We start from the raw sequence: 144,179 nt of genomic DNA on the forward strand, positions 1-144,179 counted from the left end.
TCACACTCCTTTAATAAAGCTTATAGAATTTCAATTGCCTTTGGCACATCTAAATCTCTTGGGATGTGTGGGGTCTAGCTTGTTTGATTTGAAGCTCCTTTGTTGAAATGCGTTGACTCTTGTTTCAATTGCATGCTTTTCGTTTATTAGAACTCTCAAATTTCTAACATCACGAGCATGGAATCTTATAGAATGCTTCTCATTTAGTGCTTTCTTTCTATCCTCTTCATTGTTGCTTGAGATCCCATCATCTTTCATAGCTTCTCTATCTTCTTTTGCGAACATTTCCATCTCGAGTCTTTTGTCTCCAAAAAAACTCCTTGCAAAGCTACTCCTTTAAAATGAGTCACTCCTATCCAGTATCTTAATGAAAAACTTTGAGGATAACATAAAACTATGTAATTATTGGATCTCTCATAAGGACAAGGAGCGGGCAATAGACTAGGAGGGAAGACAAGTTACCCCTTTTTTGAATAATAAGAAGCATCAATTTATAAAATCTCAATAGATTATAAATTGAGAACAAGTCCCCTTTCATCAGATAACAACACTTATGGTCTTGGATCAACCCATCAATTTGGAGCGGCTGAATTTTTTTTTCACTTTCGAACAACTAAACTGGAAAATTGATCCATTCATTGACTAATACTGATCAAAACCAAGTTCGATCACTGAAAACAAAAATTAAAGCTCATTTTATCACTTTTCGCTAACTGTCACATTTTCGCCAAGAGGTCTATTGAATGGCCTTAAAAACTGCCCAGAACACTTGATCGAGCTCTGAAAATTAGCATATTGATTCTCTGTTCCGCACACTTTCAGCTTGTTGAATCTTGTCTCATGAAAAATTTGAGGTCAAAAGACATAAGTTGTCAAAGTTGACCCTTCAGAACTGCCTGCACAAAAAACATGTCAGAAAGTAATAAACAGGGTTCAGATTTGGCTTGAAAAATTGGGCAAATGGGCACATGGGAAGACGAAAACTGGGTCATTAAATATTTATCATGAGATGAATATGAATATGTGATTTGGGTTCATGAAAAATCACAGGATGCAAATGGCGAATGTCTGAAGTAGGAATTTGTAGACTGGACACGCTGACAGAAAGCATTTTTTGCGAATGGAATTGACCTAGAAAAGTGTGCATATGGATTTGTCATGACTTGCAAACTGAAAAACTTGAAGTATTTTTAAAGGACAACACAAGCATAGAATCCATTTGATTTGACCAATCACAGATCAGGAGTTATGACACCATGAACAAGGGTTTCAACAAATCTGCAAATGCTGACACCAGTAAAAAGTTAGAAATTCCTTTTGGAATCACATTCAAAAACATATCAAACGGATTCACCATAAGCTAAAACTTGAAACATAATAAGTATCTGAAATTTACAATACAACACAATAGGAATTTCAAGATTTGGGTCAATTGGGTCAAAACTACAACACATCAAACAGGGCTTCCCAGAATTATGTGCAAAGTGCAAAATCATGAAAATAGTAACTAACCAACTTTGAGGGATTCAAAACCTAGTCAAATGAACTCAAAATGACTCAAATATGAAACATAGGTTCTTGTTTATGGACACTAGATACTCTCAAATCGAAAAGTCACAAAACATTCTGGGTGCGAGATATTCAGATGCAAACACAGCCTCCTGTTGATGTCTAACACAAGGTAAAATGTAGATTTGAAATGCACTCGAAACAGGACTTCACAGAATAGTTCAAAATGTTAGTTAACATAATGGAACATGTGGATGGGCTAAAAGGAAGGTGTTAGAAATGTTGAACACCTTTTAGGCCTCATACTGACAGCTGAGTACAATCTCATCAAAAGGGCATTTATAGGGCTTAATTTCTCAAAATTTTAAAATGGGACTAACAAATGAAGCATGCAATTTTTCATCCCAACAATCACCTCTTCAAAGGATCTACAAAATAGCTCTTAAGCTAACCTATCAACATAGGGTTTTCACTATCTAATACAATGGCTAGAGAGTAATAGAAACCTTTAACCTAATTGCTTACAATCTTCAATTGTTGATTTCAAGAACATAATCTGCTCACTCTGATGTGATCCTTTTTTGATCTAATATCTATTTGTATCCCTTGCTTTGTTTTGATCAACTGGATGTGTAATTACTGCTCAATTCACTAAGTCTATGATGCCCCTACTATTTACTCTATTTCTACAATTTTGCTATATGTTTAGCAACTTCCTTGACTTCCCTTTAATAACATAAAATCATGAGGTCTAAGCCTTCTTATAAAGACTTCATAGACTTAGGGTTAGGTATGCATCTATGATCCATTTTGAATCTTGAGTTCCTGCTCATTCCTTGCATTTTTATCATTGGTTACATGCCTTATCCATTTTTCTGATTGATAGCATGTTGATTGCATAGGAAATATAAAATATTTACTCTTATCCTTATCATCCTTCAAAATCTTTCTATGTTAGCTCCAAAAAAAATGGTTTACATTTGAGTTTGTGAGGGCACAAACTCATATGTTGATTCTATGTTGCTCACCACATACTAGACTACTAGTGCTCAACACATATACTATCCTGCTTTTCTTAGCACCTATTGCATTCTATCTTACTTGGCACATGTATGACTCTGGCTCACTTAGCATGTGTAGCATTCTAACTTGCTTGGCATCAACTATGACTGGACACCTATATATCACTTGGCACCTATATAATGCTTGGCACCTAAATTCACTCGGCACTTGTTGAAAATTTGACTTGGCACAATACTGTGGCTCAACATACATAGTGTACTCAGCTTCAATGTAGAAAGTGGTTAAGTGTGTTGACACTCAAATATCAAAACCATTCTAAGACCAACAATCTCCCCCTTTGACATGAGTGTCAAAGAAACTTAACTAAACATTACTAATCTGTCCTTATGAGTACCCTATCTAATCTTATAACTCCCTTGATCTTATTGTGCCATTTCATTCTTGTATCCCAAAATTTTGTTCTAGATGTGCCTGATGCTCTGTATCTTTACACTGTAACTGTGTACTGAATTTTTTTTTTGACTCTATCTGTATTGGCTAGTTTTATTCATATTTCCCTCAAAACATTATGTCCCCCATGAAAAAATGTAATCAAAACTTAGTATTTTCCCCCTTAGATATATCTTCCTTATTGTTATTTCTCCCCCCTTTTCCCTTATTATTTCTCCCCCTTTTTGACACTTATGTCAAAGGGTTCTAAGGAGTAATACCATATTTTGCCAAAAATGTGTTATTTACCTCCATTATTATTTTTAGAGCTGCATCCCAATTCTCCAAAGCAATATCTAGTGACTTGTGCTAGATGGTAGTCTCTGTAGCAAGATGTACAAGTCCATCTAATGTAGAAAGATTAAGATATTTCTTTAAGATAGTTTTAGCATAGACTTACTATTTTTGGAGGACCTCCAAATGTGGGGTTATGGAGGATTGAATCTACATCAATTTGACCTTTATATTGGCCTTTTCGCTTGCTAATGTAGCTAACTCTCTTTGAGTGTGAAGTGATTGGGAAAAATGCTTCTCACTTTGAGCTAGATCCCTTGGTAGTTGCATGCTAGAAATCTTCAAATTTCTCTCCAAGCTCAATATGCTTTGATTTGTCTCTTTTATGATCTTGGAGAAATCACACAACTTCTTGTGCAATGAGAAAATGTTCTCAAGTATAGATTTGACCTTATCAATTTTCTTGGCCAATTCAATCTATTTAAGTGTTATACCACCTGATATCTTCTCATTCACTTTCCCCTAAAATTTCCTCTTAGACCATTCCATAAGTTTAACATTTGAATGTTGGTCTTCACTAGTCACCTGGTCAACTATATCAGATAGTTGTTCTATTATGGGCTTTGCTTCATCTAGTGACTACAATTTGAAGGCATCCATAAAGATGTCCTTAATCTCATGTAGTACTTGCTTGTGTTTATACTCTTTTTTGAGTATTTCTTGCCTCTTCCTTCTACTTAAAGCATCTTGCATTTTTTTTATCTAATCCATGATGATGGTCTTGGAGTCATAAGCAGGTATTACAATGTCTTCATCTAGCTTATGATCTCTATAATGAAGTACCCTGGCCACTCTGGTTGAGCTCGATCCTAGTATTGAGATTTGTAAAGGTATGGCTTCTGTACTCTGCTTCTAAAGGGTCATTGTAGGAGTGCTAGTTTTTGGTAGTTCTACCAATGTTTGGATAGTGGCCTTCTCCTTTTCCTTTGATGTATCTTCCTTCTCATTTGACTTCCCTTCTTTTGTGCTTGGCTTCTATTAAATATCACCTGCTACTATAGGTGGTGGAAGCATCAAAATTTTAGTGCTAGTAGTTATATAGGTGAAAGGTTGTTCTTGTGGTTTCACCTTGTCTTGTTTTGTTTCAGCTACTACCTTTTGTAGCTCATCTACACTCACCAATATAGGGTTTGTGCATAACTATTCCTATAGAGTGGATTGGTGAATGATATTGGAGAGATCCTCTACAATTAGGGGATTGATGTTCTATGTTGAATTTTTAGGAACATCCTTAATAATTATTGTGTTTTCACTATCTAATACAATGGCTAGAGAGTAATAGAAACCTTTAACCTAATTGCTTACAATCTTCAATTGTTGATTTCAAGAACATAATCTGCTCACTCTGATGTGATCCTTTTTTGATCTAATATCTGTTTGTATCCCTTGCTTTGTTGTGATCAATTGGATGCGTAATTACTGCTCAATTCACTAAGTCTATGATGCCCCTACTATTTACTCTATTTCTACAATTTTGCTATATGTTTAGCAACTTCCTTGACTTCCCTTTAATAACATAAAATCATGAGGTCTAAGCCTTCTTATAAAGACTTCATAGACTTAGGGTTAGGTATGCATCTATGATCCATTTTGAATCTTGAGTTCCTGCTCATTCCTTGCATTTTTATCATTGGTTACATGCCTTATCCATTTTTCTGATTGATAGCATGTTGATTGCATAGGAAATATAAAATATTTACTCTTATCCTTATCATCCTTCAAAATCTTTCTATGTTAGCTCCAAAAAAAATGGTTTACATTTGAGTTTGTGAGGGCACAAAATCATATGTTGATTCTATGTTGCTCACCACATACTAGACTACTAGTGCTCAACACATATACTACCCTGCTTTTCTTAGCACCTATTGCATTCTATCTTACTTGGCACATCTATGACTCTGGCTCACTTAGCATGTGTAGCATTCTAACTTTCTTGGCATCAACTATGACTGGACACCTATATATCACTTGGCACCTATATAATGCTTGGCACCTAAATTCACTCGACACTTGTTGAAAATTTGACTTGGCACAATACTGTGGCTCAACATACATAGTGTACTCAGCTTCAATGTAGAAAGTGGTTAAGTGTGTTGACACTCAAATATCAAAACCATTCTAAGACCAACAATCTCCCCGTTTGACATGAGTGTCAAAGAAACTTAACTAAACATTACTAATCTGTCCTTATGAATACCCTATCTAATCTTATAACTCCCTTGATCTTATTGTGCCATTTCATTCTTGTATCCCCAAAATTTTGTGCTAGATGTGCCTGATGCTCTGTATCTTTACACTGTAACTGTGTACTGAATTTTTTATTTTGACTCTATCTGTATTGGCTAGTTTTATTCATATTTCCCTCAAAACATTATGTCCCCCATGAAAAAATGTAATCAAAACTTAGTATTCTCCCCCTTAGATATATCTTCCTTATTGTTATTTCTCCCCCCTTTTCCCTTATTATTTCTCCTCCCTTTTCCCTTATTATTTCTCCCCCTTTTTGACACTTATGTCAAAGGGTTCTAAGGAGTAATACCATATTTTGCCAAAAATGTGTTATTTACCTCCATTATTATTTTTAGAGCTGCATCCCAATTCTCCAAAGCAATATCTAGTGACTTGTGCTAGATAGTAGTCTTTGTAGCAAGATGTACAAGTCCATCTAATGTAGAAAGATTAAGATATTTCTTTAAGATAGTTTTAGCATAGACTTTCTCTTTTTGGAGGACCTCCAAATGTGGGGTTATGGAGGATTAAATCTGCATCAATTTGGCCTTTATATTGGCCTTTTTGCTTGCTAATGTAGCTAACTCTCTTTGAGTGTGAAGTGATTGGGCAAAATGCTTCTCACTTTGAGCTAGATCCCTTGGTAGTTGCATGCTAGAAATCTTCAAATTTCTCTCCAAGCTCAATGTGCTTTGATTTGTCTCTTTTATGATCTTGGAGAAATCACACAACTTCTTGTGCAATGAGAAAATGTTCTCAAGTATAGATTTGACCTTATCAAATTTCTTGGCCAATTCAATCTATTTAAGTGCTATACCACCTGATATCTTCTCATTCACTTTCCCCTAAAATTTCCTCTTAGACCATTCCATAAGTTTAACATTTGAATGTTGGTCTTCACTAGTCACCTGGTCAACTATATCAGATAGTTGTTCTATTATGGGCTTTGCTTCATCTAGTGACTACAATTTGAAGGCATCCATAAAGATGTCCTTAATCTCATGTAGTACTTGCTTGTGTTTATACTCTTTTTTGAGTATTTCTTGCCTCTTCCTTCTACTTAAAGCATCTTGCATTTTTGTTATCTAATCCATGATGATGGTCTTGGAGTCATAAGCAGGTATTACAATGTCTTCATCTAGCTTATGATCTCTATAATGAAGTACCCTTGCCACTCTGGTTGAGCTCGATCCTAGTATTGAGATTTGTAAAGGTATGGCTTCTGTACTCTGCTTCTAAAGGGTCATTGTAGGAGTGCTAGTTTTTGGTAGTTCTACCAATGTTTGGATAGTGGCCTTCTCCTTTTCCTTTGATGTATCTTCCTTCTCATTTGACTTCCCTTCTTTTGTGCTTGGCTTCTATTAAATATCACCTGCTACTGTAGGTGGTGAAAGCATCAAAATTTTAGTGCTAGTAGCTATATAGGTGAAAGGTTGTTCTTGTGGTTTCACCTTGTCTTGTTTTGGTTCAGCTACTACCTTTTGTAGCTCATCTACACTCACCAATAGAGGGTTTGTGTATAACTATTCCTATAGAGTGGATTGGTGAAGGATCTTGGAGAGATCCTCTACAATTAGGGGATTGATGTTCTATGTTGAATTTTCAGGAACATCCTTAATAATTATTGTGTTTGCAGGTGTGATGGTTACATGAGGAGGGCTAGGAGGTGGCATTTGTGTGTCTTGCACACTCTATTCCTCTTCTTACTATTGTTCAGCTATTGCCATAGTTTCTTCCTCCTCACCTTTTTCTTTATCCTCCTAAAATTTCTTATCTTCCTCCTCTTTCTTCTTTTCTTCATCTACTCTTATTGTTGCTTCCTTGTCTTCCTATTGCTTCTCTTCCTCTCCTTTCTTTTCTTCTATTTCCTTTCCCTTGGTACTGGCTTCTACCTTATTTTCTTCCTCTTCCTTGTCATTAGTTATTTTTTAAGTTTTTTTCCACAACTGTGTGGATTTATTTACCACATCCTCAATCTTGTTTTGCAGGATGTTGAAGGCTTTATATTTAGGTGCAAATTTGCCACCATGTTTCTTATTAGCCATTTTTATTTGACCTCTTGTTAGGTTAGGTATTACTTGTGCCAAGGTAGATTCTCTAATCTCCTTTTCCATTTCAGACAATAATACCATTTATTTTCAATTATCTCATATAACTCTCTAGGCATGGTATTGTCTAGCTCTAGAAGTGTATTCTTAAATTCAGCCATCATGGCATATACATATTCTTCTATTCTATTTTTTTCCTCTCTACTTAACTTGTTGAAATCAAGACTATTCAAATCTACATTCCTAACATTTTCACAAATTTTTTCTAAGGCAAATTTGGGAGGATGACTTACCACTCTGAATTGGCTAATATCCTCTGTCTCTGTTCTTTCCTCATCATTTATGTCTGGCTATGCCACATATTTTATTCTCTTCTTTGGCCCTTTATTAGGCTGTTCAATGGCCTTCTTTTTCTCTTTTTTTGCCTCTTTGGCCTTTTGTGTGGATGCCCTTGTGCTTGCTCTTGTTGTTGGTGCTAGCTTGGCTTGTGTAGGCTTAGTGATCTTCTTGGGCTTGGGTAGAGTTTTAGCCCTTCTTTTCTTTTTCTTGGTTAGGGTAGGTGCTTCCTTGGCTTTTCTTCCTTGACACCTTCCTCCTTGTCTTCTCCTAAGCCCTGGGTCAACTCCATTGGGCCTTTCCCTTGCTCTTCTTCTTCTTCTTCATCTTCTCTTTCTTCTTCTTCTTCTTCTTCTTCTTCACCACCTGCTTCTCCTTCAATATTTGCTCCAAATTTCTTCTTAATCTTATTTACTAATTTATCTTTCTTCTTAATAATAGAGGCTATCTTCAATTTAGTTTCAACTTTGGATTTGACTACATCATATGTACCAAAGTGAGGAGTGTTAGGATAAACCACGGACAGAAATAAAAACTACATGCAAATATAACCAATAACAGAAAATAATAGAACACACAGAAATGAACACAAGGCACCAAGATTTAATGTGGTTCACCCAATCCCTAGGCTACGTCCACCAAACAGCAAGTCCGATCTTATTACAATCCAGTGATTACAACCTGATTACAATCCGTAATCCCTTACAGCTCAATACTGCCGCAAGAACCAATTTCGTATCACCACATATATAAAATACCCAACCCTAAGACCTTTTTATACAAGTATTAAACCGCTTTAGGGTTATAACATGTCGGCCATATTTCAGCCATAATATGTCGGCTACCATGTCGGCTACTTCCAAAATTTTTTTTTTTCGCCCACTATTTATGAAGTATGTACAGTACTTTCCTAATCAGTCACCACAATCTAACAATCTCCCACTTGGGGACTGATCAGGCTCCACACTAAACAACAATCTCCCACTTGGAGACTGATCCTGTAGCAATACAACTATCACATGGGGCTCCCACTGGATCAAAACCACCCTGGACTCTGCTGTTCTTTTATTCACAGTTAGTCTAAAAGACCAACTGAAGTTGAAGAGGAGTTCAGCTTCTCCCTTGTTACAACCTTTGTCAACATATCTACTGGATTTTCATTTGTATGTATCTTCTCCAGCTTTAACTGTCCATCCTCCAAAACTGACCGAATGAAATGGTACCGCAGCTGTATGTGTTTGGTCTTAGAATGCAGAGCAGAATTCTTAGCAAGATGAATGGCACTTTGACTATCTGTGAACAAATAATCATCCTTCTGAGGATGTCCCAATTCTTCCAAGAAGAACTGAAGCCATATCATCTCTTTGGTTGCCTCTGTAGCAGCAACATACTCTGCCTCTGTAGTGGAGAGAGCATTAATCTTCTGTAGCCTAGAAACCCAGCTCACGGCTGTCCCACCAATAGTAAAGACATAACCTGTAGTACTCCACCTGGTATCAATATCCCCAGCCAAATCTGAGTCAACATAGCCCTGTAAATCAGTAGTAGAGCCCCCAAAGTGTAAACACTTATTGGATGTTCCTCTCAAATATCTGAGAATCCACTTGATAGCATTCCAATGCTCAAAACTTGGATGACTCATATGCCTGCTAACAACTCCCACTGCATGTGCAATATCTGGCCTAGTGCATACCATAGCATACATCAAACTTCCTACAGCTGAAGCATAGGGTACCTTGGACATCTGATCCTCCTCTTCCTGTGTCTTGGGACACATCTCCTTAGTCAATTTCAAATGACCAGGTAAAGGTGTGCTGACAGCTTTAGCATTCTCCATAGAGAAACGTTGCAACACCTTCTCAACATAATCAGCTTGAGATAGCGTCAATGTTCTGTTCTTCCTATCTCTACAAATCTTCATACCAAGGATTTGTTTTGCTGCCCCCAAATCCTTCATAGCAAATGCATGTGCTAATTGGCATTTCAGCCCCTTAATATGATCCATGTTAGACCCAACTATAAGCATATCATCAACATATAAACATAAAATAATGTAGCTATCATCATCCAACCTCTTAAAATAAACACAGTAATTTGAATGACACCTATTATATCCATGCTCATGCATAAAAATGTCAACTTTCAGATACCATTGCCGAGGTGCTTGCTTCAAGCCATATAAACTTTTCTTCAATTTGCACATTAAGTTCTCCTTACCTTTGACCTCAAAACCTTGTGGCTGAGCCATATATATTTATTCATCCAAATCACCATGAAGAAAGGCTATTTTAACATCCATCTGCTCTAAATGCAAAGCTTCAGTAGCCACAAGACTTAAAACAGTACGAATAGAAGTCATTTTAACAACAGGAGAAAATACCTCATCAAAATCAATTCCCTTTTTCTATGCAAATACTTTTACAACTAACCTGGCCTTAAATCTTTTCTGACCTCCTTCCTCTTCTTTCAACCTGTAAACCCATTTATTCTGTAAAGCCTTTTTACCTGTAGGCAACTTGCACAAATCCCATGTCTTATTTTTCAGCAAAGAGTCCATTACATCTTTCATTGCAGACTCCCACTGAATCTTAGTATCCACCTGCACAACTTCATCATAACTTTTAGGTTCACCAGCATCAGTAAGTAAAATAGAATACAAAGAGGGAGAAAAACTTTGTGGAGGTCTAATTGGCCTTGTTGACTATCTAACATTCACTGGTGTGTGTGGTATTTGTTGTTGCAGTTGTTGCACATCATGAGGAATGGCTGGAACATTAGCTTTTGGAGTATCATCCAGCACTACATACTCATCTTCTTTCTTCTCATGTTGCTGCAACAGATCTTTGTACAACACTTTTTCATTGAATATGACATCCCGGCTTCTTATAATTTTATGATTTTCAAAATCCCAAAGCCTATAGCCAAATTCATTAATGACATATCCAACAAAGACACATTTGTTTGATTTAGCTTCTAGCTTGGTTCTATTTTCAGAGTCTATATGAGAAAAAGCTTCACAACTGAAGGTCTTGAGAAAAGAATAACTCACCTTCTTACCAGTCCATTCTTCCTCTGGAATACCACAACCCAAAGGAGTAGAGGGACCTCTATTAATTAAATATACTGCAGTATTGACAGCCTCCGCCCACATGTGTAAGGGCAACCCAACATGCAACCTCATGCTCCTTGCGCGCTCCATTATAGTCCTGTTCATGCGTTCAGCCACTCCATTTTCCTGTGGAGTCCTTGGAACAGTTTTTTGTCTACGAATACCATTAGTGGAGCAATAATCTTCAAATTCATGACTGCAATACTCACCACCATTATCAGATCAGAGACATTTTAATTTCTTACCAGTCTCATTTTCAACCAAGCATTTCCATTTCTTAAAAGTTTGAAATACATCAGATTTATGTCTAAGGAAATAAACCCATACTTTTCTAGTTGCGTCATCAATAAATGTAACATAATAATGAGAGCCACCAAGGGAAGATACCTGAGCCGGTCCCCATACATCTGTATGCACAAGCTCTAATTTCTCCTTTTTGTTTTCCTTCCCTGTGTTTACAAAACTCACTCTCTTTTGTTTTCCATACACACAACTTTCACAGAAATCCATATTCACACATTTTAGACCTGGTAAAACTTTCCTTGAATGAAGTACTTTCATACCTTTCTCACTCATGTGCCCAAGTCTATTGTGCCACAACGCTGTATCAGAATCTACAGCAGCTATTTGTTCTCCCTGCTCAACTGCAGTAATTGTTCCTGAATATTCATTTTTCTCTGAAACAATCAAAGTAGAAGGAACAATATGACCTGTACAAAGATATAAGGTGCCTACTTTCACACCTTTTGCTACTACAAGGGAACCTTTTGAAACCTTCCAATTTTTATCATTAAAAGTAACTACACAACCCTCATCACCGAGTTGCCCTGCTGAAATTAAATTTCTACTTAGTTTTGGAACATGTCTTACCTCATGTAGTAGCCAATGATTCCCATTCTACAACTTAATCTTAATTTTTCCCTTTCCAACAATCTGACAGGGTTCATTATCCCCCAAATAAACAAGCCCAAAATCCCCTTGGACATAATCAATGAAATAACCTCTATGAGGTGTAGCATGAAAAGAAGCACCAGAATCTAAAACCCATGAATCATCAACACTCTCTAAAGACAGAAGCAAAGCATCCTCTTCGGATTTGTTACTTACCACATTTGCCTCTTTATCTCCATCTGATTTATCTCCTTCATTTTTCTTTCGAGTCCAACAATCTTTCTTTTTGTGCCCTGGTTTCCCACAGTACCAGCAATCATTTGGTCCTCTCGATTGAGACCTCCTCCCTTTTGACTTTCCTCTTGATTTTCCATGATTTCCAGAGTTACTTCCTCTTTCAGTCGTTCTACCCCTGCTTTGTGCATATAAAGCACTTCCTGATGTAGATCCACCTGAGGATTTTCTACGAGTTTCCTCACTTAAAATAACATCGATCACATCATCATATTTTAGGGTACTAGATCCAAGAATAGAATTACTCACCGCCATTACCAAACCATTCCAGCTTTCAGGCAAAGAACACAAAATCAAGAGAGCCCTAATTTCTTCATCAAAATTGATACCCACAGAAGATAATTGACTAGTAATAGTATTAAACTCATTTAAATGATCTACAACAGATCCACCTTCTGCCATTTTCAAATTAAATAAACGCTTCATGAGAAATACCTTATTTGAAGCGGAGGGCTTTTCATACAGTGTCGCTAGGGTTTTCATCAAATCTTCTGTCATCTTTGCTTTTGTAATATTAAATGCCACCGATGGTGCCAAGCATAACCGAATGCTTTCGAGTGCCTTTTTGTCCAAAAGATCCCATTCAGCCTCTGACATAGTTCCCTGATTCTTGGCTTTTCCTTCCAACGGCTTCCATAAATCCTTCTGATATAAATAGTCTTCCATTTGCATCTTCCATAACTGGAAGTTCTGCCCATTAAACCTATCAACCCTCAGCTTACCATCATCTGCCATTGCTCCCACTCAATCGTGAGACTCCCACTTAATCGTGAGACTTTCCTGCAGAGGATAACTGAAAGACAACCTTGCTCTGATACCACTTGTTAGGATAAACCACGGACAGAAATAAAAACTACATGCAAATATAACCAATAACAGAAAATAATAGAACACACAGAAATGAACACAAGGCACCAAGATTTAATGTGGTTCACCCAATCCCTGGGCTACGTCCACCAAACAGCAAGTCCGATCTTATTACAATCTAGTGATTACAACTTGATTACAATCCGTAATCCCTTACAGCTCAATACCGCCGCAAGAACCAATTTCGTATCACCACATATATAAAATACCCAACCCTAAGCCCTTTTTATACAAGTATTAAACCACTTTAGGGTTATAACATGTCGGCCATATGTCGGCCATAATATGTCGGCTACCATGTCGGCTACTTCCAAATTTTTTTCTTTTTTCGGGGCGATGCCCTGAACCCCACTATTTATGAAGTATGTACAGTACTTTCCTGATCAGTCACCACAATCTAACAAGGAGCCTTCTTATCTATCTCTTCTACAAGCAATGTTGTGATTGTTGCTGAGGCTTCATCTATATCAAGCTCATGTCCCAATGGCCTTATCCATCTTACTCTTGGTATTGTTGATTGGATATAGGTATAATCAATGTCAACCAAAAAACATATGTCATTGATGTGTTTTTCCGCTAGGGAAATTGGTATTCTTACCCTTTGCTTTATGGATTTCTTAAAATCCCCAAAATAGGTTGTCATTTGGGCCTCAAAATTATCACCCATCTAATCAATGAACTCATTGATTTGTGTAATTGCAATTTTTTTGGGGTTCCAATTCACCTTTCCAATAGAAGGAAACTCTTCCATAACATAAAAGAATATACACATTAGAACTGAAACAAATTTGCATTGATCTCCTTATTGCTCCTAGGTTTTCATTTATTTGTTGCAACAATAGTTCTGACAGATCATATGTGTGATCTTTCTTTACCAGTTTATAGGCTACATAAATAGCTATACATGGAACACTATTCAATCTATTGGATTGATAGAATTTATTAGAAATCATTCTCACTACAAAATCTAGAAGAGGATCAGTTACAATATAAATAGTCATACCCCTCTTATTCCATTTGGCTCATGTATTCTTTTCAATGATCTCTTTGGAGTCACTGCACAAGGTCTTAGGCCAATCTAGGGTTAGGAAACCTATAACCCTATGCACTATCCTTTTTGTAATCTTTATTGGTCTTATTTCTATCCACAAACATCCATTGCAAATTTTTCTAAGGACAATCCATATCGATTTAGTTTTTAAACCTATAGGGTAAACTAAGGCATTGTTCAAACCCTTTTTCTCAACTATTTGGAATTCATCCTTTAGAATTTTTTTTTCACATAGTTTTTCATCTGCTTGGAATATCTCAAGATCACCTACTACACCTATCTCATAGTTATAACACTTTCTCACATCTTGTACCATGACAACTTTAGGTGAAATGATAGACAATGTGCCAGCTGGGTCATTTTTGTAGGCAACTTTAGGGATTGGCCTAAACTTGGGTTGTTTTACCTCATTACTAACTAACTAGACCTCATGATCTTCCTTTCCTTTGGGGTTTCTTGAACTAGAAGCCATTATATCAAACTAGGGTTTTAATGTATTAAAAACTTTAACACTATGTAGCTCGGCACTTGATAAATACCTTACATCATTGACATGTATGTTGAATCATTGTTGAGATCGATACAAATGGCTTCAAGGTTGCTATATGATTGCTCTTGCACTCCTTTTTGTCTTTGGTCTATGTTCAAATGGCATAAAAATGATCAAAATTTAACCTTATACCTATCAAAACCTAGCATTAAATTCTTAGTGCATACAACTATTAACTTAGCACTTGAAGGTTTCACCACAACTTGGCTCCCATTGTATTTTGTTTACTCAACCTTCATTAGATTTCTATTTCATTTAGCTTCAACTATCAACTCAGTTGCTATTAGAAACTCGACATCCATTGGAGCTCTACTCGGCTTCTGAGGATAGTTTAGTAGTATTTTGTAAAAAATTTAAATTTTGACTTGGCATCCTTGCTCATGTAGATTTCTTCCTTGCAATACTTCTTTGTTTTGGAACTAATGTATGATATAACTTTGTATATCAGTCCCATACCCCTATTCTTGTTTAGTTGGATCAGATGTGATCACTTAACCTCTTGGGTGAAGTGATCTATCCATTTGATGTGTTGAACTCATCTTTCTTCTTCCAAGTTTTGTTCATTTGCCCTCTTATTTGATCAACATCAACCTTCTCTTTTCCTTTGTTGACTTCTATCTTGGGTGCTTTTGATTTTATTGGGAAATTACTACTGATATGACTAGTTTTCAAACAACTAAAACATGTAGTTTGACTTAACCATCTACTATAATTTCTTCTAAAATTTGTCCTTATGAAAATTTCAAGAATGTGTCCATACTCCTGACAATAGTGATAGCTATAACTGGTGTTGTAATCCTAGTTGTAGCGATGACCATGGTTACTTCCTTTTATAGGCTGATTAGGTGTCCACATAGGCTTTGATCTGCATTCAAATGCTCTATGTTCATATTTTTTACAATTGTAGTAGTGACTTTAAATCTTGGTGTCCTCATGGTCTTGGTTCTATATTCATGCACTTGATGTCCTTGCTTTTTGCACTTGTGACAAAAGCTTGCATTTTTAGGCTTATAATGCTGATGACTATTCTTGCTCCTACATACATTAGAGGTATGTCCCTTTTTACCATAGAAATGACATGTAGGTTTAGTGTTATTACCTTTGTTACTCCTTTCTTTTGTAGTCTTGGATGATTCTCCTTTCTCAGTGCTACTGTAACCATGTCCTGAAGTATCATTACTAGCCCTTGGTGATTTTAGTAGTTACTCAAAGTACTTGATAGCCTCATTGGGTTTTTTCAAGCTTTTTGCTATCTCCTTCTCTCTTGTCAATTCATTCTGCAATTGCTCATTTTTCATTTTCAAGATGGAAATCTCAATGTCCTTCATGTTTAGCTCATGATGAGCATTCATCATCTGACTTAAGGTGTCCAGCTACATGTTTGAGATTCTTGCAAACTCAATTGTCTTCTTCTCCAATCTATTGGTAAGATTTCTCTTGTCATCTTCTATCATGAACTTGTCTTCAATGACTCTCTTCTTTTGTTCAGTCACTTCACAAAGCATCATGGCTTGTGATTCTATTTCAAGCTTGAGTATTTTGATTTCTTTAGCTTGTGCTCTATTTTTTCTCCATCAATTCAGCTATTGTTGCATCAAATTCCTTGGAACATCCTTGTAGTGTATGCCATTTTCAGCTATGGGTATATCCTTCCTTCTTTTTAAGGACTTTCTCAATTCTTCTCTAGCTTCTTCCAATTTGTGTAGAGTGAGATGAACATCAATCACCTGATTATCTATGATCTTCCAAAGTTTGAAGACTTCCATCTTCAGACCTTTTCTTTAAGCTACCAGGTTTCTCCTTGTGAGAACCTTAGCTTTGATACCAATTCTTGGAATATTCAAATGGGAAGAGTACTTCTAAGAGGAGGAGTGAATTAGAAGTAACACACTTTTAACCTTTTCTAATCCTTTAAAATAAATAAATGAAAATAAGATGCATGCATGTAAACATAAAGTAAACACATGCATCAACACACATAACACAAAATTTGGTAACCCAGAAAGCCTCCAGGAATAAGAAGGAAAAACTAGGGTGGGTATGATACCCACAAAAATCACTACAACAATAATTGTTTGACCACTTCTGATGGTTTTTTGTGTGAAAGGCCTACCCTATCAAAGGTTTTACACTATGTCAATAGTGACTTGGTTAAAGGATTTACAAACACTTTACATAAAGTTTCACCCTATTAAAATATTTAGTCACCTCTTCAAAGGATCTACAAAATAGCTACTAAGCCAACCTATCAACATAGGGTTTTCACTATCTAATACAATGGCTAGAGAGTATTAGAAACCTTTGACCTAATTGCTTACAATCTTCAATTGTTGATTTCAGGCACTTGATCTGCTTATCTGATGTGATCCTTGTTTGATCTGATATCTATTTGTATCCATTGCTTTGTTCTAATCAATTGGATGTGTAATTGTCACTCAATTCACTAAGTTTGTGATGCCCTTGCTATTTTCTCTATTTCTACAATTTTTCTATCTGCTTAGCAACTTCCTTGACTTCCCTTCAACAACATAAAATCATGGGGTCTAAGCCTTCTTATAAAGACTTCATAGACTTAGGGTTAGGTATGCATCTATGATCCATATTAAATCTTGAGTTCTTGCTCATTCCTTGCATTTTTATCATTGGTTGCATGCCTTATCCATTTTTCTAATTGGTTGCATGTTGATTTCATAGGAAATATAAAAGATTCATTCTTATCCTTATCATCCTTCAAAATCTTTCTATGTCAGCTCCAAAAAAATGGTTTACATCTAATTTTGTGAGGGCACAAACTCATAAGTTGATTATATGTTACTTGCCACATGGTAAACTACTAGTGCTCAACACATATACTATCCTCCTTTCCTCGACACCTATTACATTCTATCTTTCTTGGAAGATGTATGACTCTAGCTCACTCAACATGTGTAGCATTCTGACTTGCTTGGCATCAATTTTGACTTGACACCTCTCAATCACTCAACACCTTTATAATGCTCGGCACCTAAAGTCACTTGACACTTGTTGAAAATTTGACTCGGCACATACTGTGGCTTAGCATACATAGTGTACTCAACTTCAATATAGAAAGTGGTTAAGTGTGTTGACGCTCAAATGTCAAAACCATTTTAAGACCAACAAACCATGGTGTTCTTTTACTTTGAATTAAGCATTTACATAATCCATTAGATTACTAGAAAAAGAAAGATGAAATATAATTCAAAGAGAATTATAATTGAAACTCAATAAACTTTTCTATCACAATTTTAGAGAAGAAAATAGAGACAAGAGAAGAGACAAGATTTGGGATGAAACCAACTCTTAGTATTTGTATTCATTTTCTTTGAAGTGTATATAATTCAATGATTATCTTTGTCAAAAATAAATCAAAAAGACTGGCAACTATAACTTAGTATTCAATTTTTGAATTTATTTATAGTCTCCATGGAATAACTTAGAATTTACATATGCTTATGTAATAAGAGAAATTTAGACCCTCATCTAGACTTGTGAACTCACTTATATAACATGAGTTGTAATAACCTTCATGCATCAAGGGAAAATGAAAATTGTCCTTAGTACAAAAAGATTTACAAAAAGGACAAAAACTATCACTATTATAGAGGAGACAAAAATTGGTGTTCATTTAACTTTTTGAATAGAATGGTTTTCTAATTGATTATCTTGTGGTGGAGCTAGTTCTGTCATAGCAACTTCTTGTTGATCTATTATATCTAATTATTTCCCTTGTTGTATCTATTTCTCTCCTAGTTGTGGGACTACTTGGCTAGCACATGATGTATCATCCTCTAATATCTAGACATTAATAACAATTGGTTGCTCCTCTGCTAGATCATCAATTTGAGTGGTCATGTTCAATATTGTAGCTGGTTTCTCTTTTTCTCTTTCATATGTCTAAAATTCTTTATCAAATATTTGCACCCTTTATGTGGCAACTTATTTTTCCACACTCTCCTTTTCAACTACCATTTGTAACAATTATGTTGCTAGTGGCTCTCCACTTTTCAAAAAGTGCATATTAGGCTAGTTGAAGCTGAATATTTCTTGTTCTTTATTCATGATATCTTTCCCATTCTCCTTATTTCAACAAAAAATTTCTTGAAAGAATTAAAAAATAATTGTAGTTGTAAAACTTCCTTGATATTTCTAGAAAACCAAATACTTTTTTCAACATTTACGACCTTATTAAGCCTAATGCTCCAATTCATTTAGTTATTTGGCCCATTCCTCCATTCCTTTTATTTGACCCATACCTTGGAGTGCATGTGGAAAGAGATTAAAATTTTTAACAAGATACTCTAGGATGTAGTTATTTATCCTTCTTTTCAACAAATTTCTCTTATGATCAAAATCTAAGAGATCATTAGCTTGGTCAAAAGGTTTTCAGTTGTTCATTGGAAAAGTCAGTGACATGACAACAAAGGGTTGTGATGCAATCATCTCTACCAATCCATTTATTCAAAATTGGCCTTAAGGTTGAATCATTATTTATTAATTCATTCCATATCTCTACTAACTTTTCCAATTCCAAATAAAATGAGCGCCAAGCTAGCCTATCTACTAGATACAAAATTATATCTCTAGTTTTATCTTCATGCTTGGTACATAATAACACATGTAGTCACCATATTTTTGCTTTTTCTTCTCCAAGCTCCTCAACTTAAAAAAGTTGTGGTTCTTGAGGAGTACTTGGGATTTCTATAGTTGGAGTGGTATTAAAAGGTGCTTTTGGGAGAGGGGGAGCTATTCTGAGTTAGCTCGATTGTGTGCCTACCTTTCTTTTCCAAAATTGTTTCTCGAATTGTACAATCTTGCTTTCTAATTGGTAGATCTTCCTCCCTCTTTCATCATAGGCTTCCAAAACCTTTTCAAATTTATCATTTAGTTCCAATAATTTATTTTAGTTTTTGGTTGCCACAACTATACCAAAGCCAGCCATTTCCTTGTTAATTAAGGCCATCTTTCACTCTCTACTTCTTGAACTTTGTATACCATGAGACTCCTTGTATGCTTAGAATCTGAGACTTCTTGTATTCTTTCCTTGTATCTTTTCTAAATGGACCAGATGACTAGAGTTTTGTAATCATCACTATATTTTACCCCTTGATGGGCTTGCAAAACCTCATCTTCAATTCTGAACTATGTTTATTTCTCCTTTGTGACTGTATCAAATAACATTGCATTAGCAATGTGCCATTCATGAAATATTGTGATTTTGAAATCCTTTAATAGTTTCCTTCCCCCCTCATGGATTATCTATCCAAACTCTTCCATGGGGCTCACCATGGCCTCCTCTTCAATACTATAGTCTTTCCTTTTAGGTTACTCTACTTTGATCTTTTTACACCTTGCCTCAAAATTATTTATATTGTTCCTTCACAAAAATTGAATGAATTCTCTTGACTTGATAAAGCTTTCATCATCCAAAAATTTGTGTAATGCCTACTCCATCATAGGATCAATCTTTGGTCCTTTAAAATCCTCTAAAGTGAGAGCTAATGATGGCATGGGAGGATCTACAAGTTCTCCATCTTCTACCTCAACAATAGTGATGATGATATTTCCCTGGTCACCCATATGTTTCAATTTCCCCCTCAAGGAGTTTTCATCTTCTATATTTATGGAGGCTTGTGAAGGGGAATATTCCTCAACCATGGTTGAGGATTCTTGTTCTAACTTCTTCTTCTTTGCAACAAGTTTAGCAAGTGAATTTTTTGAAAGTTGTCTCTTGTAGTGAGGCACTAGTTGCACACTTCTTGCCACAACATACCCAGTTCTTTTCTATAGTGTATACTAGCTTGGATTTATGATTTCTTAGCTAGCCAATCTTTTATCTATATTAATATTGTGGACTAGATAGGCTTGAACCAAAATTTCCTTCTTCTCATTAGGTTTGCATGATCCCAACAATAATACTCATAAGAATATTAATCTTATTTCCCCAATATTTTACATCAACTAGGGGATTATACTTAGGTTTTGAAACATTAATAAACTCAAGACATCTGCTATATACTTTCTATTTTACTTTTCCAATCACCTACTCTTGAAGTGAAAAATCATTACTAATTATGTCTTTAGGAAAGTAAACAAGGTGTTCATAAGATCTAGCCTTTGTCATATTCTTAAATATGTCATAGAATCCCTCGAGATGAATAAATTGTGCATAAGATTGGGCCATTTGATATCTATCTAAAAATTTCCCTAGATGCTTGCAACCCACCTTTGTAATGAAAAAATTGTGGACTCAGTGAAAAAAGGAAAGGTAGTACCTTTAGATCTGCCCAGTAGCTCCTTCTCTTCAAGTCCTTTTATCTGCCAAAGTAATTCTACAATCCCAACTTTTAGTGGCACTTTATAGGGAAGGACATGGAGTTTCAATTGGAAACCATACACTCTAAACATAGTAGAGATTGCATATGGGATGATATCCCCCTAGCTATGGCTTACCTTCAACCCTTCAGGATGATCTTTGGGTCTAATCAATTCTAGAAATGATTGAGGTATCCTAGGATTATGTCTAGTTAATAAAATCCTCAATTTGGAAGAAAAGTATCTACCAAATTTTATAAAACTGGCATCAGTGACTTCCCAAGTGATATCTACACTCCATAACTAAATAGGTAATTTTTTTCCATCCTATTCTAACTCCAATTTCATCTTGTTAGAGAAAATAGAAACACCCTTATACAAACATATGTACATCAACATGGAATACCAACATAAAGGTTTCTCCACTATATCTTTGCTGATACATATCAATCCATTGTGGATTTCCTCTACTAAATATGTGGAAAAGTGAAATATTGAGCTCATACCATACTATAATGTTTGAGTAATGATAAAAACTATAGATCCTTGGATGTGATCTTGCTCATCCATTCCAAATAATTTGTAGAGTGAAAAGTATAGAGGTTATACCCTAGGGTTAAAATATTTCTTTAGCAAGGAATCTGGGGTATTCACTATCACCAATGGAAAATGACCTATCTTTACAAAGTTCTCCTATAGTGGCCTATTTCTTAAGTATACCCTTTGTGCATCATCCCTAGCCTGCAGATCCTCTAGATAAATTTTCTCATGCATTGCATGGTTAGGTTTAACTTAAAAACTCCCCTAATTATCTCTAGCTAAACCCTATAAATATTATCTTGAGCATGATTCTTGACTATTCTTGACACTGGGTCATATCTATTTGCTATCATTGTTAGGAGGTCATCATCAGAGAAAACATCAGGAATAGTTAATTTGCCAATTTCAAATTGCTAGATATTTCTTAGAGGAGTATCATGATTTCTTTTAGAGAACCATTTTCTAAACAACTCCATACCTCTAGTAGATATCTCTACATCTCTTAGCCAATTTTGTTTATCATATAAACCCTTTGTGATCTATACTTAGGATTTTTTGGAACTAATTCTTTCCCTTTAGCTACTTCATTCATGGATTGAGGTAGTTGTTCTAGAAAATCATTGTGTATATTTCTTTTCTAATAGTCTATTTTACAAGAAAAATCTCATCAGGTTGGCATTCTTTTGACATATTTTTAGAAAATAACATCTCAAAGGATATCTATACTTACGAGTAATTTTTTCTTACTTCAGTGACAAATTTGTCTACAACACTTACTACTTTGAGAAAACACAATTTGAGCTCTGGCTTTTTGTTTTACCTTTGAAATCTTATTCTCTTTGTGCTCAATACAAATTGAATTGTCTATTTTATGTATAATTTTCCTCACACAAACTGGCATTGATCAACATTAATTATTCCAGTAGTTAATCTAGCAAAAGTGGAAAGTTTTATTTTAAACTTAAAAAGGTTGTGTTACCTTTTTAGCAAGTTGGACATATGTCAATTAGTTAGTTTCGCACTTTAGCTAAATTTTGTGCATCTTTGGAAAGTGAGAAAGTGATGATCATTAATCTTCTACGATCTAATAGATATGACTAAGCAATACTTTTCCTTATGTATTGTATCTATTGGTAGAAGCAAGGAGTTGGGTCTCAATTCTATGGAAGTCCATAGATTGAGATTATGCTTCTTTAGAAATGGGTTAAAAAATGGGTACTCATTTTAGGCTCAGGCACCCGATCCTAAATTTAAGAAATGGGCACCCATTTTTGAAAACATAAAATTTTTTTATTTTTGAGAAACAAATACCTATTTTTGAAAAGTGAAAAATGGGCACCCATTTTTTTCAAAACTAGGTACCCATTTTTTACTTTTAAAAAATGGGTACCCATTTCTAAAAATTTAAAATTTTGGTTTTTGGGGGGATTTTGTATGCCGATTTGACATTTTCAAAATGGATACCCTTTTTTTGAATTTCAAATTATAGGTGCCTATTTCTTACAACATTGGAAAAGATTTTTTTCTCCCACCTTAGATTTTGGTTTGGGATAGGCTTGACAAGAGCAAGCCTATGCCTTGACCTCTCAAGATTTGGCTAAGGCATTGAACTAACAAATTCATGCCTTGCCATAATTTTTAGAGGGTCTTCTCGATCAAATTTTTTTATGAAACAAAAACCCATTAGAGCTCTCACTGTCTTGATTTCGAAAATATAAACTTAATAGTGCTATGATTTTATTTACCATTTTTGCATTATGTTTTAATGAAAGGTGGTACCTAAATGTAAAATAGTGAAGTTCACTAAAACTTTAATAACCTTTTTATTTTATAATTTTTCTAAAATCAATTTATATGTCATCAATCTACATACAATTCTTTTTAGGTTTAAAAAAAAAAGAATTTTGATCAAATTATGGTGTCTGTACATGAGAGGTTTTAAAATTTACCTTTATAGCCAATTAATAATTAGTAATAAAAATTATTCAATAAAAAATTAAGGAAAAATATTGTCATCAATCTTAGGTGTATTAGGTAACTCCCTTTAAAGGATTTACGAAAATTCATTTATTTGTGTCAAATTATGGTGTCTAGACATGAGTGTGGTATGGTCTTAAAATAGGCATTTTGAAAAAGTGGTTTTTAAAGATCCATACCAAAAACAAAATCTATCATATCGGTACACAAATAAATTACATATTCAAAAACTAGATTCTGAATACTAAATTTTTTATTGCTAAAGTTTTTTATATTCAATCTCTAAATGCCTCAAATTTTGACATCAATTGACAAAAAAATTAAAAAATAGGAAAAACACTTCCACTTTTTGTCCAAAAGTAAGACCCAACTTCTTACACTAATCCTTACATCAGATTAAAACATGCTAAATAGACCCTTGTATAGTCAGCAACCTTTTGGAAATTCATTTCATGGGTTAGCCTTACCATGTCCACATGTCATTATGTCTCTTTCTCACTTTGGATAAACATCATGTAGCTTTGAAAAGTGAGAAAACATAAACCATCAATCTACATATGATCAATGAATTCTATAAAACTAAGGTTCTTTTATCTCAGTCAGCATCGTCGACCAACTAGAGATTTCCAATTTGACTACTCATTATGATATACTTCATTTTTTGGCCAGAGCTATGTTTGGTCCCATCTTGTCCACATTTTGTCCACTATCTTTTTCACTTTCGCTATCCTTTGTGCAACTCTATAAAGTGAGAGAGTGACAACCATAGATCTTCAAATCTAATGCTTTTGAAGATGTACTATATTATACTTCTTGAAGACCAAAAAAGGGTTCCCTCATGGATAGGTGTCAATTCATCACTTTCTTGCTTTGGTTATTCTTCATGCATCTTCAAAAAGTGAGAAAATGGCAATTGTCAATCTACCAAGATCTAACAATCACAAACATGACTCTATTTGTGTTAAGAGCTTTAAAATAAAATAGTGGGTGGGATTAACCACAAGAAAACCTATGTTTGAAAAGGAATTATGTGCTAGGTTAATAAGGATTTACATGAAAAAATTCAAATAAGCACTGCACAAAACTATATAAAAAAGATTTTCTAAAGGTTTTTAGGGCTTTATAATAGCCTTCTTGTGCACATTTTGAAAATATGAACACAACGAACCCATCTTTCAAGAAATTCGTGCACAAAAGACATTAGGGAAAAAATAATTAGGGTTTTTTCTAGGGCATCAACCAATTAAAAGACAAAATCCTAATTTCAAAATCATAACTAGATATTTCACTATAGTTTTGTAGAATTTTTTAACATGTGAAAAACTAGGCTAGTAGAACCAATGCTATCTTAGGAAATCTCCTAAACTAGTCTCTAGTATCTTTTGTGAGTGAATGCAAAAATAACTTCATGAGAAAACCTTCATGTTCAACCTCATAATTGTTCAACATATTAGTAAATTTTCTTAGATGTTCTTCACCATTAATGGAATTATTTCTAAAGAATTTTGTGACCTTATCTCTCAACTTATAGGGGATAGGATAAGGAAAACTTGGGATACCTATAAAAGACATGTGTTTATATCTTTCCATATAGATGGGCCTTTTCTAAAATCCTATGATATTTAAAGGACTAGGTCCATCCCCTTGGGTTTATATTGGAAATTTTCCTTGTTGGGTTGCATTTAATTGAATATTAGTAGTAGGGGAGGAAGTTGACATTGATTGGTAGAATGATTGACTATTTGTCATAGGACCACATGTTGGAACATAAAATGTACCCTGGAAGGTCTAATTTTTCCATGTTGCTAAGCTAGAGGTGGATTTAAGGAAATGAATCATCATTCTTGTTTATGTTTCCTCAACTTTATTTTCAACTTTCTCTAATTCTTTTACCACGATGGTGTTTTGAAAAGTTATGGTTTCAAATTACCTTGATGAGAACATAATACATCTAGGGGCAGCTACTTCCCATCTAAAACATATCCTTTCAGACATTGGGAAAAATATAAGGGTAGACCCTTCTTCTACTTTAGGCTCTACTAAACCTATGTGAGTGGACCTATTAGATTCTTCATATGGTACCAATATTCAAAGAATAAACTAAATCTAAACAAAATAGATTAAACCCTTATATCTTATTTCCTTATCTAAAGATCATAGACATGAAATAGTTAATGACATGGCCTAAGAAATTGATAAGCTAAGTGACGGTATCATTTTAGCTCTTAAATGGAAAGGGAAATGGATGATTATTATTGTTGATTTCAACAAATCCTCAAATATGCAATAGTAAGAACAAGTTGATCTTGTAGTTGTTTAGTGCCTTATCTATTGGGAAGTTCCATGAATCACACACATACATCTATGATACCATTGACATATTCCATACATCAAGATATTAGATCTATATTATCACTTTGTGAATTGGACATCAGTGTTCATAAAGATCTCATTCTCATTAAGTATCCTTCAAAAATAACTAGCAACCCTATCAAATACATCAAGAATTTACTTGGCTCTTTGTTCCAATAGTAAAACATATCAGACATACAAGCTTAATGGGATGCAAAAGGGTCTAAGTTCTTTGTCCCTAAACCATAAAAAATTTTAGATTTCAGAGGTAGGAGACAAGAATTAAAATGAAACTAAGAAGATTCTTTCTTACTATATTCATTTCTTTGAAAATATACATTCGAAATGTATGTAAATAATTCATAAAACCACTAAATAGATCAGAATTATCTATATTAGCTTAATTACTACTGCTCATAAAAGAGAGAAGACTAAAGAATGTGGAAATATAGTTTTGGATCCAACCTTGTGACATCACAAACTAGCTACAACCAACATGGTATCGCAATCATGAAAACATATGAAAAACTAGAACCCTAGTCTCACAATATTGAAAAAAATCTCAAGATTGGAATCCCTATAATGAATTAGAAAGAGAGAGATATAGGAAAATAATGAAATCCTAGATTTGATCTAGAACTGACATGTATCCACTTGAATCTTCAGTTCCTATTATTGTAAAGCATCTCTCCTCTTTCTATAACTAAAATCTGATATGATTTTCATCATTATTTTGTGATGAAATTGGAAATATCTCTTCTAAATGATGAAAACCCTTGCTTTTCCAAAATATCTAAAATGCATCTTAAATGTTGATAATCCATCCACTAAACTAACTTGGAGATGACAAAATCCACTCTAAAATACATTCATAATGCTTCTAATGTTCATCTAGTTCACTATTTTGTCAGAAATCAAATCTGAACTTCCCTAACTAAATGAAACTAAAAAATGGGTATCTGAGACAAAACCTTGCATAACTTCAACTAGTGGCTTCTTGTGTAGCAAAAAATTCCAAAAATAGAAATTTCATTCCCTCCCAGATCCAAAGATATATAATAGTCATATATTAGGACATCAAAGATGCCTAGGACCTTCATTTGAAAACTAGGTTCCTGTCATGGCTTTCTAGTCTACATTTGATTTTGTCAATAATTTAAAATCTTCTAATTTAACTTTAGGATATAATCCTATTGGTTTAAAAATACTTGCATGTGATTTTCTGAAGGAAAATACTAATAAATTAATTTTCTATATTTTTAAAATTTACTCTCAATTATCAATCTAGGTCAAACTAGGTTTGACTGACTTGACACATGTCAACACACCATTGGTCAGTTCTACACTATCATCCACCACCTAGGAACCATGTGACACCATTGGATTGGTCCTCATTCTACCACTTGTGACCAATCCCTCTGCCATATGGTAGCCTCCAATTGGTTCACCATGTTACTATCCTAGTCAACATGGTCACCATGTCATCACGACATAGTGATTTCATGACACATGGCATCTCTATCTACCTCATCATTGTTCCATATCATTGACCCCACCACTTGGTAGTGTATCACTATAATGTTATGCCATCTTAGCATCACCATGCTACTAGTGGACCAGCAACCTTGTGCCACATGTCATTGTTTAGCACATCAACACCTCATTTTTCATGCCACATCTAAAGTGCCTTGCCACACGTCACTATCAAATTCATCTATCTAGAGCCACTTTTCATCATTTAATTCATCTATTTGGTCCACATAATTATGCCACATCATTAGGTTTGTTCAAAATTTGACTTGAGCCACCAACTAGTCAAGCCCCACCAAGCATGAGCTTTGCATTATGGCTTACAAAAGCCATCATATCTTTAAGACACTTAAGACTTGTAAAGTTTGGTATTTAAAACCATAAAAAGGTCACCAGTAAACCAATTTGGGACTAATGATATAAATGATTTCCTTAGTTTCCTATGTTTAACTACATGGACTAATTTTCAAAAATGCCTATACATGATGAATATCAGAGATTGTGCCAGTGAGGGTTGTATTCACCCCAAACAAGAGATGACTTGTGATGGGAAAGAAACTTGAGAGCTTCTCACACCTATCACCTTGCCAAGATATGATTGTGAGTTTTGAGAACTTCCTTCAACATATTTTAGAAGAGGAGACAAATACTATTGTTTTCATTCCTAGATGAAGAGTCATCAAGGGGCTGTATTAGAGAGAGCAGGCATGCATGCTACTATTTTTCCCATAAGTAAATGTTCAGTCATATCCTAGTGGTTACTTCTTATGGCATAGATGTTTCAATGTCCTCCTTTAGTTTCATTATTGTCAAAGGTGGTCTTCATTTTATTACCTGCTACCCATATCAATGGTTTTTTATAAAGCATCCACTTCATTCAACCAATGAAAGGAGGCATCCTTGGCAGTAGATATGTTTTTGCCTAAACCACATCTAATGGCTCCTCTGCATCTCTTTTTCTTTGCATTGAAGGCATCTCCTCTACAATTAGCATGGGGTCTTAATAGAACAAGTAAAGAAATTTTTTGTGGTAGCCAGTATCCCCTAAGAAATTGTTGATAAGGTAATGGGAGCACTCCTCCAAAGGTTCACCCTGCTTCAAACATTACCACTATTCCTCCTTTGGTTAATTAAACCTACTAGCATCCTTCCTCCTGACGCATCCAATATGGCTACCATGAGAACCAAAGTTGGTAGTGAATGTTGTAAACAACTATACTCCATGCAGTTTCGTTAGATAGTACTTAAATTAATCATTCCTTCTCAAGTTAATGGCTGCTAGCAGAGTCATATTGGATTACCACGCAACTACCATTGTATAAACCCTTTTTTTTAAATGATGCCTCTATCTTATAAGACCAAAACATCCATTAGAATGATGACATGGCATCAAAATCATGTGGATTTATATAATGAAGGACTCCTCACTCCTTTTCAAAACATGAAAATGGAAGAACTCATAGGCACCTTGGTGAGGAGTAACTCTATTAGATTGTGGTGACTAATCAGGAAAGTACTATTGATACTTCATAAATTTTTTCAAATTTTGTTTTTGGGCCCTATTTTATCAAGATTTTGGGCTGACATGTAATTACTAATTATAACCCTAAAGTGGTAAAAATACTTGTATAAAAGAGCTTTGGGTTAGGGATTGTTTCATAGTTTTGATGTGAAAATTGGTTCTTGCAGTGGTATTGAGCTATAAGGGATTACAATTTGTAATCAGGTTGTAATCACTGGATCATAATAATATCAAACTTTCTACTTGGTGGATGTAACCTAAGGATTGGGTGAACCATGTTAAATCTTGGTGTTTTGTGTTCTTTTCTATGTGGTCTATTATTTTTTGTTATTGGTCATATTTGCATGTAATTGTTATTTATGTCTGTGGTTTGATCCTAAAAAACTCAAAACATAGGAATCTTTATCAATCAAAGACCTTTCTTCAAAAAAGAACCAACTCTTAAAATAATGGTGTAAACCTTTGTTAGAACTAAAGAATGCTTTGATTCATTGAGTGACTATCAAAGAAAAAATTGGAGATGTAAACACTTAGATCATGCTTAAGTGCACAACCCCTTGGTAGACTTATTGAATAAGTACCACAACATATGAAGTCATAAAAAGATAATGAAGGATCTTATTCCATAACCTAATGGAATATCTTTGTCATTTGATAATTCATAGCTTGTATTACCAAAATATAGCTTATATCTCTTCAAGATATGTCTTGGAATTGAAAACTATGTATTGAAGTAGTCTAATGATCATAACCATTGCAACTTCTTCACAAACATTTTTAATCATCATAATGCTTTATCAGGCTATTGATATGAGTTAGATCCCAAACTAGATCCAACTTAAAAGAATTTAAACTAAACCACCTGATATCTCAGAGTGGTCCAAAGAATACCTTGTACTAATTAAAAGAAAATTTGACCATTAAAATAAAACTTTAAAATCATTTTAACCTCTTTCTACAGACTACCCATTTCATGTCAAGGGGTCATCTAAATCAACTTAAAAACTAACCAAAACACTTGACTGAGCCCTAAAATTAGACATGCTAATTCTCTATTCTGAATTATTATACCCTACCAAATCTCATGCCATGAAAACTTTGGGGTCAAAAGATATTGACTATCAAATTTTTCCTCTCAAACCTACCTGCGAGCAAACAAGTCAGAAAACCATAAAATGCATTCGAATTTGGCTTCAAAAACAAGTCAAACTAAGACTTGGGGCAACAAGAACTAGGGCATTAGTTCATTATCACAATAAGATTATAAATCTAGGATTTGGGCTCATGAATAATAATTAGGCACATTTGGTGAGAGATCAAATTTGGCTACTTGGATATGCAGAATTGGGAATAGTGGCTGAAAAGTAATTTTCTTAAATGGAAAGGAACTAGCAAAGTGTGCAGATGGATTTGTCAAGAGTTACAAACTAGCACACTTAAAGAATTTTTAGAGTAGAATGTAGTGGTACTATCCATTCAATCTCACCTATCATAGATTTAGAGTTATGACATCTTGAATAGACATACTAACTAGTTTTTACTTTATGACACTAGTAAAAATTTACAAATTACAAATGGAATTGCACTCAAAAATTGACCTAACAAATTTTTCATGAGCTCAAATATGAAACATAGTAGGTATTTTACATCTAAAATGTAATACAAAAGGAATTTTATCATTTTGGTCAACTTTGGCATAGTTATAACAAGTCAAAAAGGGCCTCCTAGAATTATGAACAATTAGCATTAGTATGACAACAACAAAAAACCAATTTTGAGGGATTCAAAGCCTAGTAAAAACATGTCAAAATGACTTGAAATCTGAATCATAGGTTATCTAATATGCATATTAAACATTCCCAAAGTGGCAAGTCATGAAACATTACTAGTTGCAAGATATTCAATTGCAAAATAGGCCTCTTGCCATTGTTTAACACGGGCAAAAATGCAGATTTGGACATTGCTCAAAATACAACTTCACAGAATGACTCAGAATGGAAATTTATCTTCATAGAATGCATGAATATGCTGAATGTATAGTCTTAGAAAATTAAATCCCTCTTTGGCCTCAAAAGGATGGTTGGGTACACATGAATTAAATGCACTTTAAAGGGGTCAAAAGTTGAAAAAGGTAATCAAATTGTGAAGGTGATTTTGAGTCCCAACATGCCAAATATTCCATCTCATTATTTTCTCTTTCCAATTCTAAATAAATATTAGAGATAATAATATTCTTGTGGGGAGTAGGATGCTCATTAATCTAAACACCCACAACTTTCTACTTTGCTTTATCATCATTCTTGGTGGTGAGATCTATCACATTTTCTTTAATGGTTTATAAGGTTGAAATTGAAAATTGATAGGTCTTTACTTCAATCGTACAACACATTCCTGATCTTGGATTTTAGACCTTATTTTTCCCATAGCTCTAAATATATCTGAGAGTAAAGTGGAAGATTTCTATTCCAAATTATTATTCTACTCTTTAAGTTCTTCCATTTTTATGAGAAAAACATCCCTCTCTACGAGGACATTCATGGTGATTAGGTTTTTCTCTTTCTCAAAACATATATGTCTAATATCCTCCTCTACAAAAAAATTCCTAAGTGTTTTGATTTTAGATATGAGTCATCAAGATATGAAGAAGTGGTTTATAAATCTACATAGTCATCTAGGTCTATAAAATTTATTTCAACATATGGAATGTGTTTGATGTCTTGCCTATTACCTAGGGTATTCTTATATCCCCATAGTTGATTTACCTCCTTAGACATATTGGCTCTAAAATTAGTATCTCCTATGGAAGAGATAGTTTTATCCTGGTATACTCTTTCTTTAGGTAATGGGGTAGTAAAATTTTTACCTAGAAGCCTAGTATTCTTAGATTCAAAATTAAAGGATGAGGATTATCTTTCTATCATATGATGATACTGTGAATGAGTTGAGGTATTATCTCAAGGCTTCCATGTATGACCAGAATCTCTATTTTTCTTAGGTTGGTTCTTCCTACCAACCTAAGGTAATTGTGTGTATAATGGAACCTTTGGATTTTCTTTTGTATATGCACTTGCATTTCTCCTTTTATCAAGCATTTCAAATAGCAATTAAAATATAGCACTAGATACTAAACCTTTGACTAAGTCACCATTCAGTAAGAGGAAAAAAATTAATATTTCTTAAAAACAAGAGACTACCAAGAGAATAGGATGTTGAGCACATGTCTAACACAAGGGCCCAATACACTATAAACTCTTGTCATGATGCACTTTGGGAAATGAAAAATCTATCACATGGACAATGCATTACTCTAACACATGACCTACCATACTTTTGGATACAACCCACATCATGTACATCCTATTGTGTTGAATTCATTTTTAGATTCTCAAGGTTTGTCTACTAACATAATTCAATACATTTCCCCAAAAGAGTCACCATTTTTGTGGATCTTGATTTGACAAAATTTTAACAACCTTTTAAAAGTAGAGAATACTTAGGAGTTATCTAGAAACCATAACAAGTATTCTAGGGAAAAAATTAAAAGGACCCATTGATAAGACCCTACAATGTCTTCTTCACTTTGAATTCTACAAAATTCAAGTGGGTTTACCTAGGAATTCATTTTGTCGCTCCCATTCTCATGTTTTAGTGTGAATTCCAATACAATAGATAATTTTCCTTATATTATTCTAATTCTAGGATTATTAGTAGAATGTGAAATAGCTAATCTATCAAACCCTAAGTTTTATGGGTCAATCAAAGGTTCACTTTTAGATCTTCAACAAAGAAAATTTAAAAGATTTGATTTATAAATGAATATAACATATGAACTTACAAGATGTATAACCTTTAATGATGACAAGTACCTTATCCATTAGGATGTTATCTCACATAAATTTAACATTTACCATTAGATCTATCTGAATACATTGTGAAAAGGAAATGAATATTTGATTAAATATCTCATTCTCATTAGAATCTTCTTATGATAACCATTAATACTCTCAACCTAAATTAATAATTTACATAATCAATTGGATTATTAGCAAAACATAAAATAAAATATAATTGAAAAAAGAATCATAACTAGGACTCGATAAACTTTCCTATCAAATCTTAGAAAATTGAAACTTACAAAGAAGAGACAAGATTGAGATTGAATATTAATTCTATTAATGCCTTTGTATTTTCTTCCTTGAAAACATACATTTCAATGTCAATCTTTTGTAGAGGTGCTCAACTAGACTTAGTACTATTAGCAATCTTTTTTGTTCTAACTATGGAAATTCACTATGCAGTATACATTGACCGACTCAGAAAATGAATAGAACTAGTTCAACCAAATGATCCTTGGACCCGTCTTGTAGCTTTGGGAACTCATTTATATAGCATCATTTACAAAAATCTTCAGGCATAGAGGGAAAAAAAGTTGTCTTTTGGATAGAAAATCTTACACAAGAGACAAAATTTCAGCATCCCCATAGCACAAGAAACTTAAAAACATTCATGGGATCATTTTCTTGACAACAAAGTTTCTCATCAAATGCTTTGTGGTGGGGTAGGGATGTTGTAGGACCACCTAGTTATGGGCTCATACTAGACCTAGAGTTCCTAATTTGTTTTTTCTTTTAGTGGTCCTATCCATATCACTAGTGTAATAAGGGGACTAGCCTAGTCCTAATGTGAGGTATCCTAGAGTAGGATGCCTGAATAGGTTCTTAGTAGCCTTAGTTGCTAGTATGCCCACATCAGACCAAATAGATGATTTTTGTGATTTTGGTGGTAAATTAGCCAAGAAAGGGACTTGAGATCCCTTTTTCAATGTTTTAATACCATAGATATGAATTTGGTGAAGTTTGGTGGACTTATGACCAAGTTTGGATGGCAAATCCAAAAAGATTTAAAAGTTGTTAATGACAAAATTTGTTGCACAAGGGTAGCTTTGGGAAATGTGTTTCATAATTGTCTAAAAATATTAGTTTTACACCATGGTCAACTATTTAGGGCTATGCTTGACTTGATTAATGGGTTGGATTAATTTTGGAAGAGTGTATACAGAATAGATCAAAACAAAAAAAAAGTGATAAGTTTTATTTTTCTAAGCATTTGACATTTTAATAGATTGAACTAAGTATTGTAACCCATGTAAGTTTTCAAGAAGTTAATTTCAAGAATATGTGTGTTGTTGGATTTTGTTTTTGTAATATTTTAGTTAGGTTTGCCAATTCTTTGGTTTTATGTTACTTTGCTAGTCTTAACCAGGTAACTAATGAAGATGGATTCATAAGTCCTCTTACCACTGTACCACCTATACAAGATTTTGGGATTAGGGAGAAAGGAGGGGTCCTCAAAATCAAGTCAAGAATTTTTAAGATGATGCCCTGGGCAAGCCAGATTTGCATGGATAGGATCACAATGAGTTTTAGAGGTGATAAGGAGGATTGGAGGAATTGATAGCTTTAATCAAAGCTTCGAGAATGGTAGATACATGATGGTCGAAGTCCCAAATTCAATGTGAGGTACTGGTGAATTTCTTTTGGAATGGGAAATGAATATTTTCTTAGATATTCTTTGAAAGCCTTGAAACCCTTATTTATAAGCATGTTTATAGGTAACATTGTATGTATAGTTTGGGAGCCAAAGATCTTGAGAATCCTTTAGATATCTGAAATGGGTGTCTAGATCAAATTTTAGTTTCCATTGTTGTTAAGGAATTTTTTAAGTTATTGGATTTTTTCACCAAAAGTAGGCTTAATTTCTTAAAGACCTATTTGGGAAGCAATTTTTGTGTTTCTTGGAACTCGATTAGGGTTCCAATGAAAAATGTGGTAGTAGGCTTGGTAAAGGACCTTAATGACTTCCTAGAAGAATACATCCCTTGGTGAAGTAATTTTTGATCATGTTGAGATATATTATGGAATTTGTGGAGGAGAGAGAAAATCTAATTAAAGACTAGGGAGTGATATGTGGAGCTATTGTTCTATTTAATTGGCGTTCACTATTTAAAGGAAGTAGGATCTTGTTTATAGAATTATAAGGAGAGCAAGGTCAGTTAAGAAATCTATTAGGTTAGAAGAGTGGGCCTAATGAGACCATAGAGATATGTAGGGTGGGAGAAAGAATAGTGTCACATTAGATTGGTATAAGAGAAGGTTAAGGATTTGGGAATTAGTATATCTCTAAAAGTATTGGTGAATTAGTAGGTGAGTCAAGTATGGTGACAAATGCAAAGTTAGTCAATGAGGTTAATGATAAAAAGGAGAAGAATGTAATCCTTGGAGAATCCTTAGTAGAGATGAAAATAATGATAGAGGAAGTTGATGATGCAGTTAAGGGAAAGGAAGTTGAGAGTAATGATAGGGGTAAGGAGATAGTTGAGGAAGATGTTATCCCTAGAATAGATCCTATCTTAAATGAAGATCCCTTCTTGAAGGCCATAAAAGCCATAGGAGAGAAAGCATTGGAAGGTATTCCATTTTTTAGTGGAATGATGCATATTGATGTAGTAATAGATTGGATTAATATAATGGAGAACCACTTAAATTATGAGGGAGTGATAAAAAGTGCAAAAGCTCAAGGTAAATAAGGCAAGACTCATAGGGTTAGCATTAATATGGTAGAAATATGTTCAAGATGAGAGGGTTGGGATGGGTAAGCAACCCATAACCAATTGGAATGCTATGGTGACTAAACTAAGGGATAATTTCCTACTAGAAGACTATGAGACTCAACTCTATAGGAGGAGACAAAGACAAAATCAAAAAGACATGGATGTAGCCTCTTAAATAGAGGAATTTCAAAGAGTATGTATTAGGCCCAAGAAGCAAGAAGAGGATACAATAAAAGTGGTTAGATACTTGGGTGTTATGAAATGGAACATTTGAGAGGAGCTAACTTTGTGGAAACCTACTACTATTTAGAGATGCCATCAATTATCCTAAAAGTGGAAGAAAAGAATAGAAAGAAAGGGGGCTCTAACTTCAAAGACATAGGTATAGGAGGAAATAAGAGGGGTCAAAGAGGAGGATATCAAGGCAAAGGTATTGAGAAAAGGAACCAAGATGAGACCAAGCTCATTGAAAAAGTATTGAAAGCACTCTAAGAGGGAGTTATAATAAGGGAGGCTCTAATTGAGACAAAAGGTCAAGAAGAAGCAATTCTTACTCTGTTAGCATGAAATGATATAACTATGGTCAACTACACCATCCAACATATAGGTTCCTTGATAAACCTATATCTTTAAACTATGGCAAGAGAATTGACTATGACCAAGAGGATAATTCTAATGTTAAAGCACTTGAAGTGGATCACATATAATTAGAGCTAGGAAAAAATATCATGTTCAGAAGGGTACTAATAAAACAACTAGCCCAAGATGAACCTAAGCATAAGAGATCTTTTTTTAGGATCAGATGTAAGATTCTTGGAAAGGTCTACAAGGTGGTAGTGGACTCTAGTTTATAGACCATATAATATTTGAGGAGGTAGTCAAAAAGCTCAATTGACTAAGATGCCCCATGTAAATCAATATAAGGTAACTTGGCTCAATAAGGGACAAAATATTTTGGTGAATGAGTAGACTTGGGTTGAGTTCTCCATAGAGAGATATAATGATAGGTTGTTATGTGACATCTTACCAATGGATTCATGTCATTTTCTATTGGGAAGACCTTAAAAATTTGACAAAGAGGTAGCGCATAATGGAAAATAAAGTTCCATCTCATTTAAGAAAGATTATATAACTTTCAACAATTTGTCTTTGCTAGAAGGAGATGAACCACAATCTAAAACTCCTAACATATTGCTATGTAGTGGGAAAGAGTTTGCTAAGGATTTCAAAAATGATGAGGGTCAAGGCTATGTTATTGTGTTGAAATCCAAAGAAGAGGAAAAGATAGTCAAAAAACTACTACCAACAGAGATATAAGTGTTTGTTGAGAAGAATAAAGAGATTATAAGTGATGGAACACATGCCATCTTACCTCCTTGAATGGTGATAAGTCATCAAATTGATTTTTTCCCTAGTCAATCTTTACCAAAAAAAGTAGCCTATAAGATGACTCCTGACTGGAATTTGGAAGTAGCAAGGAAAGTGCAAGAACTTTTAGATCAAGGCCCAATCAAGAAGAGTATAAGCCCATGTTTAGTCCCTTTTGTACAAGCATCTAAGAAGGGAGGAAAGTGGAGACTATGCATAGATCCAAGGGCTATAAATAGAATCACAATCAGGTATAGGTTACCCATACCTAGCATTGAAGATCTCATGAATTTCCTTAGAAGAGAAATGACCTTCACAAAGTTGAACTTGAAAACTTGATATCACCAAATCAAAGTTAAGGAGGGAGATGAATAGAAGACACTATTCAAGACAATAAATGGGTTGTATGAATGACTTGTTACACCATTTGGCATCACAAATGCTCCTAGCACACTTGTGATGCTCATGAATGAAGTGCTTAAGGACTTCGCTAGAAATTTTATGGTTGTATATCTTAATGATATACTAATATTTAGTAAAACAAGAAAGAAGCACATTAAATAGGTTGGGGCTATATTGTAGAGATTTCATGAGGAGAAGCTCACCATTAACCTTGAGAAATGTAATATTTTGAAGAAATAGCTTATGTAGTTGGGATTTTTAGTGTGTAAGAGATCCTTGAAGATGGATCAAGAGAAAATTGTAGCTATCCTCAACTAACCACCATCTACTACATCTACTAAGGTAATAATTTTTCATGATTCAACCCATTTTTATAGAAAATTCATGCACACCTTTGTTAGATACCATCAAGGGTGGGTTAAAGTCTAAGTTCAAATAGACTTTGGAAGAAGAGAAATCATTTCAATTTTTGAAGAAACAAGTAGCAACCCAACCTATCTTATAGTTACCTAGTTTTGAGAAAATACTCACCATAGAATGTGATGCAAGTTTATTGGTAGTAGGTGTTGTATTGAGTCAAGAAGGTAGTCCAATAGCCTTCTTAAGAGAAAAATTAAATGAAGAAAAGAAGAAATATTCTTCTTGTGATCTAGAATTATATACCTTAGTTCAATCTCTTAGGAAATTGAGACATTATTTATTTCCCAAATAATTTTTTGTATTTATTGATAACTAAACCATAAGATATATAAACATCCAAGAGAATTTAAGTAATATGTATTTGAAATGGATGGAGTACTTGCAAGCATTTACCTTTACAATCAAGAATAAGAAAGGGCACATGAATAAGGTAGTAGATGCATTGAGAATGAGGTTATTAATTTCCCAAGATGTTTAGTTACATAGAATTAGGATAGAGAGTTTCAAGAATCTCTACAAGGAAGATGAAAAATTTCTAGAAGTGTACAATGTATGTTTTGATTTTGAGAACTATTTCCATAGCAAGTTCTCTAAATTTACTTTGCAAAATAGATTTTTATTTAAGGGAAATCAGTTACTTTTCCAAGAGGATCAATGAGAGAGAATCTAATTCAAGAAAAGAATAATGGGAGTTTAAGTGGTCACTTTGGAGTGAATAAAACTTTAGAGTTAGTCCAAAGATTTTACTATTGGCCAAAACTAGTCAGGGATGTGACTAGGTATGTTGAGCAATGCATGGTGTATATGAAAGACAAGGGTGGAATAAGTAATGCAAGTTTATACCAGCCCTTACCAGCCCTAAATAGACCATGGGAGTGTTTGATCATGGACTTCATAGTAGGTCTACCCAAGATAAAGTAGGGGTATGCCAATATTTATGTAGTGGTTGATAGATTTAACAAAATGGGACATTTCATGTAGTGCAAGACTATCAATAATGCTAGCAATATTGCACACTTGTTCTTTAAGGAGGTTGTGAGGATTCATTGTCTCTCATTGAGTATTATTTTAGATAGGGATATTAACTTCATGAGCTAGTTTTAGAAGACCTTATGGAGAAGACTTGGTACAAATATTTTATTTAGTTTAGCCTACTATCCTCAAACAGATGGCCAAACTCAGGTGGTTAATAGAGTGTTAGGCAATATATTGAGGTGTCAATCTAGGGAGTATGGGAAGATATCAAATGCCATTATTTCTCAAGTAGAGTATTCTTATGATGATAGTAGGAACAGAGCCACAAGAAGAATCCCATTTGAGATTGTGTATGGGATGCATCCAAGGGGTTTATGTAAATTAAGAGATCTTGGAGGCATCAAATATAGGAGTGGTAATGCTAAGGAATTCACTCAAACTATGAAAGAGATTCAAGAATACGTAAGAAGGACTATCCAAAATAGTACAAAAAATATGAAAGCCAACATAGATGAGATGAGAAGAGACCTTAAGTTTTTAGTGGGTGATTATATCATGATGCATGTAAATAAGCTAAGGGTATAGAAAGGTGTACCAATGAAACTCTTGATAAAAAGACTAAGACCTTGCCAAATTATAGAAAAATATAGAGCCAATGCATGTAAGGTTGATTTCCATTAGATCTAGGAATTTCTCATATCTTCAATGTACAAGACTTGGTCAAATTCAAAGGCCCATTGGTTGAGGTTTCTCAAAAATAGTCAGGGAGTCAGTATTGATCTAGAACCTATTGTGATGCCTTCCCCAACCATGTTGTAATTTAAGAAGATATTGGATTCAAGAGTCAAGAAAAATACTAGGCATAAGGTGTACATGGAACACCTCATCAAGTTGAGGCACAAACAAGATTTAGAGGTAACATGGATTACAAAGGTAGACTTTAACAAGGTGTGCATCTCAAAACATATATTGTCCATAGGAGTGACATAACTTTCCTTTATGGGGGAGTATGGTGTAGGACTAGCTAGGTATGGGCTCATAGTGGACATAGAGTTCCTAATTTTTTTTGGCTTGTAGTCATCCTAGCCACACCACTAGTTTAATAAAGGGACTATCCTAGTCCTAATGTGAGGTATGTTAGAGTAGGAAGCCTTAATAGGTCCTTAGTGGCCTTAGTTGCTAGTATGCCAACATTAGGTCAAATAGGGTATTTAAAATTTTTTTGTGGTAAATTGTCCAAGAAAGGAAATTGAGGTGTTTTTTCAATGTTTTAATACATTAGATAAGCATTTTATGAAGTTTGGTGGACTTGTGACAAAGCATGAATAACAAATCCAAAAAGATATAAAAATTCTCAATGTTTTCATTGACAACATTGGCAACATTTATTGCATGAGGGAAAGCTCAAGAAATAGTTTTCATAACTATATCAAACTATTATTTTTGAGTCTTGTTCAAATATTTAAGGCCATTCTTGACCTAATCAAGGGGTTGGCTTAGTTTTGGAAGTGTCTAAGGACTGGATCACAACAAAAATAGCCACAATTTTTTTTTTCTAAGCATTTATAATTTTAATGGATTGAATTATGTATTGTAAGCTATGGAAGTCTTAAAGTAGTTCATTTCAAGAATTTTTGTGGTGTTGTATTTTGTTTTTTTAATATTTTAGTTAGGTTTGTAAATTCTTTTATTTTCTTTCAATTTGTTCTTCTAAACTAGGTGACTTGTAAAGATGGAGTCATAAATCCTCTTCCTTCTATGGCATCTACACAAGATTTTTGGATTAGGGAGGTGACTCCATGGACATATTATATAGTAAAGTAGGGTCCCTAGAAAGAAAACCAATAATTTTAATGTGATGCCCTAGGCAAGTCAGAGATTCATGGCTAGGGTTGGTAATGAGTTGCAAAGGTGATAAGGAAAATTCAAGGCATTGATAGCTTCAATAAAATCTTGGAGAATGGTAGATGCATGAGCATTGAAGTACCAAATTCAATGGGAGGTATTGGTGAAATTTTCTTGGAAGGGGGAATGAATATTTTCTCATACAAACTTTGAAAGCCTTAAAACCCTAATTTTTAGGCATTTTTGTATGCAACATTGTACTAATAGTTTGGGAGCTAAAGACCTTGACAATCCTTTAGTTATCTAAAATGGGCGTCTAGATCAAAGTTTAGTTTTCCTCCTTATTGAGGATTTTTCAAGTTACTGAGGTTTTTCACCAAAACTAGGCCTAATTGCTTACAACCCTATTTAGGAATAAATTGTTGAGTTTGTTCAAACTCCATTAAGGTTTCAATTAAAAAATGTTGTAGTAGGCTTGGTAAAGGACCTTAATGACCTCCTGGAGCTTCCATCCCTTGGTGAAGTGTTTTTTGATCATGTTGGGGAAGATTATGGAATTTGTCGAGAAGGAGCCATAAAAGCTAATAAAAGCCCAAGGAGTGGTATGTGGAGCTATTATTCTATTTAATTTTTATTCACTAGTTAAAGGAAGTAGGATCTTGTGTATAGAATCCTAAGTAGATTATGGTTAGTTAATAACCCTATCAAGTTAGAAGAGTGGGCCTAAAGAGACCCTAGAGAGATATACAATGGGAGCAAGACTAGTATCACATCAAGAGGCTTTTTCTAATTTATCCGTTTCTTGTTTCTCAACAATATTTGATTATTTTCCTTCATCCTTTTACCCTTTATATGGTGGGGCCACCTTTTCCTCCATTTTTATTTGATCTAGTTCTCTAGTTTTTTTAGTTGGTTATTGGATGTCCCATTCTTTCTCTTCTATTATTACCTAAATACCTTTGTCAATCATTATCTCTCTTCAATAGTTGTATATTTGTCCATTGATTTAATCCTAGATGCCATCTATAAAATTTTTGAAACTAAAGAATATTCAACCATCCTCTTATTGAAAACTATGTCATTTGGCTAGCTGAAATTAAGGATTTCTTTCCCTCTATTCAAAATATCTTTTCCAAGCTTGTTTATTCACTCAAAGTCTTGGTGGAAAGAACCAAATAATATCTAGACACTAAGTACTTCTATTGAAACTACAAGTGGGAAAGGTAAACTTCTGAGAGGGGGGGTGAGTTAGTAGCATAAACTTGGACCCATAAAACTTTCACCATTCATACATTACATGCATTAACACACTAAAATAACATCTAAAGAAAATGCATCTAAAACATGTATGCAATTAAACACACACACTTGACACTAGATATGATTACCTAGAAACCCTCCAAATGAGGAGGTAAAACTAGGGTGGGGACGACACCCACAAATCTTCACTACTGCAGCAATAAGGTGTAGCCAATTAAGGTTACAATGGTTTGATCATGAAACATGATCAACCCTATGAAAGGCTTTCCCTATTAAAGGATTACAAAGACTGTTAAGTCCCACCTTGTTAAAGGATTTCAACACCCTAATAGAAGTGTGCCTAGTTAAAGTACTTCTGATCACTCTCTTGGAATGTCACCCTATTAAAGGATTTGATAAAGCCTATTAGGACCACTACACTTAGGAGATTTAACTAAAATCACCTATCAAAATGTCTCAGCATAGATCTTGTCATTGGCACTTTCTTGCCTAATAACAGATCACCTTTATTTAGTCTTTGATTAATCCTTTACAATCTAATGTAACAATGATGTATCCTCTATCCTCTATTCTTCACTTAACTAATTTTGCAATTCACTCTCATTGCTAGGTCACCTTGAATGCTCTGAAAATTATCTTGTTCACACCTTCAATTTGATCATTCACCCCTTCACAATGCTCTCAACTCTCTTCTCTTTCTCATTAAAAAGTTTAGGGATTCATCTTCTTTAAGAAGACTGAGGTGGCTTAGGGTTAGGTATGAATCTATGACTGAGATTCACCCATTTTGTCACTTAAACCTTTCCATTTTTTGATTGGCTAAATGTAATTGCATGGGGAATCTACATGTAGATTTTTCCTTATCTCTAAAGAATCAAGAGCTAACCTTATGTTGGCTGAAAAATGCTTGACATAGTTTTTTGTACCATAACAAAAAAATTATGTTCAATCTGTATTATTCAACATATGTAGTTATTGATGCTTGACATACACTATAATTATGCTTCTAACTTGGCACTTGAACTACTCAGCATCTACTGTTCACTCAAAACTTGAATCACTCAACATGGTCTATATGCTACTCACTTGAGGTACTTGGCACATGAGTGACTCGACACTCATTGCAACTTGGCATGGTCTTGTATTTACATATTATACTCAACATACATTACTAGTTTTTCATAAACTAAGTAAATGTCTTAAGTGTGTTGACTCTCAATTGTCAAAACCAATTTGAGATAAAAAATCTTCCCCTTTGACATGAGTGCCAAAAACACTTGAATATATACAAACAATCTAATCTTCTTGAGTATAACATATCCATGACTTGGCTTATATATAGAACTTCAAAATTTTCAAAATTTTTTAATAACCTATATACCTCAAAATATATAACTCCCCTTGATTTAATGTATATGTTCTGTATCCAAAATCTATTCTGCATTCTAAGTAGATTTGTCACTATTGACTAATACTCTTTGCCTTCATAATGCACTTATACTCTTTATGCTCTACCTTAAAGTTGATATCTGCTCTACTCTATTTCTATCTTTGCATTATATTTTTCAAAATTGTATATCAGTTGGAGTTCTAATTACTCCCCCTTTGTTCATGCTTTCTCATTTATCTCTCCCTTTCATTATTCTCTCCTCCTTTTAAACTATCTCCCCCTTGCTTATCTATATCTCCCTCTTTTTGACACTTATGACAAAGGGTCTATACACTTATAGTGTATTTTTCCAAAAAAGGATTTATGGACTTCCATGATTACTTTTAGAGCTGCATCCCAATTATCACATGAAACATCCAATGATTTAACTTGTATTGCAAGCTTGGCTGCAAGGTGTACTAGGCCATCTAGTGTTGAAAGATTGGGATATTTCTTCAACAATGTTTCTACATAGCCTAATTCTTTATGGAGTATTTCCATGTGTGGGATGAGAGAGGCATACATTTGTATCTATTTGGCTCTTATATTAGCCTCTTCTTCTATTAACATAGCTAGTTAACTCTATGATTGAAGCAATGTATGGAAATGCTTCTCACTTTGAGTTGGTTTCTTCGGTCGCTGTGTTCTTGATATGTTTAAATTCCTCTCTAGGATTAGTATTCTATGTCTTGTGTCTTGGGTAAAGAATGTGGGATCACACAGTTTCGTGTATAATGAGAAATATTCTCAAGTACCTTCTTCATATCCTCAACCTTATTTTCCAAAGAAACTTGTGATAGTGCTATATCACCAAATATCTTTTCATTCACTTTTCCTTGAAACTTTCTTTTAGACGATTCCAAAAGTTTGGCATTTGTATCTAGGTATTCATTATTAACTTCTCCATAATATCTAACAACTATTCCAATAGTGGCTTAGTTTCTTCTAGAGTAGGCAAGCTGAATGCATCTAAAAGGATGTCTTTAATTTCTTGTAATGCTTAATTTTGTCTATACTCCTTTCTAAGAATTTCTTGGTGTTTCTTCTTCTCTAATGCTTGTTGTAAAATGTTTATTTGATCAATTTTCATTGTGTCATAATCAAATTTTGGAATCACTATCTCTTCATCTAAAGTGATATCACCAAAGTGAATTACCTTTTCAACCTTAGAATAGCTTGTGCTTGGTACTGAGATTTTCAAGGGTATTGCTTCTATGCTCAACATTTGAAAATTTTTTGTAGGGGAGGAGCCTAATATTATTAAAGTTACCAATGCTTGAATGGCCTCTTGCTCTTTTATCTTCAATGTTTGTTCACCTTCTTCAGACCTATCTTGATCAATGACAATGACTTGAGTTGCACCTTGTGTCTATGCTGTAGGTACAAAAGTATCTATCTATCCTATTTTCTCTTTTTTTGTCTCCTTTTCCTCTTCTTTCATAGTTTTCTCCTGCTCACCTATGTCTTCTTTGGCACTTGTGTTAACCTTGATTGATGTGTCTATTGTTGGAATCAAAGGTTGATCACTAGTAATAGTAGGGATGATAGATGGTGGTTCTTCTGTGTTCACCTTATCCCTTATAACTTCTACTACTACCTTCTAAAGTTCTTCTACCTTGATCAAAATTAGATTTGTACAAAGTTGAGCTTCTAGTGTAGATTGGTCTAAAATATTTTGCAAATCTTTTGTAGTTAATGGATTGATGTTCTGGGCTGATGCATTAGAGATCCTTGACAATTATAGTCTCTACAGGTGTGCTTGTGCCATGAGGAGGACTAGCACTCGACATTTGTGTGTCTTTCACACTCTGTTCCTCATGTTGCTGGTCAGCTATTGTCATGTTAGTGTCCATCTTCTCAATCTCCTCCTCTATATTTTTCTCTTCCTTGCTATCTTGTTTTTTTTCCTCTTCTTTATCATCATCCTTACTTTAAAAGGGGTCCTTCTCTCCTTGCTTCATAGTTGTTAATCCATAAATTAATTTCCACATTTGAGTGGATTCTTGACAACATCTTCAATATCATTTTGGAGAATGCTCAAGGCTCTATATTTTGGGGTGAACCTTCCACCATATTTCTTATTTACCTTAGCAATTTTCCCTTTTTTAAGTTCTAGCATTACTTGGGCTAGAGTAGTCTCCCTTATTTTCTTTTCCAAATTTAAACAATAGTGTCATTTTTGGTTAACTAAATCATACAATGCCTTGGGTACTAAATTGGAAAATTCTAATGGTTTATTCTTAAATTTGGACATCATTGTATATAGGGATTCCTTTACTATATTTTTCTCCTCCCTTTCTAAATTATCAAAATTTACATTCTTAAGACTAGACAAATCAACACTATTTCTAATATTTTCACATATATTTTTGAGATCAAAAAGTGGTGTATGATTTACCATTTTGAATTTGCCTTGATCATTTGATTTAGTTCTTTCTTCATCTGAATCTAGTTGAGCAATGTACTTCCTTCTTTTCTTCTTTTTCTCTTGGCCTCCTTGTTCTATTTGTTTTGTTTTCTCCTTAGCCTTTTGAGTGGAGGCTCTTGTGCTAGCTCTGGTGGTAGGTGTTGTTGACTTTTTTGGACTAGGTTTTGCAACCTTTTTGTCTTTGGTTAGAAACTATGACTTGGCCTTTCTCTTTCTAGGCTTGGCATGTATTGGTGTTTCCTTGACCTCCTATTCCTCAGCACCCTCTTCTTCTTCTTTATCCTCACTCATGCCTTGGGTTAATGCAAGAGGCTCTTTAGTTTGTTCTTGTTCTTCCTCTTCATCCTCTTCATCACCTTCCTCTTCTTCTTCTTCAAAACCTTCACCAAATTTGGCCTTTAATTTCTTCACCAATTTGTCTTTCTTCTTCAATGTGGAGCTTATGTTAAACTCCATTTCTACTTTGGACTTCATGACATCACAATTTCCAAATATTTTGGCTATTTTATCAACTTCTTTAGCAAGAATTGCAGTGATGATAGTTGAGGCTTCATCAAAATTAATCTGATATCCTAAGGATCTTAGCCATCTTACCCTAGGTATGGAAGCCTATACATATGTGTAATCAATATCTACAAGAAAACATTTATCATTGTAGTGTTGTTCAATTAAGGAAATAGGTATTCTCATCCTCTACTTCATAGACTTCTTAAAGTCTTCAAAATAACTTGTCATGATAGTTTCAAAGTTCTCACCCATCTACTCAATATACTCATTTATCTAGGCAGCTACTATCCTATTTTTTTTCCATCCTATTTTACCAAAAGATAGGAATCTATTCTATACATAGAAAATAATGTAAATTAGAATTGTTAAAAATTTTCATTTAGCACTCTTCGTCTTCCTGACCACTCCAAGGTTCTCCATTATTTGCTGCAATTGAAGTCCCACATCCATTGTAATATAGGTTACGTTGTTCAATCTACTTGATTGATAAAAATTATGAGAAATAACCTTTACTAAAAAGTTTCTTAGTGGATCTATGATGGTGTCTTTGTCATTCCATGCTTATTCCACTTTTTACCTGTGTTCTTTTCTATTACCTCTTTTGAATCACTTCATAGAGTCTTTGGCCAATCTAGGGTAAGAAAACCAGTCACCCTATGAATTATTATCTTTGAAATCTTTATTGGTCCTCCCTCTAGCCATAAGGATCCATCATGAATTCTTCTCAGTACTATTCTAATCAAGTTAGTTTTGAAAATAGTGAGGAACTCTAGGGCATGCATCAAAGCCTTCCTTTCTTCAATTTTGAATTCCTCCTTTAAGACATAATTTTCACACAATTATCATATGCTTTCCTTATCTCCATATCACTAGTTCCACCTATCTTTTAGTTATAACATTTTCTAACATCCTAAACTATAATAACTTTTAGTGGAATCATGGATAATGCATCTGATGGGTCTAGTTTATGAGAAACATCTAGAATTGCTTTGAAATTTGGTTGTTTTACCTTATTTATAACTAACTATACATTCAAGACCTCTTTTTCTTTGATATTTCTTAAGCTTGATGCCATTATGATAGACTAGAGTTTCTACAAATGCAATCTACGTAGCTCAGCTTGTGAATAAATACCTTTAACAATCAAAAAATCTGAGTGAAATCATCACTAAGATATTTGTAGTTGCTTCAAACAAACTTCTAAATCAACTTCTAAACCTTTAGCTCTTGCTCAAATCCAAAATGATGAGAAATAAGAGAAAAATGACCATATACCCTTCAAAAACCTTACATTTAATGCTTAGTGCTTCTACACTTGTAAACTCAGCATCAACATGATTTTTGATTCACTCAGCATCTATAGGTATTACCATCACTTGAAAGCTACTACAGACTTGACATCAACTAGCTAGCTTGGTATCTTGGCACTAACTAGTATTCCACTCCACATCCATTGAAAACTTGTAATGCTTGGCAACAACATGAAAACTTAAAAGTTTAATCCTCGACATCTTGCACCTTCATTCATGCTAATGTAGTCCTTTATTACTAACTTCTTTTGGAATTAATGTATGATGTAAGACTTTGAATATTAGTCCCACATACCTCTTGTTTTCTTAGTTTGATGAGGTGTGACCACTTGATCCATTGGGTGAAGTGATCCCTTCTCCATTTGATGTACTATAACCATATTTCTTCTTCCATGTCTTATTCATTTCAATACTAATGTGTTCAACTTTTTCCTTGCCATTACCTTTATCAAATTTTCAACTAGGTGCATTGGACCTAATTGGAAAATGCTTGCTAATATGACTAGTCTTCAAATATCTAAAGCATGTGGGTTGACTCAACCACCTCTTGTAATTACCACTGAAGTGAGTCCTAATGCAATTTTTAGGTATATGTCCATATTCCTAACAATAGTGATAGCTATATCTTGTATTGTAATCCCAATTATAAGAATTTCCATAGCTTCTTACCTTTGTTGGCTTGCTTGATGACCATGTGGACTTGGATCTACATTCTAAGGCTCTATTTCCATACTCCTGAAAATTGTAGCAATATCCTTCAAATTTTGGTGCATGCATGGTTCTGGTTTTGCATTCATGTGCCTAATGACCTTGTTTATTGTAATTATGACCATGGACCATGTTCTTAGGCTTAGCATTCCAATTTTTATTCTTGCTATTTCATACATTAGTAGTATGCTCTTTCTTTCCACAATTATGACAAGTAGGTTTGGAATTCTTACCTTTGTTATTCATATCCTTAGCACCTTTGGATGATTTTCCTTCTTTAGTGCTTGTGTATCCCAATCTTGATGTATCTCTATTGGATTGAGGAGATTTTAATTATTGCCCAAAGTACTTGATGGCTTTATTTGGCTTGTTGAAACTTTTAGCAAATTCCTTTTTTCTTTTCAGGTTATTTTTTAGTTGTTCATTTTGTAACTTCAATGTGGTTATCTCAATGTCCTTGACATTTAACTCATGATGAGAATTTATTAGTTGGCTTAAGGTGTCCAATTGCATGTTTGAAATCTTGGATAGCTCTATTGACTTCTCTTCATTCTATTTCCTAGCATTCTTTGGTCATCTTCAATCATGACCTTGTCTTCTATGGCATTCTTCTTTTGTTCAGTCACCTCACATAGTAGTATAGCCTATGATTCTTGCTCCAACTTGAGATTTCTTATTTCTTTAGCTTGTGCTCTATTCTTCTCCATTAGATCTACAATTGGTGCACCAAATTCAATGGAGTTACCATTTGAAAATAGCTTTGTGGTGTCGATATCTTTGTATTGTGTGTCATTTTTTTCTATAGAAATCTCTTTCCTTCTCTTCAAGCCATTTTTGGCCTCATTTAGTTGATGTAGTAAGAGACGTATCTCAATCTCCTAGTTCTCAATGGTGTTTCTAAATTTTTAGACTTCCATTTCAAGATCTTTCCTCTAAGTTGCAAAGCTTCTTCTTCTAAGAACTTGGCTCTAATACCAATTGTTGGAATTACAAGTTGGAAAGGTAAAATTCTAAGGGAGGGAGGGGTTATGAATTAGGAGTTTAAACTTGGACCCATAAAACTTTCACCATTCATACATCACATGCATTAACATACTGAAATAACATGTAAAGAAAATGCATCTAAAACATGTAACCAATTAAACAAACACTTGACACCAGATATGATTACCTAGAAACCTTTCAAATGAGAAGTTATAACTAGGGTGGGGATGACACCCAAAAATCTTCACTACTGTATCAATAAAGTGTAGCCAATTAAGGTTACAATGGTTTGACCATAAAACATGATCTACCTAATGAAAGGCTTGCCCTATTAAAGAATTACAAAGATCATTAAGTCCCACCTTGTTAGAGGATTTCAACATCATGTTAAAAGTGTACCTAATTAAAGGACTTTTGATCACTCAATTGGAATGTTACCCTATTAAAGGATTTGATAAAGCCTATTAGGACCACTTTGCTTAGGAGATTTAACTAAAACTACCTATCAAAATGTCTCAACATAGATCTTGTGGTTGGCACTTCCTTGCTTGATAATAGATCATCTCTATTTATTCTTTGATTGATCCTTTGTGATCTGATGTAACAATGTTCTATCCTCTATCATGTATTCTTCACTTAACTAATTTTGCAATTCACTCTTACTAATAAGTAACCTTGAATGCTCTACAAATTATCTTATTTGCACCTTCAATTCAATCATTCATGCCTTCACAATGCTCTCAACTCTCTTTTATTTCTCATTAAAAAGTTTAGGCTTCATCCTCTTTAAGAAGACTAAGGTGGCTATGGGTTAGGTATGAATCTATGGCTGAGATTCATTCATTTTGATGCTTAAACTTTCCCATTTTCTAATTGGTTGTATGTAATAACATAGGGAATCTACTTGTAGATTTTTTCTTATCTCTAAAGAATTGAGATCTAACCTTATGTTGGTTGAAAAATATCTTACATAGTTATTTGTGCCATAACAAAAAAATATGTACAATATGTGTTACTCGACATATGTAGTTATTGATGCTTGATGTAAAATATAATTTAGCTTCTGACTCAACACTTGAACTACTTGGCATCTACTATTTACTTGGAACTTGAATCAACTATTCACTTGGCACTTGAATCACTTGGCATAGTCTATCTCTTTCTATTGTGTGTCATTTTTTGCTATAACAATCACTTTCCTTCTCTTGAAGGCATCTTTAGCTTCATTTAGTTGATGTAGTATAAGATGTATCTCAATCTCCTGGTTCTCAATGGTCTTTCCCAATTTGTAGACTTCCATTTCAAGATTTTTCCTCTAAGGAACAAAGCTTCTTCTTTTGAGAACTTGGCTCTAATACCAATTGTTAGAATCAAAAGTTTAAAAAGTAAACTTCTAAGGGAGGGAGGGTTTATGAATTAGGAGTTTAAACTTGGATCCATAAAACTTTCACCATTCATAGTTCAAATGCATTAACATACTAAAATAACATGAAAAGAAAATGTATCTAAAACATGTAAGAAATTAAACACACACTTGACACCAAACATGATTACCTAGAAACCCTTCAAATGAGAAGGTAAAACTGGGGTGGGGATGACACCCATAAATCTTCACTACTATAGAAATAAAGTGTAGCCAATTAAGGCTACAATGGTTTGACCATGAAACATTATCTACCCTATGAAATGCATGCCTTGTTAAAGGCTTACAAAGATTGTTAAGTCCCACCTTGTTAGAGGATTTGAATACCCTAATAGAAGTGTGCCTAGTTAAAGGACTTCTGATCACTCAATTGGAATGTCACCCTATCAAAGGATTTGATAAAGCCTATTAGGACCACTTTTCTTAGGAGAATTAATCGAAACCACCTATCAAAATGACTTAGCATAGATCTTGTGGTTGGCCCTTTCTTGCTTGATAATAGATCACCTCTATTCAATCTCTAATTGATCCTTTATGATTTAATGTAACAATGTTGTATCCTCTATCCTCTATTCTTCACTTAACTAATTTTGCAATTCATTCTCACTACTAAGTAACCTTGAATGTTCTACAAATTGTCTTATCCATAACTTCAATTCAATCATTCACCCCTTCACAATGCTCTCAACTCTCTTTTCTTTCTCATTAAAAAGTTTAAGGCTTTGTCCTCTTTAAGAAGTACAAGGTGGCTATGGGTTAGGTATGAATCGATGGCTAAGATTCATCCATTTTTCTACTTAAACCTTCCCATTGTCTAATTGGTTGCATGTAATTGCATAGGGAATTTACTTTTAGATTTGTCCTTATCTCTAAAGAATTGAGATCTAACCTTATGTTGGTAGAAAAATAGTTTACATAGTTTGTGCCATAAAAAATAAATATGTACAATCTGTGTTACTCGGCATATGTAGTTACTGATGCTCAACGTAAACTATAATTTAACTTCTAACTCAACACTTGAACTACTCAACATCTACTATTCACTTGGCACTTGAATCACCTAGCATGGTTGATTTACTTGACACTTGAGTTACTCAACACTCATTGCAACTTAATGTGGTCTTGTATTTACGTATTATACTCGACATGCATTACTAGTTGGACATAAACTAAGTAAATTTCTTAAGTGTGTTGACACTCAATTGTCAAAACCAATCTCAGATCAATAACTTCTTCAACAGTCCTAGAAAACTAGATAATTTTCTTTTTCGACAATAACATCGCTTCCTTACACTCATTATTTCTTTTAATTAATTTTACCATTCATCTTTAATTTTTATGTTACCAAGGCCTTTTAGAACATGAGGAAAAATATCCAAGCTTCTACTAAGATGCTGGGAAAAGTATGTTCTAAGAATTTTTTGTAGCACCTCCCTCTTAAGATCAAATTTGAAAAGTCAATAGCTTGATCATACATCTTTTCCATCTGACAATCAACCTTATGAATAAACCGTGGAACAAAATGTACTAATATCATTTTCTCTACTAATCCATTTATCTCAAATATGTCTTAGAGCACCTTGATTGTGCTCAAGTTCACTCCATATTCCTGCTAGCTTTGACATTTACAAATTGAACAAGGGCCAAATTATACTATCAACTAAGAACAAGATTGTATCCCTAACTCTATCCTCATATTGCAACTACATATCTATCTAAGTTGTCTTATGTTTAGCCTTCTCCTCATCCAATTCTTCTTTAGTGTATAGTTCCTAATGTTGGAATGTATCTGGGATATGAATGATAGGCCCAGTTGGAAGGGGTGGAGTAGGGGATGGTAAAATCATAGGTTGACTTGGTTTTACAACATTTTCTTCTTTCCTTGCTGCTTCTCTAAGTTTTTAATGATTCACTCCATTTCATATACTTTCCTTCCCCTTTCATCATAGGCTTCTAACACCTTTTAAAACCTTTTGTTCAAATCAATTAATTTTTGTTTCTCTTTCCTAGAAATAACTAGGTTGAAATCAGATAATTTTTTATTCATGAGTGCATGTTTTCCACCATCTACATTAGATACTTTGTACCCTACAAGGTTCCTTGTATGCTTAGAAACATAAGCTTCTTGGAGTCTCTATTGGTCTCTCTTCTAAATTGACCATATTATAATGGCTTTATGATCATCACTATATTTCACCGCTTTATGGGATTCCTTAACCTTTTCCTCTGTATCAAACTTAGCATCATTTTCCTTCCTAATTGGATAAGAAATTATCACATTAGCAATGTCCTTTTTAGCTAGTATTAGAACACCAACATCTTTGAGTAGTTGTCTTCCCCCTTTAGGGGTTATTTTATTGAAATTTTGAATCAAATAACTCTTAATTTATTCTTCAATCTCAAAGAAATATCTATTAGGCTGCTTTGACTTTATTTTCTTACATTTTGCCTCAAAATTGGAAATATTGGTTCTCCAAAAAAATTGAATGAACACCCTAGACTTAACAAGCTCATCGTTAGCTACAAATTTTTTTGTAGCATACTCTATGACATGATCTATCTCCCTCCCCCTTATAATCCTCTATCGTGAGGTCCCAGAGTGGCATTGGGGGTTCTTGAGGAATTCCTTCATCTATTTCTAATATTTTTATTAAAACATCATCTTGATTCCCATTTTTTTTAGTTGCTCCCTTAAAGAGTCCTCATTTTCAAATTGTATGAGAGTCTAAGAGAGTGAATATTCCTCCATCCTTGATGAAGATCTTACTTCCAACTTTTTCTTCTTAGGTTTTGGTTATGAGGGTGGGCTTTCAGAATATTGTCTTTGATATACTAACACTAGATGTGATCCTACATTTTGATCAATTATATATCCATCCTTTCTTTGGAGGGTATATTTTCCTAGACTAATGACAACTTTTGTTATTATTGTTCTTTTTATGTCCTTTTTCTTGATTTGGATATGCCTTTATTAATGCCTCTTCTTTCTTACTCAATATTTTTATTATACTTGCAAAATGTGCCATCAATTTATATATTTTGTCTCCCCAAAGGCTATCTAAAGAATTAATAAATTCTACTAAGAACTGTCTATTTTTCCTTTCATACTACCTATTCTTGTAAAGAAAATTCATTTCTAATCATATCCTCAAGAAAATAAAACATGTGATTATAAGTTTTAGCTCTAGTTATTTCTTTAAATATTTTATAAAAACCTTTCTAGGTCTATAAACCTAGGATGACATTGTGCTATCTGATAGTTATGTAGGAACTTATTCTAATGTCTCCATCCTCCCTTTGTTATCACAAAATGGTGAGAAATTGTAAAATTTGGCAAAATTGTACCTCTGGATATTCCCACTAATTCTCTTTCTTCAAGCCCTTAAATTTTCCATGGTCAAAATTCAATGACACCTAATTTTAATGTTACTTGGTAGTGTAGGACATGAGTTTCCCCTTGGAAACCATATATTCTAAAGGTAGTGGAAATAGAGAATGGGATAATATCTTCCCAATTGTGACTAACATTCAACCCTTAGCATGATCTTTAGGTCTCATCATCTCCAACAAAGGTTTATGGGTTCAATGGTTTTGTTGGACCAATAATGTCCTCATCTTTGATGCAAAATACCAATAAAATCAAACAAAGCTAGCATTAGTAGCTTCCCAAGTCATATCTATACTCCACAATTAGATTGATAACTTTTCTCCATCTCTTTCTCATTCCAATTTCACATATTTTCCAAAAATAGAAACACCATTAAATTAACACATGTCAATAAGGAAATAATACCAACCAAAAGGTTTATCTACCTTATCCTTACTTATGCCAATTGTATGTCTAAAATGTGAGCACACTTCTATGAGTCATTATATTCAAGATTACTCAAAAATGAGGTCTTAAATGGCGACTCATAGCTCTCTATTCATGGAGTGCAAGGGTTTGTAATGGAGGCCCTCAGCTTGACCTAGTTTGTGCCCATGTAAGTACACCATGAAACAAGAGATTCAAGGATCCAAAAATATGCATGCAAATGAAAATGAAAACTAATCTAAATGATAACAATGTAAAACAAAAGCAAGATCTAATCTATGAAAGCAAATATGACTCTAAACTAATATGCAAATGCAATGATAAAATCCCATGATAAAAGCCATGGGTGCAAGAGAGAATGAGACAAGAAGATAGAAGTTCTCCACAAAAGCTTTAGCATTCAAAAATTCTTCTTCAAAATTTGTTCTCCAATCCTATAGCATAACAATAGCATCATCTAGAGTCTTCAATAATGGGTGTCCAAAATGAGGAGAGGGCTCTCCCTTATAAAGAAAAATATGGAGGTGAGAGGTTTCTCACAACCAATATGGGATAATAGAGTTTGATCCATGTGAGACAAAATTCCACCAATGAGAAAAGAGGAGTGGTTGAGAAGAAAGTGAAAAGATAAGTCTCACTTAGAAATATGTGCATTTAAGTGTAGATAAATTAAATAAAGATTAAATTTATTTTAATTAAACAGGAAATATTTAATTAAATTAAAAGAGGGGTTTTTCTCTTAATTAATTAAATGTGGATAAATTATTTAATTAAAAGAGAGGTTTTCTTTTAATTAAATGAGGACTTATTTTATTTAATTAAAAGGGAGATTTTCTTTTAATTAAATAAGACTTAGGATAAAATGATCAACATTAGAAATGAAATAATTGATTTTGATCAAGGAAATTGATTTAAATTGATTTAATAAAATATTGCAAACCATTGATTCAAAAAATTTGATAAATTGATAAATTGACTAATAGGGGCCCATAGTCTAGGCGACCATTTTAGGGTGCATACATTTTCCCCTCTTTGACTAATGTGTGATCAATTTGGGAACACATGTAGTCAAAGAAAGAAATTGAATTGTGAGGTCGATTTGGGATCACAAAACAACCCAGATGTGTGGCCAAATCGGGAACACATCAGGACAAAGAATACAAATAAATTTTGACTCGAAAAAGTCAAGCATAAAATTGATAAAGTTGAATCAAGGATTGAAGTTGATAATTACTGCCCCCTCATGATCGAAATAGAAATGAGATAGAGGAGAAACAACAAATTGATAAATTTGATCAAATCAAACAAAAGATAAGGTTCTTGATGTAAGATGAAAGATATAAGAATCATAGAACCAAGGTAGATCTAGCATGAAATATTATGCCCCAAAGGTGATTTAGAAGAAAAGAAGTGGGGAAAAAGAAAATGGAAGATAGAAGTTTGAAAGATATAGAAAGAAATAGAAAGAAGAAAAGAAAATGCCCCAAAATCAATCAACTATTTAAGATAGAAATTTTGATTGGGATCACGAAAGAAGATAAGGAAATAAAGATCAAAATTTGGCCACAGTTGATTAAAAGTCCACAAGAAGGATGAAGGGAAAACCCTCTCAAACTCATAATGCAGCCTAAAAATGCAAACTAACATGAAGTCTAATAATGCAAGCTACATGAAAATGCAAAGTTGTACTTGCAAAAGAGCAACTGTAACATAGGATTTTGTGTTCATCATTCATTAGAGAATGTAAAAGAACTTATTTTCATCATTGGGCGATTATTAACGGACATCAAAAAATCACACAATCGTCACTAGTCACAAGTGCAACTATGAAGATATGAATGTAATTAATATCGGATTGGAATGTGGAAAGATTCTAACATAAGCATCAAAGACATAAAGATCAAGATGACTTCGATGTTAGCTTACCCAATTTAATGTAGAAAAACCATGCTCGCATCAAGGCATAGATGCCAAGATGACCATAAGAATGGTTGTGTAAAAACAATCAAGGATGATACCTCAAATCTCCTAAGTGTTTCAAAGGGACAACAAGAGACACTCTAGAGTTTCAAGACCATACCCACAAGAAAACAACAAATAAAAACATGTCCCATGCCCCAAGCCCTCTAGCGATGCATCATGGAGAGACTTATTAGACAAGGACACTCAACAAAAATCAATAATAGTCAGAACACAAAGAAAAAATCATGACATAAGTCAAGCATTAAGTGTTGTGTTTAAAATTTAAGTGTGTTAACTGATACTGAGTTCCGAGGATAAGGATCAAATGCTTGCAGGAAGGTAAGATCACATGATGATACTGGGTAAAACCAAACCAATAAGTGTTGAAAAACACTCGATGTCAATGGTTGTATTGAAAAATATAGTTGGGGTGGTGTTGAAAAACAATATTTGTGAGGTGTCCTAAAGACTAACACATCCAAGAGACCAAAGCTAACATAGTTATGCCCCCTAGACAAAGACCAATTCCAAACCAAGGCAACAAGGACAAGGCATGATGGAGAAAGGCTAAGTATTGAGGACATGCGCTAAAAAATAAGGGTGCAAAGGCCTCAAGTAGTGCCCATTTCTAGGTTTTCACCACTTGGATTCTCTTTTGTTTTTTTTTTTTTAGGACTTTTTCTAATTTTTTTGTATTTTTGCTACCAAGGCGCCTGTTTCCAGGTTTTCACCCAGGCACTTTTTCTTTTTCTTTTTTTTTTTTGAACTTTTGAATTTTTTTTGTATTTTTGGAATATATAATTTTTTTGGAGATACATCAAAGTGCCGATTGCTAGGTTGTCACTAAGATCATTTTTTTAGCACATTTTTCAATTTTTAGAATTTTCATAATATATCATTTTTTTTTGGATTTTTTAAATATATCAATTTTTTTGAATTTTTAAAAATATATCTTTTTTTTGTATTTTTTCATGATCAATAAATATGTACAAATAATATACAATGCCCGCAAACAAAAACAAGGACCAAACTCTCAAGCATGATCACATCATGCAGTCCTAATGTTTAGCAAGGTAGACGACATGATGGAGCAACAAGCTGATAAATATGATGGATAAGGAAGGAGTGTATGAAGCAAGTGAAAGTGATCTTCAAGGAGTAGATGTAACCCAAAGGAGTAGATATGTCAAGAGGCTTCATAGCATCATATTTTACTCTTTTTTATTAGATCAAGACCAAAAGGTTAAATGGGAAAAGGATAGCGAAAGACTAGAATGAATGGAGGAAAATAGATATGAAGGCTAAACATGAAAGGAATGAAAACAAGATCATCATAAGATAGCTCACAAGATAGCCAAATGTTTGTGTATAGGTCAACATTGTCAAGATCAAAGAGAGAAGACAAAATGGATGAAAGATGTAGAAGAACTACGCATGATGCCTGATTGTCAGGTTTTTATCATGGTACTTATCCAAGGTGCCACAAGGGAGTGGTTTTCACCATAGAAAATTTTTATTTCTCTTTAGTTCTGCTACCAAGGTGCTTGATTATCAGGTTTTCACCAAGGCACATTTTCAAATTTTTTTCTTTTCTTTTTTTTTTAAAAAAAAATTTTCAAATTTTTTTTTTTTTTTTTGTTGGAAGAAGTCAAGCTTTTGAGATAATGCTCCTTGAATGTTTAAACCATGATATACAAAGGAATTCAAATGATATGCTCAAAGATGCTAATAGGGAAAGGAAGATGGGAGACAAAAATGGATGATATAGCTTTATGTGAAGTGAGTGAGATTGAAAAATGGAAATGAAGGCAAGATCAACATCAACATACACCTTGAAGGGTGGTGAGAGGATGTAGAAAATGTGAATGAAGTAATACGTGAGTAGAAAGAAGAGGTTTTGGGTTAGGCACATGGAATGGAAGAATGCTTTTGGAAGAAGATGAAGTGGAAGTCTTTGGAAGCTTGAATGTCAACTTCAATTGTTGTTCAACATTAGACTCTCTCAAGAGAGACTTTGGAATCCATATAGCCATAGGTCTTTTTTCATTTCTTTTTGATGATGTAGAGATAATATCTTCAATGATGGATTTTGGAACCCATACTTGTCCTATAACTTTTTTCTTAGATATCTCTTCTGACCTTATGCCCCCATGTCAATTAGAGGATACATGGTGGTGTTTTTAAAATGGATTCTTGAATTGCTTCTTTTTCTTGTATTGAAAATTCAAGTTACTTCCAAAATACTTGGGACTTGTGGAAGAAGAAGGATGATATGACTTGTTTAGGTGAGTGGGTGGATGAAAATGATTCAAAGATATGCATCTATGTTGATCTTGAGGAAAGATAGGATAGGGAGGGACATAAGGACCCAAGATGGATGAAGAATTAGGAGAGTTGGGAGGGGAAAGTGAAGGGACATAAGGACCCAAGATGGAAGGAAGATGTGAAGAATTTAGTATTGTTGGGGGAGGTCCAAGGATGGATGTGGAAGATGCAAAAGGGTAATCAACAAGTTCATCAACATATATATGACAATCAAGGACATCAACATATTTAAAGTGATCATTATGAGTTTTCATAGGATCATAAACATTTTGAATAGGAGAAACTTCTTTGATAGGAGTATTTAAAGCTTGAGAAGACTTAGGAAGAGTAGAACATGGAAGCGAACATAGAGTGGTATAACAAGAATATGGAAGACTTTGATCTTGACAAGGATCTTTGGATAACATAAGCATAGAATTATTCTCTTGATTTTCAATAGGCTCAACATTGGAAGTAACAACATCATTTTTAATAACCTTAATGGAAGTATCATCTTTGGAAGGAGCAAGTGTACCAAGGTCATTTTTATTGTCAATAAGCTTAGTGGTGCAAATAGTATCTTGATCTTGCTTAGGAGAAGACTTAAGACATGGTGGACTGAATGAGAAAGGGTGTAAGGGATCGAAAGAACCATGAAATGTATCAGAGACATCATGAAAATAATTGTATGACATTGAAGGTTCTTGATCTTGATCTTTCTTTATATTCTTTTCTTTATCATTTTTAGAGTCCTCTTGACATGAAACCACTCCTAAGGAGAAGGAAGCATGTTGAAATTGTATGGAAGACTTTGGAATAGATGATGAAGGACTAGCTGAAGTAGGCATTATAGTGCATGAAGGCTTAGGCTCTTTAGGTTTAGCATTATCAAAAGTATTTGCAGCTAGGTGAAGGTTAGCTTGAGTTTCTTTAAGAGGTAGACTTTGAGGATAACTATAGGGAACCGCATGAAAATTATCAGGATCTTTGTTGGATGAATGATTGGTAGAAGATTTGAGAGACTCAGAATCTTTAGGGAATGTATGGATAGTGGAGGAAGTAGAAGATGGAAGGGGAGCATCAGAAAACAAAGGTTCAACATTAACATGATCTTGCTCAAGAGTGTAATCTTTATTTTCAACATGAGGATTCTTAGAAAAGGAACTCTTATCCCATTGATGTTGTATTTCAGGACAAAAAAATGCTTTCTCTTCCTCACAAAATGCAGATTTATCATTTAGGTATTGTTCACAAAATTTATCAATATTGTTTTCAAGATTTGATTCATGTGGAAACCCATTAATATTTATCTGTGACTCATCCCCTTTAAGCACAAGCATAGGACTAGGAGGACTTTTAGGAACTGTAGGAATGTAATAATCATCATCATCATCATAATCATTGTCACTATAGGCATTGTAGATAGGCATAGCACAAGACTTTTCATGTTGTTCATTATGGTCTATCTCAATGAGAGGAATAAGACTCTTGGTAGAAGTAGAAGAAGAACGATATCATGAAGAAGAGGTAGGTGAAGACCTACATGAATGATATTTAGAAGAATCATCATAAGACTTGGAATATGAAGAATGAGAATGATATTTAGAAGAATCATGATAAACCTTAGAAGATGAAAAATGTGAAGGATATTTAGAAGAATCATAGTGAGACTTGGAAGATGAAGAATTTGAATGATATTTAGAAGAATCATAGCAAGTCTTGGAAGATAAAGAAGTTGAATGATATTTAGAAGAATCATCATAAGACTTGGAGGATGAAGATTGTAAATGATATTTAGAAGAATCATGATAAGACTTAGAAGATGGGAAATATTTGGAAGAAGGATATTGTGATTTGATCTTGTACATGATCCTAGCAAAGGTCTATGATTTATCCATTTTTTTAATCATTTTTGTCACAACATTAGCATCCATGTATCTATCGGAGTGACAACACTTTTCAAATTCAAGGAGGAGGTGGATTTCATCCGAGCTCAAATGAGGATCCCTAAAAAGATATCCAAGATCCATGGTTCTAGAAGAAGAAGAATCAAGCATAGAAGAAGAGAAAGGATGAATAGAAGAAGTTAGACTATATGATAATAGGAGGAAATGAATCAAGAAGACATGAAGAAGAGGAAGAATGGAAATGAGAGATTAGAAAGACATGGAAGATGAAGAAGAAAGAAGAACAAGAGTCATTTTGAGAAATTTGATACCATTTGAGTTCATTTGAATGTTGAGCAACATGTAATAGCACTTGTAACCAATATGAAAGAAAAGGTACTAGTTGATAGGATAACCCTAAGAAACATTGGTACCAAACTAGGATAGAAAAAGCACTAACTTGTCCAAAAGAGATGTGATAAGATAGAATTTTGCAATAGGCATAAACCAACATTGCCACAGAGGTGCTCACAATTTTGGGTGAATACCCTAGCACATATAGACCAGGAGGATGATTTACCCAAATTATAAATAATTAAAATTGAATTTTTATGAAAGTAGATGGACAAGAGATTACTAAGACTCTCCAAGCATAATATCAAAGGATCCAAGTGTATATCTTTCTCAACAAAGATAGTTTTTAACTCACTAACTCCAAACAAGGTCTCTTGTGAAATCAATGACTACTAATTCAAGAGGTCAAAGCACAATGACCTAAGGTGCAAAAAGAATTATAATAATGGGGTAAGTAACCTAATCCAAATAGGATCAACCTAGGGAGACTAGAAATAATGGGATAACAAAGTTATTTGACCATAAAGTCTCAGCTCAAGAACTCAGATTTTGTTCATTTTAAATATCCAACTAGATGTATCAATAGATTCCCTATCATGAACCAAGAACACAAGATAGAAATCAAGGATTTCAAGAAAATAGTCTTCAAACAATGAGCAAGGGGTAAAGCAACCTTGCGTATGAACAAGTATAGTGACTTAGTATTTCTACTCCTTAAAGGTTCTACTTGTGTATGTTCTTGACAATGTTTTAGCAAGCACTTAGAACACAACAACACCTTATCAAGTTATCTACAAGGATATACGTGGATTTCTAAAAGGAGTTCTCGATATACACAAGGTACATGAGGCCCAAATCCATAGATGAGAAGAATCCAAAATCACATAGCCGGGGGGAGACTGTAACCCAAATCTCCTCTTTCACTTCTAAAAGGTATAAAGTTCTTTGAGGCTTAGCCAAGAGTGATATCAAACTCAATTTCCAAGAAAGGTGTCTTTGGATTCACCTCTTAGTATTTATACTCTGCCGAAACACAAGAGTTGAGGTCGTACCAAGGGGTGATGAAATCCCCAAGCAAGCCTCCTAGAAATAAAAATGAAGTAATTTGCTATCAAAAGTATTTAGAGCACTAAAGGTGGAACACTTAACTCTTCAAGTAAATGTGAAGTGAGTCCAAAAGTGGAGCATTTAACCCTTTAAGATAATGTGAAGCAAGTCCAAAAGTGGAACATTTAACCCTTCAAGAGAATGTGAAGCGAGTCCAAAAGTGGAACATTTAACCCTTCACACAAACTCAAAGTGAGTTCAAAAGTGGAACATTTAATTCTTCACACCAACTCAAAGTGACCCCAAAAGTGGAACATTTAACTCTTCAAACCAACTCAAAGTGAGTCCACACCTTAGAAAACAAGTGAGTTCCAAAAAGCACAAAAGGGTTGCCTAGTGGAGCAATTAACGCTTCTTTCCTGTAGACCCCTCCCCCTTAATGTGGCACTGATCTTGCAACCACGGGGCAGAAATGAGGGGTCGGTAGATTAGTGAATCTAATAACCCAAGATAGCAATCTAGATCAATCACAAGTAATCTAAGACTGTTAATCAATACTACTCACAAATGAAAAAGGGGTTGAACAATGGAATATTTAACTTTCCAAGTAAACATAGAGTGAGTCCACAAAGTGATGCATTTAGCTACATATGTAAACAAGGAATGAATCCACGACCTCAATCACTTAATGAGATATTTGATATTGGAACTAAAAATTACTTAAGGTTTAAACACAAACATTCACTTACACAAACTTGTATGAAAGCAAATCTATGTTCATTCATTTCCCATTAAGAGCATCAATTGAAATGTGTTCTATGAAAGCATGTAAAACACTCAAGCCAAACACATGTGAGGTTTAATTTTAATCCCAAATCTAAATGTTTTAGAGTTCAAACAAAATACCTGATAATCCTTGCAATGCATCTTTTCTTTGTTGTACCTTTCGTTTATGCTTCATCGCTCACTCATAATGAACAAAGCAACAAACAACACAAGCAAACACAAGATATGCAATATATGTCCAACTCATGCAAAATTAGGGTTAGATCTAAAAAATTTATTTTTAAGAGTGATAATAATCATCAAGTAACCCAAATGAAAGCTCACATCATGCATTGATCTATTTAATAATTAAATGCAAGCTATTCATTAAATGCCATTTTTTTCAATTGATTTTTGACCTAGTCATAAAGATTGGATCTACATGATATGAATTCGGATCCAAAACTCAAAATATAGAATAGTAACCCCTATCAAAAATCAGAGAGATTTCAAAAAATGCAAAAAATTTGAAAAGATCTTTTAATTTGTGCCCTAGGGAGTCATTTTGTCAAAATAGACCAGTTTTTGCAAATTGAATTATTGACCCATAATATGACCTCTAAAATTGAAACACAAGGAACCAACTCTATTTAGAATTCCAAGAGCTTTCCAAAACTATAAATCTTCCCAAAAAAATGCTGATTTACTCCCAAATATTATTTTTTATGAAACATCAAGGAAAAATCATAAAAAATCGAAACTATTTCCAAAAAATCTGAAAATTTTACCAAAGCGTTTTGGATACATCACCACCCTGCAAAAAACATTTCAGATCAAAATACCTAGCCGTTTAAAAGATATGATCGAATCTTGAAAATCTAGGGTTTCTTTGAGTCTACAAACATATTTGCACAAATACCAGCAAGTAAAGGTGGGTTGCCCCATGGTGGGTGCCAAAAATGTATGCCTAAAATGTGAGCACACTTCTGTGAGTCATTATAATTAAGATTACTCAAAAATGAGGTCTTGAATGGCGACTCATAGCTCTCTATTCATGGATTGCAAGGGTTTATAATGGAGGCCCTCAGCTTGACCTAGTTTGTGCCCATGCAAGTACACCATGAAAAAGAGATTCAAGGATCCAAAAATATGCATGCAAATGAAAATGAAAACTAATATAAATGATAACAATGTAATACAAAAGCAAGATCTAATTTATGAAAACAAATATGACTCTAAACTAATATGCAAACACAATGATAAAAGCCCATGATAAAAGCCATGGGTGCAAGAGAGAATGAGACAAGAAGATAGAAGTTCTCCACAAAAGCTTTAGCATTCAAAACTTCTTCTTCAAAATTTTCTCTCCAATACTATAGCATAACAATAGCATCATCCTGAGTCTTCAATAATGGGTGTCCAAAATGAGGAGAGGGCTCTCCCTTATAAAGGAAAATATGGAGGTGAGAGGTTTCTCACAACCAATATGGGATAATAGAGTTTGATCCATGTGAGACAAAATTTCACCAATGAGAAAAGAGGAGTGGTTGAGAAGAAAGTGGAAAGATAAGTCCCACTTAGAAATATGTGCATTTAAGTGTAGATAAATTAAATAAAGATTAAATTTCTTTTAATTAAATAGAAAATATTTAATTAAATTAAAAGAGAGGTTTTTCTCTTAATTAATTAAATGTGGATGAATTATTTAATTAAAAGAGAGGTTTTCTTTTAATTATATGAGGACTTATTTTATTTAATTAAAATGGAGATTTTATTTTAATTAAATAAGACTTAGGATAAAATGATCAACATTATAAATGAAATAATCGAATTTGATCAAAGAAATTGATTTAAATTGATTTAATAAAATATTCCAAACCATTGATTCAAGAAATTTGATAAATTGATAAATTGAATAATGGGGGCCCATAGTCTAGGCGACCATTTTACGGTGCATACACCAATCATCCTATTATATATTTCTTCAGCTACATAGGAGGAAAAATAAAAATTGGAGCTCATTCTATACTATAATATGTGGGCCATCATTAAAAAAAATGACATTGGGATATGCTCCTATTTATCCATGCCAAACATATTATAGAGGGAAATATATAGAGCCTATTCCCTAGGGTTGAAATATTTCTTCAATAGAGCTCTAGGGTAGATGGTCTTACCAATGTCAGATTACCCACCTTCACAATTTTTTCTTGCAATGGTATCCCTCGAAGGTATATTCTTTGTGCATCATACATGGCCTATAGATTATCAAATTTAATCTCATGCAGAGCAATGTTGGGGTTTAGCATAAAGAATTCTCTAATTCCTTTGACAATAACCTTAAACAAATTATCCCAAGAATGGTTCTTCATGACCCACAACATAGGGTCATATCTCTTTGCCAACATTATCAATAGATCAACATCCATAAAAATACCTAGCACAAAAAGCTTCCCAACATCAAATTCATAGACATGACTAAGTGGTGTATCATGGTTCCTTTGTGAAAACCATCTTTTAAATAACTTGAGGCTACCCATTGATGTTTCTACATCTCTCAACTAGTTACCTTTATCATAGAAACCTTGATCAATATTCAATCTAGGGTTTTTTAGAACTAATTCCCTACCCTTTGTAGTTTTTCTTCTTGGAGAAGGAAATTTCTCTAGGAAGTCATCAAGGACATTCCTATGTTAATAATCATTTTTCCTAGAAAATTACCTTCAAGGAGGCATCTCTACTACTTAAGAAGATTAAAATAGAAAAAATTTCTACATAAATGTTTAAGTACTTACTCTCAATCTTCACACAACTCAGATCACAACAAATGCAACCTTAATCACAACAATTCACAATCTACAAAAAAATTAGAAACTCAAACTATGTCTACTTTGTCATACATGTTGTAGAATGAGGAATGATCTCTTTACTTTATTATGAATTTATTCACATGAGGAATGTTTTTATTCACGATCAATATTTGCAACATTCAAATTGTGCATGAAACACATAAGATATGGAAATTGGTTGTTGATCTAAAAAATTTCTAAAGATTATAATTCAAACTGACATTGACTCATATTTCCACTAGTGGCAAATGTGGCATCCTCTCATATTCTCAAAAAACTTAAAACCTATGCCACCTTAAATCAATTATAAAGCAATGACCATTGAGTATCTCTTTGATCAATGATTGGAACTCTTTCTATGTTTCCTTTAGCTTATGTAGGATGAGCCCATTGATTAAACATGTCACTCTATCACTATATTGCTTTGGTTAAACTTCATTTGTCTCCTTCTTTCAATAGAGAGACGACCATTGATATAGTCTTGATAAGACAAGCAGGAAGTCTTTTCTTTGGTTTCCTATTGCAGAACTGACTAGGAGATGTGACATTAATTCACTTACTCACTTTGGCTAATATGCATACACTTTCCTTTGGTGAATATACAATTATCATAGATTGAAACATCTTTTCAATGGCTGAGATCTTTCTTGATATTTTTTGCACATCTTTAGGGATCCACTTGACACATGTCAAAAGATCACTTTATCATATTGGTTAAACAATACACAACTTGAGACTGTGATTATATGATCATCGTTAATATTCTATTATATCAACAATTAATAAGATGGTAACTTTAAAGAATGAGATGAATGCTAGAGGACATGTGGCAACCTTTTACATTGTCACTGTGAATAATGGGCTTGCTACTGCTTATGGTGATAAAAAGAGGATCATTTGATCTATCTTTTGTCAATGACTAGGATGTTAATCACAGATTGGTATTAACAAGTGAGTGTCTATACACTTAAGTCATCTACTTAGTTCATGCTAAATAAGTAACATATGTTGAGCACAACATGTAAGTTAGTAGATACTGAGTAAACAATGAGTGTCAAATCACTCATGTGCTAAGACACTCAAGTTCCAAGCACACAGTATATGATGAGTGATTCAAAGAGTCGAGAAAGTAGTGCATGCTAAATCATTTAGATATTGAGTTATAGCATTGAAGTTACGGTATGTGCCAAGCACTAGGGACTTTAGATGCCAAGTAACACAATATAAGGATGAATCTTAAGTTGGAAACCCTATGTATTACATGCACCCAATTAGGTGAAGAGAAGGGTTAAGCAATAATATGGATGAATTACACCTATTAATTCATACCTAACCCTAAGTCACCTAGGTCTTCTTCAAGAGGAAAAACCCTAATTCTATTTATGAGCCATAAATGTAATGAATGAATGAGGAATGAGATTTTTTCATGCACAAATTGGGACATTCATGGTGACCAAGGCATTATGATCTGAATTGTATTGTAGAATTAGTTAAATGAGAACAAAGGAAGGAAACAATGAACAACAAAGAGTCATCTGATCTACAAGCATCAAGTACAAAAGAAGAATAGATGTGATATGTTGCTAAGACATTCTAACAGGTGAATTAATTAAATCTCTTAACAAACTAGTCCTAACAAGCTATATTGAAATCCTCTAACAAAGTCCTTACTTAATTGTAAGTTGAAGTCCTTTAATTAGACATACTTTTAACAAGGTGTTGAAATCCTTTAATAGGGTAAGACCTAAAAGTCTTTGTAAGCCTTTAATAGGGTAGACCTTTCATAGGGTGGATCATGGTTCATGACCAAACATTGTAACCTTTATTGGATACACTATATTATGGTAGTAGTAAATATTTGTGGGTGTCATCCCCACCTCAGTTTTACCTTCTCATTGGAGAATTTATGGGTAATAATATTCTTGCATCATATATGTGTGAATTCTTACTTGTTTACATACTTTATATGTATATGCTTTACATGGTATCTCAGTTTAATTATTGAATATGTGAGATGGATGTGTGGTGAATATTTAATGGGTCACTGTTTGAAGCATTTATTCACACCCCCCCCCCCCCCCCCCCCCTTCCCTAGAAGTTTACCTTTCCTATTTGTAATTCCAACATGGGAATAATACTTTATTATTGCATGAGTCAACCATAATGTGACATGTGTTTATTTTGGATGAAATCATTTATTTTGGAACTTGCAATCCACCTACTCCCATCTCCATATGTCTTCCTATCATTTTCTCACTTTTGATAAACCTCTTTCATCTTTCCTAGACAACTTTGAGACCTGCATAGATCTGGCTAGCATCCAATGGTTGATACTCCATATTGATATTACTACATTAATGTGGACCCATAGGACACATGTCAGATAAATATTTTGTTGCATTGTTTAAAAAGCATGCAGATTGAAATTGTGAAGACATGGTCATCATTGATTTTCCTTTTGATAAACTTCCAAAAAATCTTAGATACTTTAATATCCTTTTGGGACCCATAGCAACATGTGGTAGATTTTTGAATTTTTACATTGCTTAAAAAAAAGTTACTTTTCCATAGAGAGAACACAACATCTATAGAACTTCATCTTGATCAACAATCAAAAGGTCAAATGAAAATATGTTTGGCCTAAGTCATGAATTAATCATGGCATGATAGTTTCCCATATGATGATGCAACATCCTTAGAAGTTTCCATAGGACCACTACATCCACATGTCATCACATCTCTATGTCTCTATAGTTATAACTAGTACAAGTTCTCATGCCAAAAAAATGACAAGCTTTGACTCTTTTAACATCTGAGGGTTGAGATTAATCGTAAGGGTTGTTGCATTTTTTTGGGCCCACTTGACAAGTGTCACAAGCTCACTTTTTCATAGAAAAATGATACTACACCTTCATGTAGAGATGAAGTGAGATTCATAGATCTTAGATGAATAGGGAGGTCGTAAATCAACTCATCTCTTGGGTTAAGAAAACATAATTAAAAAAAATGGAGACCAATCAAGGTATTAACATGGGTAAATTAAAACCAAGGAATTAAAAGGAATTAACCCCATCCTTTAGAAATTAAAACCTATTAAACGAATAACCTTGATGAAGGATCAAAATAATATAAGGGTTTTCAAAACATTTACATCAACCTAGGGTTTATTTTAATCTTCCCGTCCCAAGCAAATAAAGACAAGACTATTCAAAATTGAAAATTCAAAACTCATGATGAAATAAAGGGACTTAGAGAAGGGATAAAAGGTCAAAAGGGGTTTAGGGTATCATTTGATCCCTTTCAATCCATTCTATAACAACATATATCCCTAGGGGTTCTAGGACATATCACATTTGTTCAAATTGGTCAAAAGGGGTCATATGCTATCTTATGACCCCTTTCAACCCATTCCATGACAACATACATACCTAGGGGTCCTAGGATCCTTAGGGATGTATCTCATTTATTCAAACATGTATAAAGTGGTCATAGGGTATACTATGACCCCTTTCAACTCATTCCATGACAAAGTACATACCTAGGGATCCTAAGACTCCTGGAGAATAATCTCATTTGTTTGAATGGATCAAAGGGTCATAGGGTTTCATATGGCCCCTTTCAACCCACTCCATGGAAACGTATGTCACTAAGAGTCCTAAGACGACTAAGAACATACGTCATTCATTAAAATGGGTCAAAAGGGATCATAAGGTATCCTATGACCCCTATTGTCATAGTCCATGACAACATACATCACTAAGGATCCTAGTACCCCTAGGGACATATCTTATTTATTCAAATTGGTTGAAAGGGGTCATACAGTATCTTATAACCTCATTTGACCCATTCCATGACAACTTATGTTCTTAGGTGTCCTAAGACCCCTAATGATACATCACATTTGTTTGAATGGGTAGAAAGGGCTCATAGGGTATCATATAACCCCTTTCAACTCATTCTATGATATCATACATCCCTAGGAGTCCTACAACACCTAGGGGCATATCTATTTTGTTTGAATAGGTCAAAAGGAGTTTTAAGGTATCCCATAACCCCTTTTGATTCATTCCATGACAACATATACCTTTAGGGGTCCCAAGATTCCTAGGAATATATCCCATTCATTTGAATGGGTCAAAGGGACCATAGGATACCCTATGACCCCTTTTAATCTATTCCATGACAATATATGGCCCTATTTGTCCCAAGACCACTAGGGATATGTTTGATTTGTTTGAATGAGTTGAAAGGGGTCATAGGGCACCCTATAACCCTATTCTACCTATTCTATGACAACATACATCCCTAGGGGTCCTACAACTTTTAGGGACATATCTCATTTATTCTAATAGGTCTAATGGTGTAATAGAGTATAGTATGACTAGGCTTTAAAGTTGATGCAGGAGTATTCTAGGTCTAAGAGCAATCTTGCATCATCCAAAAATGTTTTATTTTCAGTCTTTTCCATTTAAATAAGGACTAGTAGATAGGGTGGTTACTATTTATGGAATCTTTCTATTTTTAGTAAGTTTATCATATGAGCTCAAAATGTTCTAATTTTCTATAGGAAGGTTCATTTTAGAGTTGTATGCCTACCATAAAAATCTCATTGCTCCAACTTAAGTATCAGAGAAGTAATTGCAGATTTTTATTGGAAAAAATTGTAGAAAAATCTTTAGGCTCACCTGGATGAGGTCTAGAAACTTAATTGAATGGTGCATGTGCCATTTCCAAAAAGTGGTTATAATAGTCAGTAAGAGCAACGGTTCATGAGTTATGGCCATTTGAAGTTAGGCTACCTAAAATTCCTAAAATAAATGTCAAAGATGTATTTGGCTGACTCATAATGTATTGCTAGGGTCTATTGGCCCTAGGTATTAAGTTTCACTGTCTAGAACCTTCCTAGGTGGCATAAAATTGCCTATATAAGAAAGGCCTAAACATTGTCTAAGATAGATCTAGATGACAGTTCACAATTTGTCTTGTAAATTATTGTGATGAAGTTGCCTATGTGGGTTAGCATATTGTACTTGTGAGTTCTATAATTCTACATTTGCAGTGCAAATAAGAAGTCCATATTTTTTTCTCACATTTTCTATTGTTTCTTTGTTTTTGTTATGAGTTTATGGTATTAAGGGGACCACCCTTCATCAAGTGGTATCAGAGCTAGGTTTCTTGAGTGTGTGGATAGATTGCTAACTATGAGGTAGTTCAGACTAGGATCATGGTTTGGGTTGAGCATGTAGACCAATTGTTGATTATGAGGTAGTTTGCAGTAGGGTTTTAGTGGAAGCATAAAAATGCCTCCATGAAGAGAGTGTGGTAGAAGAGTTGTAGTTGTTATACCTAAGAGTTTTAGAGCCGTCCAAAGATAGATGCAAGCATTGGAAGAACAAATGTATAGAGGAATGAATCCTCCCATAAGAGATGAAAGTGAGGATGAGGATGAAGTAGAAGAAAATGTTGAAGCCAAGGTTATTTTAAGCCTAGAGGAACAGAGGCTTTTTAGGGTCATCTCCAAAATTAGAAAAAGACCTAAGTGTGAGATTCCCACATTTTTAAGAAATATTAACCCAAAGGAATTGATTGATTGGATCAATGAACTAGAGGAGTACTTTGAGTATGAAGATATTGAGGATGTAGATAGGGTCAAGTTTGTGAAGGAAAAACTGAAGGGACATACAAAGATCTGGTGGAAGGATGTTTAGTTAGAGAGAAATAGAAAGGGAAAGGACAAAATCATCAGATGGGATCTGATGATAGCTAAACTAGAGTGATAATTCATTCCTATGGATTATGAGCTTGATCTGTTGAAGAAAATGCAAGGGTTGAAGTAAGTAGGAAAATCTGTTCAAGAGTATACTAAAGACTTCTACTAATTTATCATCAGAACTGACCATGTAGATGTTGATAAGGAGAAAGTAGCCCATCATCTTAGTGGGTTAAGGCCAAGCATTTGGGATGAGTTGAGTCTAGTTTGAGTGAATATTATTGAGGAGGCATCCTAGTTTTCCCTAAGAGTTGAGGAGAAATTAAGCAAGAAGTTGACAAAAAGAATAGTGGAAGAGGTTATGGTGGAAGATCTTATCACTAATACATTTGGCATCGATTTGTGATGGCTAAGTGTCGCAATTACGATGGAAATGTGTTGCCACTGGGACAGTAATAGAAGTCATTATTTTTTAGTCGCATATTATGACGTCTATCCTCTGACATCATAATTTTGATGCTTGTCCATCGTAATTTAACTACTTTATTTTGACATGAATCTTGTCGCAATGCATGTGGCGTATATCACAATTTTGACATCTACCCCATGCACTGTGATGGGGTCGTGTCGGCATCTGGCCATAGGGTCACTATGGCGACAACTATCCCATTACTTTCCTGGATGTCACAATTGTGACGTCCTCAAAAAATTACAATGGAGATGCAATGGCACTGGCGGCGGGTAGTTGTGGCGTCGATGCCATCAGTCATCGTAATTCTTGCATTGACGTCGTAATTGTGATTCCCATGCAAGAATTGCAATGGTGATGTTATGTCTGCGATGCACGTTCCATCGCAATGGTCGGGCGAACGTTGCAATTGCGACTTCCATGGAAAGCACTGGGGTGGGGCCGCTATGGTGGTGATGCCAACTTTCGTCACTGCCAAAGCGACCCCGTCACAAGAATATTTAGCCTACTGCGCCTTCAGCCATGGTGTTTTTGGTACTTTTGGTTGGAAATACATTTAGTTTCTTGACTATATTTCTGCAACCTATGTGGATGCATAGCTTTTACACATTACCCATTCATTTCCCTTCCCTTATAGAGAAAAGTACCATTTTTGCCTCCCTACCAAAAGGAACATATAAAGATTCATTAGGACTAAACAAAATTTTCTCAAAAACAAACATATACACTGCAACATTAATACAAAAAACAAGCACCTGAAATAAGTAACCATCTTCCAGGGATAGGAGCTTAGCAGCCTCACTCTCATTATCTATAGAATTTTGGACCACACTACCATTCTCTAGATGCTCACCAGCTACAAGTTTACCATTTGAATAATGTTTTGGAAGTTTAGTAGCATGATGCCGAGTAATAATACCTGTCAAACCACTTGTAGAATGTTTGACATTCTCATGATCTGTTACCATTAATTTTTGAATAAGCTTCAGAATTTCTACCGATATAGTTCTCATTATCATTGCTCACATCACATTTCTAAGAATGTCTAATAACCATAATATTAAAATTACCCACAGAATCAGTTCCCTTTATTTCAGATTCCTACTTCTTAACATTATTACTAGACCCATTAGATGTGCATCCATTACTTATGGTATGACTTGTCCAAAAGACATTATTTGTTTGAATACCATTGGTTCTTGGAGGCACCATCTGTAATGTAGCATTATGATCTAATGATGATCTAGATTTACTGTATGACTAGCTAGAACTTGTGTCCTTTTCTAGACTTTCTGAAATGGAATTGACATTTGACAAATTTTCTACCTATTAGGATATCTTGTTTACACCTACAACACTAAAAGAGATTGTTGTCATTTGGAAAGAACACATGTTTTCTGTCACCTAGGGGGCATATGAATCTTGAAAGTGGTTTTCCTTTGGATGTCCAACGTTCAATGAAACCTTCTTCTTTAGTTTAGAGCCATTATACTAAGATTTAGACCCACCTACTATTTGAATGCTAGTTTTCTTATCTCGTATATAGAATAGCGTGTAAGCTTTCTGGGAAAGCACACTTTTCTCACTGACTGAATAGACCTAGAGTACAAAATGTCATAAGAATAACTTCAATTAGTCTAAGAAACTTTAGTATAATTAGTGTTACCATATAAAGAAAAGGTTCTCCATAAAATTGTAGTTCTTTTGTGTATTTTATTATACACAAATTATAATGAGCTTGCCCCACAAAATTAAACATGTCTTCACAACTATAGCAAATGTATACCCGATTATCATCTAAAGCATGCCAGATGCATGTGGATGAATGAATAAAGTAGAAATAATGACCAAAATGTGTGCTCCAGCCATCATGAACAAGAACACCATAAAGAGTGTTCTTAAAATTGCCCTCCTGTGATTGATCAATAGACAGAGAAACTAGAATATCATTCAAATGTGCAAAATTTATTAAAAAACCAGTAGATATTACAAAAACTATATTATTAGATTCCACTAAAAATGTGATCCACTGGCAAATAATATTGTATGGGGCTACTTACATGTGAACTGCTAACAAATGGTTTGAGATCCAACGTACAACCAAAGTCTACTTTTTTGTCAATTTTTCCTCTAGATCCAACTACACTGAAGTGCTTGAGATGAATTGCAAGAACATGTGGTGCTTTATCAATTTTGAGTTGTTCTAGAGCCTTCACTTTTACTTTGCATTGTTCACATTGATATCTTTTCACACCCCCATCTAACTGCTCCACTGCCGTGTAATGGGATATGCTTTCAACAAGGAATCTACTCGAATGATCTCTAGGCTCAAATCTAAGAAAGGATCAAATTTATTTGAGCAATAAGAACATTGTGTGTACTTCACCTACATGCTAGATTGAAGCAATTGTTAATGAATAAAATACTTTTCTAAGACTATAACCTAGAGTTCCCAGCATAAAAATAATTTTGAAAGGTTTAAGTGACTCAGAAAAGAAGAAATAATGACCAGAATGTGTGCTCTAGTCATCATGAACAAGAACACCATAATCCATCATTTTCTAACATCTTTTTATTTTTTTTATCATGTAGTGCATTATTCTATTTGTGGATGATTCTAATTGGTGAAAACAAAGTGAATATTGTTACCAGTCACAAAAATTGTTTCCAGTGTTGAACTAGAATATACAACAAACTCTGTGACTTGACTTCTATTAGTATATAAAGCTTTCACAAAGATTCCTCTTATCATATGTAATATGTTAGGATATAGAGCAATCCAGATTAATCATTTAAGAAACAAAATGGCTAAAGAGATGAAATTCAACTGCTTCAAAAATTTAGCTGGGCATATAACAAATATAATGTTGTAATACAAAATTGAGCTAGCCTGGCATAATGAAAAAAGAATGGACAAATAATATAAGCCTATAATTCTAAAAAAAAAGTGTGATTTCTGGGATATTTCAATAGCCTTTTACTAATTTTAATAAGTACATGCATAAAACTGAAATTATAAAAACAAAAATATGTTAGTTCAACCTAAGAAATGAATTAATGTGGCGTCTGAGTAAATAATTGTTTAGCAAATGTATAAAAAAATGTAATTCTACATCATGCATCTCATTCTGTAGAAGATCAATATCTCATATTCTGGTGTTGATGGATAGACTTATAGCATTCACTCAATCATGCTTGAATTTCATAAATAAATAATCAGCAAAGTCTATTTCCCCTCCATGAATTTTTTTGACCTGGAACTTTTGATAAATCCAAGTAATGAAAATCTAGAGAAAATAAATGTTGTTTCACATGTAAAAATGAATGCTTAGTGTTCTTTTAATAAATTAATATCTTCCATGACCTATATTTACATATTTTGATATCTTCAAAATGTGGCTAACTTTCATGACTAAAAAACTATATGGACCATATTCATTGTAAACAACGCTTTAAATCAATCAAGAGTAGTGCTCCTCACTATAATTCTATTTCTTTTGAACATACCATTTTATATTAAAATAGAATGCAATAACATGGTATTTAGAATTGGTTGATGGCCTGTACATATCATTAAATTCTAAATTCCTACTACACATTCTCATCTATATTGCATGATGTCTACCCTACGAAGATATAGCTTATTTGACATTTCATAAAATGATGACGATGAATGAAATACAATAAGAAAATATTAAGATTTCTTTAAAAATGAGAACATTCAATGAAAACCTGTACCTAGTAAATTTAGATTAGTCAAAAGTCAGCTTCAAAAAGCATGATAGTTGGCCCAAATGAAACATATATAACAGATTATGAGTAGGCTTACCCTTCCAAAATTTTCTCCATTTCTTGGATTCGCTTCTCAAAGGACAAGAGATACTCCCGTGCACCAACTAAATTATCAATACTAGACCTTAGAACCTCAAAATCATGCCTAACTTTGCAAAGCTCCTACTCATTTTTTCTTGCATGTTGTCTTTGTCTTGATGTTTCTTGTTCCATATCTTCAAGCTTCTGCTGCATTTCCTTGAGGACACCACCGGTACCCCTGGCAACCTTCTCCATTTCTTCTACTCGTGCCCACATGCTCTCAATCTGCAGTCCCTTTTCCTTCACTTGATCCTAACTAGCAGAAGCTTTTTGCTTCTCTAAAAGCTGAGATGTTGAGGGAGATAAAGTGGGAAAGATAGAGAGGAACAGATAAAGAGATATGGAGGAATAAGGAGAAGGGACGATAAAGAGATACATAGATGGTAAATGAGAGAGAAAGATATAAGGAGATATAGAAAGAGGGTGATAGGGATAGAGGGATAAATAGGTTATAAAATAAGTAGAGAGAGCTAAAGAAGAGATGGAGATAGGGAGAGGTAGCAAGAGGAAGACAGAAATCATGAGATATGCTCCTAAATTTTCCAATTAGAGTCCTTTCTCATTGGAAAAATAAGGAAGATATTCGTAATGGTGCCTAGTAATCATGTATTACATAAATACATGCAAAACATAGAACAATGTATTTTTTCTATTTGATTTTCTACCTTTTCAGTGTACCCATTGCACATCAATGTAGTATTGCTAGTTTTTTATTCATGTTATGCATGGAAAAAGCATACAGTAAGGATCACATCAAAGTTTTCATTGGTAAGGAGAAACCTAACAAATTACCCACCATATTACATGGGCCTAAGGAAAGCTTTATGCTTGACCAAAGGCAAGGCACCTACAGCTAAAAGTCAGGATGATCGAACTGGAGTGAACAATGACTTTATAGAAAACACTTTGAAAACTTGTTAAGAAAATCTATCAACCTACAATAAGATTGTATTAAAACTAGAATTATACAGATCCATATTATTAAAACTTAAAATACCTGTCAGTATTAAGTATTCAAAAAAGAACATGCCGGACACCTCTTGGAATGTTCAGGGCCTCCATAACCTTTGCTACAATAAGAAAGAAATCCAAATAATATTAAATCTTTGCTGAAACTCCAATTCACAAGGATGTATAGTTATGTTCTAATAATCAAATACTAATAGTAAAAAACACAAAGCTGAAATGGACATGTCGCTAGTTTTTCTCCATTCATTTAGAAAACAAGCTTGATACTAAAATGTAAGTGTTTTATCTTTAAATTATATCATGCTGATCACAAATTAGTTATCAAAAAGTGTGCAATAATGACAGAGGAGCCAAATACTAAAAGATGCAATGAAGAGTTGCAATTCTTCAAATGATATTAAAAAGGCATCAATAACCAATCCAAGGACATTATTTAGACAGAAGATTACTTTATATTCTATACAGACATAAGTGGTAGTAATCCACTAAACATCAGAAAGCCAAATCCCATGAGTACAATGATTAAGATTAGGAATAGTGACATATATATCACGTAAGTAACAAGAGTTACATCAAAAATTGCAACAGTATAGATCACCCATCATTGGGTCATCACCATTACAAAGATATTATATCAGACAAAGATCAAATAAATATCCAACATCTTTACAAACCAAACAGAATCAATCATATCAAATTTCAATAAGACAGATATCAGATACAGTGAATAACTTTTGACCAGTATGGTACATATCACTTTTACATTATGATAAATCTATAATAGTGATTACTTGGTCTTGCAAATTGCTCTACAAAAATTCTAATGATACTTATTGCAGATCAGTAATCAACATTAGATCATCAAGATCTATGACATTAGGTCATTTAGTTGACTATCACTATACTTCCAACTTCAATAAATATAATCCTTGTTTAGTCTTTGATATTGATTGGATTGGGAATTTTCACAAAGTCATTTCCATCATTATTGGAAGTATTTTTGGTTATCAAAGTTTGATTGAAGATATCAGAACTACTTAAAAAGACATTTGCATAGTGTTCATCTATATTCTTTACCGAAGATCAGTTGCATCTCTCTAGAAGTGAATTAAAGAATATATCAAAAGCATGGGTGATATTACTATTGGAAATAGAGATGGAGTAACTGAGAGGGGAGGGGTGTATCAGTTACCAAAAAAATAAATCCACAAGTCCTTAGATGTCTTAAAATGTAGTTGCTGCTGATACTCGGTAACCACACAAATAAATGTTGAAACTTGATAGATGTTCTATTAACTTATTAAGCATTTAAAGTGATTAACATGCATGCATAAAGAAATAACATGAACACAAGAGACAACAGATTTAACGTGGAAACCCAATTTGGGAAAAACCACCAAGTAACTAGTTACCAATTTTCACTCTTCTGAACTGAGCCCTGTTAAGAGCAAACCCTGTTAAAGGTTAAAAAACACACTGTTAGGTGTGACCCTATTAGAGGATTTAATCACCCTGTTAGAAGTGGCCTTGTCAGAGGTCTTTAGAAAAATTCAACTAAATTGTCACCTTGTTAGAGGATTTACAAAATGGCTGTTAAACCAACTCTGTTAAGAGATTTTGAATCACTATTACAATGATTAGAAAGCAACAATGAAGTGATTTGAAATATATGCAACTTATCTTTGCTAAATACAGATCTTTGTTCTGCTTTACTAGATCCTCACTGATAGAAATATAACTTTGCAGCTCCATAAGCATATCTAATCCTTCTTCAACATTTGCTCATATATTCAATATTCGCTCATTCCATATCCATACATTCGCACTCTTACGCATCCAAACTCTTACATCTTATGAATTCACAACTTGACCTTTCATATATACCTTACACATTGTCAAGTCAACTCAATTACAAGTTACAACAACTGAAAAACATAAATTAGTCGGCTGCAAACATTGCACAAAAGAATTAAACTTAATTCTTTAGAATAATAAAATTCTTTGCTGCCCGGCCCAACTCGGTGACCACTACTCCAGAATAGTTTTCCTAGTCTTAACCAAGTGAAGCTTGGTAATTACTACAAACCTTGCAACTTCCTTTGGAGACTGAGTTAGCTCGGTAAACACTGACCTTCCTTCATTTACCGAGTTAGCTTGGTAAAAGCTAACTTTCTTTTTGATGATCGAGTCAACTCGGTAGACATTATCTTTCCTTTTTTTAACCTTGGGAGCTCAGTTAACATTAACTTTCTGCTATAGAATCCTTTGATGCCCGAGTGAGCTAAGTAAGAGCTAACTTTCCTTTGTGCTATTTAGGAACATTCGATAGACACTGTAAATTACTTTGCTGACCGTTTGAGCTCGGTAGACTCTATCTGGTGACTGATATGACATTTGTGTAACATGAAAGACAATACACAATTAAAAATTCTATCCAACAATCTCCCACTTTGGCATTGATGGCAACACAACATGTCATAGTAGAATGAAATTTGAAAATAAGTCTTTCTCTTATATGGAAACACAATATGTCAACATAACAATTCTTCCTCTAAGATAGAAAAATTCTCCCTCTTACAGTAATATCCCTCTATGAAGGAATTACATAGCAAACTGTTTTATCTTAAACAAATTTTAGAGAGATATGACAGTAAAACTCTCCTTCTTTGACAACACATGCCAAAGACAACTCAACTCAAATGAATTTCAGTGTACCTTTAGTACTGATTCATATGCAATATTTCATGGTTATGCTGCATCAACTGATAGATCTTAAACTTGGTATGAGTTGATGCATCACTAAAACTTTATTTTAGTGAACTTCAGATAGGGGAGTGACCGCTAACTTACCTCTTAGATACAGGAATGCATCCTTAGGTAATAGTTTTGTGAATATGTTAGCAATTTGTTCCTTTGTATGAACATATTCCAATCTGATATCTTTATCTTGCACCAATTCTCTAACAAAATGATATTTTATTGCAATGTGCTTAGTTTTTGAATGCATCACTAGATTCTTAGATATGTTGATTGCACTTGTATTATCACAGAACATAACAATTGGTTCTTTGATTTCCATCTTCATGCCTTCCAACAATTATTTAAACCAAACAATATTAGAATAGTTTATTGCTATAGCAACATACTTTGCCTCTACTATAGATTGAGATGTACAATTTTGTTTTTTGCTTGTCCACGAAACCAACCTCTTTCCAAGAAAGAATGCACCTCCACTTGTACTTTTTCTATCATCAAGGTTTCCTGCCCAATCAGCATTAGTAAACACTTTCAAATCCAAATTACCTCCAAAATTATACCATAAACCATACTCTTCTGTTCCTTTCAAATATCTCATTATTCTTTTGATTGCCATAATGTGATTTTTTCTTGGTTTTGCTAAAAATCTTGCTACAATGCCAACTGTAAGGGCAATATCTGGCCTAGTATGAACTACATACTGCAACTTTCCAATCATAGATCTATACAATGTTTGATCTACTTCTTTTGATTCATCTTCCTTAGTAAGTTTTAATTTGGTACACATAGGAGCCCCAACTAGTTTACAATCTTCCATTCCAAACTTTTTCAATATCTCCTTGATGTATTTTAATTGAGTGATGTAGATACTATTTTTATTCTGTTGAATTTGAAGACCAACAAAGAATTTGATCTCACCAAACATAGACATTTCAAATTCCTTGTTCATTTGTTCTGAGAATTCTTTGCACAGATCATCATTCCCTGTGAAAACAGTATCATCTACAAATATTTCTGCCAAGACACTCTTATTATTTGGTCCTTCTTTAATATACAAGCTATTGTTATCATTAGTTCTTTGAAAACCAATCTGAATAAGATAGTTATGCAATCTTTCATACCATGCTCTAGGAGCTTGTTTTAGACCATACAATGCCTTGTGTAATTTCCAGACCATGTTCTTCTTATCTGGATCAACAAAACCTTCAGGTTATTTAATGTAAACCTCTTCATCCAGGATACCATTGAGGAATGCTGACTTGACATCCATCTGATAAACTTTGAATCCTTTGTGAGCAGCATATGCTAGTAAGGTTCTAACTCCTTCCAATCTTGCAACAAGAGCAAAAATTTATCCATAGTCTATTCCTTCTTCTTGAGCATATCCTTTGCATACTAGTCTAGCTTTGTTTCTTGATACCTTACCATCTTCATCCAACTTGTTTCTAAATACCCACTTGGTTACAATCACATTTTTATCTTTAGGCCTGGGTAAAAGAGTCCATGTCTTGTTTTTCTCTATTTGCTCTATTTCTTCATTCATAGCCTCAATCCAACTATCATTTTCTAAAGCATCTTTGATATTTCTAGGTTCAAAATCAGCAAGTAAACAAGTACCTTTCAACTTGCTTCTTGTCATGGTTCCTTCAAATTTGTCTCCAATGATTTGATCTACTAAATGATGTCTCCTAACATATTTAGCTAATACAGGTTCCTTTCCTTTTGAATGGATTTCATTATTATCCTCTTGCATTTCAACTTTAGGTTATGTTTGTTCTAGCTTAGTAGATATTTGCTTGATAGATACTAGCTCAGGTCCTTCAGACTCAATAAACACTTGCTCGGTAGGTACTGAATTTAACTTAGTTTGCTGTGACTCGGTTTGAACTTCCTGTAACTTGGTTACAGATGACTCGGGAGTAGAAGATTCCTGATTCTCTGATGTAACTGGTACTTTTTCAAGTTCAATGAAGACAAACCTTCTATAATCTTCTAGTTCCCTTTTGCTTTCTTCTTCAGTCCTTTCTGCAAACTCATCAACTTTCACATGTGCACTTTCTATGACTTTGTGAGTAGACAAGTTCAAACATCTATATGCCTTACTTTTGCCTGAGTATCCAAAGAATATACCTTCATCACCTTTCACATCAAATTTTCCTTTTTTAGATTCTTTCAAAATGTAACATTTACTTCCAAATACTTTAACATAACTTACATTAGGTTTATAGCCATACTAGAACTCATAGGGGGTTTTGAATGAGTCTTTCTTCAGCTATACTCGGTTCAAGGTATAAACTATAGTGTTGATACCTTCCTTCCAGTATTTGATAGAAATGCTCTTTTCAATTATTAAACTCATGTGAAATGAATTCTCCACCTCTGTCTGACCTCAAGCTTTTTAATCTTTTCCCTATTTCCTTTTCTACTTTGGCCAAATGCCATTTGAACTTTTCAAATGCTTCTAATTTGTTTCTTAGATACATGACTATCATCATTCTTGAGTAATCATCAACAAAAAGAATGAAGAACTTTTCTCCAGCATAGCTTTCAATTTTAGTGGGTCCACATAAATCAGTATGCATAATTTCTAATATATTTTTAGACTGATAGTTTTAACTTTTAAAACTAGTCTTTCCCATCTTTCCAATCTAACAATTTTTGCACAGACCGACCTCAGGTTTCTTTGTTAAGAATGCCTTTTACTTTCTTGAATTTTCTTGTCTTTACCAGATTATAAAAGTTCACATGACACAACCTTTTATGCCATAACCAACTTTCTTCTACTTGAGTAATGAAACATGAACATTCACCTAGTTCAAGATAGACCAAGTTACCTTTAGTTTGAGTACCTGATCCAATCAGCTTTCCTTTGCCATCTAGCAGTCTTTCTTTACCATGCATGAATTCTACTTTGAATCCATTATTGAGTAACTATGCCACACTTAGAAAATTATGCTTTAGTCCTTCTACCCAATAGGCATTATCATAGATAAGTTCCTTGGTTAGAGAGATTCTTCCTCTTCCTTTTATACAACAAGGTTCATTGTTACCGAATCTTACACTGCCCCCATTGTAGTCTTCAAAGTATTCAAACTTAGTTTTGTCGCTAGTCATGTGATGAGTACAACCACTATCTATGATCCATGCATCATTTTTTCTCATATGAGAAATGAAAGCCATTTCCCCATCATTATCAGATTCATCTTTCACAGTAATGTAGACAATTTCATCATCTTCTTCATCATTAGAATCATTAGAATTTTTAGCCATAAAACATGTTTTCTTACCTTTATCCCTGAATGATATGAAATCTTTCTTGCCATTCCATTTGTGATCTTTCTTTTCATCTTTATTCTTCTTGTTTGGACACCTAGCAGCAATATGACCAACTTCTTCACATGAAAAATAGATTAGGGGTACTTTACCTTTGTATTTTCCTTTTCCTCAAGAATATTTCCTTGCTAGAAGGGCTTCAATTACTCCAAGATCACTGTCTGAACTTTGGTTTGATTCATCTTCACTTTCTGACTGAGATTTCTTTTTTCCTTTCTCCTTGAGTGAAAATTTGGCTTCAAATAATGATTCAATGTTCTTGGAAGCTAGAACATAGTTATCAAAGTTGTCTAGTTCAAATGCAGTCAATCTTCCAACTATAGCCTCTAGATTTATCTTATGATTTGCTTCACATCTTCTTTCTTGAATTGCAGAAACTCTGATTGCATAAATGGGAAGCAGAGTTTTGAAAACTTTACTTATAATTGTCTCTTCCTTGATATCTCCTCCAGATGCTTTGATTGTACTGACACATGCTTTGACTCTTTCAACATATTTTTCAATGTTTTTATCCTCTCTCATCCTCATTTGATCAAATTGTCCTCTCAGCTTTTTTGCTTTGGCTCTTCTAACATTATCATCTCCTCCATAGATTTCTTTCAATTTTTCCCACATTTCAAAAGTAGATTTGCAGTCCTTGATATCATCAAATTCTTCATAACTTAGAGCAGATGCTATATCTATCATCATAATGTCGTGGGTCTTCTTTTTAGCAATATCATTGACAGATACTGTACCAGCTGGTTCTACATATTTTTCATCAAGGTATTTTAGTCCTGTATCTCCAATAGAAGCTAGATGAAGTCTCATCAACCCTTGCCATGTTGAAAAGTTGTCCCTGTTAAGTCTTGGAATTTCCCTCTTATAAGACATCTTGATCTTTAGCTTAGATCCTTGAAATCTTATCCTGCAAGCACCAAGAGCTCTGATACCAATTGTTGGAAATAGAGATGGAGTAACCGAGAGGGGATGGGTGAATCAGTTACCACCAAAATAAATCCATAGGTCCTTATATGTCTTAAAATGTAGTTGCTTCTGATACTCAGTAACCATACAAATAAATGCTGAAACTTGATAGATGTTCTGTTAACTTATTAAGCATTTAAAGTATTAACATGCATGCATAAAGAAATAACATGAACACAAGAGATACCAGATTTAACATGGAAACCCAATTTGGGAAAAACCACCAAGTAACTAGTTACCAATTTTCACTCTTCTGAAGTGAGCCCTATTAGGACCCAACCCTGGTAAAGGTTACAAAACACATTTTTAGGTGTGACCCTATTAGAGGATTTAATCACCCTGTTAGAAGTGGCCTTGTCAGAGGTCTTTAGAACAATTCAACTAAATTTTCACCTTGTTAGAGGATTTACAAAATAGTTGTTAAACCAACTCTGTTAAGAGATTTTGAATCACTGTTACAATGATTAGAAAGCAACAATGAAGTGATCTAAAATATATGCAACTTATCTTTGTTGAATACAGATCTCTGTTCTGCTTTACTAGATCCTCACTGATTGAATATAACTTTGTAGCTCCATAAGCATATCTAATCATTCTTCAACATTTGCTCATATATTCAATATTCACTCATTCCATATCCATAAATTCTCACTCTTATGCATCCAAACTCTTACATCTTATGAATTCACAACTTGACCTTTCATATATACCTTACAGATTGTCAAGTTAGCTCAATTACAAGTTACAACAACTGAAAAACATAAATCAGTCGGCTACAAATATTGCACAAAAGAATTAAACTTAATTCTTTAGAATAATAAAATTATTCGCTGCCCAACCTAGCTCGGTGACCACTACTCCAGAATAGTTTCCCCAGTGTTAACCAAGTGAAGCTCGATAATTATTGCAAACCTTGCAACTTCCTTCGAAGACCAAGTTAACTCGATAAACACTGACCTTCCTTCGTTTACCGAGTTAGCTTGGTAAAAGCTAACTTTCTTTTTGATGATCAAGTCAACTCGATAGACATTATCTTTCCTTTTGTTAACCTTGGGAGCTCAGGTTACATTAACTTTCTGCTACAGAATCCTTTGATGCTCGAGTGAGCTCGGTAAGAGCTAACTTTCCTTTGTGCTATTCAGGAATGTTAAGTAGACACTGTAAATTGCTTTGCTGACCGTCTCAGCTCGGTAGACTTTGTCTGATGGCTAATATGACATTTATGTAACATCAAAGACAATACACAATTATCAATTGTATCCAACAATTACTTGTACATAACATCAAGATACATGCACAATTGCATTGATATATCTACCCTAAAAAAATATTGTTATTAATACCAAACATTTATTTGTGGCAAAATAAAGAATTGAGTATAAGTAATAATAGAAAGAATTTTATTGTAATTTAAAATAAAAGGATTTAGTCATAGACCCTTAGGAGTCATATAAGGGAACATCAAACATTAGCTCTAACCTCAAATAAGGGATTATTAAAAAGCTGAAAGTTATCCTTGTTTTTGAAGTCAAATCTCTCTTCTTCCAAACTTTCCTTGTCTGATTTCTTTGGACAACGTTTCAAGTCATAGGTCTTAGCTAGGTTGTCCACTTTATCATTTCTTCCTTTGTCTTTTGGTTCCTTGAAGTGTTTCGTTCCTACACCTTGATTTTCTATTTTTTATGTTTTAATGAACATCTATCAACTTATCATTTTTTTTCTTATATCAATCCAAGGTCCTACGATATATAGCCATTGATCTATTCTTGCTTACTATCTTGTTACCTCATCCTTAAAGGATTTAAATGCTATATGTTGAGATTTTTGACAAGGTAAATGTGAGTGAAGTTCTTGAAGCAATATTTGAATTACAATACTTAGTCTAAACAATCTCTCCTATTTAATTTTTTGCAACTTCTCTCTTTCTTATGAAGCCATTATCTTGGCATGCCTAGATATCATAGAGCTCTTTCAACATCTTCAGCACGATACCTTGATTTCCTTAGTTCTTTGCTTGCCATAGTTTCATCAAAACATTTTCTCACCTACTTGTTCCTATCCTTCACTATCACATCTCTTTGTCTATCTTCCTCAAGGTGATTAGATTTGACACACAATGTATTTTTTGATTGACTGACATTAGAAATATTACTCTTCTCATGCACAAACACTGACATGCTAGTCAATGTCATGTACTTTTTAAAAGGTGAAGGATAATTTTGATCAACATCCTTATCTCCAAGAAGCTTCACATAATCTGAATGATGACCCCTAGATTCAATACCTACTATGTCATCCTCAATGTATGATGTTGAGATGCAGTAAGACCAATCTCATAATCATCATCAATCCATGTACTCATTTCATTTGTGACAGAAGGAGGATTCAAAAAATTAACTACTTCTATTCCTTCCAAGTGTCAAAAACTATTTTCTCTCCTTGTATCTTGTTACCACTATTTTTGGTGGTCTATCAAGGTTAGATTCTAAAAATCTTCCTCCCATTCACTTCCTAACTTGGTTTTTTCTCGTTCTTCCTTTTTCAAGTGACGCTTCAGTTTTTCCTCTTTCTCGATTTAAATGTTGTTGTTGTTGTATGGATACAAGTAGCTTTAGGATTTAAATTCTCCACCTCTAGCTCATGGAAACCCTTTGCTTCTACATATGCACAAATTGGTCTTTTGTACATAGCACTATTCAATGGAGTGGTAGTTAGATTTGTACTTTTTACACCACTTACCAATATTTGGCATGAGTAAATTTGTCTTGTTTGCCCAAAAGTGTTGAATCCTCAATGATAATCTATAGCATAGCTTTAATTTTAATCGAATGAATGGGAACAAGCAACTAGAACATTTGAGAACTACCAACTGCTCTAACTCAAATGTGCCTAACTTCACACACAGGTCAGCTAGTAATGTTCTTATTGCAGTTGCACCATTGAATGTAGCAATCATCATAGACATCTTTAAGATATCATTCATCCTTGATAGCTTCCAAGAAGTTCTCCAAATTCACATAGAGATTCCTTTTGTCTAGTCCTCTCACAAATTATGGGCTCGCCACTAGTTCTCAACAAGTGAAGAGACATTTAGCGGAGCAATCATTTCATCAAAAAGGTCATTTGTAGATACATATGAATTGAACTAACTTGACTTATTATCTACTATGTCTACATATATTTACCATCAAATAATAGGAATGTCTAAATTCACTTGGAATCTAGGAGAAACTCAATGACCAAAGGTTGTCCATGACAATGAAGCCAATGAAATCACCCATTTATCCTCATCGTTGCCCGCATCAGAATTCACCTCAATAAGGTATGCCTTACCCTTACCAAGAGAGCTATCTCTAGTTTCCAATTTTCTTTGCAATGAAAAAAAAAGATTCATTCTTCTTAACTCATTACTTGATTCTTTTCCTAACTTAGGAGATGTGACTTTAGGCTGATTAGGAGCCTTCACATCTAATTCATCATTTGATTTGTTCTTATTCTATTGCTCAGAAGGAGGTGTGACTTCAACATCAAGAGCATGGTAGAAAATTGTATTGCCTTCTCTTCTATAGGCTTGAGTGCCAAGAAATATTCTTATTTATGAACCTAGGGCCTGGCTGATATTTCTTTGGTTCCATTGAAAATTGGTATATTATTTGTTTAAGGCATCTTTATACACAATTAGCCGTAAGCTTTATGTAGCTTGTCAAAGCATGAAGCCTTAGATGCATAGGAAAATAGTCTAAACATAGGACAAAATAGAGAAATATTTAGTATCTTATTGAGCTTCACTTTGTTTCAAGAATAGTTTAATATTCTCTACTAAACAGGGCCAACCATGTGAAGGTGGAAGCTCATTTGGCCCCACCCCCCTCCCCCTAACATCACTCTACATTCCCTGTTAACATCTAATATTCATTCTTTCTTTCAGCCATTAATAAAATGTAACATTCAATCAATATCACATGATAACATTCATTAACACATTAGATTCATTAACATGCAACATTCATCAATATTCTAAACTAACACATAATTCATGAACATTCATTAGCACATAATTAAATTCATTGAGACATAAAATTCAGTCATTATCAATTAAGGTATGTAGATGACAATCATTTCTTTTTTTTCTTTCTATTTCTTTTTTCTATGTAAGCTCTAAGAGGAGCATCAGTGTCATCATCAATTCCCCCCTCATCAGTTGTTCTATTCTCTATTCTTGATGATCTTAAATTCCTATGCTGTTGCAAAGGGGGGTCCTCTGCAATAAAAAATAAAAGAGTTAAATTAAAAATAATTTATTATAATTGTTACAAGTATTTAATTATTTTAAATAATATAACTGTGGTTCTCTTTACCTGATCTAACCACATCATTTTATCTAGACTCAATGTCAACACAATGATGAACATCGACCCCTCGATCCTCTACAACTAGTATACAAAATGTTACATTAATCCAAACACCAATTGCAATTACATATAAAAAATTTAATAGAAAATATATACCTCCACCACTAGGATGCACATCATGTGAACCTTCGACATCCACAGATTGTGTAGAAGGATTGTCAGGCTACATTCCAACATCCTACACATTGTTATCATTGCTTGGTTAAAATAGATATACTCACTTTATATTGGAACTTAACATCAAATAGACTAATTGGTAAAGTATTCAATTTGAAATAAATTTCATTTAGCTTATTTACCTGTGGCTCAGATGCATCATTATTAGAACCTTCCACACTAATTTCAGCTCATAGCTATTCAGCCATGGGTCTATAGCCTTGTTGGAAGCCAATTCTCTTATCCTCTTCTATTAGGCATCTCTTGAACTCTGAGCCCTACATTTTTGCATGGTATGGTGAATTTTAGTTGCATTATTTCATCAACCAATGGAGGGTAGCTAAAATATCAAAAGGAAATGATAAATAGTTAGTAGGGTTTGCAACCCTTGTTACACCTTATTTTGGTCATGTTGGAGTTTTTCTAAACTATCTTTGGTCTTTGGGAGTCCTAGAGTATCCAATTTCACTCTTGGTTGGGTGTGTAGAATAAAGGTCAAGTGCTGCAATTTGCACTGTCACTGGTAACAGCCAATTTTCCTTAGACCCGATTTGTTTTGGGTTGTGTTGATGTTTGTTTTGGTTTCCATTTATGTTAGAGGGTTGGAGTTTTACAAAACATTTGGTGTCAAGGTTGGGTGTATGTGGCCTTGAATGGTACAAGAGGGAAGTAACTAGTATGCAGGCTTATTTGATGAGTTGGGTCCATGAATTAAAGGAGTAGATGTTGTAACAAAAGATTAGTTCTTAGGCCTAAGAATGGTTAATGGTTATTAAATTAATATGATGATCATGAATGATCTTGGATCCTCACAATATGTGAGGATAAGAAGCCTATAATATAGGATTAAGGCATCTATCAAAGTTGCCAAGTGTTGTAAGAATGATGTCATAACAACATTTTGCACTTATTGCAAATATTCCATACAACATGGATAGCCTTGGATTACTTTGATTGTGGGAGGTTATTTTTGACCAAATAGGCCTAGAATTGTGGAGATGACACCTAATGGAGTGATGTCTTGAATCTCCAAGCATTGGTTGCATATTGTAAAAAGTTTGAGTTAATGAAGAGGCTAAAAATCTCTATTTTTGAAGTGATATTTTAGTTTTTGAAGGAACAATCATACTTGAAGCCTAAAATGTGTTGATATAGTGGTTGAGACATTTTCTATAGTCATTTTTAAGACTTTTTCATGTTATGTGTTAAGGGTTTGGATGAAATCTTGAATATGATAAACCTAAGAGCCAAGAACCTTCCCATCTAAGTTTTAGTGGATTTGGCACTTAGATCCATCTAAGTGAAAGTGAGAAAGAGAACCAAAATTAAGGTGTGGATCATCCAAGGTGTGACTCTTGTAGTAAAGAGTGAATAGGATTTAGTTAATGATCTAATCCTATTAGGAGATCCTATAGAAGCATAGGATACTAGGAGATAAGAGAAATCTCTTGGTGGAAGTTGAAAACTAAGCCTATGAGTTTTATCTTACACTAGTGCTTCCAAAGCATGTTACTCTACATCATACATTGGCGTGGAGGAAAATTGAGATCCAAGTTGAGGATCAGGAGCATAGACAAGCTAGTCTATCCTAGCATTTCCATCACATTATATGAAAAATTTGATACAATTTTTCATTTACTAATACTTGACTCTTGCTTGAAGTTTCAAAAAACCACCAGAGCTGAGCTTGTGTGTCCCGTGCTTTTCTAGTCTCGCCTTTGTTATCTTTGATGTGTTAGGAAATCTATGAATAGTTTGAAATATGTTAGATAGTATAAATATAGAGGTTAATTAGTACATAATTAGATTCTCAATAGTATCACATACCTTGCTGTACTCTCCACTAGTGTAATATTATTTTTCTTGTCAGCTTTAAACTTTCCATCCAAAATCAGAGCCTGCCACTCAGCCTCAGGAACATAGGGCGGATGCTCATACCTAGGGTTATCCCATAATTTTTTTTATACTGGTCCCTAATATACTTCAAATATAAACTAGCTTTTTTAAGGAGCTTGTTTCTCTTGAATGCATGAGGTCCAAAGAGTTGGGTCATGCTCTCTATAAGATCATCCTTCAACGGTTTGCATTGGTTATTCCACCTTTTAAGTAAAAAAAACATGCTAGACTCATAAATGAAGTGAAGCTACCTTCAATATAGTTCAAGAAATGGATGAAAAGGAAAACTATTATAGCAACTATATGAAATCAAAATAGTGGTTTGGGGTTTTAGTTAGGATATGATGTTCCACCAGGTACGCAGGGTGGGCCCGAATATTCTCAAACACTCATCACCAACTTTTCTCCAAAAAGCATGATTCCATACAAAATAATCATGGGATCATTAGTCAATGAAGAGTGATCAAAAAATAAATTACTATTATATCACTATAGAATAATAATAACTTTAAATTACCTAGAACTTTGGCTACTTTTAATGGAATGCCTTCATCGTCACTGACGATCAATATGACATCCTTCACCGTTCTTGTACTAGGAACATAGGAACATCCAAGAAATGATGTTGCAACTCCTATTGCAAAAAGTTTCATAAGTTTCATAAGTCTTTGTCATAAAGTATAAAAGAACAAATGATAATTGATGTTAAAAAGTTGTAAAAAAAAAATTATTTGTTGCTGTCATAAGAGAGAAAAAGAGGGATTTGTGTACCAATAGATGGTGCAATAGTCGATGCCTGTAAGCTGTGTGTTGCTGACTCAGTAGTTGAAAAGAGATTTGTGGTTTTCCTAGATGGAGGCAGCATCATCATAGGATTCAATTGATGTGAAGCTGAAGAATAAAATTGTTAGAGCATGCATAAATATAGAACACATGGACTAGCATGGAGAAGATTATTAGAGCATTAAATAAAAGGATTGTTCGAGCATGTATTGTCAATGATTATGATCATTGCTATATATATTCAATGGAAAATAGAAGTGGGGAATAGAACATGCAATCTACCTAAACCACTTGTAGCACCCTCATCATGGGAATGGGGCTTGAAATCATGCAAAAAAATCCGTAAAGACAATGCATCCATATTTTAATTAATGCCATAAAAGAGCATAACATAAAAACCATTATTGAACTCTTGTTATAATTAAAAATTTCATTAATACTTACTTTTAAGGTTTCAGAGGTGTGCATCAATTCAGATCCCCTTTCTCTTATTTCCTGAGTAGTAGGCTTTATGGTCATCAGTGTTCTTTAAATCAATATAAAAGGGTCCTCCTCAGGGGGGGGTTACTGATTAGGGACTATAGGTTCCTTTCCCTCCCTCCGACCACTGGCCCTCTATGACAACAATAGTATTAGTATTATCAAAATTACTCCAAAACAATGAAGAAAATAACATTAAAAAAATAACATTTTTCTTCTATCTAGTTTGCACAATTACAATGAGTTTTACCTGCTCGTGTGTAGATGAGCTGGGAACATCGCCAGCATCCCCTCCGGGCAGTTGCTCCATATTGTGCCCCTATGTCAAAGATCAAGTATAAAAATGTTAGCCAAAAATTTATTGACTAAATGGTATGTTGGAGTCATTGATTAGAAGTTGGTTTAATAGTATGTACCACCTCCATGATAGTAGCCTCGTTTGTATCTATGTGGTTCAAATTGTAATCAATAAGAAGCTCTTCCCCTACACGTATTGATTTTATTGAACAGATGAATACATGATTTCCCTCGCGCACCTAAAATATGCAATTGGGTTGCTTTATAGTTGACCCAGGTCGTGTACTATTTATAAAACCCACAATATTCACTGTTGCTTTTGCCTTCCATCAATGTATATAGCCACACTTTTACTTTGATTATTGTCTTGCTATTGTATATACTTTTCCTAGAGGGCATGCCTACGCATACTTTTTTTATATTGAACAATATGCATCCAAATTTTGTAATCCTAACATGGTCCAACATACTCCATCAATTCAAAAACTTTGTTGTAAGACACCTTTATGCCGTCCATAGAAAATAGGCCCAAACCATGTAGTGGTGATGGTGCTATGCGATATATCCTCTCGTTAACACAAAAATTAGTGTTTATTGGAGGAAGTTCCTTAGGTATGCAATGTTTCTATAGATGTTGGTACCTCAAGGGCACCTCGATGTTGCCTTCTGTCTCATCATCATAAGAACATGACCCCCCTTGAGAAAGGAAAAATTTCATGCATTTATTGAATTTCCTTCTAGTCCTTTGACCTCTAGTTAATCTCCCTATTCTAGATAAACAGCATGTTTCACTTTCCTCTTCTATTCCTATATTTCCCTCACTCGAGGAAGACACTTCTAAAAAATACCTATTCACTGGTACCTACAAATGGGAGAGATCTTAGAAGACATCAATCTTACTATTGATAAGTGTATTAAATAGACTGTCTATAAGGAGTATTGGATAATACCTGTCGATCCATGAGACTGTGCGGGATGCTCCTGAAAGGGGTTTAGTTTCTTGCAAATGTAATTCAATTATTGTGAGCATAATCACATCATAATCATAATCACATCCATCATTAGCATCACATAAAAATTAAAAACATTAGCTGATGAGTTGAGGGCCAAAACTAGGTTTTTGTATCAGCTGATGAGTTGAGACTTAGTCACCTTGGGGACATGCTATTTGAAGTTGTTTGATGTGTGTGGAGGTGGAGGAAACACCTAGTTAAGGTGAAGTCAAGTTTGGCACCTATTGAGGCATTGTGAGCATTTGATAGTTTGTTGATTAGATTGCTTGAATGAATCCATTGGATGGATTGAGAAACATTCATGGGATTATTCCAAAGATGTAGAACCTAAGGTGGCATAAGGATTTGGTGTGCACTCTGATAGGTTATGGAGTTGGCTTGGATCAAGGAGAGGGATCTTATGAAGATGCTTGGTTGGTGTTGTGAGAACACTATGGAAGTCCCTCTTGTTATGAATGATTGCAAGTCCACCTAGGGTCTCTGCATCACCTACAAAGGCAGAATTATTAACCAACAAATTGGGTAAGAACTTATATTATGTTTTCTTTATGAATTTTATTCTAGGTACAAATCCCTTTTATAGATATTTAATGAATTCCCTTTTCTAAACTAAAAATTTACAAATGCTTTTGACCTCAAAGAAAATAAGGCTCAATACATTCATTCATCAATATGTGTTTTAAATAGTTTTATTTAATTAATTTAGATTAATAGTTAATTTAGATTAGTAGTATTCTATTTGTAGTTGAAACTTGTAGCTTTTAAATAGATAATGAATAAACTATGTAACCATGTATATAAGACAAATACATTTCTATCAAGAAATGAATATTAAATAGATTAAGGATTGATGGAATACCTCTAAATTCCATCATCGTCATCATCATCATCAACACCACCATCATCATCATCATCGTCATCCTCGTCATCATCATCATCATCCTCACCATCATCATCATCATCATTGTCATTGTCTTCGTCGTCATCATCATCAACATCATCTTCATCATCATCATCAGTAGCAGCAGCATCATCATCATCTTCTTCTTCTTCTTCATGAAAATTTGTGTTAGGAACATCATCCAATAATTGTCGATCATGATCACCATCTACATTATCTTCTACTTCTTCGGTATCTTCTTCTTCCATTGCATTATACTTTATTGGCCTTCCTCTTGGTTCATGTCTAACAAGAAATGACCAACCTAGTTTATGTGGAACCTCTGAGTAAAATACCTGCTCACATTGGCTTGGAAGAATATAAGGCTCATCCCCAACTGGCTCAAATGACCTTGTATTAACCATTGTAAATCCATTATCATGTTCAATAAAAGTTCTATTAGGATCATTTGGATTAAGTCATAGCCTGTACCATTTGAAAGCGAAGAGTACTAATTTGAAGGAACTAAATCCACACTCAAGTATCTCATCCAAAATACCATAGTATCAATTTTTAGACTCTTGAGGATGTAAGTCATTTCTAGATGAAATATTAATCACTTGAAAGACTGCAGTTATTCCTGAATCACAAGTTTTCTTCGTGTCATCCAACACTTTGACGCAATTTTTTTTACCATTACATAAAATAGCCTTGTGGTGTTTAACTTACAATAATATGTGAAACATGTCAAAATTATTGTAGGATGAGTTGATAAACATACAGGTGATTAATAAATTTGTACGTACCTAGAAATCTCTTGAACCACGTGCTAAATCTATTTCCCTTTGCATAACATTGGAATCTCCATTACGATGAGCTTCTTTAACCAATGAAGATACACCTTCCCATGTTAATGTGCGACCAGAATGTTGACATCGTTCAATCCATACCATCATCCAATCAAGATTGTTTGCAATATACAAATGTAGTGCATCCCACTCTCAAGCACCTGTACAAAAAAAATATAGACAACTTACAACCGATTTATTTTGAAGATTAAGAAATAATTTATTACAATAACATCTTATAATTTATTACCTCTCACTTTCCTCAATGTACCATTCCCCATCAAGTACTCCCCTTCTAATTTTTAAAAGGCTCGAGATCCCAAATGGTATCTACATGGATATTTGATACAAACTTAGGAAGATATTTAGTAATGTAAACCATAGTCTGGTATACCATATATCCCTCTACCATAGAACCCTCAGGATGTGCTCTTTGTCAAACCAAAGCCTTCAAAGATTTCAAATGCCTCTCAACCATCCACATTGACCTAGAGTGTACAGGTCCACACAATTCAATCTCCTCAACTAGGTGTATGAGGTAGTGTTGCTATGCATTGAAAAAAGTTGGAGGTAGACATTTTTGCATTTCACACAGTAAATGAGGAATTCTTCTCTTCCAATAGTTTATATCTTCTTTATGGATTTCTTTAGATGACAACCACCTACATTAAGAGATTCAAGTCACAAAAATATATAGATATGAGACTTTACAAAATAATATACAATAGATTACATAGCAAGAAAAACAAATCGTGAATATAATAAATATATACAACAAATTGAATAGATATTACTACTTACCTCATATATTTTCCAAGTTGTATATCACTTGTTTGATGTTATTGTTGAAGTGCTCTAGGAGAGATAGAGGAAGCACATGTACTGCAGTAATTATAAACCAATCATTTCATTGTTTTCTAACATAACATAACAAACAGTACATGTAGTTTATGAATATATTGTAAATATAGAAGAACATAACTTACCTTGATGAAAGTATGCCAATCATGCATTTTGAGCCCTGGCCCAAATTCACTTTTGTTTGATATGAGATTGTTTATGTTCACAATAAATCCTGTGGGAAATCAAATTTTTTGTATGACTTCTTTTATGGCATCACTTTTCTGCTCCATTAATAACCATGGAAGGGCACTTATATTAATCTAATCTCTGTTGCTATTTGAGTGAATGAAATTCTTCAATGCATGATTGGATTCATGTATGTCATTACAAATTTTGACAATTTTTTCTTTGTCACGCCTTCCATCCAATATTTTCCACAATGTCTCTGTTATATTGTTTCCAATATGCATAGTATCAATTAAAGTATGTAGATGACAATCATTTCTTTTTTTTCTTTCTATTTATTTTTTCTATGTAAGCTCTAAGAGGAGCATCAGTGTCATCATCAATTCGCCCCTCATCAGTTGTTCTGTTCTCTATTCTTGATGATCTCAAATTCCTATGCTATTGCAAAGGGGGGTCCTCTACAATAACAAATAAAAGAGTTAAATTAAAAATAATTTATTATAATTGTAACAAGTATTTAATTATTTTAAATAACATAACTATGGCGCTCTTTACCTGATCTAACCACATCATTTTGTCTAGCCTCAACATCAACACGGTCATGAGCATTGACCCCTCGATCCTCTACAACTACTATACAAAATGTTACGTTAATCCAAACACCAATTGCAATTACATATAAAAAATTTAATAGCAAATATATACCTCCACCACTAGGATGCACATCATGCGAACCTTCGACATCCACAGATTGTGTAGAAGGATTGTTAGGCTACATTCCAACATCCTACACATTGTTATCATTGCTTGGTTAAAATAGATATACTCACTTTATATTGGAACTTAACATCAAATAGACTAATTGGTAAAGTATTCAATTTGAAATAAATTTCATTTAGCTTATTTACCTGTGGCTCAGATGCATCATTATTAGAACCTTCCAAACTGATTTCAGCTCGTAGTTGTTCAGCCATAGCTCTATAGCCTTGTTGGAAGCCAATTCTCTTATCCTCTTTTGTGAGGCATCTCTTGAACTCTGATCCCTGCATTTTTCATGGTATGGTGAATTTTATTTGCATTATTTCATCAACCAATGGAGGGTAGTTAAAATGTCAAAAGGAAATGGTAAATAGTTAGTAGGGTTTCCAACCGTTGTTACACCTTATTTTGGTCATGTTGGAGTTGTTCTAAACTATCTTTGGTCTTTGCGAGTCCTAGAGGATCCAATTTCACTCTTGGTTGGGTGTGTAGAATAAAGGTCAAGTGCTGCAATTTGCCTTGTCACTGGTAATAACAAGTTTCCTTAGACCTAATTTGTTTTGGGTTGTGTTGATGTTTGTTTTGGTTTCCATTTATGTTAGAGGGTTGGAGTTGTCCAAAACACTTGGTGTCAAGGTTGGGTGTATGAGGCCTTGAATGGTACAAGGGAGAATTAACTAGTATGCAGGCTTATGTGATGAGTTGGGTCCATGAATTAAAGGAGCATATGTTGTAACAACAGATTAGTTCTTAGGCCTAAGAATGGTTAATGGTTATTAAATTAATATGATGATCATGAATGATCTTGGATCCTCACAATATGTGAGGATAAGAAGACTACAATATAGGATTAAGGCATCTATCAAAGTTGCCAAGTGTTGTAAGAATGCTGTCATAACAACATTTTGCACTTATTGCAAATATTCCATGCAAAATGGATAGCCTTGTATTCCTTTGATTGTGGGATGTTATTTTCAACCAAATAGGCCCTAGAATTGTGGAGAAGGCACCTAATTGAGTGATGTCTTGAATCTCCAAGCATTGGTTGCATATTCTAAAAAGTTTGAGTTAATGAAGTGGCTAGAAAACTCTATTTTTGAACTGATATTTTAGTTTTTGAAGGAACATTCATACTTGAAGCCTAAAATGTGTTGATATAGTGGTTGAGATGTGTTCTATAGTCATTTTGAAGACTTATTTTATGGCATCACTTTGCTGCTCCGTTAATAACCATGGAAGGGCACTTATATTAATCTAATTTCTTTTGCTATTTTAGTGAATGAAATTCTTCAATGCACGATTGGATTCATGTATGTCATTACAAATTTTGACAAATTTTTCTTTGTCACGCCTTCCATCCAATATTTTCCACAATGTCTCTGTTATATTGTTTCTAATATGCATAGTATCAAACAAATGCACAATTTGTAAGTGCTCGTAGCAGGGCAACCTACTAAATTGTCTGGGATAGCTTTTTAGTCCCTTTGGAAGGTTGTCAGTATTGCCATGATGACCTTCATGATCATTAATTACACAATTAGTAAAAATAAATCACAATAGAAATATATAAATTACAAACATAAACCATTAGGTGGAATGGCATTACCTCGACGATTAATTCTATTATATTCCAACTTCCATAGGCAAGGTGTCATTCTTTGTGGCTTTGATGTAGTCTCTTCTTTCCCATTGAAAAGATTATTTTTCATACTTTAATACTTATGATTCCTGTGGAGGAATTTTCTACACTCATCAAACACCTGCTTTCCTAAACTTTTTGAATGACGAGATTTCATCTTTGGACCACAAACTGGACATGCAAATTTTCGCTTTGTTTGAAGACCTACAAGATAATGATATAATTGGATTATTAAATATGTTGATTTTTATAATTAGAATTATTGTGCGCAACTTGAATTCACTATAACATACCACAAAAATGTGTTAGCCCTGGGGCATCATGTATTGTCCATGCAAGTATTGCATGGAATTGAAATTGTCTTTGTCCTACTGGTCTAGACATGTCATACATAGTGACACCGTTCCATAACTCCACCAACTCATTGATAAGAGGCTCAATATATACATTCATATCCTTTACTTGATATTTACCTACTTGAATGAACAATAACATTACATAATTATTGTGACCATTTTATTGCAAGATTTGTAAGTACATGTAAATTAGTAACTATCAAATGATAAGATACCTAGAACAATCATTTCCAACATAATGTGCTCCCTCTTTATTGACATCCACAGAGGAATGTTATTGTTGATAACAAAAATAGGCCACATCGAGTAAATAGATCTCATCTCTCCAAATGGATTGACACCGTCCGTTGTCAATGAAAGCCTAAGATTACGAGGTTCTTCTTTGAAGTGTTGCCACTTTTCCTCTATGTGCATAAATGCCGAACCATTCACAGGGATTCGAATAATGTCATCTTGACTTCTATTGTGTGCATGATAATCCATAAATTGAGCCAAGCTACTACACCTGAATAATTGTCACATCCATGGAATAATGGGGATGTAACGAAGAACCTTTTGAGGCAACTTTTTCATTAGTCAATCTATTTGATATATACTCATATGACATATAGGGCATTGTGTTGCAAATTCATGTTCTTTATAATATATAATATGATCATTGGGACAAGCATGTATTGCTTCATACTCCATTCTAATATCTTTCATAAGATCAGTTAATTCTTGATATGAGCAAGGTAGAATATTTGATGATGGTAACAAAAACTCAACTATTAATCTACAGAAAAAAATATAAGTTGTTAATATAAAAAATATTAGTGGTACATTATTTACCCTTTGTTAACTATAAAGACATTTATGACATACCTTAACATATGTGACATTGTTATGTTGGATAAACCATTCATAACCTTCAAGCTCAACAACAACAATACAATAGAGAGAAGATTTGTTTGGGAGTCTTTGTATAGGGGCTCGTATGCCTTCTGAAGTAGAGGTACATCGAGGCTATCATCATCATCATGATCAAATACACTTGGACTAGATGTGTCATGGATCAATGTATTTATACCATCCTCTTCAATTGTGTTTTCTAGCACATGATCGTCATCTTCCATGGGATCATTATCTTCACCTTGGATATTTGCACCTCCATGTTCCTCCACTTTGAAAACCATATTCTTCAAATTATTGTGGTTCATATCATGTACTTCCCTAGGAAGATCAACCTATATAAAATTTATTAACATAAATAAACCATGATCATCAACTCATCATCAAGTGATTTCATATGTATATAAATTGTTAAAATGATATAATGAACGACTTACCAGTGGATGATAGTCATGCCCCCCTTCAATGTGACCATTCTCCCTACAATGTCTCTTAACTATTTTGATTAGTAATCTTCTATAGTTTAAGCCTTTACAAATATTGCAAGGACAATAACATTTTCCATCACCTTTTCTTTTCAAGTTAGATCACAATCTAGTGATTGTCTCCCTATTTTGTTCTTCACTTATATTATCTGACATGATCGTTCTTTGTAGGAAGCAAAAATTGAGCTATGAAAACTTTGGTCTACAACTTTCACAAACTAAGAAAAACTGTCAAAAGTACAAAAATCTTCTTAGACCTAGATAAATACTTTAATATTTTAAAAATACTTTCTTTGACTTTATTCCTAAGATTATTTATAAAACTTTGACCAACCGCCTAAAGGTCTTATTTCAAGAGACCTTACAACATTAAGCCACTAAAAGAAATTTCAAAACATATAAGCTAAAAGTCAAGTTAAAATATACATTAGAATAAAAAATATACAATTTTCATACCTGAGCACGCGTCTATAACTCATGCAACGACCTTCTTTCTTAGTTGTAAAAGCTCTCCAGCAATCAAATTATATAAACTACAAGGCCTAACAACAATTTCAAAACATATAAGCTACAAGTCTAGTTAAAATATAGATTAGATTAGATTCAACAATAGCAAGCAATGTTATTTAGAATTAGATTCAATAAACCTTAGCAGTGTAAATAGCCATCTCCTCTAAACTGGACTCTAGACACGAGGGGGCATTCACATACTCTTCCCCTAAAGGTATCCTGAAGAACAAAAGCCACTATTCTTGAGTTTGTGAATTGCACCTTGAGATGAATGAAGCTTAAAAGGAAAGAAATTTTTTTTCATACATTTAAATCAGGATGTAATATTTATTCATAAGTATATAGCTTGCAAGCACTTAAAATTGCTATTATGTGTGTTGCAAGAAAAGAAGAAGTTTTAAGATAAGTTTACATTGTTGTTATATGTGTTGCAGGAAAAGAAGAACTTTACATTGCTTTAACTTACCATTGATGAGTATCATCTAAGACTTTTACACACTTTTATATGTATGTTCAGTGAGCACAGATCAAGAACAATGGTAAATGTTGAAAATAACAAAACAGATATGTCATCAAATGGAATCCATAATAGTGATGACGAGACAGTGAGATGGACTGTTATAGAAATTCAGAGATGATAGAACATGACAAGATGTACATTTACCATTGTCTAGAGGAGCATCATCATCAGAGGTTACAGAAGAGCTATCAACAATGATATGAGTAGATTTAATGACATTAAAACAGCATGATCACAATTAATTTCAGTGAAGAAGAAGATCAAAACTATGATAAATAGTAGAGAGCATGACTCATATGATGAGGGGCAGAAAGAGAGATAATTTCACCTTTTTGTTAAAGATATTTAGAGTGTTTGCAAGGTGATTCACTATCCTTGGATACATTCACAACTTTTATTTGAAGGATATTCACCATATAATGATAATCAATTTACTATCTTGTCTAAGGGGTCCAAGCACTAATGTCAAAGACCATTTTTTGTTAATAATGGTATGCTTGTTGCACATTGCCTTTGCTTGTAAAAGGGGATCTATGTGATTTTGTGGATATTGTGATTTGGTATATTAATATATTGGGATATTTCTTGGTAATGTGAGATCTTATTGAGATCCACCCTCTTGGTATGTTGTCCAATGGAGTCATGTTATTATATTGTAGCCTTCCAATAGATTCTTCCTCAAATTTTATATATACATTCATTATACACGATGACCTTCTATTATCAATATGAAGTGATGCTTAGATTCATATGATATTTTTGAAGAGCAATATTCTAATCATTAGCACTGATCAATAACAACTATGTCCCTATATGTATTCAGTCATATGCCTGGGTATTTCTGCTATAGTAATTTAGGGGTTCTCATAATAATCTTCAAATTTATCCTACTATGTTTGATAGTCACTATTCCTTCTCCAATCATTGCGTAAAGGTATGTACAGCTACACATGACATGTATATATTTTAATCTCTAAAAACTAGACTGTTTAAAGTCTTTTCTTTCACACTCTCCAAGTGCAGTTATTTCCAATGATGATGTGGGAACTACTTCCTTTTTCTCACTACTTCACATCCATCTGCATATTTGAGCAATGGTTATAGATATCTTATACTTGTTTTGGTCTTGTCAATATTTGTTGTAGGTAGAGATTCATATTTCTGTGTATTTGAGGAAAAGTCCACTTGAATTTTTAGAATTGATTGAATTAAAGTCAAATGACAAACTGAACTCCCATATTCACTGACTGTAGTGTAAGAGATGTTGAGCATGTAATTTCATGCTGCCAATTTTTCCATACCAAAATGGAAGTTCACAATCTTCTTCCTTAAGTTTCTCTCTTTCCAATATCTGAGTGTGTGTTAATAGTTTCTTTGGTGAATTTGATTTGTATGAAGAATTGCATAATATATTGCCATACTATGCTGGTACATATGTTTCAATAGACCACCCCTTGAAAAACTTAACATGAATCCTCCATTGTTAATTATGCTTAGTTGTAATATAGGAATTGCATCTCTTCTAGTCCTCATTTTGACATTGATGCTGACACTTGTGATCTGGCTCACACTTTTGACATTAATAGAAATATTTAATCATGAATCTCTAACATTCTCTTAATCAGTATATTTTTTGAACATAAGTAGTGGGTAAGATCTAAAAATTGATCATTGAGTGCATGCATCAAATTGGTTTTTAGGATTTAGAATGGCGAAAAAATGAGGATTTACATCGTCACACATGAAGATTCTCCCCTTGGCATGGAACTTAGAATACAAGAGACAAGAGACGGTAGAAGGGTCCATTATTAGATTTTTCTGCATGGGGCAAGGAATTAAGGTGTGATCTATTATATTTTCCCCATACTTCCAATGTTAGACATTTATGCAAGTTGATAACTTTAGTAGCCTAAAATTATATTCAATGTCTGACAACATTGGAGATACTATTATTTGGAGAAACATTTTAGTCACATTTTATTGAAGGTAGACTCTTGGAGGTGTGATATATTTTTAAAAATGCATTGATGTGAATGGCCATTTGTGAAGAATCAAACCTTAAATGCTGAACACTATAGTGGTTGGCAATAAATTAGGTCCAACAATTATTAGGGCTATTTGGATGGTTTAGAACTTCAGCATCTACATTATTCATCGATTGCATCTAAGTTTCATTTGATTATATTGATTGGTGTTGATGTTTGTATTATGTTCACCCACAAAGGTCTGAATGCACTCCAAAATCCCTCAAGTCTTCATTTTAGTATGCAGAAAGTTCCCAAATGCACCAATGTACCTAGAATTGTGACATTTTTCACCACAAGTCCCATTTATCCTCTTAAACAACTTAGAGCTTCATTGATATTTTGATTTGACCCTACAACTACTAGATTCAATTTGAAGGCTCCAACAAAATTTTCCTTTATGTGGTTGGCATGAAGTCAAAGAAAAATCGATGCTCATCCATGCCACATTTATTATTGCATGACCCAAAGATTTACATATCATCTCTAGGCCACTGTTTCAGCTTCTTTTTTCCAGTGATTTCATCATCATTGCACAAAATTTAACACACCATCAAGGGTATGGTGAATGTATAGGAGGCTCTTCTAACATGCAACAAGTGAGATGAAAAATTTTCACATGTAGACGCTAGTGTTTACAATTGTTTGTGCACAAGCACAAAGTGATAGTGATTTTTTGTTCATTTTTGTTCATGTTGTTAGCATTGTTTTTCTAATTTAAGTGTGTAATGATGCAATTGCTTTAACAAAATCCCCTGCATGTTTTACACTTAGTTCCAAGGGTTCCTTGGTGGGGCACTACATAGCCAGTACAACCAAAATACTTTCAAATAGAAACTATTTAGTAACCAGGACAAAAAATTCTTCTAATAGAGAACACTACATAGAACTAGATCTAAGACACTATCATGCATAGAACTGAATGTTATGGTTGTGATCTTCTTTTCAAATCTATGCAACACAAAACATTATACTTATGTGTATAGATGCACTTCTTATATGTGATCCAAAGCTTGTATGTTATCAAGTGTGTCCAATGATGGGGAGAGACCTCCGTGCAAGCAGAAGATCTGCAATGAAACAAAAGAGAAGAAAATTTTCTTATAGTAAGAACAAGTTTGTTGTGCTGCACAGGGTACCAACAAAATAGTGTATAATATCTTTTTCTTTACCTAGCTTTCAATGAGGGGTGTCAGTGGCAAGTAATCAAAGAGATCTGTAAAATACTTCCATACATTTGCATTTCCATATTATCTCAGACATTCATCATAAATTCCATACCTGAAATTGCAAGAAAACAAAATAATTCTTAAACATAGTCAAAAAATTAAGATAAATTACAAATAGATTGACAAATTTTGGTCAAATTTCTAATCTCCCCATTCAGATACTAATATTTTTCCTCCCATAATTTAGATATAGCCTCAAATGGAAAACAATGTACATGTCTGCTTTAAGCATGATGATACGAAGAAATACTATAGTTAGTGCCCCTCATCAAACAAGCCAAGCGACAATTTTTTTTGGTAATTTGAAGTTCCTAAACTGAATTATGTTCCCCTACATAATTTGAAATTAATGTAACAAATCCTCTTCTACCTTTCAATGAAGTCAAGGATGGTGGAGGAGTTAATTTAATATTTACTAAATTGTAGGACAATTTATCTTGGGAAATATAGGAGTTGTACGTGTGTTACAACAATGATTTTTGAACTCTAACCAACTGCATTTCATAAATGTTGACTTGGGTGAGAAAATGGTTGTATTTAAATTGAGAAATGATGTTAATTCATTTGAATTTAAGAGATTATTTTTTATTGAGCTCACCATTTGTTACAATTCAGCATGAGAGCCTTTAATAGAAAAGCCAAGTTGATAACATATTTAAAAACAATGCATTTGATGCAATCATGCATTTTGTTGTTGTTTCTTATGTTGGAGATAGTAGTCTTGACCCATTAAGCTATATTATGATTATGTGAATTTATATTCTATCCATTTGCAAGTTATGGATTGGAATTATTTGCAAAAAGTTTTTTTAATATCAATTTCTTCTAGAGAGTGAATCAAGAGTGTGCAGTGGTACCAGTGAATTTGGAAGAGAGTAGTGGATGACCCATGTTTTTTTTAGCTCTAGTATAGTCGTTCATCACAAAGCTTACATGTCATGTGTGGGAGTAACTCTAAAATGTCACAAATTAGTATATTATTATAGTTCAAATCTTGTTTATTTTAGTTTTAGTTTTATTTTGTAAAAGTCAATCTAGATTTAAATAATTATGCCTTTAGTTTCAAATTTAATGGGGGATTGAATTGAACTAACTATTTCCTCTTATTAACTAGTATACCAAATTACAACATTCATTTATTTATGAATAAAATAGAGATGCTTAGTAAAAGAAATTTGCTCAAAAATAGGTATAGAGGTTTTTGTTTACTGGAGGGTAGCATGACCAAGTTTAAAAATAATAAGAATGGAAATACATGTGATCAGTGGATTTGTACATGTGAACAATGTGGCAAGCTCAGTTTTTAGGGGTAAGCCATATGGATGCCTAATTTTCATGGAAGCACCTTCATGCCCACCTTCAACTTGGGACCTCATTGCTCCATCTGACAACATAACAACTCAGTGTCCATTTTAGGCTACTCAAAGTCGTGTCTATTTATCTCCAATATTTTGTGCATTGAGATTTTGGTGAAACTATTGTTATTTATTTCCCTTATTTACTAGGTTGAATATGTTGAAATATATGAATTTCAGTTCTTTGCATTAATATGGTTATGGTTTAAATGTAAAATGATTGTCTGATTTTCATTGTAGCTATTATCATAATATTTGATTAGACACTTTGACTCTATCAAAGGCAATACTTTCCAATAAAGATTCATCTTAGACCACACCCAATATAGATACTTCCTCACTATTGTGATTTAATGATACCCTGAATTTTTCCTTCAATAAATCTAGATTATTACTGTAGATACACTGCATATGCAATAATATCATGGTGACTAAATATACTTTCCATCCACAGATAATATATATATTACCATGATACTTCATGTCCCATATATTTGGTTAACTCCTTCCTGAATGTATGTAGAGGATTACCTCTATCACTTCAAGTTCTTGGTAGTTATGTTCATGGCAGAGATTAGAATTGAATAAAATTACCAAGACATTGCCTCGAGACATACACCAAAGCCTTAAAATAAGCTTTGATGCATTGGACTATGAGGAACAACAAATTTTCATGGATTTTGCATGTTTTTTTGTTGACAAATCCAAGCACACTGCCATGGAAGTATGGGAGGCATCAACATGGAGCTCTCGGCATGCAATGGAAACACTTAAAAACAAGTGTCTTGTTCAAGAAATGAAAGGGCATTCATGAGAAACATTTATAGTTATAATGAGAATGCATGACCGTCTGCGAGACATGGGAAGATAAATTGCAAATAGCTTGAGCCTATCGCATTTTTGGGGGCCAAGAGATAATTTAAATCTGTTATGGTTGTGTCTCCTCCCATTTTCTACTTCATATATATAATAATAATAATGATTGGAGAAAAAAGGATTCTAAGAGTAATAGGTTTTTTTGTTTTGCACCTTGCCATCATCCTCCTCTGAATGTTGCCCTTGGCCCTTTCACCACAAAGATCCCCATAGAATATAGTAGGTCAAGCAAGAAATTAGCAGATGCAGGTCTCTACCCCTCTCAATGCATCAAGTTAGCCGATGCAGGTCTCTACCCCTCTCAATGCCTCGAGTTAGCGCCAGATGCGGGTCTTTGCCCCTCTCAATGCTACCGAAGTCTCCCGCCTTTCCTTTCCAAAGAACCCTATGTTGATTTCTTTCAAATGAGCAACATTTTTCATTTTTTTTTTCTCTTATATCTTGGTGGCATCGCAATTACGATGTTTTCTATTGCAATTGCGATGCCATCAGACTAAAATTGAAAAAAAAAAAGCCAAAAACATATTACATTTTCTTGCCATCGCAAATTGACCCCTAATGTATTAGTGTATGGAGGTCATAATGATGATCAAAAAACAAGGATGAGGCTAGAAGTAGAAGTCAGAACTACAGGGGAAACAATTCCAATAATTTCCATGATTAGAATAATAGAGATCAAAGAGGAAGAGGTAGTGGAAAAGGGACTAGAAGAGGAGGCTTCCATGGGAAATGTTTTCACTATGGACAAGAAGGGCATAGAGCATTTGAATGAACCTAGTGCCAAGGAAGGATAGATCAAAGAATAGAAGGCTAGGAAAGAGTTGCACATGTTGATGAACATGCCAGATAATCACATTCTAAAGATTCTAAAAGATGAGAAGTCCTACTGAGTGGTGAGAATGAACTCAATCAAAGAAGGAGCTTGTTTTGCACAAGGTGTAGAAGTGAAGATAAGTGTTGTGATGTGATCATTGATGGTGGAAGTACATACAATCTAGTGTTAAAAATGATGGTCACCAAGTTGAAGCTAAAGATATAGAAACATCTATGTCCATACCATATTGCTTGGGTACAAGATGACTAGAAGGTCATGGTCAATGAGAAGTGCTCAGTGAAGTTCAAGATTGTAAGCTACTAGAATGAGGTACTATGTGATATCATGCCTATGGACATATGTTATATGTTTTAAAGTAGGCCATTTTAGTTTGACAAGCATGCTTTACATGATGAGTGAGTGAATTCCTACACTGTAACCAAAGATGGAGTGAAACATAAGTTGAAGCTATTAAAGGATAAAGAAGAAAAAGTATGTAGTGTTGCTAGAATAAATTTTTTTGATGGAAAATTTTTTTTTAAAGGTATGAAGCATGAACATATGTGTTTTTATATAATTCCTAAAGATAGAAAATAAGAAGTAGAGGAGGTACATTTAGAAGTTGTAGATATATTGTGAGAATTTTTAGATATTGTGTCAGGTAATGTACTTGATGGATTTTCCCCAATGAGGAAGATTAGTCACCAGATGAATTTGGTTCTAGGAGCCAATTTTCCAAGCAAGGCAGTGTACAGAATGACACCAACAAAAAATGAAGAGTTGGATAGGCAAGTTCATGAGTTGTTGCTGAAGGGGTTGATTCGAGAGAGTCTAAGTCTATGTGCAGTACTAGATATATTAGCACCAAATAAGAATGGACAATGGAGGATGTGCACAAATTCTCATGCTATCAAAAAGATCACAATCAAGTACAAATTTTCTTTGTTAAGGATGGATGATATTATGCACTTTTTGAGTGGAGCTAGGTATTTCACAAAGATAGACCTCAAGAGTGGGTACCATCATATTTGCATCAATGAAGGTGATGAGTGGAAGACTAATTTCAAGATAAGGGAATGACTATATCAGTAGTTAGTCATGCCTTTTGGGCTAACCAATGCACCTAGAACTTTCATGGGGTTCACAAATGAGGTATTGAAGGATTTTCTAGGTAAGTTTGTCATTGCTTACCTAGATTATATATTGATCTTTAGTAAGACATTGGAGCAGCATTTGATTAATATTCATAATGTGTTTGATGAGTTGAGGGAAGAACATTTGCTAATAAACCTGAAGAAGTGTAGTTCTGTAAAGAAGTTGGTGTACCTGGGATTCATAGTCTAAGTAGAATGTCTGAAAATAGACCTAGAGAAAGTGAAGGCTATCCTTGAATGGCCTACTCTAAGGAGTTTTACTGAGGTAAGATCTTTTAATAGACAAGCTAGTTTTTATAGAAAATTCATAAGAGGTTTTAGTAGTATTGTGGACCCTTGATTGAAACAATGAGATGAGATAGGAAAGAGCTTAAGTGGATTGTAGGAATAGATAAAAGTTTTAATCTATTGAAATAAAAAGTTACTAAGAAGCCTATTTTAGTACTTCCAAAATCTAACAAGGTGTTTCAAGTAGACTACAATGCTAGTGGTACTACAATAGGAGTTATTTTGAGCCAACAAGATACATCTATTGCTTATTCAATGAGAAGTTGAATGACACAAAAAGAAAATATTTTATTTATGATCAGGAATTTTATGCTATTGTTCAAGCATTTAAGAAGTGGGGACACTATCTTCTTCCAAAGGAGTTTGTTTTGTATACTGATCATCAAGCTTTGTAATGTTTGAATAGTCACGTAAAACTTAACCAAAGGCATTTGAAGTGGGTTATGTTTTTGCAGAGTTATATATTTCTTTTGAAACACAAGAGTGGGAAGTCTAACAAAGTTATAGATGCTCTTAGTAGGACACAACCTTTGCTAATAGAAATGCAAATAGAGGTGGTTGGGTTCAAGGAACTCAATACTTTGTATCTAGATGATCTTGATTTTGTTGAATTGCGGAAGGATTATATAGAATCCATTACACTTGATAGGACAAAATGGTTGGATTTCATGATCTAGGATAGTGTTTTGTTTAAAGGAAGCTAGTTGTGCATTCCCAGAAGTTCAATGAGATAGAATCTCATCAAGGAGAAGCATAACAAAGGATTGGTTGGACATTTTGGTAGAGATAAAATCATAGCCATCATTGCTAATAATTATTATAGGCCATACTTGTAGGAAGATGTGAAGAAGTTTGTACAAAGTTGTAGATTATGTCAGATGGTGAAAGGAGTGAAGTAGAATATAGGATTGTATAAGCCATTACCTATACTAGAGAAGCTATGGGAGGATGTCAAAATGGATTTTATTCATGGATTATTGAGGACACAACATGGGAATGATTCTATTTTTGTGGTGTTGACAAGTTTTCAAAGATGGCACATTTTATTCCTTGCAAGAAGACTAGTGATGATGTTCATGTGGTAGAGTTGTTTTTCAGAGAAGTGATGAGACTACATGGTCTGCCAAAGAGTATAGTTTTAGATCAAGATACAAAATTTGTTATATTTTTGGTGTACATTATGGAAGAAGTTGAAGATAGATATGAAGTTTGGTTAATCACATCATCCACAAACTATTGGACATGAGATAGAAGTTGTGAATCACAATGGAGACAAGCCAAAAGGATGAGATATGAGTACCATTTGTAGAATTTGCATATAATAATTATATTAATAGGAGTACTAGTAAATCAATATTTCAGATTGTATATCAAAGTAGTCCCAAAAATGCTTTTGAATATAATAATTATATTAATAGGAGTACTGGTAAATCAACATTCTAGATTGTATATTGGAGTAGTCCCAAAAATGCTTCTGAATTGAGACAGTTTGATAAAGAAGAGATAAATAGTACTGAAGCAAAAGAATTTTTTGTTCATTTAAAGAACATCCATAAAGAGGTGAGGAAACACATCATAAAGATAAATACATAGTACAAGGATATAAAAGATGTGAAAAGGAGGTATTAATAATTTTAGGTTGGAGATGAATTCATGGTTCATTTGAGAAAGGAGCATTTTCTAGTGAGTACATATAATAATCTAAAGATGATGAAGTTTGGACTATGTAAGATCATAAAAAGGCATGATTTTGGAAATGCTTATGAAGTAGAGTTTATTGCTGAGTTGAATATTTCACCAATATTTAACATTTTCGATTTGATACAGTATTATGGAGGAGGTGATGGAGATGGAATTGTAGAAGATTAGTGGAGTATTCCATTAGCTAGTTTGGCTACAAAGGAGATTGAGGAGATATTGGACTGTCATATTGGAAAAAGTACAAGGAATAGAACTTATGAGAAATACTTGGTCAAGTGGAAAGGGCGGCCAAAAGAGGATTCATCATGGCTAGAAAGGGAGGAGTTTAACCATCATGGTTTTCCTCTGACCACCTAAGACATGACAAAGTCACTTCTCAAATTACCCTAGGTGTCTAATGTAGTAGCATCCTAGGTGTAAGAGAAATCTTGCATCACCCAAAATATTTTATATTTAGTCTTTTCCATTTTAATAAAGACTAGTAGATAGGGTGGTTACTATTTATGGGAACTTGTTAGCTTTAATAAGCTTTTCATATGAGCTCCAAATGTTTCTCATTTTCTACAAAAAGGTTCATTTTAGAGTTGTAAGCCTACCATAAAAATCTCATTGCTCCAACTTAATGATGTAGGGGACTCCCCTTAATACCATTAACTCATAATACAAACAAAGAAACAATAGCAAATGTGAGAACAAAATATGAACTTCTTATTATTGTCACAAATGTGGAATTATATAATTCTCAATTATAATATGCTAACCCATATGGGCACCTTCATTATAGTAATCTACAAGATAGTGTTGCAAACTATCACCCAGAGCTATCATAGACAATCTTCGGGTCTTTCTTAAATAGGTAGTTTTATGCAGCTTGAGAGGGTTCTAGATGCTTAAAATTAATACTTGGGGCTGATAGGCCCTAACAATACACATATAGTTAGCCAAATACATCTTTAACAAATTATTTTAGAAATTTTGGTAGCTTAACTTCTGAAAGTCATAACTCACAAACTATTAATCCAATTAGCTATTATAACAACATTTTGAAAATGCTAGCTCCTAATCTATAGGCTCGAAACCATGCTAGTGCCATTCTATTGAGTTTTTGGACCTCATCTGGGTACTCTAAGGCCTCCAATAGTGAGTGTGAAGATTCTTTTGCAAATTTCTCCACCTAAAATCTGCAATAACTTCTCTGATACTAATGCTTGAGCAATGGGATTTTTATGATAGGCTTACAACTCTAAAATGAACCTTCATATAGAAAATGAGAATATTTTGAGTTCATATGAAAAGCTTACTAAAAATAGTAATTTCCCATAAATAGTAACCACCATGTCTACTAGTCCTTATTAAAATAGAAAAGGCTGAAAATAAAATATTTTTGGGTGATGCAAGATTTCCCCTACACCTAGGATGCTCCTACACTAGACACCCAAGGTAATTTGAGAAGTGACCCCATCATATCTTAGGTGTTCAAAGGAAAACCAAGATGGTTGACCTCCACCTTTTCTAGCCATGATGAATCCTCAATTGGTCTCCCTTTCCATTTAACTAGATATTCCTCATAAGTTCTGTTTCTAGTACTTTTTCTAATATGACTGTCTAGTATCTCCTCAATCTCCTTGGTAGCTGAACTAGCTACTAGAATGCTCCTCTATGCTTCTGCAACTTCATCTCGATAACCTCCTTCATAATACTCTATCAAATATGAAATATGAAATACTAGTGAAATATTCAATTCAGCAAGCAACTCCACTTCATACACATTTCTAGAATCGCACCTCTTTACTATCTTGCATAGTCCAAACTTCATCATCTTCAGCTTATTATATGTACCTACTAGAAAATGCTCCTTTCTCAAATGAACCATGACTTTATCTCTAATCTAAAATTCCTTATATCTCCTTTTCACGTCTCCCTTAGCCTTATAGTATGTATTCTTCTTTATGATGTGCTTTCTCACCTCCTCATGGATGTTCTTCAAATGTTCAACAAAATCTTCTACTTTAGCACTACTTATGTCTCCCTATTCTGACTTCCTCAATTAAGAAACATTTTTGGGACTACTCTCATATACAATCTAGAATGATGATTTTCTAGTACTCCTATTGACATAATTATTGTACGCAAATTTTTTCTATGGTAAAATCATATCCCATCCTTTTGGTTTATCTCCAACAAAGTATCTCAACAAGTTTCCCAAACTGTAATTCATAACTGTTGTCTGTCCATTAGTTTGTGGGTGATGTGATAAACTAAACTTCAAATTTGCTTCAACTTCTTCCACAATGTATGCTAGAAATACCCAACAAATTTGGTATCTTTATTTGAAGCTATACTCTTTGGCAAACAATGCAATCTCACCAGTTCTCTGAAAAATAATTCTGCTACATGAACAACATCACTAGTCTTCTTGCAAAGAATAAAATGTGTCATCTTTGAAAACTTGTCAACCACCAAAAAAATAGAATCATGTCCATGCTATGTTCTTAGTAATCCAAGAACAAAATCCATGTTGACATCCTCCCATAGCTTCTTTGGTATAGGTAATGGCTGATACAACCTTGTATTCTGCTTCACTTCTTTTACCATCTAACATACCCAAAAACTTTGTACAAACTTCATCACATCTTGCTATAACTTTGTCTAGTAATAATTTTTAGAAACTGAAGCTATAGTTTTATCACTACAAAAATTTTCAGCCAATCCTCCACTATGCTTCTCCTTGATGAGGTTTTCTCTCATTGAACTTCTAGGAATGCACAACTAGCTTCCTTTGAAAAACATGTTATCTTGGATCATAAAATCCAACCACTTTCTCCTATCAAGTGTAATGGGTTTTGTACAAGCCTTCCATGCTTCACCAAAATTAGGATCATCTAGATATAATGTACTAAGTTCCTTGAACCTAACCACCTCTATCTGCATTTCTGTCAACAAAAGTTGTCTTCTACTAAGAGCATCTGCAACTTTGTTAGACTTCCCACTTCTATATTTCAAAAAAAATGTATAACTCTGCAAAAACTCAACCCACTTTAAATGTGTTTGGTTCAATTTTCCTTGACTATTCTAATATTGCAAAGCTTGATGATCAGTATACAAAAAAAACTCCTTATAAGGAGGAAGATAGTGTCTCCATGTCTTCAATGCTTGAACTATGGTATAAAATTCTTGATCATAAAAAAAATATTTTCTTTTTGCATCATTCAACTTCTGACTAAAATAAGCAACATTTCTACCTTCTTGGCTGAAAATAGCTCCTATTGCAGTACCAATAGCATCAGAGTCTACTTGAAACACCTTGTTAAAATTAGGAAGTTTTAAAATAGGTTGCTCAGTAAATTTTTATTTTAGTAGATTGAAGCTCTTATCTACTACTATAGTCCACTTAAGCTCTTTCCTATCTCCTCTCATTGTTTCAGTCAAGGGTCCACAAATACTACTAAAACTTCTTATGAACTTTCTATAAAATGTATCCAATCCATGAAAAGATCTTACCTCTATCACACTCCTTAGAGTAGACCATTCAAGTATAGCCTTCACTTTCTCTAGGTCCATTTTTAGACCTTCTCTCGAGACTACAAATCCCAAGTACCTCCTTCTTTACAAAATTGTACTTCTTCAAGTTTATCAAAAACTTTTCTTCCCTCAACTTTTTAAATACCTTGCAAATATGAATCAAATGCTCCTTCAATGTCTTACTCAAGATTAATATATCATCTAGGTAAACAATGAGAAGCTTACCTAGAAACTCCTTCAGTACCTCATTCATGAGCTTCATGAAAGTTCTTAGTGCATTGGTTATCCCAAAAGGCATGACTAACCACTCATATAGTCCTTCCCTTATCTTGAAAGAAGTCTTCCACTCATCACCTTCTATCATATGAATCTTATGGTACCCACTCTTTAGATCTATCTTTGTGAAATACTGAGCTCCACTCAAATTGTCCATAATATCATCCATCATTAGCAAAGGAAATCTATACTTGATGGTGATCTTTTTGATAGAATAAGAATCTCTGCAATCCTCCATTCTCCATTTTTTGATGCTAACACTCCTAGTACAACACATGGACTTAAACTCTCTCAAATCAATCCCTTCTACAACAACTCATGAACTTCCCTATTCAACTCTTCACTTTATATTGGTGTCATTATATGCACTGCCTTGTTTGGAAAACTAGCTCTTGGAACCAAATCCATCCGGTGATTGATCTTCCACATTGGGGGCAATTCATCAGGTACATTATCTAATACAATATCAAAAAAATCTTCCAACATATTTGAAACTTCTATAGGTACCTCCTCTCCTTCTTCTTTACTATCTTTAGGAATTATAGCAAAACACATATGCTCATGTTTCATACCTTTAAGAAACTCTTTTCAATCAACAAAAAATATTCTAGCAGCACTACACACCTTTTGTTCTTTATCCTTCAATGACCTCAAGTTATGTTTCCCTCCATCCTTAGTTAGAGTGTAGGTATTTACTCACCCATCATGTACAACATGCCTATCAAACTACCATGGCCTACCCAACAACATATGACATATGTCCATAGGTATGATATCACTTAGTACCTCATCTTAGTAGCTCCTAATCTTGAACTTCACTGAGCATTGCTCATTGACCATAACCTTGTGGTCATCTTACACCTAAGAAATACGGTATGGATGTAGGTGTTTTGTCTCTTTAGCTTCAACTTGGTGACCATTTTTTTGACACTAGATTGTCAGTACTTCCACCATCAATTATCACATCACAACACTTATCTTCACATCTACACTTTATTTGAAACAAACTCCTTCTTTGATCAAGTTCATTCTCACCACTCAACAAGACTCTTTTGTTAACTAGGAATTCTCCTCTTTCAACATCTTTAGAATGTGAAGATCTAGCATCTTCATCAACATGTGCAACTCTTACCTAAGCTTTTGGTCTTTTATCTATCCTTCCTTGGCATTGGGTACATTCAAATGCTCTATGCCCTTCTTCCCCATAGTGAAATCATTTTCCATGGAAGCCTCCTATTCTAGATCCTTGTCCTCTACCTCTTCCTCTCTAATCTCTATTTTTTTGATCATGGAAATGATTGGAATGGTTTCCCCTTTGGTTTTTATTTCTACTTCCAACCTCATCCTTGTTCTTTTGATCATCATTATGGCCTCCATAAGATCATCCTCTAGATCTTCCACCATGACCTCTTCCACTATTCTTATTGTCAAACTTCTTGCTTAGTTTCTTCTCAACTCTTAGGTCCTTAACCAATTAAGATAATAGGTTATTTTCTCCTTATCAACTTCTACATGCTTGGTTCTAATGAGAACTCGGTAGAAATCCTTGGTATACTCTTGAAAAGATTTTCTTTCTTACTTCATTCCTTGTATCTTCTTCAATAGATCAAGCTCATAATCCATAGGAATGAATTGTCACTTCATTTTAGCTATCATTTGATCCCATCTAGTGATTTTGTCCTTTCCCTTTCTATTTCATTCCAACAAAACCTCTTGCCACCAGATCTTTGCATGTCCCTTTATCTTTTCCTTCACAAACTTGACCCTATCTAAATTCTCAATATCTTTATACTCAAAGGACTCCTCTAGCTCATTGATCCAATCGATTAGCTCTTCTAGGTTAAGATTTCCTCAAAATGTGGGAACCTCAAACTTAAGTCTTTTTTCCAATCTTGGAGATGGCCCTAAAAAGCCTCTCTTCCTCTAGGTTTAGAATTGCCTCTACTTCAGCATTTTCTTCTACTTTATCCTCATCCTTGTTTTCATCTCTTATGGGAAGATTCATTCCTCTCTACATTTTTTCTTCCAATGATTGCATTTTTCTTTGGAGGGCTCAAAAACCCTCAGGTGTAACACCTATAGCTCTTCCACCATGCTCTCTTTGTGGAGGAATTTTCATGCTTTTACTGAAACCCTAGTGCAAGCTGCCTCACAATACATGATCTATCTACATGCTCAATCCAAACATAGTCCTGGTGTGAACTGCCTCACAGTTGATGATCTATCCACACTCTTGAGAACTTGGCTCTGATACCACTTAATGCAGGGGACACTCCTTAATACCATTAACTCATAACAATATAAAATTTGAGAACAAAATATGAACTTCTTATTATTTCTACAAATGTAGAATTACAAAATTCTCAATTACAATATGCTAACCCAAATGGGTACCTTCATTACAGTAATCTACATGAAAGTGCTGTGAACTATCACCCAAAGCTATCTTAGATAATCTTTAGACCTTTCTTAAATAGGTAGTTTTATGCCACTCAAAAAGGTTCTAGATGCTTAAACTTAATACCTAGGGCTGATAGACCCTAACAATACACATAGAGTCATCCAAATACATCTTTGATAGATTATTTTATAAATTTTGGTGTCCCAACTTCTGAAGGCCATAACTCACAAGTTGTTGCTTTGATTGGCTATTATAACCACTTTTTAGAAATGCCAGCTCTTGATCTATAGCCTCGGAGCTATGGTAGCACCCTTCCATCAAGTTTTAAGACCTCATCTAGGTACTCTAAGGCCTCCAATGGTGAGCCTAAAAATTGTTCTACAAATTTTTCCATCCAAAATCTGCAATAACTTCTCTGATACTAATGACTGAGAAATGAAATTTTTATGGTAGGCTTACAACTCTAAAATGAACCTTCCTATAGAAAATGAGAATATTTTAAACTCGTATGATAAACTTACAAAAAATATTAAGTTCCCATAAATAGTAACCACCCTGTCTACTAGTCCTTATTATAATAGAAATGGTTGAAAATAACATATTTTTGGGAGATGCAAGATTTACCTTACACGTAGGATGCTCCTATATCACTTAAGTATCAGAGAAGTTATTTTGGATTTTTTGTGGAAACATTTGCATAAAAATCTTCAATTTCACTATTGGAGGTCTTAGACTACTTAGATGAGGTTTAGAAACTCGACAGAAGGGCACTTATGCCATTCCAGGGCTATAGATTAGGAGTTGACATTTTTGAAAAGTGGTTACAATAGACAATTAAAGCAACAGTTCATAAGTTATGGCCTTTCAAAGTTGGGCTACCTTAAACCTTTAAAATAAATGTCAAATATTAATTTGGCTAACTCTATATGTATTGTTAGGCTTTGTCAACCCTAGGTATTAAGTTTCATTGTCTAGAACCTTCCTTGGTGGCATAAAATTGCCTATTTAAGAAAGGCCTAAACATTGTCTAGGACAACTTTGGGTGATAGTTTGCAGCTTGTGTTGTAAATTATTGTAATAAAGGTGCCGATGTGGGTTAGCTCATTGTACTTGTGAATTCCATAATTCCACATTTGCAGTGCAAATAAGAAGTCCATATTTTGTTCTCATATTTTTCATTGTTTCTTTGTTTCTATTATGAGTTTATGGTATTAAGGGGAGAACCCTTCATCAAAATTCATTTCATGAAATCATACATTCTTAAGGATCCTAAGGAGTCCTAGGACCCCTAGGGATATATCTCATTTGTTTCAATGTGTTGGGTAATAGGGTATCATATGACCCCTTTCAACCCATTCCTTTACAAAATACATTTGTAGGGGTCCTAGGACCCCTCGGAATATATAAAATTATTTCAAATAGGTTGAAATGGGTTTTAGGGTATCCTATGAATCTTTTCAACCCATTCCATCATAACATATGTTCTTTGGGGTCCTATGACACCTAGGGACATATCCCATTCATAAGTTATCTTTTTGACCCCTTTCAAATAGTTTCATGATAACATATGTCCCTAGGGACATATCTCATTCATTAGAAGGTAAAAAGGATGATAGGGTATCCTATGACCCTTTTTGATGCACTCCATGACAACATATTTCCTTTGGGGTCCTAAGACCCTATGTAACATATGATGTCAATGAATATGTTGAAAGGGGTCATAGGGTGTTCTATGTCCCCTTTTAAACCTTTTGAACATATGAGATATATGTTGAGGGGACCTAGGATGATTAAGAATGAATATTGTTACCAATTGGGTTGAAAGTGGTCATAGAATACCCTGCAACCCATTTCAACCAATTCAAAAAAATGAGAGATGTCCCTATGGAACTTACTACCTCTAAGAGCAAATGTTATCATCAAATGGGTCAAAGGGGTCATAGGTTATTTTATGAACCCTTTTGACCCATTTGAACATACGAGATATGTCCCTAGAGGTCTTTGGACCCCTAGTAATATATGTTGTCATAAATTGGGTTGAAAGGTGTCTTAGGGTACCATATGACACCTTTTAACCTACTTGAACATATGACATATGTCCCTATGGGTTGTAGGACCTCTAGGAACATATGTTGTTATTGAATGGGTTAAAAGGGATTAGAGGGTACCCTATGACCCCTTTTGACTAATTCAATCATATTATATATATCCCTAGGGGTCCTAGGACACCTAAGGACATGTTATCATCCAATGGGTCAAAAGATATCATATATTACCCTATGATCCATTTTGACCCATTTGAACATATGAGATATGTCCCAAGGGGTCTCAAAACTCCTAACAACATATTTTACTATTGAATGGGTGAAAAAGTATCCTATGACCTCTTTTTACCCATTCAAACATATGAATTATGTCCCTAGGGGTCCTAGGACAATTAGGAACATATGTTGTCAATATATATAGTATACTAAATTATATAGTATATTAAATATATAATAAAAAATAAAAAATATACTATAGTATAATATATACTATCATTATATATATATATATAATTTAATACACACTGTATAAAATTACTCTATACTATAATATATACTATATAGTATAATATACTAGAATATAATATATATTAAAATATAGGCTATAATAAAATATACAATATATAGGTACTTATTATATTAAACTCAAACCCTATAATCAATTGTAGAAATAAAAAATTCATTTGGATGACAATATATTAGGTATATAATGTCATGTCCCCTTTTCAAATAATTAAAAAAAAAAATCTTTGCTAAGGCAAGCAGGCCCAAGAAAGTGAAGATTCAGAAAAAGGGGGTTAATCCTTGGAAATTGTTGGACTAATAAATGAAAATTATTATTAAAATATGTTTCATTAACCTCTCTTGGATGTGAGTTACGGTTATGCCCTCTTTTAAGGGGTTTGGAGGCATTTTGGGCGGATTCCAGAACTTGATTTTTGCTCATTCTTTGTTATTCTTCAGAGGCTGCCAAACCTGTGGAGAAGGAGACCCAAGAACGGGAGTTTGCAAGTTTCCAGGGAGACCCAAGAATGGGAGTTTGTAGGTTTCCAAGAGGGCTAAGGATGGGAGTTTTAAGCCATTCCATGTGAATGCTCATACAGAGTTTGCTTTTGTGCTGAACAGTGCAGATTTGTGGGTTTTCAGGTGTGTTTTCTGTATGAGTTTGGTGTTTTCAGTTGAGTATTTCATATCAGTTTGGGTTGCTGCTGTATTTCAGACTTTAAGGTGTTAAAATAGATCTGAATATATGTATTGGGACATGATTAAACTTTTGAGATAGTTTATTAGTGTTTTGTGGTGTTTCTGGGCATTTTTGTGTTAATTTCGGGAGCCCGATGAGCATAGTTTTTGTCCTACATTTGTGAGCTATTGTGTAAAGGCTATATAGATCTAGAAATGTCATTTTGTAGGCTGTTATGCTACTGAAATTTCTATAAAAATGTCCATTTTTAGATTTATTAATAATAGGTGAAGCTGTGAAGCTTTTGGCACCATTTCTGGCATACCCAATTTGGGGTTTCTAGAGAAATTTGGAGGATCTTTGTAGTATTAGTTGTTCTATCTTAAAGATCTGATCAAAGGTTGGAAATATCATACAAAATCAGTAAAGTGAAATTTTAGTGGTATTAGAGCCATGATATTGTCAGCCTGAGGGTTTGTAGAAGTTTTCATGTCAGTTTGACAACTACCCAAATCTTGCATGTCAGTTTTGACAACTACCCAAATCTTGCATGTCATAATTTATGGTTGCATGTTGCTTCTAATCAGCTGCATGTAAAAATTTATGGTTGCATTCTACTTCTAATCATTTTCATGTTAGTTCTTGGTGAATTTGGTGGTTGTAGAAGTTTGCATGTCAGTTTTGACAACTACCCAAATCTTGCATGTCAGTTTTGACAACTACCCAGATCTTGCATGTTAGTTTTGACAACTACCCAGATCTTGCATGTTAGTTTTGATAACTACCCAAATTTTGCATGTCAAAATTTATGATTGTATTCTACTTCTAATCATTTGCATGTTAGTTCTTGGTGAATTTGGTGGTTGCATGTTGCTTCTAATCAGTTGCATGTCAAAATTTATGGTTGCATGCAACTAAGTGAAAGAGAAAACAAATATTTGCAGCGAGAAAAGAATAAAGAAATTTTGATCAAACCTCCAGTTGAAAGTAAAAGTACAAAATCCAAGGAAGGGAAAAGTAAGGCTGATCCAGATGAGATGGCAAAGAAATTCTTCCAAGACATCCAAAATACTCAAAAGAAAATAGTGGATACTTTGGCAGAAACTAGAGAGGCTTTGCGAATATTGACAGAAAAAATACAAGGAGTTGCATCTATTAATGAGAAAGGGAGCACTTTAGAGGAGCCAAGAAATCTGAAATCCACACCATCTAAATCAACCAAAACTATTTTCTTTCCTGCAGATGAGCCACCATTACCAAATCCAACCATTAATCCTGTGGAAGAGGTTACAGGTAACTTGATTACATTAAGAGCTACTTACAATGGCTTAGATGATGACTTTCGTAGTTCAGTTCCTTTTAGAGAATATGTGGATATGATGAACACTTTGATGCCCAAGAAAGAGTATAGAAGGGAGCATGACATAAGTGGAAGAAAGATCAAAAATAAAATAAACAAGTTTATAGCACCTACTTTTGATGGAACAAATAAAATTTCAGCTAGAGCATGGCTACAAAAATTACAGACCTTCTTCACACTTAACCCCATGAAGGAGAGTGATGCTATTCAAATTGCAAGTCTACACTTGGAAGATGTAGCCTATGATTGGTGGCATCATGGAATGACTACTCAAGGTCATGATTAGGTAACTACATTTGATGATTTTAGTCAAAGAGTGATAGATAGATTTGACGTCAAGGATGATGATTATGAGGATGTTGTTGTGCATGATGGTGAGATACTTGGTAGAGATGAACAGACATTGAGCATTCATGACTTTTCTGAGAGAGAGTACCGAGCACAATTAGATGCTTCATCACATGAGGTTGAGGCTAGTAGTACTTCACATGATTTATCCCGCTAGCTGAAGGTGAGTGAAGACAGTATTGTGACTACATTATCTCATCATGACAGGTATGTGAAATTAGTTGGTATTGGTCATATTACTCAAGTGAAGATTTTGCTTGAGTTACCAGTTGATTATAGTTTGCAGATATAGACTTGAGATTGTTATATTGGCATTTGGGATTTAGTTGACTGGAAATCTTTAACACTTTTTGGTAGCAGTGATTGTTTGGGTGCTATCATGGATTTGATTAGCAGATTGCATGGTGTTGTCTTTTCTTGTGCTAGGAGCTTATCTGATGTTGGTATTAGTTTTTATACATTGGTGTTGGGCTTTGTTCATATATCTAGTCGACCATACTTGCTGGAATGTGTTGATGATATTTCATATTTGGTAGTGTGTACAGATGAGTCCCAGGATCATATTGGCATTGATGACATCCAGGAGGATGTAGTGGGTAGTTTTGAAGACTTAGTTTCCTTGGGTATAGAGGAGTTGGACAGCAGTGCTAATGTTTGTGATACTTCGTATGTTGATATGAGCTTTATATTTGATTCACAGGATATGGATGGTAATACTCTAGAGACTAGTAATATTGAGGATACTCCTTTAGATAGTGCATCAGAGGAGGGTTTTAGGAGACAGTCAAGCCAGTGCCATCATGTGTCTAATTAGTTGAGAGTTAGTGACCGAGACATTGCTGTCACTTGCCAGCATTTTGATGCTGCTCGTCAGTTGTTAATAGTTTATGGATGGGGTTCTCCTACTAGTGATGAGCAAGAAGGCAGTTATCTTTCCTTGACAGAGATCCACTCTTTATGGGAGGATATTCGGATTTTGAGATAGAAGTATACGCAGTTGGTAGCCGATAGAGATTATCTTATAGAGTGTGGCAGTATAGCATATGATGCATTGTTGGCCAAGGAAGATGAGGTGAGTGAGCTTACTGAGTAGCTTGAGGTGACTTCTGAGATTCTTGAGAGTGCACAGTTGGCTTTCAAGGAGTCACAGTTTCATTTGGCTAAGGTGACCATGGAGTTAGAGTGACTACAGTCTTTACCTAATTCTATACAGTCACAAGCTGTGGTGCTTGGTGATCCGAGGATGTCCATGGCCGAGATTGTCAGAGATAGTGGAGATGTGGATGCATCCATCCTTGATACTAACATTAGCATATCAGGTTCATTACCACTAGAGTTAGGTTCAGTTGAGTTGGGTGTTGTAGCAGATTATTGTATGCTTGACATGGTGGTGGCCTCTAGTACTGATGGCATGAATACTAGAGATGTATCAAAGATCATGTGTGATGTTGGTGAGTTAGCAGTTGGCATGGTTCCTGCTAGTAATACTACTCCCTTGGTGATATCTTCAGAGGTAGTAGTCAGTTCCAACATGGTTAATGATCAATTGCAGTTAGTTTCATCTAGATTACACTCTGAGCCACTGACTAAGATTGGAAAATTCTATCGGCATTACACTGTGAGGTACGCTCATCAATTTACCTTTGATGACCATGTTGATGAGATGATGATACAAAGATGTACTTTGGTTCCTAGTGCTTATCATCGGTTATGGGACAATTTGATGCCTCAAGCTGAGAGTTGTGATGGGCATGACATGGTGATAGGTTCTACAGTTGATAGCTTGATAATATGTGACTTAGAGCAAGATTTTTGGAGTGATGCTTTAGTGGGTGTTGTTATTGATTCTACTCCTTTGGCTATGACATCTCCTGACTTAGCTAGTGATCAGTCACATTGGGTTGTATCACTTCTTCATGGTGAGCTGTTGACTGAGGTTGGTTTTTTTAATCAACATTATATTGTAGGGTATGTACATCAGTTAGCATTTGATCCTTTTTTTGAGGATTTGATGGCAAGAAAATTTGGTTTGGATTCCATTTCTTACTCTTTATCTTGTAATGTCTTTTCACCATCAGCAGTGCATAGGAGTTATGGTTATGAGATAGTGGCCAATGATTTGCAGAGTTGTGTTGACTATAGGAGTTGTACAGTGTGTGGATTCTCCATACTTGGAATAGCTTCATTCGAGAGCATTCACCATTGTTGCAGAGTTGGATTGTACATTCCTTATAGGCCAGTGGGATGCGTTGATGGTATTTACTGTCTTGGTAGTTTGATCTGTCCACTTTACTTGGGTTCTAATGTTCTAAGAGTTTGTGTCTCATGGTTTTTTGACTATGGTAGTAGTGATTTTGGATTTTTTTGAGCTATAATTGTCAGTTTGATTATGGATTCCTCTTGGTCAGATTGCAGAGGATATTACAGGAGCCTGTGTTAAGTGGTAGTAGTATAGTTCATGACTACATTTGGGATCCAGTTGGATTGATTGGTTTATTGTTCAGCCATTGCTTTAGGACAAGCAATGTTTGGGAGGGGAGGACTTGTCATGTCCCCTTTTCAAATAATTAAAAAATAATAATCTTTGCTAAGGCAGGTAGGCCCAAGAAAGTGAAGATTCAAAAAAAGGGGGTTAATCCTTGGAAACCGTTGGACTAATAAATGAAAATTATTATTAAAATATGTTTCATTAACCTCTCTTGGACATGAGTTATGGTTATGCCCTCTTTTAAGGGGTTTGGAGGCATTTTGGGCAGATTCCAAAACTTGATTTTTTCTCATTCTTTGTTATTCTTCAGAGGCTGCCAAACCTGTGGAGAAGGAGACCCAAGAACAAGAGTTTGCAGGTTTCCAGGGAGACCCAAGAATGGGTGTTTTCAAGTTTCTAGGAAGGCTAAGGGTGGGAGTTTGAATCCATTCCATGTGCATGCTCATACAGAGTTTGCCTTTGTGCTGAACAGTGCAGATTTGTGGGCTTTCGGGTGTGTTTTCTGTATGAGTTTGGTGTTTTCAGTTGAGTATTTCATATCATTTTGGATTGCTGCTGTATTTCAGACTTTAAGGTGTTAAAATAGAGCTGAATATATGTATTGGGACATGATTAAACTTCTGAGATAGTTTATTAGGGCTTTGTGGTGTTTCCGGGCATTTTTGTGTTAATTTCGGGAGCCCGATGAGCATAGTTTTTGTCCTACATTTGTGAGCTATTGTGTAAAGGCTATACAGATCTGGAAATTTCATTTTGTAGGCTGTTATGCTGTTGAAATTTTTGTAAAAATTTCCATTTTCATATTTATTAATAATAGGTGAAGCTATGAAGCTTTTGGCACCATTTCTGGCATACCCGATTTGGGGTTTCTTGAGAAATTTGGAGGATCTTTGTGATATTAGTTGTTTGATCTTAAAGATCTGATTAAAGGTTGGAAATATCATACAAAATCAGTAAAGGGACATTTCATATAATATATTGGGTATTTGATATATGAGGTATTGAATATAACAGTTATCTGATAAATTAGGTATCTAATTAGGCTTGGTAATTACCAAGCCTATTGGTAAACTAAAAATACATTATTTTGCCCCATTTAGGTGACCTCCAAATTTTGAGGAGGCATTTAATGACTTTTAATCTATCTGGATTCACTCAAATAAAAAGGTTTTCTTGATGAAGTTCTCAACTTTACAATGATATAATTGTTGTCAAATATTTGTTTGATAAGTATTTATTACTTATTTTTTAATGAAGATACCTATAAGCAACTAACTTAGATATTGATTGAAAACAACTTTAACTTTCAAACCATAAAATATTTTTGAAATAAAAAAGATGCATCACATTTTATGCAATATAAAAGAAAGAAAGATCAGGATTGGTAATGTTTTGAATTAGTTAAGGTGGTTAGACATTAGCCTATTTCTAGAAATATTGTAGCAAAAAAAATATTATTAATTATTTTCTTGGAATAAAAATACCCAAAAATGTGTGTCATATCTAGATAGGAGTCTACTTCTTACACCTAGAATCGTATAAAAAAAATTATTATTTGATTGATAAGTGGAGATTGTTGGTACCAAAATAAACCTAGTAATTGAACTTTCATTATAGGGTTTTGAACCTCTTTGAACTAAGTCTAGAGTAGTTTGAAGTGGTTCAAATGGTTCTAGGTAGCTGATATTACATTTGGTTTATTTTAAATGAGCTCAGGAATATAGAAATGTGATAACTCATCATTCATTTTGATGAATGTTAGCCCAAAATAACCAGAATGATTCTTTGTTAAAGTGGTATCTTCTGATTATTCATAATGGTAAGATTATTTTAATGTGTCACGAGGCAATACAAAAGAGGAATTTTTTTAGTTACATGCACACAAGTGGAGGAAAAGTTTGTCTCTGATAAGGAAGATACAAGCTCAAGATGGTTTGACTTCATTTGAAAATGATGGAGGTGAGCAAGATAATTTTTTTGATGTTCTTAGCACCATGGAATCATAAATAGAAGTAGATTTTCAATGGAAATTTTTTTAGGATAAACCACGAACAAAAATAAAAAAATTACATGCAAATATAACCAATAATAGAAAATAATAGATCACACAGAAATGAACACAAGGCACCAAGATTTAACATGGTTCACCCAATCCCTAGGCTACATCCACCAAACTACATGTCCAATATTATTACAATCTAGTGATTACAACTTGATTACAATCTGCAATCCTTTACAACTCAATACCACCACAACAAGGAATTTCACATCACAACATAATGAAAAATACCTAACTGTAAACCCTTTTATACAAGTATTTTATGCCATTTTAGGGTTACAACATGCTGGCCATATGTCAGCCATATGTTAGCTACAACATCAGCTATGAAGTATGTACAATACTTTCCTGATCAGTCAACACAATCTAACAATCTCCCACTTGGGGATTGATCAGGCTCTGCACTAAACAACAACCTCCCACTTGGAGACCGATCCTGTAGCAATACCACTACCACATGGGGCACCCACTGGATCAAACTACCCTAGACTCTGTTGTTCTTTTATTCATGTTTAGTCTAAAAGACCAATCAAAGCTAAAGAGGAGTTCAAATTCTCCATTGTTACAACCTTTGTCAACACATTTGTTGGATTGTCATTTGTATGGATCTTCTCCAGCTTTAACTATCCATCCTCCAAAATAGATTGAATGAAATGGTACTGCAACTATATGTGTTTGGTCCTAGAATGCATAGCTGAATTCTTTGCAAGATGAATGGCACTCTGACTTTCTATGAACAAATAATTATCCTTTTGAGCATGTCCCAATTCTTTCAAGAAGAATGGAATCCATATCATCTCCTTGGTTGCCTCTGTAGTAGCAACATACTCTGTCTCTATAGTGGATAGAGCATTAATCTTATGTAACCTAGAAACCCAGCTCATGACTACCCCACCAACAGTAAAGACATAACCTATAGTACTTCACTTGGTATCAATATCCCCTACCAAATCTAAGTCAGCATAGCTTACAAATTAGTAGTAGAGCCCCAAAAGAGTAAACATTTATTGGACGTTCCTCTCAAATATCTGAGAATCAACTTGACAACATTCCAATGCTCAAATCTTGGATGACTCATATACCTACTAACAACTCCCACTGCATATGCAATATCTGGCCTAGTGCATACCATAGCATACATCAAGCTTCTTATAGCTGAAGCATAGGGTACCTTGGACATCTTATCCTCCTCTTCCTATGTCTTAGGACACATCTTCTTAGTCAACTTCAAATGACCAAGTAAAGGTGTGTTGACAGCTTTAGCATTTTCCATAGAGAAATGTTGCAACACCTTCTCAACATAATCAGCCTAAGATAGCATTAATGTTTTGTTCTTCCTATCTCTACAAATGTTCATACCAAAGATTTTTTTTGCTGCTCCCAAATCCTTCATAGAAAATGCATGTGCTAACTGGTGTTATAGCCCCTTAATGTGATCCATGTTAGACCCAGCTACAAGCATATCATCAACATATAAACATAAAATAATGTAGCTATCATCATCCAACCTCTTAAAATAAACACAATAATTTGAATGACACCTATTATATCCATGCTCATGCATAAAACTATCAAATTTCAGATACCATTTCCGAGGTGCTTGCTTCAAGCCATATAAACTTTTCTTCAATTTGCACACTAAGTTCTCCTTACCTTTGACCTCAAAACCCTATGGTTGAGCCACATATATTTCTTCATCCAAATCACCATGAAGAAAGGCTATTTTAACATCCAACTGCTCTAAATGCAAATTTTCAGTAGCCACAAGACTTAAAATAGTATGAATAGAAGTCATTTTAACAACAAGAGAAAATATCTCATCAAAATCAATTCCCTTTTTTTATGCAAATCCTTTTACAAATAACCTGGCCTTAAATATTTTTTGACCTCCTTCCTCTTCTTTCAACCTATAAACCCACTTATTCTATAAAGCCTTTTTACTTACAAGCAACTTCCATAGATCCCATGTCTTATTCTTCAACAAAGAGTCCATTTCATCTTACATTGCAGACTCCCACTGAATCTTAGTATCCACCTGCACAGCTTCATCATAACTTTTAGGTTCACCAACACCAGTGAGTAAAATAGAATACAAAGAGGGAGAAAATCTTTGTGGAGGTCTAATTTGCCTCACTGACCATCTAACATTCATCAGTGTGTGTGGTATTTGTTGTTGTAGTTGTTGCACATCATGAAGAATGGCTGGAACATTAGCTTTTGGAGTATCATCCAACACTCATAATCATCTTCTTTCTTCTCATGTTTCTGCAATAGATCTTTGTACAACACTTTCTCATTGAATATGACATCTCCACTTCTAACAATTTTATGATTTTCAAAATCCCAAAGCCTATAACCAAATTCATTAATGACATATCCAACAAAGACACATTTCTTTGATTTAGCTTCTAGCTTTGTTCTATTTTCATAGTCTATATGAGAAAAAGCTTCACAACTGAAGGTCTTGAGAAAAGAATAACTCAACTTCTTACCAGTCCATGCCTCCTTTGGAATACCATAGCCCAAAGGAGTAGAGGGACCTCTATTAATCAAATATACTATAGTATTGATAGCCTCTACCCACATGTGTAAGGGTAACCTAGCATGCAACCTCATGCTCCTTGAACACTTCATTATAGTCCTGTTCATGTGTTCAGCCACTCCATTTTGTTGTGGAGTCCTTGGAACAATTTTTTGTCTATGAATACAATTAGTTGAGCAATAATCTTCAAATTCATGACTGCAATACTCACCACCATTATCAAATCTGAGACATTTTAATTTCTTACTAGTCTCATTTTCAACCAAGCATTTCCATTTCTTAAAAGTTTGAAATACATCAAATTTATGTCCAAAAAAATAAACTCATACTTTTCTAGTTGTGTCATCAATAAATGTAACATAATAATGAGAACCACCAAGGGAAGATACCTGAGTTGGTCCCCATACATCTGTATGCACAAGCTCTACTTTCTCCTTTTTGTTTTCCTTCTTAGTCTTTACAAAACTCACTCTCTTTTGTTTTCCATACACACAACTTTCATAGAAATCCATATGAACACATTTTAGACTTGGTAAAACATTCTTTGAATGAAGTACTTTCATACCTTTCTCACTCGTGTGCCCAAGTTTGTTGTGCCACAACACTGTATCTGAATCTACAACAACTATTTGTTCTCCCTGCTCAACTACAACAATTGTTTCTGAACATTCATTTTTCTTTGAAACAATCAAAGAAGAAGGAACAATATGACCCATACAAAGATATAAGGTGCCTACTTTCACACCTTTTTCTACTACAAAGGAACCTTTTGAAACCTTTCAATTTTTATCATTAAAAGTAACTACAGAACCCTCATCATTGAGTTGCCCTACTGAAATTAAATTCCTACTCAGCCTTGGAACATGTCTTACCTCATGTAGTAGCCAATGATTCCCATTCTACAACTTAATCTTAATTTTTCCCTTTCCAAAAATTTGACAAGGTTCATTATCCCCCAAATAAACAAGCCCAAAATCCCCTTGGACATAATCAATGAAATAACCTCTATGAGGTGTAGCATGAAACGAAGCACCAGAATCTAAAACTCATGAATCATCAACACTTTCTAAAGATAGAAGCAAAGCATCCTCTTTGGATTTTTTACTTACCACATTTTCCTCCTTGTCTCCCTTTGATTTATCTCCTTCATTTTTTTTTTCAATTCTGGCAATCTTTCTTTTTATGCCCTAGTTTCCCACAGTACTAGCAGTTGTTTGGTCTCTCGATTGAGACCTCTTCCCGTTTGACTTTCTTCTTGATTTCCCACAATTTCTAGAGTTATTTCCTCTCTCAATTGTTTTGCCTCTGCTTTGTGCATTCAAGGCACTTCCTGATGTAGATCCACCTGAGGATTTCCTACAAGTTTCCTCACTCAAAACAACATTGATGAAATCTTTGCATTTTAGGGTACTAGATCTAGGAACATAATTACTCATTGCCATTACCAAGCCATTCCAGCTTTCAAAAAAAGAACACAAAATCAAGAGAGCCCTAATTTCTTCATCAAAATTGATACCCACAAAATATAATTGACTAGTAATAGTATTAAACTCATTTAAATGATATGCAATAGATCCACCTTCTACCATTTTCATATTAAATAAATGCTTCATGAGAAATACCTTGTTTGAAGCGAAGTGCTTTTCATACAGTATTGCTAGGGTTTTCATCAATTCTTCTGTCATCCTTACTTTTGTAATATTAAATGCCATTGATGGTGCTAGGCATAATTTAATGCTTCCAAGTGCCTTTCTATCCAAAAGACCCCATTCATCATTTGACATAGTTCCTTGATTCTTGGCTTTGCCTTCCAATGGCTTCCATAAATCCTTCTGATAAAGATAATCTTCCATTTGCATCTTCCATAATTGGAAGTTCTGCCCATTAAACCTATCAGCCCTCAACTTACCCTCATCTAGCATCGATCCCACTCAACCATGAGACTCCCAATCAACTGTAAAACTTTTTTGCAGAGGATAACTGAAAAAACAACTAGGCTTTGACACCGCTTGTTAGGATAAACCATGAACAAAAATTAAAAAGCTACATGCACATATAACCAACAACATAAAATAATAGATCATATAGAAATAAACACAAGGCACCAAGATTTAATATGGTTCACCCAATCCCTGGGCTACGTCCACCAAACTGCAAGTCCAATATTATTACAATCCAGTGATTACAACCTGATTACAATCTATAATCCCTTATAGCTCAATACCACCACAAGAAGCAATTTTGCATCACAACATAATGAAAAATACCTAACCGTAAACCATTTTATACAAGTATTTTATGCCATTTTAGGGTTACAAAATGTCATCCATATGTCAACTATAACGTCGGCCATGGCCTTGAACCCCAAATAATTTATGAAGTATGTGCAATACTTTCCTGATCAGTCACCACAATCTAACAAAAATGAGCAAAAGCTTTAGCTAGAACAATAGTCCAACTTTATGTAGAGATTTTATAGTGAAATATTAGAACACTCACCTCTCATTGATTGCAAATAAAATGTTCATCAAGGTTCTTAACCTCTAATGGTCAATGGCTAGGAATTTTACTTTAGCAAATTGGATTTTCTAATAGTCATATAGACCCTCACACAGTGCCCTATAACTATTGACGCATGAATAATTTTTCAAATTTCTTTAGTGGAAATGAATAAGATTAGGATAGTTCCAACATATCCAAAAATTAGAAAGATCAAATAGTGGGACAAAAAGTTATACCCATCATATCTAGACCTAGTGTTGCTTCCAGAAATATTAATGATTTGCCCAACATCAAGAATATTTTTATATTGGAATAATGTAGTAATGCACAACTTGTCCAAGTCTATTTAATATGTTAAATTATTCTTATAAAACTTCTAGATCAATTGTTTATAAGGTTATCAAAATATAAATGAGAGAATTTAAGAAGAGCAAAGGGGTAGTCAAATAAAAGTTAGATAACTCCAAGAATCAGTTATGCAAACTAAAAGGAAAAATCAATTTGCTATTCATGAAGGTATTTCAAACCACAATAGGTTCTAATTTTCTTGGGCATTCGAAAGAAGACTTGTTGCTATGAATAGAGAGTCAAAAATAGTAGAAAGAGAGTAGGCAAAAATGTATTTTTCTGTGGATTTTGTGGTATAGGAGGATATATAATTCTCTGAATGAATAATCAATGTATATCAAGCGGAAAATTTTTCTTTGTTTTGTTGTTTTTTGATGAAGAGAGTTTTAGAATACTAGAACTTTGGGTTTTTGTATTATCTTTTTGGTTAATGTTAATTTGTGAGTTAGCTTAATTCTCTCTAAATGTAGTTTTGATGCATATAGTTATTTTCACTATTATTATTTAGACTTTGGGCTATGTTATTCATGTATTTGGAGAGAATAATTTGTCTTTCTTTTCGCATTTCTTCTTTAATGTAAGGGTTAGGTAAATGAGCTGTGTATCATTTTCTTTTTGTTTTATTGTAGTTAATTGGTTCCTTCACATCTACATCATGTTTACTAGTGGATGTTTGTATACCTTTTGTATTTTCTAGTTAAAAGCATCTATATTTGTATTTTTATGAATTCATTGTAAATTATTTATGGGGAGCTATACCCAGATAAATTTAGAGGGCATTTACACTTTTCAATAGTGAAGTGACCCAACTATTAGTGCACATTCAATCTTCCTATCTGAGTTTTTTGTGATTAATTTATATTTATCTCTTTGGAGGATAATTTATTCACTAATAGAGATAATTTCCAGAGACTTCTAATGTTTGTCCTAAATGTTTGTACTATTGCATTAAACTATGAATTTTTAACTGATTAGATTAAATTATTTTTAGGTAAGACCTAGTAGTTTAGAAGCTACACTCAATTTCCTATAGATTCTATTAGTACATATTTTAAATATAAATATTTGATCAAGGTTACTAACAAAATGGTGGAACGTGGAAATGTGAAAACTGATGAGTTTGCAAAAATAATAATGAAAAAGATCAAGAAAGAACATGAAGAATATAAGATATTTTTCTGTGTACAAGAAGGAACACCAAGCACCCTATCTAAGCAACAACCAAAAGTCATTGACTGATAGTAAGAATTATATAAAACCAAGATTTAACCAAGAAACCAATTAAGAACCCACCAAGTGGAGAAAATATTCAAAAATAGAGAATGGAGCACGTATTAGCAAAATATGAAAGAATGAATCATTCACCAAACCATATAATTGTAGACAAGGATGAAATAATAGTTAGATCCTAGAACAACTAGAGATGCACTAGATAATGAAGTTTTGATTAATGAACTGAATGAATAAATTTATAAAATTGAGAGGAACAACACTTGGACACTAGTATCAAGACCCAATGATAATAATGTTACTGGTACAAAGCGGATATTAAAAAAAAACTAAATGAAAATGGAGAAGTGACAAGGAACAAAGAAAGAATACTATGTAAAGGATATGCACAAGAAGAAAGAATTGATGATGATGGGATATTTTCCCCTATTTCTAGACTAAAAGGTGTAATAATTTTACTTTCATATATCACTTTCTATATATTTAAGGTTTACCAAATGGATGTCAAATTTACATTTTTGAATAACATTCTAGAAGAGGAAGTATACATTGAGAAACCAAAAGATTTTTTCAACCAAAATTAGAAGAACATGGTACAAAAATTATATACATAATTATATGGATTAAAGTAGGCACCATGAGCATGACACGAAAGCTTATACTCTCATTTGATGAGAAATGGTTTTGTTAGAACTAGTGAAAATAGTAATCTATTGTTGGAATATTCAAATATGGAAAGAATACTTATGAGAGGGGGGGTGAATTAGAAGTATCACACTTTAACCAATAAAAATTTTAATTGAAAGTAAATTGCATGCATGTAAACACATCAAATAAATATGAAACTAATACATGCATCAACAACACATAACACTAGAATTTGGTAACCCAGAAACCCTCCAGAAATAAGAAGGTAGAACCTGGGTGGGGATGATACCCACAAAATTACTACAACAACATTGTTCAACCACTTTTGATGGTCTACCCTGTTAAAGGCCTACCTTGTTAGAGGCTTTACACTGTGTCAATAGTGACTTGGTTAAAGGATTTACAAACACTTTACATGAAGTGTTACCCTATTAAAGGATTTAATCACCTTTTAATAAGGATCTACAAATAGTTGTTAAGCCAACCTATATACATAGGGTTTCCTTTCTAATACAATGGTAAGAGAGTATTAGGTATTATAAACTTGATAGTTTACAATTCTTGATTGCTGAATGCAGGCACTTGTTATGGCTCTCTCTATGATTTCGATCCTCTGAGATCTAATTTCTATTCATCTCCTTTGCTTTGTTTTGATCAACTGAATATTGAATTCCTATTCTTACCCTCTATGTTTCCTTTCACTGAATTCCACTGTGTTTTTTTTTTAAACACTATTCTCTTTCTCTCATCCATGTTTCAGTGAGACTTTTTTTTTGTCTTCCTTAAAAAGACTTCAAAGACTTAGGGTTAGGTATGGATCTACGATCCATATTGAATCTCAATTTCTTGCTCAATACTTTCCTTTTTCTGATTGGTTGCATGCCTTTCCAATTTTCCAATTGCCTGCATGCATATTGCATAGGAAATGTAAAAGATTCATTCTTATCTCTAGATCTTTCGAGATTTACCTTGTGTTGGCTACAAAAATAGTTTACATCATAGTTTGTGCAATTACAAACTCTTATGCTAATATTCTGAGTTACTCGGCTCATGAAGCATTACTGATGCTCGACACATGTTGTTTCCTGGATAGCTCGGCACCTAAACAAAACTGTATCACTCAGCACCTGATATTACTCGGCACTTGATATCACTCGGAACTTGATATCACTCGGCACTTGATAAACTCGATATCACTTAGCACTAGATATTACTTGGTACTTGATATCACTCAGCACTTGATCATTCTGAATTGCTCGCTACTTGACTGTGACTCGGCTCATACTCTTTGCTCAGCATGTATAGTGAAAAATGGTTAAGTATATTGACACTTAGCTATCAAAATTATTCTTTAAATGAACAATCTCCCCCTTTGACATGAGTGGCAAAAACAGTTAACTAAGATCTTGTGATCTTGACATTATTTCATGCATCCTCTTATTTGCTTAAAAATTTTAAGAACAAGTAACAATATACCTTATGACTCCTTGTGAGTTGATTATGCTTTGTACACTCAGTGACTTTTGTCCTATTTCTACCTTTTGACCAATATGTTATATCAAAATTTTTCAAAATTCTCCCCCTTTCATCATACTTATCATTTCATTCTGTATCTCCTTCTTAGCTTATATCTCCCCCATACTTAATCTCTACTTAACTCCCCCATACTTAATCTCTCCCTTTTTGACACTTATGTCAAGGGTTCGATAGGGAAATGCCATACTTGGCCAAAAATGTACTATTTACTTCAAGGAGTACCTTCAGAGCTGCATCCCAATTTTCTAGTGCAATATCTAATGACTTATACTGGATGGCAATCTCTACTGCTAGGTGTACAAGTCCATCAGATGTAGAAAGATTGGGGTCTTTCTTGAGGACTGTATTTGCATACATCTTCTCCTTATGAAGTACTTCCAAATGAGGAGTGATTGAGGATTGAATTTGCATCAATTTGGCTTTTTTATTTGCCTCCTCTACTGTTAAGATAGCTAACTCTCTTTGTGTGTGAAGTGATTGGGAAAAATGCTTCTAACTCTGAGCTGGATTTGTAGGGAGTTGCATGCTAGAAATATTCAAATTTCTTTCCAAGCTCAGTATGCTCTAGCTAGTGTCCTGTGTGAATGTGGAAAAATCACAAAACTTGTTGTACAGGGAAAATACGTTTCCAAGTACAATTTTGACTGTTTCAATTTTCGTAGCTAGCTCCACTTGTGATAGTGCTATATCACCGAATATTTTCTCATTTACCTTTCCTTGGAACTTTCTTTCTGACCATTATAGTAATTTGGCATCTGTATCTTGGTCTTCACTAGTCACCTAGTCAACTATATCAGATAGTTTCTCTATGATTGGCCTTGACTCATCTAGAGACTTTAAGCTGAAAGCTTCTATGAATATGTCTTTGATTTCATTCAAGGTATGCTTATGCTTGTGTTCTCTTCTTAGTGCTTCTTGTCTCCTTCTTCTATTCAATACACTCTGAATTTCATTGATCTCCTCTTTAGTGAGAATGCTGGATTCTTAATGTGGAATCTTTATTTCTTCATCAAGCTCAAGAACTCCATAGTGAAGTTTCCTGACTGCCATTAATGAGCTTGAGCCTGGTGTCCTAATTTTTAATGGTAACCTATTAGTACTCGGTTGTTGAAGAGTTTGTATTGGAGTACCAGATTTGGGTAATGCAAACAATGTTTGTATTATAGACTCCTCCTTCTTACTTGTCTCATCATTTTCTTCAACTTGTTTATCCTTTTGGTGATCAATAGGTGGGGTTGAACTTACTGGCTGTTCAGATGTTTCTTTGACTTCCCCTATTGTTGCACTCAGCATCTGAAGTGTATCACTAACTACACTTGGTAGATGTGGTGGAGGAAGGAATAGAACACCAGTAGGTTGTATGGTCGAAGGTGGTTCTTGTGTTTTCACCTTGACTACCTTTTTTTTAGCTATTGGATTATCCAATTCATCAACATTGACCAATATAGGACTTGAACACAATTTCGCTACAAGTTTTGATTGGTCAAGGATTTTTGCTAAATCCTCTATAGTTAATGGATTAATGTTTGGACTAGAAGTGTCTGTAACATCCTTGATTTTGAAAATCTCTATAGGTGTGATGATGGTATGAGGAGGACTAGGAGGTGATAGCTGTGTGTCTTGCACACTTTGATCTTGTTGCTCAGCTGTATCTTTCTCTTCCTCTTTCTCCTCTGTATGTGCCTCTTCATCTTCCTTTTGTTCTTCAACCTTCTTCTACATTTTTTCCTTTTCTTTTTCTTCTTTAACCTTCTTCTTTTTCTTGGCACTTGCCTCTACCTTATATTCTTCATTGTAAACATCTTCTATTTTGTTGTAAACTATCCTCCACAATCTTGTGGACTTTGTAACTACATCCTCAATTTTGTTCTGCAAAATGCTAAAAGCTCTATGTTTGGGAGTGAATCTATTATTATGCCTTTTAATTGCATTTGTTATTTGATCCTTAGTCAAATCAGGCAACAATCTAGCTAATGTTGATTCCCTTATCTCCCTTTCCATTTGCAAACAAAAATGCCATTTATCCTCTACAATTTTCTACAATTCCTTAGGCATTGATTCATCTAACTCTAGAGATGTATGCTTATAATCAGCCATCATAGCATATGCTGATTCCTCTAATTTATTTTGTTCCTCCTTGGTGAGATTAGAAAAATTTAGGTTCTTTAAACCTTTCAAATCATCATTCTTAATCTTTGAGCATAATTTATCAATAGCAGTCTGAGTTTTGTGACTTACCACTTGAAATTGGCTGTTGTTCTCTGACTCAATCTTCTCTTCATCTGTTTAAGGCTGGGCAACAAATTTTCTTTTCTTCTTTGGCTCGACAACAGTCTTCTTTGAAGCTTTCTTCTTCTCTTTTGCCTCCTTTTGGGCTTTTTGTGCTACAGCCCTTGTAATAGGTCTCCTTGGTGTAGGAGCAACTACTTTTTTTTGCCTTGGGTTGAGGAGCATGAGGAGTTGTGACCTTTCTTTTTGTGACCTTGGTTCTAACTTGTGCTTCCTCAGCTTCTTTTTCCTCAGTACTTTCCTCTTTATCTTCTCCCAACCCTTGAGTCAAACCTTGAGGTTCATCTCCCTCATCTTCAATGTCTTCTTCTTCCTCTTCTACTGTTCCTTCTCCTTCAAGACCAATTTTTCTTTCTTCTTTACTACTAAGGCAATTTTCAAATTTGTTACCACCCTTGATTTTACAACATCATACGTTCCAAAGGCTTTTGCATTCTTGTCAACTTCCTCTGCAAGGAGAACTATTATTGCTACAGAGGCTTGATCAATATCGAGTTCATAACCTAGTGGCCTAAGCCATCTTACTCTAGGTATGACTGCCTATATATAAGTATTATCAATATCTACAAGAAAAAAAATGTCTTTTTCATATTTCTCAGTCAATGAGACTAGAATCCTCATTCTTTGTTTCATGGACTATTTGAAGTCCTCAAAGTAGCTAGTCATTTGGGCATCAAAATTATCACCCATCTGTTTAATATATCCACTGATCTATCCAACAATTGTTTTATCTAGATTCCATTTCACCTTACCCACAGAAGGGAATTCTTTCATCAGATAGAAAAAAATGCAAACCAAAATTGATCCAAATTTACAGTGAGCTCCCTTTCTCTTCCTTATAGCTCCCAGATTCTCATTAATCTGTTGAAACATGAGCTCTGCTAGATCATAGGTATGATCCTTTTTAACCAATTTGTATGCAATTTCAACTGCTATACAAGGCACACTGTTTAACCTACTTGACTAATAGAATTTGTGTGAAATGATTCTCACAAAAAAATCTAGTAGGGGTTCTATGATTGAATCAATAGTCATTCCCCTATTGTTCCATTTAGCACCCGTGTTTCTTTCTATTACTTCCTTTTTGTCACTGCGCAGGGTCTTTGGTAAATCTAGGGTTGGAATACTAGTAACCCTATGAACAATTTTCTTGGTAAATTTCACTAGCCCTATTTCTAACCAAAAGGCTCCATCATGTGTTCTACTCAAAACTATGCATACCCATTCAACTTTGAAAACAATTGGAAACTCTAGGGTTTTGGTCAATCCCTTTCTCTCAATTATTGAGAACTCATCTTTCAGTATTTTGTTCTCACATAGCTTGTCATATGCATTATAAATTTCTAGATCTCCTATGGCTCCAATTTTGTAGTTATAACATCAAAGAACATCTTGGACCATGACAACTTTATAAAAAATAACGGATAATGCACCTGCGAGATCATTCTTGTATGCAACTTTTGGAATGGGCTTGAACTCTGGTTGCTTAACTTCATTACTAACCAACTATATTTCATGACTCTCTTTGCCCTTAGTGGTTCTAGACCCATATGCCATTATTTTCCAAACTAGGGTTTATAGTTTAAACAAGTTTATAAAGACTGCATAGCTCAACACACAAGTAAAATACCTCAAATCGATGAAACTTGTGCTAAATCACTGTAGAAATCCTTGCAAATGGCTTTTAAGCTGCCCTTGATCTTCTATGCTCTTTTCATCTTTGCTTCGCATTTGGATGGTGAGAAATGATGGAAAATCAACCTATGTACCCTTCAAAATAGAGCAATTAATGCTTAGTGTGATGACAACTGTCTACTTGGCATCTGAAGGATTTCAACATGACTCAGCACCCATTGTTTTTTACTTCGCTCAACTCCCATTGATATTTCATAGCTTGGCATCAACTATCAACTCAGTCGCTGTTAGCAACTCGGCACCTGAAGACAACTTCGGCAGATTTTGCAAGACTCAATTTTGACTTAGCATCTTTGCTTATGCTGATTTCTTCTTTGCAGTTCTTTTATGTCTTGGGACTGATGTATGATATAACTTAGTATATCAGTCCCACACACCCATTCTTGCTTAATTAGATGAAGTGTGATCACTTGACCCATTAGGTGAAGTGATCTCTGCACTTGATGTGCTGCACTCATCTTTCTTCTTCCTTGTCTTATTCATCTCACTTCTGATGTGTTCAACATCTATCTTTGCCTTTCCATTGCTGAACTCTAAACTTGGTGCCTTTGACCTTGTTAGGCAATTCCTACTGATATGACTAGTTTTCAAGCAACTAAAACATGTGGTTTGACTCAACCATCTTTTATAGTTTCCCCTGAAATGTGTCCTTATGTAATTTTTAGGAGCATGTCCATATTCTTGACAATAGTGACAATTGTACTTGGTGTTGTAATCCCAATGATAATGACTTTCATTCCCTTTTTTTTTTGATGGCTGATTTGATGTCCACATAGGCTTTGATCTACATTCACAAGCTCTATGTCCATTCTTCTTGCAATTATGACAGTGACCCTCAAATCTTGATGTCTTTGTGACATTGGATCTACAATCTTGTATGTCCTTGCATTTTGCATTTGTGACAGTAGTTTGCACTCTTAGGCTTGTCGTGCTGATGGGCATTCTTGCTTCTACATACATTAGATGTATGTCCTTTCTTTCCATATAAATGACATGTAGGTTTGACATTTTTACCTTTGTTGTTCCTTTCTTCTGCTATCTTGGATGTCTCTCCTTCTTCAGTGTTAGAATATCCTAGTCTTGAAGTGTCATTGTTGAACCTTGGGGATTTCAATAATTTCTCAAAATACTTGATGTCTTCATTGGGTTTTTTGAAGCTCTCTAAAATTTCCTTTTCTCTTCTCAAGTCATTCTACAATTGTTCATTCTGCATCTTTAGTGTAGAGATCTCAATGTCTTTCACATTGAGTTCATGATGAAGGTTCATCATTTGGGCAAGTGTATCCATCTACATGTTTGAGATCCTTGTTAATTTAGTACTCTTTTCTTCCAGTTTGTTTGCAAGATTTCTTTTGTCATCTTCCATCATGACTTTGTCCTCAACTGCTCTTTTCTTTTGTTCAGTGATTTCACATAACATTATGGACTATGATTCATGTTCCATCTTGAGAGATCTTATCTCATTTGTTTGAACTTTATTTTTCTCCATCAGTTCTGCAATTACTGCATCAAAATCTTTAGTATCTCCATTGGCAAATATATTTGTGGTATTAATCTCCTTGTAGTTTATCTCATTTTAAGCTATGGCTAAATCCTTTCTTCTTTTCAAGGATTTTCTTAGTTCCTCCCTTGCTTCCTCTACTTTGTGTAGAGCCAGTTGCACATCAATCACTTGATTGTCAATAATCTTCCCAAGTTTGAAGACTTCCATCTTTAGATCTTTTTCTTCAAGTTCTTAGACTTCTTTGTGAGAACCTTGATTGCTTTGATACCAATTGTTGGAATATTCAAATATGGAAAGAATACTTATGAGGGGGGGGGGGGGGGGGGGTGAATTAGAAGTATCACACTTTAACCAATAAAACTTTTAACTAAAAGTAAATTGCATGCATGTAAACACATCAAATAAACATGAAGCTAGAATTTGGTAACCCAGAAACCCTCTAGAAATAAGAAGGTAAAACTGGGGTGGGGATGATACCCACAAAATTACTGTAGCAACATTGTTCAACCACTTCTGATGGTCTGCCCTATTAAAGGCCTGCCTTGTTAGAGGTTTTACACTGTGTCAATAATGACCTGGTTAAAGGATTTACAAACACTTTACATGAAGTGTTACCTTGTTGAAGGATTTAATCACCTTTTGATAAGGATCTACAAGTAGTTGTTAAGCCAACCTATCTACATAGGGTTTCCTTTCTAATACAATGGTAAGAGAGTATTAGGTATTATAAACTTGATAGTTTACAATCCTTGATTGCTGAATGCAGACACTTGTTCTAGCTCTCTCTCTAATTTTGATCCTCTAAGATCTAATTTTTGTTCATCTCCTTTGTTTTGTTCTGATCAATTGAATATCAAATTCCTGCTCTTACCCTCTATGTCTCCTTTCACTGAATTCTACTATGTTTTTTTTTTAACATTGTTCTCTTTCTCTCATCCTTGTTTCAGTGAGAATTTTTTTTGTCTTCCTTATAAAGACTTCAAAGAAATAGGGTTAGGTATGGATCTACGATCCATATTGAATCTCAATTTCTCACTCAATATTTTCCTTTTGCTGATTGGTTGCATGCCTTTCCAATTTTCCAATTGGCTGCATGTAGATTGCATAGGAAATGTAAAAGATTCATTCTTATCTCTAGATGTTTCAAGATTTACCTTGTGTCGGCTACAAAAATGGTTTACATCATCTTTTGTGCAATTAAAAACTCTTATGCTGATATTATGAGTTACTGGACTCATGAAGCATTACTGATGCTCGGCACATGTTGTTTCCTGGATAGCTTGGCACCTAAACAAAATTGTATCACTCGGCACCTGGTATTACTTGACACTTGATATCACTCGGCACTTGATATTACTTGGCACTTGATATCACTCAGCACTTGATCATTCTAAATTGCTTGGTACTTGACTGTGACTCAGCTCGTACTCTTTGCTCAGCATGTATAGTGAAAAATGGTTAAGTGTATTGACACTCAGCTATCAAAATTATTCTTTAAACCAACATCTGTATCTAAAAAGTGAATCAGAAGATAAGATCTTGATTGCTGAAATATTTGTTGATGAATTGAGAAAAGAGGTTAAGATTTCTACTTTTGGAGAGATTAATCTCTTTATTAGATTACATGTTAAATGAGGGAAGGAAGTTATATAGATAAAATAATCTAACTATGTCAAAGGATATTTTTAAAACAATTGCAATGGAAGATTAAAGACCAATTCATAAACTAATGATCATTAGATGTAACTATGAAAGGAAAATGATATTACCAAGGTAAATGAGATACTTTAAAAATATGTGGTTGGCAAGATACATTATGTTGTTCATAGTAGGCCACATATTTGTCATGTTTTAGATATTGTGATAATATTCTCTTCTAATCCTAAGGAAACACATATAACCTATGAAAAGAATCTTTAGATATTCAAAAAGGATAGAGAATTATGGTTTGTGGTACATTAAAGATGGAGACATTGAGATTAGATTCTATACTAATGTTGATTGGGAAAGAAGTGTGGATGACCAAAAGAGTACACATGGTAGAGATTTATTTTTACGAGAAAGACTAGTGACATGGATAAGGAAGAAGAAAAGTTGTATTTGGCAATTTGATGCTAAGGTAGAGTATGTAGTAAGAGCACCATATTTTTATAATACTATGTGGATCAAAATATTACTAGAATGAATGGAAGAGGAAGTGATTGATTTGTAACAACACAAGTGTTATAAACATTTCAAAGAATATGGTGATGCATGCAAAAATAAAGCATGTAGTGATAAAGTATCACTATTATAGAGAAAAAATTAGGTGAAACAAGTGAGGATTAAGTATGTCAATTCAAAGGAACAAATTGAAGATATATTTTCCAAGCTATTACCTAAGGATACCTTTGAATATCTAAGAGATAAACTAGGGGTCATTACACTATCTAATATTCACTAGAGGAATATGCATGATTGCGTCAATTTGTGCTTTCTTAGAATATACATTTGTGAGTCTATGATGGAGTTCCCTTTTCGTGAGCTTCCTAAGATTGTAAAAATTATGTGAGGAAACATAAATGATTAGTATATGCAATGTACGAGGTATAACTAAATGGAAAATAAAGATGTATAGATAGTATTGGAATTGTTGTTAGAGGGGAGAATGAATAGTATAAGGGGAGTGTACAAGCTAAAGAGGAGAATACAATTAAATGGGAGAGAAAGAGTAAACAATATGTATGTGAGAGAAGAGTAGAAAATATGGTATATACAAATATATAGAGATTTGATGATGATTACTATAATAGGGGAGATATATTGTTGAAGAAAAAAACTAGGAGAGCCTGACAATAAGTAGAAATGAAGATAGAAGCAAGAGAAGCATAATCAAAGGGGAGACTACTATAGGAGCGTCCTAGGTTTTCATACTATCCTACTCATCTTTTTGCATTCTGCCTATTAGTGTTGAGTTCCAATGGTTGGTGAGATGTAGTTGTTGTTGAGTTCTAGTGTTGGCTAAGTTTCCTAATATTGACTAAGTGATTTGGTAGCCAAGTGTTCCTTCATGTACTGAGTGAACTTGATGTTTGCTTATGCAAAGTTCCTTCTTTCACCAACATTTTCTATCATTGGTTCTTATTTTAAGTCAATTTTTGTATTTAATTTGGAACAAGAATTTAATGTTAGGATCTTCATTGGGATGTGTGAAAACCATATTAAGGTCATCCTTCTATTATGTAATAATCTCTAATCTTTTCTAAGCTATCTTGATAGGTATAAATAGGGGTTTTTAGGTTTAGCTTAGGTATCACTTAGAGAGTTAAGATTGGAGAGAAAAGTTAAAGAGATGGAAGTCTAAATTAAGGACCTATGGACATACTAAGTATAATATTTTGTAATTCTTGTTGGTCATAATTTGGAAGGCCTTATAGTTATGCATATATGTTGAAAATTGGATGAATTAATAAAGAATTTTCTATTCCTTCTCTCTTTGGTGTTGTTCTCTATGGTCTCTTCTTCAATTGTCTATACTTAGCAAGGTGATTGGATAGTTAGGCTTACCTTAGGCCCTAGTTTTTCAAAATCTCCTTGCATCAAGTGGTATTAGAGCTTGATATTTATCCTTGAGGAGATTGGATCATGTAGAATCCTAAGTTTGATTTGTTTATAGGGTGGTAGATCTATGGGTTTGAACTATAACTTATAGAGGGTTATAATATTCTAGGAACCTATTTGTTAAGATAGTTGAAGGTAGATGAAATGTTGATACTACTACTATGCACTTGTTGAGATAGATTTAAGCCAAATTAGATGTTGTGGAGATAACTCAAAGGAGGTGACCACATTTGGATGATGTGAGTGATGATGAAGTAATAAAACTAAACTCTAATATAGAGCCTAAGGTAGATCAAGATGAGGAAATATTATTGATACTATTGTCTAGGGCACATTCAAAGCCTATTGGGGAAGTTATTCCTTATGATAGAAAATTGGACACCAATGTTTTATTAGATTAGATCTTTGATACAGATAAGTTCTTTGAGTTTGAAAGAAATCCTAATAATAGGAAGGTAAAAATTTCACTTACTATATTGAAAGATCATGCCTCACTATGGTGGGAGCATTTCCAAATTGATAGGCAAAGAAGAGGAA

The sequence above is a fragment of the Cupressus sempervirens genome, chromosome 9 (assembly GCF_028749045.1).
Source record: "Cupressus sempervirens isolate cs-2001-9-10 chromosome 9, ASM2874904v1, whole genome shotgun sequence".
In the NCBI taxonomy this organism is placed as follows: domain Eukaryota; kingdom Viridiplantae; phylum Streptophyta; class Pinopsida; order Cupressales; family Cupressaceae; genus Cupressus; species Cupressus sempervirens.